General features: G+C 55.0%; 4 protein-coding genes and 1 pseudogene across 5 annotated transcripts; 3 read left to right on the top strand and 2 right to left on the bottom strand.

Moving 5' to 3' along the window:
- Positions 1-25,366: 25,366 nt before the first annotated feature.
- Positions 25,367-91,589, top strand: LOC306658652 (paladin-like). The gene is made up of 22 exons (XM_079135836.1): positions 25,367-26,868; positions 33,483-33,696; positions 36,331-36,433; positions 37,121-37,300; positions 38,314-38,478; positions 39,373-39,533; positions 39,675-39,750; positions 40,487-40,638; positions 40,980-41,079; positions 41,253-41,369; positions 43,036-43,131; positions 43,485-43,613; positions 44,005-44,121; positions 44,206-44,361; positions 44,638-44,820; positions 45,787-45,927; positions 46,142-46,213; positions 49,460-49,600; positions 88,158-88,313; positions 89,787-89,941; positions 90,002-90,702; positions 90,734-91,589. The coding sequence occupies exons 2-20, from the start codon at positions 33,512-33,514 to the stop codon at positions 89,937-89,939; spliced, it is 2,583 nt and encodes an 860-aa protein (XP_078991962.1). The 5' UTR covers positions 25,367-26,868; positions 33,483-33,511; the 3' UTR covers positions 89,940-89,941; positions 90,002-90,702; positions 90,734-91,589.
- LOC306658650 (paladin-like) lies at positions 65,098-68,863 on the top strand. The gene is made up of 6 exons (XM_079135834.1): positions 65,098-65,607; positions 66,452-66,545; positions 66,893-67,020; positions 67,411-67,526; positions 67,611-67,766; positions 68,041-68,863. The coding sequence occupies exons 4-6, from the start codon at positions 67,458-67,460 to the stop codon at positions 68,224-68,226; spliced, it is 411 nt and encodes a 136-aa protein (XP_078991960.1). The 5' UTR covers positions 65,098-65,607; positions 66,452-66,545; positions 66,893-67,020; positions 67,411-67,457; the 3' UTR covers positions 68,227-68,863.
- Positions 68,923-74,446, top strand: LOC306660216 (paladin-like; the record flags this gene model as incomplete). Its single annotated transcript, XM_079138387.1, has 5 exons — positions 68,923-69,328; positions 69,543-69,614; positions 72,842-72,968; positions 74,297-74,339; positions 74,437-74,446. Exons 1-5 carry the CDS (start codon positions 69,293-69,295, stop codon positions 74,444-74,446), a joined length of 288 nt encoding a protein of 95 aa, XP_078994513.1. The 5' UTR covers positions 68,923-69,292.
- Positions 91,590-108,226: 16,637 nt separating the features above from the next.
- On the bottom strand, positions 108,227-113,252 carry PRF1 (perforin 1). The gene is made up of 3 exons (XM_079135799.1): positions 112,973-113,252; positions 110,871-111,446; positions 108,227-109,950 (listed from the first exon to the last, which is right to left on the bottom strand). The coding sequence occupies exons 2-3, from the start codon at positions 111,407-111,409 to the stop codon at positions 108,822-108,824; spliced, it is 1,668 nt and encodes a 555-aa protein (XP_078991925.1). The 5' UTR covers positions 111,410-111,446; positions 112,973-113,252; the 3' UTR covers positions 108,227-108,821.
- A 3,272-nt stretch (positions 113,253-116,524) lies between these two features.
- On the bottom strand, positions 116,525-127,841 carry LOC306658921 (NGFI-A-binding protein 1-like; annotated as a pseudogene). The gene is made up of 3 exons: positions 127,815-127,841; positions 126,791-126,935; positions 116,525-117,565 (listed from the first exon to the last, which is right to left on the bottom strand). The product of its transcript is annotated as an NGFI-A-binding protein 1-like (transcript).
- Positions 127,842-138,272: the final 10,431 nt, after the last annotated feature.

Below are 138,272 nucleotides of genomic sequence, written 5' to 3'. Positions count from 1 at the left end.
TGGGCTTCTGGGAGCCTCCTGAGGTGAGGCTGCCTGGCAAGTATATGGCGTTTCAACTGTTCTTTGCTTTCCTCCTGAAAACCCTTATAACCCTTATAAGGACTGGGATTTTCCTCCTGAAACCAAGCCTGCAGGTCTCAGGCAGGGAGAGGTGTAGATGTGTCAGTGATGAGAGCCACTGTCTGCTCCCTGCCCCTTATTGGCTCCTTCCTGAACCCTGGGCAAAGCGAGGGCGAGGGTTCCTTCCCTCTGGCTGGAGTCATGTCTCCTCTGTCCAACCTGGCAGCTGGGAGCTGGCTCTGCTTCTTGATGCGGTTTGACACTAACTCCGTGTGTGGCCTTCGGCAAGCTACTTAAGGTCTCAGTTGCCTCATCTTTACAGAGGGGCCAGAAACCCCACCCCCCTGGGGGTGTTAGAGGGTTAAATGGGAGAAAATGAGTGGGAGGCATGTGATACCCAGCCAAGATGGGGCTGGAGGTGTTGAATGGGAGCCTCCCCAGCAGCCGGGGCTCCCGTGGGCTCCCTCAGTGGCCAGATCCACGGCCTGGGGAGCTGGCCCAGGCCTGAGGCAGGCTGTGTCCTTCTCATTTGAAAGCTGGTGTGCCTTGCCCTCACCCCGGCCCACCGGCTCCTCCTTAGCCCAGGGGGACCTCCACGTAGGGTCAGGAAATGGCAGGCTGGGCGTGTGGAAGCTGGGGCTTGCCGCCGCCCGGGCCTCTGGGAGGGGAGCCAGTGGTGTGGGGCTAAGAATAGCCCCCAATCACGCCTAGCTCCCGGGGGCAGCTGTGCCTCTCCCGTCCCGGGCCAAGGGGCCTCGGACTGGCTTTGTATGCTTCCTAAAGCGGGCACTAAAGCGGGCACAGGGCACAGGGGTGGGCTGGGAGCTGCAGGCAGCCTGGGATCGGGCTGTTTCCCTTGCTAGGCCTTCGGCTGTGGATATATAATCTCCAAGGGGCCACTCGGAACTTGTCCCGACAACTGCACCCTTACCATCTTCTACCCACGTGGGACCTGAAGTGATTTAAGAACATTGGCTGAGGGGCTGGGGTTGCAGCTCAGTGACAGGATGCTTGCCCAGCACGTGTGAGGCACTGGGTTCGACCCTCAGCACCACATATAAATAATTTGTGCTCATTTGCAACTAAAAAGTAATATATATATATAAAAAAAAAAGCACCGGCTTACCAGCAGGGTCTGAAGTCCTGCATCTTCCCTCACTAGCTGTGTGGCCTTGGGCGGCAAACAACCTCTCTGTGCCTGATCGGAATTCCCTCAGAGGAATGTCGAAAGAAGGAAAGGAGACGGTGTGCGGAGAGGCGCTGCTTACCATGGCTCAGGCGTGCTCATTAGACGTTAGTGCCGCAGTGGTCGCTGTTATCATCAGTGGTGTTTTGGCGGTACTGGGAATTGAACTCAGGGCCTCACACATGCTCCACTACTGAGCCACGTCCCCAGCCCTAGGTGCTGCAGCGACTGGCATGAGTAATATTTTCTCAGCAGACCTGTGACACTGAGGGACGAGGAATACCAGTGTGCGCCACGTGGGAAAGGGACTGGATGGCATTTGATTGGGGTTCTTGGCCCTGGGTTCAGGATGCGGTGCCGGGGGCCCGGGGTGAGTCAGACTCAGCCTGTGCCAGGAGGTGAGCTAACCCTGCTGCTGCTGCCCATGGCCTTGGCCTCCCTGCTGCCCATGTGCCTGCGCTGGCCTGGAGGGAGGAGCTGCTTGCCGGGGTGACGTCTCCTGGAGGCTTCGAGGAAGGCCAGCGGTTTGCCTGTGGAGTGGCTGTAACCTGTAGTCACAGGGGCTTGCCATGCAGTGCCCCTGATGCCTCGTGACGCTCCTCAGAGTGCTCCTGCTCAGGCTGGGCACCCTCGGGGCCGAGCTGCAGCCCGTCCATACCCAGTTACTGGAGATGCAGGAAACGCCTGGACTGGTCTTACTGCCGTCCCTGCTGGACTGTGTGCGAGGAGAGTCCTCCCTCACCTTTGCAGACTCCTGGGACTTTGGGAGAACAGGGTGTGTTCCTGCAGACCCTGTGGACTTCCAGGAACTGAGCTTCCAGGAGCTGAGGAGGCAGCTGCGGTGCTAGGAGGGCCGTGGGCCCCCTGGGAAATGGCCTTGCTGCCAAGAGACCGGGTGGGGTGGGGGCCAGGCGGGGGGAGAGCGGAGGTGTCCTCAGGCAACCTGGGACCTTGCCAGGCTCTGTGTCTTGCTGAGCCCCAGGCCCTGTCCACCTGAAGGCTGTGCTGACCGATTGCCTCGTCCTGGAGTGGAGGACACTGGAGTGTTCTGGAAGATTCTGTTTGGGAAGCATGGAGGGAAACTTATCTTCCCCTTTTCTTTCCCTGGAACTGGAGAACCAGAGAAGGAATTAAACCCTGTCCTGCTGTCACAGAAAGCTTGAAGGAATGTCCCTTCTGACTGCCACCCTGTGGTGACGGCACCCCTTATCCTAGGACCTCTGAGGTTGGCATTGACCCCACCCCGGAACTGTCCTCCATCAGAGCCCAGGACTCTGAGTGGCAGGGCCGGGAAGGCCCTGAGAGTGGTGGTGTCCCTGTCTTCATGGGTTCACTTCCTGCCCCTCAAGGCAGAGTCCATTGCAGGAGCTCATGGGCCTTTGGAGGCTCCTGCAGTGTGGCCCTACTGGGACCAAGGCTTGCTGGAAGCTCTGGACTGTAGCAGCCCCAGAGGGAAGGGCCCTCCCTAGAGCTTGTGCCCCAGAGTTGCAGAGCCCTTGGGAGCAGATCTCTCTCTGAGACTCAGAGCAAACTGCCCTCTCTGAACCCAATTTTCTCATCTGCAAAATAGGCATAATAATTTTTCCCTGCCTGCCTTAATTTTTTTTTTTTTTTACTTAACATAAAATTAACTTTTTTTTTTTTTTTTTTTTTTTGGTGGTACTGGGGTTTGAGCCCAGGGGTGCTCTACCACAGAACAACACCTCAGCCTCACAACTCCCCTTTTAAAAAATTTTAAATTTGAGACGGGGTCCAAGTTGCTGAGGCTGGCCTTGAACTGGGGGATCCTCCTGCCTCAGCCTCCTGGATAGCAGGGATTACAGACGTGCACCACCACACCTGGCAGAATGAACCGTTGTAAAGCACACAGTTTGGTGGCGTTTAGTGTATCCACATGGTTGCCTGGTTGTTTCTCTGTTCATTTTTTAGTTGCCAAGTAGTATTCGGTGTGTGGTATTATGACGTTAGAACTGTGAAATAACTGTCTTTATAGAAGAGTCAAGTTGCAGCTTCAGGAAGACACAGTAGCGCGCCACGCTGCCCTTCCCGTCCTCACTGCCCTCCTCTCCCAGAGGTCACGCCGTCAGCCGTGTGACCAGTTGCCCTTGGTATTTTTTCCTGTACCTCTCCCTGAATTTGTGTCCTTTCTGATTTTAGCATATAAACGAGGTCGCCCTTGGCAGTGGCTGTGGAACTCTCTTTATTTGGCCCTTGTCTTGGGGAGTGGCCCTGCCTGCCATTGGAGGTTTGCACACACATGCCGGGGCTGTTTCTCTGTGCTCAGCGTGCAGATGGGAGCCTGGGGCTTGTGGTCGGGTGTCCAGCTCCCTCTGGCCCCAAGCTGGGGCTCTGGAAGGCTTTGTGGGAGAAGGAAGGAAGGCTTCCTGGAGGCGGTTAGCCAGGAGAGCAGGTTTCTCGGGGAGGGAGACATTGGAACAGAAGGCATCCACCTGTCCAAAATAGCCTTTCTGGCGACCTGTCCTGGGGGCTGGTGAATTGGTGGCTAGGGGTCTGGGAGAACATGCCCTCCTGTTTGTTTATCCGCTGCCCCCCAGCCAGCAGCCAGCAGCAGGGGCTTCCTCTTCCTGTCTCTGAAGTGTCCCTGGAAAAAATAGGCCCCAGGAGAAGGCGATTTGTTGCGTCTACAGAAGAGTCAGACTGATCTTTCAAGGACAGAAGACTGGCATGCAGCATGCTTTCTGGAACCCGGGGAAATACTTGCCTCGCCGCCCCTTACCTAGGCCTGGTGCTTTGGCCTCATGGCAGGAAGCCTGCCTGTCGGAGGGTGGGCCTGTCTGTGGCTTCTGGAGGAAGGGACCTGACTGTGCTTAGATTTTTTTTTTTTTTTAAATACATTTTTTCCTGCGTTTTTGGTACTGGGGATTAAATCCAGGGGCGCTTAACCACTGACTGTGCTTAGATATTTTTTTTTTAATACATTTCATCCCCCCATTTTTGGTACCAGAGATTAAACCCAGGGGTTGCTTAACCACTGAGCCACTTCCCCAGCCCTTTTTGTATTTTATTTAGAGACAGGATTTCACTGGGTTGCTCAGGGCCTCACTAAATTGCTGAAGCTGGCTTTGAACTCATGATCGTCCTGCCTCAGGCTCTGGGGCTGCTGGGGTTACAGGCATGTGCCACTGTGCCCAGCTGCTATGCTTAGATTTTTATGCCCCCGATTCTGCCCTGACCCCAGCCAATCAGGGCGCAGCGGCTCTGAATGGACACTGTCATGCATATTCTCTGGCCTGTCATGGCGTACAAGTGAAATCCATTCCCTGCCTACTCCTAACATTGCTTATTTTCTCATTGTTTTTAAGTTGTTCCTAATTTAATCATTCAAAGCAGTGTCCAGCACCCAAAAAAAAAAAAGTGTCTTGGTGGTATTGTCGTGTGAGTTGAGGTGAGGAGATGGAAATCCTGTGCTGTGATGTTCCAGGGCAGTCCTCCAGGGTAGGGTTACAAGGCGATATTGGGCTCAAGGACCTTATAGGAAGAAGTAGAAGAGGGAGAAAGCTTCCCACCCCTAGCCCACCAATCTGCTTTCTGTCTTTATCGGTTTGCATATGTTGGATATTTTATATGAATGCAGCGTGTGTATGTGTATTTTTGTGGGCTCTCTTTTAAAGGGAGGGACCCTAACTTGTTGCTTTACATTATTTGTATTGGAATATAACTAAATGACGTAGAAGACTATTATAAATGCCTTAGACTTACAGTTTTTATTTAACTGTAAAACAAGCCTGAGGGAACTGGGTGTGAGCTCAGGGTTAGAGCGCTTGCCTAGCGTTCCTGAGGCCCCAGGGCCCACCCCCAACATTGCAAATATATTGAAAACAAAACATAATGAAATACTAGAAAGTCAACCCACTTCCAGTGAACAGAGCTGATGTAATTGGAAGGACGGTTTCTGAGCTGAGATGGTCCCTGAGCTGACTTGCCATGTTGGGTTGGTAGCAGAGGACCCAGCCTTTGGGCCTGTCCTGCCCTTGCTGCCTGCTTCTTCTGTACAGACTAGTGTGAACTACGTTGGGCTGATTGGATGGCCTGGGATAATTAGATCTCATAGTTGAGCCCAGACTGCCCATGAGGAGTCTCCAAATGTCTGTTTTGCAGGGCTTGGCTTGTCTGCACGTAAGGGCAGAATAGTGGCACTATTGAAATCTCATCCTCTTTTTTTTTTTTTTTTTTTTGTGGTGCTGGGGATTGAACCCAGGGCCTTGTGCTTGCAGGGCAAGCACTCTACCAGCTGAGCTATATCCTCAGCCCCTTTGAAATCTTAGAGGTTCTTAAACCTACTTCTTGTGGGAGTCAGGGATTTGGCCCAGAGGTGGGCCTTGCCTGGATCACACAGATGTTCTCAGCATGAACAGGAAGGATCCTGGCTGCTGAGAGGCTGGCCCTTTGAATTGGCCCCTCCAGGCTCCTGTGGGGTATGAGGTGGCCGGTTCTCCCTCCCACCCCAGGTTTTCTGATTTGGGCCATAATCCTCCTTTGTGCTGTGTGCATTGATGACATGTGGCCTTCATGGAGAAGGAACTGGATGGTGAACACCAGAGCAGACTCAGCCCCAAATCGCACCGCAGTGCAGGCTCATGAGGTGGCCATCGTGGTGGCCAGGGAATGTCCAATTACCTTTTGTTTTGGAAACTCACACAAGGTGAAGTTAAGCATTTTTGTTTTATTTTAATTAACTAATTAATTATGGTACCAGGGGCGCTTAACCACTGAGCCACATCCCCAGCCCTTTTAAATATTTTATTTAGAGACAGAGTTCCGCTGAGTTGCTTAGGGCCTTGCTAAGTTGCTGAGGCTGGTTTTGAACTCTTGATTCTCCCGTCTCAGCCTCCTGAACTGCTGGGATTACAGGCGTGCGCCACTGCACCTGGCAAGCATTTTAATTTTATTGTTTTACATTTCATTTTTTGTAGTATTAAGGGTTCCCAGGGTGCTCTACCACTGAGCTACATACACCCTTAGCCCTTTTTTAGTTTTTATTTTGTGATAAGATCTTTTCAAGTAGCCCAGGCTGGCCTTGAATTTGCAGTCTTGTCTCAGCCTCCAAGTCTGTGGGGTTCAGTCGTGTGCCACCATACCCGACTTTATTTTTATTTTTAAAAGAGTTTTTGGGTGTTGGGGATTGAACCCAGGATTTGCCCACAATAACCATGAGCTCTACCACTCAGTTACAGACCAGCTCCAAATTAAGCGTTTTAAAGTGTACACTCCAGTGGCCTTTAATACACTCTTAATGCTGGGCAACTGTGACCTCTCTCTAGTTCTGAAATACCAAAACAAAACCCAGTGCTGAGCAGTTACTCCAATGCCCAGCCCCTCGCAATCCCTGTTTTGCACTGTCTCTGTGGATTCACCTGTGAAATCATGTCACATGTGGCTTTTTGGTTTTTGAACTGGGAATTGAACCTGGGATGCTTAACCACGGAGCCACATCCCCAGCCCTTTTTATTTTTTATTTTGAGACAGGATCTTGCTAAGTTGCTCGGTCTTGCTAAATTGTTGAGGCTGGCTTTAAACTCAAACTGGGATCCTCCTGCCTCAGCCTCCGGAGCTGCTGGGATTATCGACCTGCACCACTGTGCCTGGCTCATATGTGGCTTTCTTCACTTGGCTTGATGTTTTCAAGGTTCAGCCACATGGTAGCAGCATGTATCAGGATGTCACTCCTTTCTCGGACCTTGACTGCCCACTGTGCGGCTAGATCCCATTTCGTTCATTCTTTGATCAGTCTCTGGACATCGGTGTTCTTTCCACCCTTTGGCTGTTCTGAGTAGGTGAAATTCACATGTTAGTATTTGGGTGCTTATATTTGGTGCTTTTGGGTGTGAGTTTTCTGGGTCATATGTTCTGAGTTTTATTTTTTGAATTTGATGTTCTGAAATTAGATAGTCCTGATGGGTGCAAACTTTGGAAATACTAAAAACCCTTGAGTTGTATACTTTTAAGGGTGAATTTTATGATAAGTGAATTATATCTCACTTTAAAAAGAGCAGATGGTTCCCTAAGCTGACATCTGTGGAGTGTGGATTGAGTTATGCCCTCAGCTCTAGAAACTCAGAGTTCTGTGTCACCTTTTGGATGTCCTGGCGACTCCCAGGCTGGGTGGGGACACTGAGCCCCTGGGCCATGTTTGGGAGCGACAGGAGGGAGCTGTAGACACTGGTGGGCTCATGGGCCGCCTGTCTCTGCCTGGGCTCCTTCGTCCTTCCAGACTCTAAGCAAGAGGTGCTCACCATAGAACTCAGTTTCCACATCTGTGAAGTGGACCCGCGAGCATGGCAGCCGTGGCCTGGGCTCTGTAGGTGGCGAAGCCTGTGGTGGGTCCGACTTCCTCTCTGGACCCGCTTTTCCCCCCGTATTTTGCGCTGATTTCCAGTGACCCACACGAACCTCCAGACGAGTTCCTCTTTCTTTGCAGAGACCACAGGGCCTGCCGCTTCCTTCCCAGGTTGCAGTGGGGTCAGGACCGCAGCCCTGCTGTCTGTCTGTCCAGGCCTGCTGCAGACTTCCTTCTCCCTCCGCTCGTCCTGCCAGCGCTGATGGCAGCCCCCTCCCTCTCGTCATCTAGACCAAACCCTGCCCCTCTGTCCCTGGCTCCTCTCCTGACTGCAGCATGGCGGGTCAGGAGTCCCATCGGCCTCACCTTCAGAACGAACCTAGCGGGAGCCCGTTCCCTTCCCTGCCCTGGGTGCTGACCCCAGCACCCAGCGTCACCCACATTATCGCAGTTGCGCTGATCGGGTCTGCTGGCTGCTGCCCTTGTCCCCCCACCTCTTCTAACCGGCAGTTAGGGTGATCTTGTTAGGACGGAAGGGTCAGATCGGGGCACTTCTTGGTCCAAATCTCTCCCAGTGGCTCCCTGTTTATTTGCTGTGTAAGCCGGGTCTTTCCGGTGGCTTCCAGAACACCCCACCCAAAACCCAAAGTTGTGTTCACATCGGCTGCCTCCCAACTCAGGGCCTGCGCCTGGACTGTCCCTTTCACCTGGGATGCCCCATGCCTTGCCATATTGCTTTCTTTAGATCTTTGCTCAAATGTGAGGCCTTGGCTCTCTTGACTACCCTAAGATTTTCCCCATTACTTTTTTTTTTTTTTTTTTGCGGTGCTGAGGATCAAACCCAGGGCCTTGTGCTTGCAAGGCGAGCACTCTACCAGCTGAGCTACCTCCCCAGCCCAGTACCGTTGATGAACCCAGGGGCACTTAACCACTGAGCCACATCCTCAGCCCTTTCTTGGATTTTATTTAGACAGGGTCTCACTGAGTTGCTGAGGCTGGCTTTGAACTCGGATCCTCCTGCCTCAGCCTCCCGAGCTCTGGGGTCACAGGTGTGCTCCACTGTGCCTGGCCCTTTTGTTCTTTTATTTTAAAAAGGCTGGAGAAGGAAGCCTAAGAAGTGGCTTGGAGGGACAGTGGGAAGGGCGTGAACCTTTTCTTTGACTTGTGGCAGTAAGTACAGATGACTTTTGTGATTTAAAAAATCCGTTGACAGCAATAACAACAAAACCAAAAAGGGAAAAAAAACCCCATATCTAGGCAGAAGGAGCCTCTGGTTTGAGCCCTGGTCATTGCGTCCAAGCCTTGTTCCCAGCCACCCCGTGGCCTGCCCCAGACCTCGCCACACGTAACCTCCCAGAATCACCTCACTGCTGGCCTCAGAAGGCCAAGCAGGGGTTTTAGCAGTTTCTATTTTATTGTGTTAATTGAGATGTCATTTACAGGTTGTAAATCAGGGCACAGCTTGATGAATTGTTGCAGGTGTGTCGTCTGCAAAACCCTCATGCAGATCACGTTGTAGAGCATTTCCAATAGCCCGGAAGGTTCCCTGGGGCCCCTTCCACAGTCTGTTCCCCACCTGTTCACCCCACAGTGGCCACTCTCTGACTTCCTGAGGAAGAGACCTGCTTGTCCTTGGACTTTGTGTAAATGGGCAAATGCAAATGGGTTGTTTTAATCTGGCTTCGTTAACTCCATGTCAACTCCACGCCACCCATGTGGCTGCAGGTGTCAGCAGTCTGTGTTCCTTTTCATTGCTGTATAGTACTCCCTTGCCACATACACAGCTCCAGGATCCTTCATCTCACTTGCTTGGGACTAGGTGTTTTTATTTTGCCCCTGGTTTCAGTCCCCAGTACCAAATAAGTAGACAGTTTTAGATTTGAAGCATTTGAAGCATTTCAGATTTTAGATTAAAAAAATTTTGCATACATCTTGGGGATGGGAATCAAATCTAAACATGAAATTCGCTTATGTTTCACATACACGTCACACATAACCAGAAGTATTTTTACCCATCTGTATTTTGACTGCAGCCTGTCACATGAGATCAGTTGTGGAATTTTCCACTTGTGAATCCTGTTGATGCTCAGGAAGTTTTAGATTTGAGCTGGGTGTGGTGGTGCACGCCTGTAATCACAGTGAGTTGGGAGGCTGAGACAAGAAGATCTCAAGCTACAGACCAGCCTCAGCAGCTGAGTGAGGCCCTAAGCAATTCAGCAAGAGCCTGTCTCAAAACAAAAAATAAAAAGGGCTGGGGATGTGGCTCAGTGGTTAAGCACCTCTGGGCTCAATCCCCAGCACCAAAAAAATAAAGTTTGAGATTTGAAGCATTTGGGATTTGGGGTGTTTAGATCGGGGAAGCTCAAGCTACCCTGCAGATTGTCTATTCTTCGGCCTGTGAGTGGACCTGGGCCTCGTTTCTCGTTTAGGGTAATTTGTGTCTTCTGATGAACGTGGATCCTTCCCTAGGATACAGGCCCCACAGGCCCGAGCACATTGTGGGATGGGGGCATGGACTCCTCATCCTACCAAGAAGATAAAAAGGGAAGGATTCCGGCCGGCTGTCTGAGAGGAAGTGACTCTCCCGAGGTCACATGGTGGCTCAGAGTGCGGGCAGCCTGTCTGACCTCGCCCACCAGGTTGCAGCCTCCGCCTGGGGTCCAGCTGGGGGCGGGACGGGGGCTCGCAGGGCCGGCAGCGTTTCTGGGTCTGCGGGCCCCCATGTGCCCCTGAGCAGCAGTTTCCTTCTTCCTCTTCCCCACCTGCGTCTGTCCCTTCTGTCCCAGAGATGGTGTCCACCCTGCAGTCCACCTTCCCTGGTGGGTGCTGGGAGGACGAGGAGGCACTGTGTCTGGCGGGTGTGGTGCTGGGGGCTGGCCAGGCACCGAGCAGGACAGGCTGGCCTGGTGTCTGTGGCCTGGGGCAGTGTGTGGCATTGTGAGGTCTGAGTGGGGCCTGCCAGCTGGGCACGGGTGCAGGTGGCCGCCTCGGGCCTGGGCACGGCCCTGGCTGCTACCCACTTGGTCCAGGGCTGCCTCCTCACGAAGCCCCAGCAGCTCTGGGTCTCCTCCTGGCTCCCACAGGGTTCTCCTGCCACGCCATCCGTGGCCCTGTGGTGCCCTTGGCCCTCTCCACCTCTGTCCCACCTCAGCCCTGGACTCTCCAGGGGCGGAGACCAGCGTGAGCAGGCGCATCACAAAGAGAGTCTTGAGTGAGACCTTGATTTGTCATTATCCGTGAAGCACAGGACGTTCTCGTTTAATCGGGGCATTAGGTATGTTTACATCATCGTGTGAGCCCCCCCTCGGAGCCCTCTCCAGAGCTTCTCCATCTTTCCAAGCCGAAATTCCCACCCCTGCCTCTCCCTCCCCTCCCCCAGCCCCGGCCGCCACCGTGCTCACTAGGCTGTGGGAATCTGCCGCTCCGGGGACCTCAGCTCAGCGTTCAGGCTGACGTATCTCACACAGCATTTGTTCTTCCGAGTCTGGTTTATTTAAACACTCAGCAGAGTGTCCTCTAGGGTCTTCCATGGTATAGCACATGCAGCGTTTCCTTCCGTTTTAGGGCTGCGATTGTTCTTTGAAAGGCATCTCACGTGTCAGGATGGAGTGAGGGGGTCGGCTTGATGGTGGGAGGGGAATAAATAAGATCTGCGATGTTTACTAGGTACTGGCCCTTTCCCTACATTGTCTCCTGTAATCTTTGCCATGTCCCTGTGTTGTGGTTTGGATGTGAGGTGTCCCCCGAAAGCTCACGAGTGAGACAATGCAAGAAGGTTCAGAGAGGAAATGGTGGGGTTGTGAGAGTCTTGATTCAAACAATGATTTAACCCCAGATGGGATCAACCAAGTGGTAGCTGAGGTGATGGGGTGTGGCTGGAGGAGGTGGCACTGGGGTGTAGCTGTGGGTATGTATTTGTATCTGGCAAGTGAAGTCTCTCTTGCCCTCCTGATCACCATGTGAGCAGCTTCTCTCTGCCACACTGTTCTGCCATGATGTCACCTCAAGCCCTGAGGAATAGAGCTAGCCTTCTATGGACTAAGACCTCCCAATCCATGAGCCCTCAAACTTTTCCTCCTCTACAATTGTTCTGGTCAGATCTTTCAGTCACAGTAGTGAAAAAGCTGACTAAAACAGAAATTGGTACCAGGAAGTGGGGTCTTTGCTGTGCCTAACCTGACTTGACTATATGGTTCAGAAGCTTTTTGAGCTTTTTGGAATTGGTGGGAGGAATTTTGAGATGCTTAGTAGTACAAGCTGGAAATGCTTTAGATTACTGTTAAGTGGAGATTAATGGTCGATTCTGGTGGGAGATCAGAAGACCAGAATGGCAATAGGGTCATGGTCAGGGAAGAGAGGGCTCAAGAGGGTTCAGAAAAGGAGTATTCTACGAGAATTTGGAGTAGAGGCCATTCGTGTTACATTCTGGCTGAGACATTGTCTGCATTTTGCCCATGTCCTGAGACTTTCTGTGTGGCTGATTTTAGAAGCAATGGACTTCTTAATCTGGCGGAAGAAATGTTTAGGCAGCATAGCATTCAGGAAGTGGCATGGATATTGCTGGCAGCTTTTAGCCAAATTTATTGTGATAATCAGGAGCAGAAGGCAGAGCAGAAAGATTCGGAAAAAATCAATCTGAAAGGCCCGAATAAAACTAGGGCTAAGGAGGTTGCAGTTGTTAAAGAAACAACTGTGACTTCAGAAATGCTGGAGACTTCGCCCAGAGACGGTAAGAAAGATGGCTTGGGGCTGGGGTTGGGGCTCAGCGGTAGAGCGCTTGCCTAGTGTGTGTGAGGCGCTTTGGGTTCGATCCTCGGCACCACATAAAAATAAATATATAAAAATAAAGGTGTCCACCTACAACTAAGAGAATATTAAAAAAGAAAGAAAGAAAGAAAAAAAGAAAGAAGGAAAGAAAAGAAAAGAAAGAAAGATGGCTTGAGGGCATCTGGGGAGCTGGCAAGACCACACCCGCCTCAAGCTCAAGGGAGTAAAGGTGAAAATTCTCTTGAGAAGAGACCACTGGGGCACCCTTCCTGCTCCAGGGAGCCTAGGAAGGTTTTTCAACACGCTCGGCCACCCAGTCGGAGGCTGCGGCAGCAAGGGCCCCTGGAGGCCTGGCTACTGCTCGAGATGGCAGCAGATCTTGGCGTGAACCACATGGTGCTGGTTCTGCAGGAATGCGGGATGCTGGAGTTTGGGGGTCATGGAGGCTTCCGCCAAGATTGCAAAGGAGGCCTGGGGGGCCAGCAAAGTGCAGCAGGCTGGAGTCCCTATGGGCACCCCAAGAAGTCAAAGTGTGGAGATGCAAAGAGGAAGCCGAAGCTGCAGTGGAGACCCCCAAGGTTAAGAAATGCCAGTAACATGGGACACTGTCCTAGGACAGCTAGAAGAACTGAGCCAAGAGGAAGGCCCTTGGGCTGAACCGAATAAGGCCACAGGGGCAGAGCTACACATGCCATGTGGAGAGAACATCAAGATGCCTTGTACCCCAGGTGCCGGACGTGCAGCTACAGGACCTATTTGTCCAGCTGGATTTCGGTCTTGCTCTGGTCCTGTCCCTTCTTCCTATGCCCCTATTTTTATAAGTGGAAGTGGTTACTTAGGACCTTTGTATGTTGGATATTTGTAATTGCTTTTAATGTTACAGGAGCTCACAACACGAGATTGCCTGAGCCTCAGAGAAGTCTCTGGACTTGAACTTTGAGCAGTCGGAACCGTTGAGACTATGAGGACTCTTGGAAATGGACTGATATGTTTTGCATTGTGAGATGGTTGTGAGCTTTGGGGGGGCCAGGGGTGGGGTGTTACGGCTTGGATGTGAGGTATCCCCCAAAAGCTCAGTGTGAGACAATGCAAGAAGGTTCAGAGGAGAAATGATTGGGTTGTGAGCGTCTTGATCCAGTCAGGGATTTAATCCCAACAGGGACTGACTGCGTGGTCACTGAAGCGGTGGGGCGTGGCTGGAGGAGGTGGCACTGGGGCGTGGCTGTGGGTATATATTTGTGTCTGCTGAGTGGAGTCTCTGCCTCCTGATGATGTGAGCAGCTTCCCTCTGTCACTCTTCTGCATGATGTTCAGCCTCACCTCGAGCCTGAGGAATGGAGCCTTAGTCCTTCTATGGACTAGGACCTCCCAAACTGTGAGCCCTCAATTAACTCCTCTACAGTTTCCTCCTCTACAGTTGTTCTGGTCAGATCTTTTAGTTACAGCCGTGCAAAGCTGACTAAACACCCTGCGAGGTAGGTGTTCACATTATCCTCATTTTACAGATAAGGGGATCGGGCTCAGAGAAGTTCATAACTTAGCCAAGGTCACACAGCAGGTCATCGGTGAGCCGGACTTGGATGCCAGGTCTGCCCGACTCTGCATGGTCATGCCCAGGTCTGCATGGCCTTGGCTCGGTGTTCCTCACCCAGCAGAGGATCGACTCTTCCCTGCGTCACAGACTTGGAGTTGTCCTCTGGGATCCTTCTTATCACTTCTTATCCTGAGTGTGGAGCCGAGAGGTGCTGAAGCAGTAGTGGTGTACCCATCCTCCGGGTCCCGGTGCCCTGCCTGGCCCACCTTCTGTGGAAAGCCCCTCAGGTGTCAGCGTCCTGGGCTGGGCTGGGGTTTGCAGGGAGGTGGGCCTCGGTGCCCCCAGCTCCAGGCTGGCAGGGCAGCCTGGCCCAGGGTGGCCACAGGCAGGATGTCGGTCTTGGCAGGACTTTCCCTGAACAAACCGCCACAGGAGCTTCAGGATCGAGGGGATGGATAAACAGGAAGAGGGAGAAACTCGGAAACATGCTCTTCCCTCCTGCAGCCCTGGCGTTCCTCCCTCTTCTCTGCCTGGGATCCTGTGCCAGAGTCCGCCTGGGCCTCGCTGGCCAGCCTGGCAGGTCGAGGTCTTAGGGCCGCAGCTAGTTTTGCCTGGCGGGTGGGAGAGACCTGGCCCTGGGGCTCACCTGAATTTTCCTGGTGCCACAATTTCTTTGCCGCGGGCCCTCAGCCGTCTCCCAGCCTCCCTGAGGGTCAGGTGGGCCACGCCACACGCAGCAGGGGGAAGTGAACCCTGGCTGTGCACTCTGATGGGGCCGTGCCCCTTCGCCTGTTGTCCTCACAGCCTGCGTGATGATCGTCTTCGTTTCACAGACGTTGAAGCACAGAAAGGCTGAGTGTTTCAGTCAGGGTCACAGAGCTGTTGGCGCTGAGTGGAGGCTTGCGCCAGGTTGTCTGCTTGCTCAGCGCCTGGCTAGTGATGGACAGCTCCCGGCGCAGGCCTGGCACGTGGTATTGTTGCTGCTGTGAAGTTCCTTCTCTTCTTTTTTATGGAGAAAGCAGGTTTCACTGGGTTATGGGGTGGTGGTGTGAGGCCTGCTGAGCCTTGGGCCCTAGTGGTCCCAGAGGAATTTGCAGGTGGCTTCCCACCTGCTGCCTCCTCTACGCCAGGCTGGGTTGATACCAGTTGTAGCCATGACTGTCTTATTGCCATGGCCAGGGCAGCACGTCACACCTTGCAGGGCAGCTCCTAACGTCCTGCACGGTCTCCAAGGCACTCAGGGTTCGGCCCAACCCTACCCCATCCTCTCGTCTGACTTAACAAATCCCTTATGACTTCCTCAGAGGCTCTGCGCCATCTGAAGCTTTTCTGTCTCCATGCTGTTCCCTCCCGGCAGCATGCTGTTCCTCTCTCTTCCTGTCTGCCAAACGTTGCTCATCCTTCCTGGCTCAGCGTGTTGCCTCTGATTCCAGGGAGCCTTCCCTGCATTCCTGATGGCAAGTTGACCTCTCTGTCCATCGCGAAGCTCAGTGTAGCGGGAAAGGGGCCGGTTCCCACCCTGACGCCAGCCTCTGTGAGACTCAGTCTCCTCATCTGTGAACTGGGGAGAACAGGAGTGGGGAGAGCAGACAGCCTGGGTTCTCTTCCCTGGCGGTGTGCAGCTGGCTGGAGCCTGGAGAAACGTGGCCCTCGCAGGGTTAAGTCCCTCCCGTGCCAGGGGCGGAAGTGAAGAGGACAGAGTGTGAAATGAAGTCACTTCCCTGCCTGGGGGTCAGCCATGTGCCTGGCCTTCCACAGTAGATCCTGTTTCCTCCTTGGCTCCCCGGTGCCCACACAGTCCTGGCTCCCGTGACCCCGCAGGTCACCAGCAGGTGGGGGCTCCCCGTGGAATGTTGTCTGTCATTCATCCGGCAAGGCCACTTCCTGTCTGCACAAGCCAACCATCTTTCCCGCCTCCAGGGTCTGCTGGGGAGTTGAGGGGGGTGATGGGTGTGGTGTTGGGGGAGGCTACCTGAGGTCAAGTCTAGTGGCCAGCCTGCCCCTTTCAGACCCTGGGGGGCGGCGAGGCCCGGGAAGGGGATGACACTCCCCAATGTCAGACCAGGAGCCAGATCTCTGGGTCACGCTGCAGTTGTGTGCGGGACTCTGGGCCAGGGTTTATCCTGGGGTCACCTCTGGGGAGGAATCGGGCCTCACAGTCCAGCACTGAAGGTGCTGCCTGTCCCCCCATGTGACAGAGAACTGACCTGGCCAGGCTGGTCTCCATCCTGCAGGAAACCAGGCTCGAAAAGGCCAAGGCCCTGGCCTGGCCTCTGGTGCAGGACAGCACTGGCCACCTACCCTGCTCTCTCTGATTCTGATATCCTGGTTTTCCCATGGGGAGGTGTTTCGCACTGCGTCCCCACCCCATGGGCTCAGTGTCTCTGGCTGTGAGGTTGATACTGAGCCGCGGTTGCTGGTTTCGGTGGCCATACTGTGTGTGTGGTCAGTAGACATCTAGGCTCATTCGAGGCAAGTTGGAGAAAAGGGCCAGGACGAAGCTCAGTGCCGAGCGCTTCCCTCGCGTGGGCGGGGCCCTGGGTTCTGTCCCCAGCGCTGCCACAAAACAGAGCAAAGCAAAACAGAAGATCAGAGAAAATAAAGATATTCAGGGAAATGAGAACAATCCTCTGGGACCTTACTGTGCAGAGATAACCACCATTCACCACATGTGCGTGGAGGTTTGTCCTTCCAGGTGTTTTCCATGTGTCTGTGCTCATTTGTACCCAAGACACCTCCTCCCCCCACCCTTTTAATGGGACAAACTCTAAAATGCTTTTTTTTTTTTTTTTTTAATTAATTTAAGCTAAATATAAATACACTAAACATGTGCCGGTAAATAAACCATGGCCTTATTCTTTTGGAACTTTGCAATTGAAGCTCCACGTCTGCAGAAAGGTACACCAGCACAGGTGTGCAGCTAGGCGACTGTGCAGTATACATGGCTGGGGTGGGGGGCTCACCCCCTCAGAATAGAGTCCCACCAGCACCCCAGGTCCTGTCCCCTCTTTTCTGCTGCAGACCTGACGGCTTCCCTGACTTCCAGCATCACTGACGAGCTTTGCCTGCCTGTGTCTGAATTCTAGATAGATGGAACCCTGGCCTTTGCTCCTGTTGGCTTCTTCTGTTCCAGGTGCTGTCCCAGTGACCTGCCCCTGGTGCTTCATCAGATGGCTACGTAATAACACCCCCAGGATGTTCATAAAAGGTGTTTCCAGTGTTTGACTAATACTAACCAAACTGTGTGGGACATATTTGTGGCCATACCTTTGATTATTTCTTATGAGGAAATTGATTGAGGGCTGGGTGTATTGGTGCACACCTGTAATCCCAGCTACTCAGGAGGCTGAGGCAGGAGGATCACAAGTGTTTTTTTTTTCTTTTCATCAGAAAACTGGAGGTGAAATCCAGAGGCACTCTACCACTGAGCAACCTCCCCAGCCCTTTTTATTTTGAGTCAGGATCTTGCTAAATTGCTGAGGATGGCCTCCAACTTGTGATCCTCCTAACTCAGCCTCCAGGGTCACTGGGATTACAGGCATGCACACCAAGCCCAATTAGAGGATTACAAATTTGAGGCCAGCTTGAGCAATTTCGAGAGATCCTGTTTCAAATTGAAATAAAAAGGGCTGGGAAGTAAGTCAGTGCTAGAACACCCCTGCGTTTAATACCCAGTACCACCCCACAAAACAAATTGAAAAATTGCTAGGTCGGAGTGTCGTACAATATTAACGTATTTTACAATCATCACCAGATTGGCCTCCAGAGAGCGGTGTGGGTTGTATCTCCCTAGCGTTTAGGAGGACCCCACTCCAGCGCCCAGAGCAGTAACTGGGTGTTTCTGTCCTCGTTTACCTCTGATATGATAGGAGACACGTGGCATCTCACTGCAGTTGACAAACTGCAAATGACATATTAGGCTAAACATTGTTTTCACATTTATTGGTCTTATTTCTTCTGTCTGTCTCTCTTTTTTTTTTTTGTTTAGTTTTTTCAATTTTTACTTTATTTTGTGGTTCTGGGGATTGAACCCAGGGCCTCCGGCATGCTAACTAAGCACACATATACTCCTGAACCCCATATACACACATATACTCCCCACCCCTGTTTTTTAATTTTTCCTGGCCCATTTTACTCTTAAGATGTACAGTCAGCCTCCGTGTCCAAGGGTCCCATGTTCATGGATTCAAATGACCATGGCTAAAAAATACTAGAAAAAAATTGCATCTCTACTGAACAGGTACAGATCTGTTCTTGTTGCCATGGTTCCCTATATGGTACAGTATAACTATTTTCATTGTCTTATGTATCATAACTATCTAGAGATGATGTAAAGTCTGGGAATATGGGCATGGCTTTTATGCAAGTAGTACCACGATTTTTTTTTTTTTCTTTGTACCAGGGATTTTGAACTCAGGGGCGCTTGACCACTGAGCCACATCCCCAACCCTAATTTGTGTTTTATTTAGAGACAGGGTCTCACTGAGTTGCTCAGGGCCTCGCTTTTGCTGAGGCTGGCTTTGAACTCACGATCCTCCTGCCTCAGCCTCCTGAGCTGCTGGGTTTACAGGCGTGCACCACCGTGCCGGACGACTACCACATTTTTAATAAGTTTTTTTTTTTTTTTCCCCCACTGCTGGGGATTGAACCCATGGCCTCGTCATACTAGGCAAGTGCTCTACCACTTTATGAGGGTCTTACCCATCAGTGGATTTGGGTATCCAAGGAGGGTGGTGTCCTGGAACTAATTCCCTGTAGAGTCTGAAGGAGGCTGAACTCATTCTCATTCACTTGAAAAAACTATATATTGAACTTGATAAATAATACAAATATGTTAAGATATTTTTGTGTAGTTTATTATTTGTCATTTAACTTTGTGGGCTTTCTGTATTGGTCAAATCTCAGCCCTTTTTTTTTTAATGGTGCCTAGGGTTGAACCCAGGACCTCCCACATGGTGGGTGAGTACTTTATCACTGAGCTAAACCACCAGCCCAGTGACCCTCTTTTTTAATGTAGTCTATCTTTTGATATTTAAGTTCCAGCATATTCAGTAGAAAGTTTTTTCCTGGCTTGAGATTATTCAAATATTTACTTACATTCTCTTCCTTCCGTTCTGTGGTTTCCATTATAACATATCGTCTTTCATTTCTCTGTATTTTCTTTCTGCCAGACAAGGGCAGCTGGGATTAAGAGCATGCATTCAGGGCTGGGGTGTGTGTAGCTCAGTGGTGGAGCATGTTTTGTGCCTAGGTTCTGGGATAGAGCCCCAGCACAGGGGAGAATCAAAACTGAATCCGTGTATGAACACATACTGATAAAGTCACTTCAAAAATAATAATTCCAGAGGGCTGGTGGTGGAGTACAGCGATTGGGCACTTGCCCTGCACGGGAAAGGCCCTGGCTTCTGTCCCCGGCATGGCAAAGCAAACTCAAGCCGAACTTATTTATTTATTTATTTTTTAAATATCTTTTTTTGTCAATGGGCCTTTATTTTATTTATTTATTTATTTTATACATGGTGCTGAGGTTCAAACACAGGGCCTCACATGCCAGGCAAGTGCTCTACCACTGAGCCACAACCCCAGTCCCAAGCTCATATGTTGACATAACTAAAACATTTTTTGGTGAAAAATAATGACTTTCCTGGACAGTACAATGAGGGGGAAGAGTGGCCTTATTTTACATTTTGCAAGTCCTCTGCCGTCTGGCCCAAGGCCAGCTGGATTCTCACGTCGGTGCTGCCTTCCGTGGCTCGGTGTGTTGTGATGTGCTATTTCGATTCAAGTAAATGAAGAAAATCCAGCTTCACCTGGACGTGCGGCTGGAAAAGGGAGGCGTTTCATTAGCCTGTGGCTATGGATATCTTCCTCCAGACTCTATATGACAAGTGGTAGATTATTAGAAGTTAGTTGAGATACGAAATATGTTAATGGTATTTTTGTACTTTGTTACATTAATATCCATTGGACTACGTTAAACTTTTTTAGAAAATTGTTCTAATTAGTGATACGTGACAGTAGAATACACTTGGATACCTCATACATAAATGGAGTATAACTCTCATTCTTCTGGTTACGCAGGATGTGGAGTCACACAGGTCGCGTGATCATATGTGTGTTCAGGGTGATCACGTCCCATTCATTCTACTGTCCTTCCTGTTCCCATACCCCTCCCCCCCCCATTCCCTTCTGCCTGATTCAGAATACCTCGATTCTTCCCAACCCCCACCCCCTTATTGTGAATTAACATCCGCCTATCAGAGAAAACATTCTGCCTTTGGATTTTGGGGGTTGGCTTATTTCCCTTAGCGTGACAGTCTCCAGCTCCATCCGTTTACCAGCAGAAGCCATCATCTCATTCTCCTTTAAGGCCGAGTGATAGCCCGCTGTGTATATATCTCACATTTTCTTGATCCACTCATCTGTCGAGGGGCTTCTAGTTTGGTTTCATCATCTGGCTGTTGTGAACTGAGCTGCTGTGAACACCGATGTGGCTGCGTCACTGTAGTGTGCTGATTTTAAGTCCTTAGGGTGTAGACCGAGGAGTGGGCTCGCTGGGTCAAATGGTGGCTCTCTTTCGGGTGATGCGTGACACCAGGCGTCTGTCGTTGGGAGTACGCTGGCTTCACTGAGCTATGCAGATTCTCCAGACGTGGACCCGTCATGTCGCCGTTTCCAGCCCTTCACCACTAACGACTGTTAGTGTCATCGTGCTTCTCATCTGACGAGTCCTTGCCACTCTGAAACCCACGGTGGCTGGTACGGGTTTCCCGGAATTCTGACTCTCCCGGACAGCCCCGGCTCCGTCCCGGCACAGGTGCCCTCGCTCTGGCCTTGGAGGCCGGGCTCGCCGCGCTCCTTTTGAGAAGGCATCTGCCACCGTCCGTCCGTCTGTCCGGTGCTCTAAAGGGAGAGAAGGGCCGTCCGCCCCGACTCTGACGCGCTCAAGTGCGGATTTCTCCCAGAGCTGTCGCACTCGGCTGGCACCAGGACGCTTTCTGCGCGCTTCCCGATCCGTCACAATACCCAGCAGCTGTGGGCCCGGGCCGAGGCTCCGTGAAATGAGTCGCTTTTACTGCCTCACCAAGGACACCCTCGCTCGGCAATTTTGACGGCGAGCGCCTTCTTTGCAGAACACGGTGTCACCAGCCCTGCTGTTTCCAGCAGGGTCGCCCGCCGAGGCCCTCGCACCGTCCGGTGTGATCCCAGAAAGGAAGGTGGCGTCCTGTCATGAGAATTGTTTTGACTCGTGCAGCCCTGGAAGGAAGGCGCTGGGGCCCTGGGGTGCACGGAGCCAGCTTTCTGCACTGTGAATTAGATGACGGATGCTTGGCCCTGGCCTGGTGCCTGTCCTCTCCTGGGTCCAGGGCATGACACCTGCTGACACTAATATCCCTTCCCACTAACAGACCCCAGAGGGCACCGTGTGCAGCGGAGACACAATCTACGGAAGGTCAAGGATTCATCATTGGAGCCGGGCCCGGTGACGCTCGCCTGTCATCTCAGTGGCTCGGGAGGCTGAGGCAGGAGGATAGAGTTCAAAGCCAGCCTCAGCAACGGTGAGGCCCTAAGAAACTCAGTGAGACCCTGTCTCTAAATAAAATACAAACTAGGGCTGGGGATGGGGCTCAGGGGTCGAGTGCCCCTGAATTCAGTCCCCGATACCTGAAACAAAACAAAACAGAGCCATCATCATCTGTGATTTGAAATCCTGTTCAAAGTGCTAACATGTTTGCCCTCAGTAGTGAGCCAGGGGCCGGGGGGCTTTGTAGGTGCCCTGTTCTCCTTGCCACTGAAGAGACAGGGAGGGCGGGACTCAATGGAAGAGGCCCAGGGGTCTGCGCCAGGCAGCTGTCCCCCATGGTGGAGTCTGTGCTTAAGGGACCCCACAGAGTCACTCTCTAGTCACGGCCCCTGGCCTCTGTTCCTTCCTCACTCACCTTCCCAGCAGGGCGGGCCTTGGGTCAGTTCCCCATCCAGCATCTTCTAGAAGGTAGTCGCAGCCCAGTGCCATGTATGAAGAGGTGCTGCCATCTAGGTCCTGGGCTACGGGGGTTCCACCCACCTGGTCTCGTTTATTTTTGCAACACATCCATCCATAAGTTGATCCTTTTTTCGTTTATTTGTTCTTTAAAAAAATCTTCTAGTTTGAGTTGGGTATGGTGGTGCATGCCTGTGATCCTAGCTACTTGGGAGGCCGAGGCAGGAGGATTGCAAGTTGGAGGCCAGCCTTAGATACTGAGTGAGACCCTATCTTACACCAAAAAATAAAAAGGGCTGGGGATGTTGCTCAGTGGTAGGGTGCCTTTGGCTTCAATCCCAGTGCCAAAAAAGGGAACAACAACAAAAAGCTTCCAGGTTTTCTTCATTTAAGTGGGCTACTTTGTGACAAGCACTGGCCTGGCTGTGGGATGCCATCTAGAGAGCCTTGGGGGACCCCATGGCTGGGAGCCAGGAGGGGAGGCTAGGAGAGCTTCCTGGGGCAGAGGTGGGGTGGGCTCGGTGGAGTGGAGGGGGCAGGAAGATTTGGAATGAGTGAGTCTGAGGTTGTTGTTAGCCTCCAAATTCTTCTCCCACCCGCAGCAGCAGGAACAGCGGCATCTGTTCCGTTCTGGAAGAAAACTGGCCAGGTTGGAACAGTGGAGAGATTGCCCAGCCTTGTTTATGGGCTCTTCCAAAGATCTTCAAAGGCAAAGTTCCTGCCTTATACGGACACTTCCACCCGCTGGCCCAGTACGACGATACTCTTTATTATTTGAAAAAAATTTTATTTTTATTTATTCTGCTATTGGGGCTTGAGCCCAGGAATATTCTACTAGTGAGCTACATCCCCAGCCTTTTTTATTTTTTATTTTGAGACAGGGTTTCACTGAATTGCTGAGGCTTGCCTCGAATTTGGGATCCTCCTGCCTCAGCCTCCTGAGTTGCTGGGATTACGTGCGTGCACCCCTGAGCCCAGCATCATTTTTATTTTTTTAATTATTTGCAAAGGTCCGTTGATGTTGCCAGGGACTGTAAGAAGTTCTGTCTGGCTCAAGTTTTGCACAGGGTGGGAGTAGGGGAACTGTAGGCTCAGAAGGGGGCCGGCTCTGTGCAGAGGAAGCCGTGGATTGCCAGGTGGTTCCTCCTACAGCTACCTGAAGCCCTTTGTCTGAATCTGTCTCTTCTTCTTGGTGTGCTTCGCCCTTTGCAGCAGGGAACCCTCCCCTGGTCAGGGTCTTCCCGGACCCTCGATGGCCACACCTACTGGAGCAGATGGGCAGAAGCGCAGGGGACCCAGGTAGGGGACGCCTGGGCCTGACCCCACCAGCCACTGTTTCTGTGACTGTGGGCTGCTCTCTGGTGACTTTTGGACCTCAGTTTCCCCCTCCATAAAATGAAAAACTAGAGTCTCAAAAGTGTCTCTGGCTCCAATTCTAAGATGCAGACTGGTGCCCAAGGGGACAAGGTCAGGGCAGGTGAGGGTCCGTCGGAGCCCCTGCCCTGGTTTAGACCTGACGGTTTTAAGTGCCCCCGCCCCAGTCCCAGGCTCTCTGTAGGGAACCCTGCAGCAGGGTGACTTCCTCTGTGTTTATTCTGGAGTGAGGCAGATGTTTCCTGCAGCTGGCCACTTAGCCCTTCCCCCACTGTCCCCAAGATGGACAGGCCTATTTTTAGCTCCATTGTTACCCACCCTGGGCATCTGGATGTCAGGGGTGTGTGGGAGGCTGTGGCCTGGGGAGGGGCACTGCCCCGGGCCCAGTGTGTTCTCCTTCTGCAAGTCCCTTTTCTAGCTACCCAGCCCCGTGTTTGTCAGGTAAGCTGGAGAAGCTTCTAGGGAGCCTTTTAGGGAGCGGTGGGGACTGACGGGGCTGAAGCAGTAGGGAGAGCCCCGTGTGTCGCTGTGTTAGGTAGTGATCTCTGAGCCTCAGTTTTCTCACCTGCAAAATGGGTTAATACCTGGTCTTCTGCCTTCTCATAGGGTTGTTCTGAAAATGGTGACTGAGAGAAACTCAGTAAAGGACACCTGGAGCTCACAGGAATTGTGGGTTCAGCCCTGTGGGCCTGAGGAGCACTGACCCCGAGTGGGGAGATGAGGTGGGATCCAGGGGTCTCAGGCGGGCGGAGCCCAGGCTGAGTGTGCCCAGGTGGGGGCTGGGGGTGTGTCTGCCAGCTGCTGGTGGGTGGGGGAAGGGCCATCACGCAGGGAAGGGCGGACGGTCCTGCCAGGCCCTTGAGGGCTGGAGCAGATTGGATGGCAGCTTGGAGCCTCTTGGGGAGGGGGTCCTGGGTGGGTCTGGGGACAGGAGCCTGCAGCCAGCACAGCCCCTGCTCCTGGCTGTCTCCCTTCTGGACCTGGGGAAGTGCTGGTCTTGCTCAAAGGCTTCAGCTGCTAATAGCTTTGAAAGCCGCTCCCCTCGCAGCCAGCCCCCCACTCTCCACATGGAAGCGGAGTGTGGCCCCGAGCTGGGCTCGGCCCGCCGGAGGCCTCTGGGACGGTGAGGCTGGAGGAGGCTTCGCCAGGCCTTTTCCAGTTCAGGGCCACAGGGCGCTGCTGTCTGGTTGGCTTGGAATTCTGGGGACTTGGGGGCCAGTGGAAGTGGTGCAGGTAGAAGGGGGTCTTGAGTGCTGAGCACAGGGGTTCAGAGTGGAGGCCACGGTGTGGGAGGGATGGTGAGAGTCCCCGGCTCCTTGAACCTTTGCCTCAGGTCCTGCCTGGCCAGGTTGCTGCAGGTCCTCGGCGGGTTCGGGTAAGTTCCCATCGCCCGCTTGGACCCAGGCCCTGGTAGCTGTGTGGAGAGAGCTGGCAGGACGCTCTCCCAGCCCCTGTCCCCAAGTATTTGTCCCCAGTAGCCAGCCGCTGGAGGCAGGAGGCGCTGAAGCCAGGAGGTGGCAGAAGCTCAGGAAAGAGCTCCTTCCCCAGAGGGGCTGCCTCCCGGGGGGCCCCACCTCCTGCTCCTTCCTGGGAGACACACACCCAGGTGACACCCTCGAGCTTTCCAGGGCCTCCCTCGGCTCAGAGGGGTCCCAAGAGGGAAAGGAGAGGCTGTCTCCAGCACGGATCAAATGCTCTGCCGCATGGCACTTTCTGGATCTCCAGGGCATCTGGGGAAAGCCGCTGTGCCCCATTACAAGTGGATGGTGCCCTGGCGGCCTCCCCTCCGGGCCTTCTCAGCTCCCCCAGGGTCCTGGTGCCCAGGGATTATTTCTTCTCTGTTCTGTGACTTTCTCACCCCGGGTCCTGGGCTCACTGGATCTTGGGGACGTTCCACCTGAGCACGGACCCGCCAGCCCACAGCAGAGCCTGTCCCCTGGCAGGGAAGTTGCCATTCTCCTGAGGAACGGAGAGAGAAGTTCTGTCCTGCTGCCATGCGGTGGTGGTCATTGAGGGTCAGCCCCAAAAATAACCCAGTGCATTAGTCAGGGTTAGATTTGGCTGCAAGTAATAGGAAAAGCCACCAATAGCAGTTTACACAAGGTGGAAGTTTATTTCTCTGTCCTGTCGGAGTCCAGAGCTTTGCAGACTAGGCCTGGTGCGATGGCTCTGCTCCATGGTTTCCTTGGGGAACTTGGCTCTCCACCATTCTTGGGGTGTGGAATCCTGGACTCATGGTTCAAAATGGCTGCAAAACTTCCGTTATCACATCTGGGTTCCAGGCAACAGGATGGACGGACAGAGGAAAAGATCTCATGAGGAAGGATTCTGGAGTTTGGCATGTGACACTGCTCTGTGTATCCCGTTAGCTAGAAGTTAGTCATGTGGCCCCAAGCATCTGCAGGGAGGTGGGGAAGTAGGGTTAGCTCTGGGAGCCACGTTCTCAGCGCTGAGCTGTCTCACCCTCTTCTCGGGGACGAGGGCACTGTGGACCCTCGGATGGAACTCCAGGATGGTCCCAGGCAGAGAAGCTGACCGGACTTCAGGGCCTGCAGAGCGTCTCACAGGGGTCTTTCCCAGGGGGAGTCAGTCCTGGCTTGGGGCCAGGGAGCCAGATGCCCCAGGTCAGAAGAGCAGAGCTGGCCAGAGCCCAGGGACCGAGGTGAGGAGCCAGCTCAGCAGCAGAGGTTGGAATAGGGAGGCCAGCGACCTCTTCTCTTTGGTCATAGCATGCCAAGCAGGTGTGGCCTGTGTCTGGGGAAGGACAGGCTGGCTCACAGGAGAGTGGCCAGGAGGAGGCTGAGGGCTCAAAGGCCTGAGAAAAAGAGGCTCCGGCAGGAGGTCTGCCCCAGGCCAGATGAGCCCAGGAGCCTGCTGCCCTCCGGACCCGGGGCCAGGGAGAGCCCCATGCTGCAGGGTCCCTGGAGCGCCCAGCCCTGTTGCTGCCCATCCTGGGCTCCTTCAAGAGAAGCCAGGGAGCTGGGTATTTGTTGAAAGCCTTGATTTTTAAGTCCTGGTGGCCAATTATAATCTGCATGGAAAACAAAACTGAAGGTCAAGCTAATGTGGGGCCCCTTCTGGGGTCCACAGGCTTCCTGCCTCCAGTTTGAATGCATTTCTCAGGCCTCCAGGGATCCATGGAAGCCAGGTTTTTAAAGGACAGCCTAATGCCAGACACGGTGGCATACGCTTATAATCCTAGCAGCTTGGGAGGCTGAGGCAGGAGGATGGAGAGTTCAAGTCAGCCTCAGCAAAAACGAGGCCCTAAGCAACTCAACGAGACCATCTCTAAATAAAATACAAAAATAGGGCTGGGGATGTGGCTCAGTGGCCAGTGCCTGAGTTCAATCCCCAGTAACGCCTGCCTCCCCCCAAAAAGGAGGTGCTTTATCTCAACACTTCCGCTTTGCCTACCCCTGCTAACCAGGACCCCTGTATCCACTGTCCAGGGTGTCGACGTGCTTATCCAGCGCACGCTGCATGTTCAGACGTTCCGGTTGTCCTCAGGATGCCCGTGTGACCCTTTCTCCCCTCCCTGGCCTGAGATCCCATCAGCTTTCCACCAGGCAGGGCCCACCCACTCAGACGCTGGCTACTGGCCATGCTGGAAAGGGCCAGTATCTGGTGCTGTCATCCTGAGAGCCCCTTCTCTGCCTCCTTCCTGGCAGGTGAGCTGGGAGAGTGTCCTGTCCCCTCCCTGAGTGCAGGGTGTGCCCCTCCTCCCATACCATTTCCCAGCCAGGGGGCAGCCTGCATTTGGAACCTGCCATCCCCCTGCCGCCTGCCCTGCTGCCCGCCCGGTGCTGTCCCCACCTGGCTCAGCTGGCCATCCGGTCACCCCTCACCTTCCTGCCAGGACCCAGACCCTTCAGTGTCTCCCCTTGTTTGCACACTGAAGGGTTAGGAAACCCAGGGCCAGCGTACAAGGCCACCCCACAAGGCCACCCGCAGCCACAGCCCCTGCTGACCACAGGGCGGTTACTGCAAACGCTCTCCATCTTTCATTTTTAAAGTCTTCCTTCCAGTTTGGAAGGAATAGAAACATTTCAGAAACATAATTTAACAGGTAAAGGGTCTCCTCGGATCCTAGCCTCTGGATGGTTTTAATTTAGTTGTTTTTTGTTTTTGTTATAGAGATTGAACCCAGGAGCACTTACTCACTGAGCCACATCCCCAGCCCTTTTTTATATTTTATTTAGAGACGGGGTCTTGCTAAGCTGAGTAGACTGGCCTTGAACTTGCCATCCTCCTGCTTCAGCCTCCCGAGTCGCTGTGATTATAGGCATGTACCTCCAAGCCTGTATGTGTTCTGAGACAGGATTTTCCTAAATTGCTGAGGCTGGCCCTGAGCTTGCGGTCATGCCAAGCCTAATTTCATTTATTTTTCTTGCTGTGCTGGAGATTGAATCCATTACCTGGCACGTGTCAGGCAAGTGCTCCGCCACAGAGCTGGGGCCCAGCCCCCAATTTGGTTTTTAAGTTGATCTTCCCTTTTTTTTTTCCAATATATTTTTTTTAGTTGTCAATGAACCTTTACTTTATTTGTAAATATGCAGTGCTGAGGATTGAGCCCAGTGCCTCACTCAGCCAGGCAGGCGCTCTGCCACTGAGCCACACCCCCAGCCCTGGTCTTCCTGGTTTTAAAGAAGAGACTGGAGGCAGCGAAGGGTCAGGTGAGGGAAGTGGGGAGGCAGCTCCCTCTGCTAAGCCCTGTCACCTGGGGGGAGCCTGGTCTTTGCCCCCTGAGCTGTGCCTCTTCTATGAGGTGGGTCTCCAGCCCCTCCCCGGCTCCCTGGAGGATTGTTGTCGGTAGCAAAGACTCGAAGAACCCCCAGGCCGAATGAATGGGACTGTCCCTGGGGAACATGGGCTGTGACAGCCAGGGGCCCCGGTGGAGGGCCCAGGGCCAAGGCTTGGGACCGGGGGAGCATGGGACCTGCGGGGCAGCCAGTGGGGCCCTCTGGGGGAGGAGCTGACTTCTGCTCGACTTTGAAACTTGTACAGATAGTTGTCGTTTTAAAAATTCCCACGTCGTCATGTTCATTGTAGGACATTTAGGAGCTGCAAGCAAGCCAAAAAAAGAAAGAAAAAAAATGACTCCGTCCCACTCAGGGACGAGAATCCTGAGTGCTGCAGTAGATGTCCCCAGTCTTTTGTGCCTGCTTGTTGCTGGGTGGCGCCCAGCCGCAGGGGCCCGGCAGGGCGAGGAGGAGGGGTAAGGGCGAGCCCTGCTCTGTCCCCAGAGCTGATTCCTTCCAGTGGCAGGTGTGTCTGTCTGTCCCCCTTTCCACCGCTCCCAGGGACACAGGTGCGACCCCGACAGGAGCAGTGTGCAGCACAAAGACGAAGGGCTCCCCCTTACGCTTCCCAGCGCCGCGGGAGTTGCGAGGCAGCGCGGGTGGTCAGGGAGGGCTTCCTGGAGGAGCTGCGCTCTTGCCTCCTTGTCGGGTGGAGCCAGGGAGGCTGGGAGGACTCTGTCAGGGAGGGAGAAGCGTAGGGTGGGAACAGCTGCCACCACCCTCTGGCGGAGGCTGCGACCTGCTGCTTGGTGGCCCTGCTCCCGGCTCACTGATCCTGAGAGCGGCCGGTGTCTTCACCCTGCAGATACTGAGCACGGGGTGCTGCTGGGACCACGGCGGGGACACATCATCCTGCAGAAATGCAGGCTGCCTGTCAGGGAGGGGGCCTGGGGTCCCCAAGCAGGCAGCCTTGCCAGGCAGGCCCTGAGGAGGGGCAGCTGGGCAGCGCTGAGCTTCCCGAGGAGGGGTCCTGGCGGATCCGAAGAACAAGACTGTGACCAGTGGCTGGGGTCCGGTGGGGGTTGGGTGCTGTGATGGGTGTCAACCGGGTGAGGGGTGGCAGGTTGTTTCATGGTGCTGGGAGGAGCTGACAGGACCTGTGTAGGTTGTGGAAAGGTCTTTCCAGCTGCTGACGGGGAATGGACAGTGGGGACAGGAGGAAAAGGGCAGATGGGTTGGGGGCAGGCGCCGCTGGTTGGTCAGCACTGGTGGCCTGGACTGGGTGGTGGCAGAGACGAATGGGCTGGCACAGGCTGATGGGGAGGGTGGAGCAGGCTGCGACTCCTGGTTCTGGAGGGGCCCCTGGGGGCCGATTGACGGCACTGAGGAGGGGCCTGGAGCCCTACCAAGCAGGCTGGGGCTCCCTGTGCTCGCCCCGGAGGGGCTCAGGACCTTCTTCCAGGCCACCTGCGGGTGGTGCTGGGACAGGCCCAGGCCCTGCCTGGAGGCTCAGGTCTGCCGCTGGAGGGGGCATGACAAGGCCGGAGCCGGCAGGGGCAGCCTGGGCGTGGCGGGCTGAGGGGCACAGGGACCAGACAGGGTTTCGTGCCACAGATGAGCCTGAGCGGTCGCTGTGGAGCCCCCTGGGGTCACTTTTACACACGTTCATGGGTTTCATCCTCCTGAGTCCAGTAAGGGAGGTACGGTGTGGCCCCCAGTCAACAGTTGGGGAAACTGAGGCTCCGAAGTGGAGCCTCACACCCAGGGTCACACAGCGCATAGGTGGTGCCAACGGGATTCCGCCAGCGCTCGGCCCAGAGCCCACGCCTCACAGAGGGCTGGAGCCCTGTGTCCCAGCGTGCTGCAGGGACTTGGGTAGTCAGCTCTGCGCGTCCCTGCGGTTCTTTCTGTTAGATGGACGACAACACAACCTCTAGGGTGCCTTCACCCTCGAACAGGTACGGATTAGGGTCACCTGCAGCAGGCGCTGCCGGACCTGCCGCCCACCCAGCGCCGCCCTCCGGGCCTCGGGAGACTCGAGGCGCAGAGCAGCACCATCCACCAGAAAGGGTGTGGGCCACACGTGCCATTTAGATAGACCGAAGAAAGACCCAAGGGAACGTGTGGGCCTGATTTTAAGAACACATTATTTAACCCTTTAAACCCAGGTGCCCTACCACTGAGCCACATTCCAGCCCTTTATATATATACATTTTTTTTTTTTTTTTTTTTTTTTTAGTGGTTGACGGATCTTTATTTATTATATGCAGTACTGAGAATTAAACTCAGTGACTTACACTTGGTAGGGAAGCGCTGTACCCCTGAGCACATCCCCAGCCCCCTTTTTATACTTGACTTAGAGACAGGGTCTCACTAAGTTGCTTAGGGTCTTGCTAAGTTTCTGAGGCTGGGTTTGAACTTGTGATCCTCCTGCCTCAGCCTCCTGCATCGCTGGGATTACAGGTGTGCACCATTGTGCCTGGCTCTGACTGTCTTTTTATGGGCTTATTTGGCATCCATAGTCTTTCCAAGTCTTTTGTTCATCTTTAGATTGTATTTTGTGTGAACTTGGTGTTGAGTTGTAAGAGTTGGCGTCTTGTGGGGCACAGTCAGGATTGTGTGGGATAATCTATAACAAATGCCCAACAGTCAAGGGATCTACCTGTTGGCACTCTTTCTCCGAGGGTCCTGCCATGATGTACTGCCTCACCAAGAGCAGTGAGACCAACCAACCATGGACTGAAACCTTCAAATCTGGGAACCTAAATTAACCTTTCCTCTTTTTAAATTGATAGTTTCAGGTATTTTATTATAATAATGCAAGATGACTAACAGACAGTGTTGTCTAACCCCCCAGGCTTGTGGGACCTCCTCTTATAGTCTCTTCTCATTCTCCCCAGAGGACTGGGCACTAGAGTGCCCACCTGCATCCCTGTGCTTCCTGACCCCTGTCCCTGGCCATGGACAGCAGTGGTGTGGCCCCTGGGATCCCCAGTCTTAGGAACCAAGTGCACCCAATGCTGGAAGAGGCCTTCAGACCATTCCATCCCTCACTGTCCATTTGTGGCCGGACACTGAGGCCTAGGAGGAAGGACAAGGCTCCCCAAGGCCCCACAGCCTGTGCCCAACAGGACCAGGACTCAAGGTGGCGAGGCTCACTCTGGCTGGCTAGAGGTTCCGTAAGGACCCTGGGGTTGCACCCTCCTCCCATCTTGGAGGTGGGTCAGTTTTCAAGGGACGCTGGCCTTCCCTGGCCCCGCTGCTGTTCTGCAGTGCAGCTGTGCACATCTGTATTGCCTCCTGCCCGCCCTTTCAGGGGCCTGTCCCTGCCTGTGAGCCGGGAGGGGAGGGAGGTGGAGTGTCAGTCAGCCCCCTGTGGGATGGGCCTGGCCTGGCCTGGGCCCTGCAGCTGTGGCCAGCTGTTGCCCCTGCAGCCCTTCCTGCACCCCATGGCCCCTTCTCTGTGGCTGTTCCCACACATGTCCCCTTGGCCGGGGATGCTGGGATGGGTCTGGGACAGTTCTGTGAGCTCTGGGGGCCCTCCAGCCCAGGAGCTGGCGATGAGAACGAGTCCCTGTTTCACAGACAGTCAGCTGGGGTCCACTGTGAGCCCCTTCTCCTCTCCGAGCCACATGGTTTTCAGTTTGGGGACGTAGGGACTGGTTCTTACCATCTTTGAGGGAAAATAAAAGGGGGAGAGAGAAATCGGGAAGGTGTGGGGTGCCGGGAGCTGCAGCGTGCTCGGGAAGCGCTGGGCGCCCTCCAGGGCACCTGGCCGGCCTGAGGAGGTGTGGGAGGGCCAGGGAGTCTGGTGGTCAGTGCTTCCCTCTGAGAGGCCCCAGGGCAGGAGGTGGCTCTGGGGACAGAGCTCAGCCTGCCGGCCGGCCGTGCCTAACCTTGTGCTGGGCCTGTGACCACTATGTGCTGCCGGGGCCGCAGGGAGTGTGGGCGTGCACGGTGGGCGCAGAGTCCCTACAGGTGACGAGGCCGCGGGCCTGACGAAGGCGGCCAGGGGAGTCCTCGTGCTCTAAGGCCGCAGAGGGGTGCTGTCCCCAGGGCGTGGTGCCTGGGCTGTCCGCTCATCCTGGACGTCGGCGCTGGCCGGCCTGGGCTGCCGAGCTCCCGGAGACTGGCTGCTGCCCTGTGATTGCCAGCGCCTGCCTTCCCCGTGGTCTGGCTCGCGGCCCACTGAGCGTCCGCCCGGCTCTAGAAGGTCTCCCTGCCCTCTTCCTCGGCTGTTGCTTGACTTGCCTTCCATATTCTGTGCCACCCTAGGATCAGAGAGGAGGCAGCAGATGAGCCCGAAGGAGGAAATAAACGTCGTGTGTGATCGCGTCCTCGGGGGAGGACCCGGCCTTGTCCCGGGTGACTTTATGCTACCCCCAGGAATGAGGGTACAGTGGCAGCCAGCTTGTGCTCCCCAGCCCGCTCCACCAACCCTGCTTGGTGTCTCTGCCTGGGTTGCCGGGGTGCTGAGCAGCTGCTGACTCCCCACCCGAGAGGGCCTGTCGCGTATTCAGGTCCCCCGCCCTGGGCTGCAGGCCGCTTCCAGCATTCTGTCCTCGTCCATAGCACCCCAGGCCAAAAGGCCATCGCGGTCCGTTGAGGGTACTCGTGCTGAAGTCCCTCTGGAAAGGGCGTTCCCGGGGGCCTGCCTGCTCCAGAAGCCCGCTGGCCTTCCCTCCTGCGTGGACCGTGCTGGTCTGGACGTTGCTGTGCACTCGGGGCCGGCGTTCTCTTTCAGTGCGTGACCTGCTGAGCACTCTTCTGGTCTGGCTGCCGCTGGCCTCGTTTTATGACACTCATGATTTTAGAGAGCTGGGGCAGTGGCGCATGCCTGCAGTCGCATTCAGGAGGCCAAGGCAGGAGGATCGCAAGTTCGAGGTCAGCCTCAGCAGCTTGCCAAGACCCTGTCTCAAAAATAAAAAAAATAATGGGGTGGGGATGTGGGTCAGGACTGGAGCACTTGCCTGGCATGTGCCAGGCCCTGGGCTTAATCCCTCCTACTACAAAAATAAAATAATACAAGGAAATAAATCATGCTTGTCTAGAAGTCCTCCGCGTGCTTGCTCAGGGAGCGTTTGTACTGCGATCAGGGCGACGCAAAGCAGATGAGCGTGGCCCCCGTCTGTGCCAGGACAGTGAGTCTGTGCGCAGCCCGGCTGCCCCTGGGAGCCTGTTCTGCCTCCTATTCCCAGCCAGGTCCTTCACGTCCAGCTGTCATCTCCCTGGTCGCAGCTCTGCCCTGGTTCTTCCGACTTGGGGTGCTGGTGACCCCAGATAACCCCCCCAGCTGTCTTGCTTCTGCAGAGGAGCGTGAACACCAAGGGCACGTCCTCACGCCCTGGCCATAAGGATCCCAAGGCAGCAGCAGAGGCCCGGCATGGGCAGCGGTCAGCGAGCCTGGGACTCCTGGCCTCCCTGCGGGGGCCGCAGCCTGTTTGCCTGCAGCTGTGCTTCCTGGAGGTGGCTGCGGCGGGCCAGGTCCCTCCCTGCTGCTGCTTTCCCAGCCCCTCCTACCCTGCTCGCCCTCTTGCCTGCAGGTCTTGGGTCCTGAGGCTGCCGACAGACTATGGGTACCACGGCCAGCACCGCCCAGCAGACAGTCTCGGCAGGCGCTCCCTTTGAAGGCCTCCAGGGCGGCGGCACGATGGACGGCCGGCATTCCTTCAGCGTCCACTCCTTCCAGACCATGAGTTTGCACAACAGCAAGGCCAAGTCCATCATCCCCAACAAGGTGGCCCCTGTCGTGATCACGTGAGTAGCAGGCAGGGTGTGACCACGTTCCTGGAAGACGTGCCCCTGGGAACCTGCGTGGAGGTAAAGTGGCGTACACGCTTCAGGCTAATAAATTACTTTCAGTTTCATGCCCGAAGACATGGAGGCCCAGAGAGGGTGAGCAGTTTTTCTGGAGTCACCCAGCAAGCAGGCAGCAGAGCTGGGTTTCTGTGGTGACCCTGAGCCCATGTCACCCCATCTTCACGGTCAGGGAGTGTGGAGAAAGGGGAGGGGAGGGAGGGGACATCCGTTTGAAAATAACCTTTGACTAAATATTTCAGAGGAAGTGCATATATTTAGATGCATGGAACAGAGATGTTTTTCTTCCAGAGTCAGTAATTATGGCTGCAGACTGCGGTGGACCGCAGGTTGATTGGGGCCTTGGGTTGCTGGGTGTGGTGGTGCTTGCCTGTATTCCCAGCAACTCTGGAGGCTGCTTCAGGTTCAGGGCCAGCTTAGCAACTCGGTGAGGCCCAGTCTCCAGATGAGAACCGGGGAGGACGGCTGTGGCTCAGTGGCAAGTGCCCTGGGTCAGAGACACGCGCATCTGCAGGGCCCCGGCCTGGCGCACTGGCGGCCCCAGCGGGCGCCCTTCCTGGTCCCTGGGACCGTCCCCCAGGCGCCGGGTTCATTCTGGCAGGTGTTTTGAGAGCCTGGCCCTGAGCTTGTCCAGAGGAGGAGGGTCACGCGTGTCCCTGGCTCCCTGCCGTCCTGGGGGAACAGGAGCCGGGAGCCAGTGGGCGGGGCCCCATGAGCGGAGAGTCAGCTGTGCTTCCCATGGAACCTCGGCAGGATCGGAAGCGGCTTCCTCGTGAGGCCTCCTGAGGGCTGCAGTGACAGGTCTGCCTGGGCCTGGGCCTGGCAGGGAGGCGGGATCATAGTGTAGGACTGTGCCCAGGAGGAGCGCACGGAGAGAGCGGCACAAGGAGCTTGATGTGGCGTCTCTGTTCTGACAGACGATAAAAGGATGTTTAGAGCCAGGTGCGGTGGCACACGCCTGTGACCCCAGCAGCTGGGGAGGCTGAGGCAGGAGGATTACGAGTTCAAGGCCAGCCTCAGCCACTTAGTGAGACCCTCAGCAACTAAGCAAGATCCTGACTGTAAATAGAAAATAAAAAAAGCTGGGGATATGCTTGCTGGTAAAGCACTCCGGGTTCAGTCCCCAGAACCACACACACACACACACAAATGTAGGTGTTGACCTTGAAGATGGTATCAAAAGAAAGGGTCTGGGGACTCGCTCTCCCACTCCTGTGTTCTGTGGCCTTGGGCAAGTCTCTTGCCCTCTCTGGGCCTCAATTTTCGTATCAATATAATCAGAGATGATGTTGAAAACATTTTACCCAGTGGCGGGCCGGAATGGTGCTGGCTAACTGTACAGACCCCGCTCAGGCGCCGGGAGTGGGGCTGGAGCCCTCTGAGCTCGGCTCTCCCTGGGTGGTGGAGTGTTGGAGGCAGGAGGAACTTGGGGTCATCCCTTGGGGGACCCAGCACCCTGCATCCTGCAGGCTGGCTTTGCCCGTCCTGTTGGTGGAAATGGAGTTTTACTGGACATGGGCACCCCCTCTGCTCAGTGCGGTCTGCGGACGTTTAGCGCTTCAGTGGCAGATGGAGTGTTGTCCCCATGCCGCGTACCCCAGAGCCTGCCAGGCTCACTGCCCTTCCTCTGCAGAGAAGGTTTGCAGAACCCCCCTGACGCGCTCAAGATGGGAAGCGAAACCCACCTAGGCCTGGACGTGGGCTTTCGAGGGGGCCGAGGGCCGGTGCGAAGGCAGAGCGGGAAGGGGAGCCGGTCCTGCCGACTTCGTGTCCGCCGCCTGTCCTGCCCCTTTCCTAAGGTAGAGGCCTCGGCACCAGGTCCCAGCCTCCGGAAGCCTGTCCTGGGTGGTGTCATCGTCAGCGCGCACAGAGGCTTTTGTGTCCCAAGTGCACAGTCACCTTGCTCCTGGGCTTGGCCCTCGACTGGCTCAGCGTCTGCACGGGGCGCGTGTGGAGGAGGAGCCGCTGGCCCGTGTGATGCTGACCAGTGGGCGCTTCCTGTCCTCTGTGCGCTGGGCCTCCCCGCAGCCCCAGGAGGAGGGAGTGTCTGGAAGCGGAGCCCCTGCCCACAGCCACAGACCCCACAGGCAGGGCTGCGATCACTCCGGCGCCGCGTTTGGGCTGTGGGCCTGCAGCGTGGGGCATTGCCATCGAGGTGGCGGGTTAGGCCGCTGTGAGGAGCCACCCCGCAGGGGGCTGCCTGAGTCAGAAGGCGCCTCTCCTGCGGGAACTCGCCCCCAGGCTCCCTCTGCACCAGTGTCACCTGCTGTGCCTTCTGTCCTGTGGCCCAGGACGCTGGTTCTGCCCTGCCCTCGCCTCTGGGTCAGAGGCCTTCCTTTGGGGGTGACCTGGATGTGCCCCGGTCCTGTCCCTGCAGCGCGTTGGCCAGGGCTTCATCCCGTGCCCAGAGCTGGCTGTCGCAGTCTGGGCTCTGTCGTAGGAAGGGGACAGTGGCCACTGGGGGATGACGGGCAGTCTCTGCCACAGATGGGCAGCTGCAGGCATGGGGTGGTGGCCTTCGGCGGCTCCGGGGGGAGGAGGGGACGTCTGACGGGGACCCCTCTGTCCTGGCAGGTACAACTGCAAGGAGGAGTTCCAGGTGCATGACGAGCTGCTCAAGGCCCACTACACGCGGGGCCGGCTCTGTGATGTCTCCCCCGAGCACTACCTGGTGCAGGTGAGGCCCTGCCTCCTCCCGCCTGCCGCGGGGTTCCCTCCTTGAGGTCTCCTGGGAAGCCCTGGGCCCCGCGCAGCGTTTGGAAGCAGTGCAGGAGCTGCGTGGACGCTCCGTGCAGGGGTGGCTGAGGGCGCGGCCGCGGGGCTGGACTGCGCCCTGGTGCCAGGCACCGGGAGTTTTGGCTCGCCTGTCGCTCATGCGCCATGGGCGGGGCCAGGGGAGGTGCGAGGAGGTCCAGGGCCCCCTTTGCCCAGGACTGACCTCGCCTTCTGCTTCTTGCTTCTCCCTTGGTGGCTGGACGTGTTTTCCTCTTCCCTCTGGGGTCATTCCGTCTGCTCACCCGTCAGTCCTCAGAACTGGCCAGAGCCTGGGCAGGGTGGACTCTGGGTCACCCACAGTGCAGCAGGAGTCGCTCCTGTGTGCGTGCCCCTGGGAGGGACCTCGCCTGCTAGGGAAGCACCTTCTCTGCTCTTCCTCCACGCCCGGCCCGGCCACCTCTTGATGGGCCCTCGGGAGGGTGGGCTTCCTTTGTCCTCACTTTGTGCTGCCCTCCCTGTCACAGATGAGGGCAGAGGCCTGTCCCCTCCCCCATCTCCCTGCTCCTTGTCCCTGGAGCCCAGGACAGAGCCCCGCTTGTAGGAGATGCCCTGGGTCTCTGAGTGACGCTGCTGTGGTTGTCCTCGCCAGGGCCGCTACTTCCTGGTGCGGGACGTTACTGAGAAGATGGACCAGCTGGGCACCTCGGAGAGCTGCGGGGCCCCCAACTTCCGGCAGGGGTGCGGTGGGCTGGCCGTGTTTGGCATGGGGCAGCCCAGCCTCTCAGGATTCAGGCGGGTCCTCCAGAAACTTGAGAAGGACGGACACACGGTAAAGCAGGCCGCTCCCCAGTCCAGCGCCCGCTCCCCAGTCCAGCGCCCGCACCCGGGGAGGGGCCCTGGGAGGGGCCTTCAGAGGGCAGTGGTGGCCTGGATCAGGATGGTCCTTGTGGTGGGCACGGTTGGGACATTTCATCAGGTGTCCACTGCGCTATCCCGGGTGGACTCAGGCGCTCCTCAGGACATTCCGAGAGCCCAAGAGGAAGCCAGCGGGTGACAGGGTGACATGAGCCCGGTCGTAAATCAAATCATCACAGCAAACGTGAATTGTGGTGTCAACCCTAAGGGAGGAGCTGCTAAGCTCATTTTGCAGAGGAGGAAACAGGCCCAGAGAGGATAGTGACTTGTTCAGAGTCACACAGCTTTGCCCTATGACCCAAACCCAGGAGTTAGACTCCAAGGGCTTGTTTTCTTTCTTTCTTTCTTTAATTGGAAAATATACCTTTAAAAATTTGTTCTAATTGGTTAAACATGATCTTTCTTTCATTCATTCATTTAGAGACAGGGTCTCGCTGAGTTGCTTAGGGCCTCATTAAGTTGCTGAGGCTGGCTTTGGACTCAGATCCTCCTCCCTCAGCCTCCCCAGCCACTGGGATTACAGGCCTGGTGCTCTGTGACAGGCTCAAGTGCTGCACCCTTGCCTACCTGAGGGAGGTGGGATTTGCTTTTCCAGGACAGAGGCTGAAGAGCGGCTGTGACTTGCAGAGGGACAGGGAGCATCTGAGCTCGATGTCATCAAACACCTAGTTTATCTGGGGCCCTTTGCCAGGAACTGAGTGCTCTCAAAATAGTGCGGAACCACAGCCACAGCGGGGCCAGCACCAGGAGACCCCATACAGGGCTCCTGCTGGCGGGGATGGAGCAGGCGATAGTGGGACTGAGCTGTTTCTCGGGCAGCATTCAGTTGCAGGGACCAGGTCGCGTGCTGGGCCCTAGAGGAGAGGGAGCAGCCGAGGTGGGGCAGGGCGAGGTCTCTGGGGCAGCGAGGTGTCTGTCCTCTGCCAGGAAGGCGTCATCTTCTGCGTGCGGGAGGAGCCCGTGCTGTTCTTGCGTGCTGGCGAGGACTTTGTGTCCTACACACCTCGAGACAAGCGGAACCTCCACGAGAATCTCCAGGGCCTGGGTCCTGGGAGCCCGGTGGAGCGGTTGGAGCTGGCCATCCGGAAAGAGGTGAGGCTGGGTCACGGCTTGCCTGGTGCACCTGGGGCACTGGCTTCCTTCCTCAGCACCACGGAAATCAGTACAATAAAGGTACCGCGTCCACCCACAAGGACACATGGGAAAAGGAGGAGGGGGCTGTGGAGCGGTCGGGCCTCTGGGATGGGCCTCTGGCCTGGGCCTCCACACACTGCCCCTAGGGCAGCCTGGCTCCCACAGCCCCTTGCCCACCTAGGCGAGTGATGCCTACGAGGCTGGGTCCGGGTGGCCAGGGGCAGGACCTCCATCCTGGCCTCGCTATCGCTGTCCCTTTGCAGCCCGTTTCTCTGCCCTGTGTGTGTCGGCCTTGTTTAGAAAGGGCTCGGTCGGGCGCAGAGCCCTATCCTGGGAGCCAAGCATGGGCCCTGGGCAGGGCCGACCCTCTGGGCCTCTGTGGGTCCATCTGACTCCTCGGGCTGCCTCCTGCCCTTCGCCAGCACAGATGGAAGGTGGGGGTCATGTGCTCCCCAGACCCCAGAGGGCAGGAGGCGGGCCTGCCTGGGGACCTTGCCTCCCCCTCCCCCTGGCCTCCGGGGCTCCCGCTGCCTCAGCCCACATGCCCAGCTGACCAGACCTCACCCTGTCCCGGAGGCCAGGCAGCTTGGGGCGTTCCTGCTGCCCATGGGGCAGGGCGGGCATCCCCACAGGGTGAGCCCCTGCATACCTGGCTGCCCTCGGACGGTGGCCGCCCCGAGCCCTTCAGGGCCCCAGGCAGGGTGCAGAGGGCACCTCTGGCCATGCGGTTCCTTCCTGGATGAAAAGAAACCGTGTGGCCTGGTCACTCTAGAGGCCAGCTGGGATGGTCGGGAGGGCCCGGGAGGGCCCTGAAGGTCAGGCCGCGGCCCTGACCCTCACGCCGCCCTCCAGATCCACGACTTTGCCCAGCTGAGTGAGAATGTGTACCACGTGTACCACAGCACGGAGGAGCTGCGGGGGCAGCCCCTGGCCGTGGCCGTCCGGGGCGAGGACGACGTGCACGTCACCGAGGAGGTGTACAGGCGGCCCCTCTTCCTGCAGCCCGCCTACAGGTATCACGGGGCCAGCCCTCCAGCGGCGGCCACGTCCCCCACACCCTTCTCTCCCTGGTGAGGATGCCGCCCAGTGTTCTTGTGACCGGGGGTTGGGGGGCCCAGGGCGGTGACCTGCCTGACGTGTACCTCGCCTGGCAGGTACCAGCGCCTGCCCCTGCCTGAACAAGGGGCCCCCTCGGAAGCCCAGCTGGACGCCTTCGTCAGAGTCGTCAGGGTAAACGGGGGACACGGTGTGGGAACAGGTGCCTTGGGAGCTGTCTCTGCTCGGGAGGGGCTCTGCCCTGCGCTGTGTGTGGGATCCAGGGTCGGGCCGCATGTGGTGGCATCTGTGTGTGTCTGTCCCATTGTGGCGTGTGTGTACACGTCTCTGTGTGTCTGTGTGGGGATGCGTGTGTCTCTGTGTGTGCACCTGTGTGTGGCTGTGCGCCCTCCGTTGACAGAGCCTGGCACGACCCCTGGAGGACTGGCTTCCGGGGTGGCTCGGCTGTGAACAGGCTGCGTGGCCTCAGAGAACTCACCTCGCCTCTCCAGCCCTTGGGTCCCTCAGGTCCCTCACGTCCTTAGTGGAGCCAGTGATTCCTGCCCCCTCCCCCCGTCCTTCACTGGTGTCTCACCAAGAGCTGGTGGCCTTCCTGTCTGCCCCTTCGGGATGCCGCCTTAGTCTGTTTGCAGGGCACAGTGGGTATTCCGCACAGGCCCGAAGCCCTCTGAGCAGCTCCCGATTCAGACCCTGCACCTGCCACCCTTGAGCCCCTGCTCACTGAGTCCCTCTGGGGGCTTGAGCTCTGGGGACTGGTGGGCAGGTCAGGTGTGGGTTGCCCAGGAGGCCGCTCCTCCGCTGGCCGCAGCCCGTGGGCAGGGCTGGGTGGTGTCCGGAGCCCTTCCTTTTTGGGCCTCAGCCTCCGGCCTCCAGGTCCTGCTGCTGCCTGATGTCTGTGTTCTCCTCGCAGGAGACCCCCAGCCTGTTGCGGCTCCAAGATGCCCATGGGCGTCCCCCTGCCCTGCTCTTCAGCTGCCAGTCAGGCGTGGGCAGGACCAACCTGGGCATGGTCCTGGGCACCCTTGTGCTGTTTCAACACAGTGGGATGATCTCTCAGCCGGAGTGAGTGGCCTGAGTGAGACAGAGTGAGAGTCCCAAGGGGCTGTGGGAACGAGGAGAGGAGGGGCAGGGCTGCCCTAGGATGGCGGGGACACATCCAGGAACCTGGAGTCAGAGCTGGAAATGGGGCACCTGGGGTTCATTTCCTTATTTGTCACAGATTTGCTCTGTGACCTGGGGAAAGGAACTTGATCTATCTGGGCTCAGTTCCCTAGTTGGAGAAAGGCGCTTAACCTCCTCCCTCCAGTTGGATCCAGAAAGAGCCTAGAGTCCCCTATTTCCCAGTGGCCATCCCAGAAGGCTTAGGGAGCCCTGAGTATGCAGCTAACCTCCTGCCTTGTCAGCTCTGTCCCCCTGCAGACCAAGCCACTGCCTATGGAGCAGTTCCAGGTGATCCAGCGCTTCCTGTGCACCGTGCCCCAGGGAAGGAAGGTGGTAGAGGAGGTGAGTGAGAGGTGGCTGGAGGGCTGCGGCAGGGCGGCGGGGATGGTCCTGCCCTCCCTGGCGAGGGGCTTTTCCCTCCTCAGCGCCTTTTCCCTTCTCCTGCCCCCCGTTGGTTACTGACCCTGAGTCCTCCTCTCGCCTGTCCTCCCCGCTGCCTGGGTCCCCTGCTCCAGGTGGACAGGGCCATCGCCGCCTGTGCAGAACTGCATGACCTGAAGGAGGTGGTCCTGGAAAGCCAGAGGCAGCTGGAAGGCGTCCAGAGCAGGGTGAGGCCCGGGGAGGCGGCTCGGGAGCCTGTGCCCATGGGAGCCCAGCCAGGCTTGCTCCGGGCTGCCACCTTCTTCTTGGAGATGACTTCTCTGGCTGTTTCTCCCCCAAGAAAAGGAGTTTCTAGAGGAAGGGGAGGTGGGGTGCTGGCCTGCAGGAAGAACGGGGAAGAGGGGAAGTTTACTTTCCCTGAGCAGGTCCCTTAGCTGCAGGGATAAACAGGATGGAGGGAGAGGCTGCTGGCGGGCCTGCTGGGCCTCTGAGTTCAGATACTTCCCAGATCACTCACAGTTCCTGTGTTGGCTTTGCATTCTATAATGAAATACCTGAGATAATCAAGTTATAAGGAGAAAATTTATTTTGGCTAACCGTTTGGGAACTTTTAGTCCATGATTGATGGGCTCTGTTGCTTTTGGGCCTGTGGCAAGTCAGCGCATCATGGCAGGAATGTGTGGCAGAGCAGAACTGCTTATGTCATGACCAGGGAGCAAAAAATGAGGAGAGGGCAAGGGTCCCATGGTGCCATCCCTAGTGACCTGAAGTCCTCCCATTCACAACCCTCCCTACCCTCCCACCGCCCATCCTGTGCTGGGGCTGGGACCCAGGCTGCTCTACCACCGAGCTACAGCCCCAGCCCTTTTTATTTTTGACTTTGAGACAGGGTCTCACTGTGTTGCTGAGGCTGGCCTCAACCTGGCCCTCCTCCTGCCTCAGCCCCCTGAGTCCCTGGGATTACAGACGGGCCTCACCATATCTGGCCTGGTCCTGTCTGTTGCTTCTGGAAGAGGGCTGGGCTCTGGGCTCTCCAACAGACCCTGTCCCCAGCTCTGGGGAGAGGAGGTGGGTGTGGCAGTGTTTGCACATGGCGCATGGAAAGAATCCAAGTCTGCAGAGCCTTTTCAAAAAAAAAAAAAAAAAAAAAATTATTTTAAAAGCATCATTCCATGACAGAAAATTGAGAAATTACTGAAGACAGAGGTCACCCACAATCCAGCACAGCTTTAGGAGGCTGTGTCCAGATTCTCCAGCCTAGGTTTACCCAGCACACAGTTTACTTTCTGCTTGTTTTAACTTTATAGCATCAGTTGGTCCCTGTCTTGGTCTACCTGGTCTTGGTCTTGAAATTTATTTTATTTATGGTTTGGTACCTGGGATTGAACCCAGGGGTGCTTAATCACCAAGCCACACCCCAGCCCTTTTTGGTATTTTATTTAGAGACAGAGTCTCACTGTTGCTGAGGCTGGCTTTGAACTTGAGATCCTCCTGCCTCAGCCTCCTGAGCCACTGGGATTACAGGCCTGGGCCACCACTCCCGGTTGGGGTCCCGGGTTCTTAAAGTAGGGCCTTTCCAAAGAAAGGGACCTTGCTCCTGCAACCCAGAGGACAAGGAACAGGTTGAGGGTGACCTCAGAGCAAAGCTAGGTAGCCCCACTGCCCCTCCAGGTAGGACGGCACCAGAGCTGCGGGCGTGGCATGGTTGCCCAGCCACTCTCCTGTCCCCACAGATCAACTGTAGCAAATGAGATAAGTTAGACACACAGAAGAACTTCCAACCTATGGTATGAAGTGGGGAGACTGTCTTCTGGGATTTCCCCGGCTTAACTCCTCCTGTCCTTCCAGGCGTGGAGAGGGGCCGCCTGAGAAACCCCACCTTGAGCGCCCTGCCCTCCCTTCCTGGCCCTTTTATAGGGAAGCGGCGGCCAGCATGAGGCCCGGCAGAGGGCGCTGCGGAGCCTGGAGCGATACTTCTACCTGCTCCTGTTCAACTACTATCTCCACGAGCAGGTGCGGCTGGGGAGGGCGCTGACCCGCCCCCTCGCGGGGTCCCCCAGGCCTCCCCCCACCGTGGCTGGAGACGGGGACCCCGTGGAGCCGGGGAGTGGAGCTGGTCCCTGAGAGGGCAGCTGCGGTGGCCTGGGAGTGGCCTGGGAGTGGCCTGGGAGTGGCCTGGGAGTGGCCCGGCGGGACCGGATGGCGGAGGGTCCGGCTTGCCCTCCCTCCCAGCCTCTGGCCTCCCGCACAGCACAGCCTGTGCGTCTCCCAGGCTGCGGTTCCCCGTGCTGGCTGGCTCGGGGTGGGCAGGAGGCTCGGGTCGGCCCTGCGCCCCTGAGTGCCTCTCTCTCCGCCTCGGGCCGCAGTACCCCCTGGCCTTTGCCCTCAGTTTCAGCCGCTGGCTGTGTGTCCACCCTGAGCTGTACCGCCTGCCCGTGACCCTGAGCCCCGCGGGGCCTCCGGCTCCCAGGGACCTCCTCGCCACCGGCTCCCTGGTGAGTGTGAGGGACGGGGCGTGGGAGTGGCTGGGACCCGGGCTTGGGGGCAGCGTGGCCCGTGGTGTGGCAGATTCTCCTGTGAGCGTGCCCCTCAGGCCCCAGGGAGCTCGGGCCACTGTTCTGGTCCCTGCTCCTCAGTCTCGAAGCTGAGCGCTTTGCAGGGAGTCGGGAGCGCTGGGCTTGGTACCTTGGCCCCAGCCTCTCACCTCTGAGCTCGGCTCCTCCTGGGGGGAGCGGCGCCCATCACTCCTGTCCCCGCCGGGGCGCTGGGGAAGAGGTGTGCAGCAGCGCCCTGTGAACTGGAGCGGGTGCCTCCCTGATGACCCCTCAGGCAGGCACTGAGCCCTCCTGGCTCTGGTGGGCCCCAGACTCGTTGCCCTCCCCACAGGAGGTAGATGACCTCGTCTCTCCGGACGCACTCAGCACCATCAGGGAGATGGATGTGGCCAACTTCCGGCGAGTGCCCCGCATGCCCATCTATGGCACGGCCCAGCCCAGCGCCAAGGTGATGCCTGGGGGCCTGGGCCCCACGTGGCCGAGGCGGGAGGGTCGTGTTGGGCCCTTTCACCGACAGCCCCTCCACCTCCAGGCCCTGGGCAGCATCCTGACCTACCTGACTGATGCCAAGAGGAAGCTGCGGCAGGTGGTCTGGGTCAACCTGCGGGAGGAGGCTGTGCTGCAGTGTGATGGTCACACACGCAGTCTCTGGTGGCCTGGGCCGCCCCTGGTCCCTGACCAGCTGGAGGTGAGGCTTCCTGCTCCTGCTCAGACGCCCCTGCCGTGGAGGCCTTTAGGAACGAGGCTCGGGAGGGTCTTCAGAAGGCCCCCTGCTCCTGCTGTGCAGAGGGAGAAACCCAGGCCCCAGGGGATCTCGGGAGCAGCTGACCCAGGACTCCTACTCCAGGGCCCTGGCTGCCTTCCTGGCCCCGGGGCTCCTGCGGGGCAGGGAAACACCTGGCAGCCAGATTCGTGGTGGCCACAGGCTGCCTCAGCACCTCTCCCTCTTGTCTGTCTGTGCCAGGCCCTGGAGAACCAGCTGAAGGCCCACCTGAGCACACCGACCCCCGACACGAAGGGCCCACTGAGCCCCAGGTTCCAGACGTGCCTCACCATGCGGGAGGTCTTCAGCCAGCACCGAGGGGCCTGCCCCGGCCTCGCCTACCACCGCATCCCAGTGCCCGACTTCTGCGCCCCGCGGGAGGAGGTGAGGGGCTGGGAGCACAGGAGGCCTCGCCTGCCTCCACGCCAGCGGGAGGGGAAACCAGCCCCGCTCAGCTCTGGGCCTCGGGCTGTCTTGTGAGGTTTCAGATGTTGGATTTCACTCACGGTTTTCTAGCTGTGTGTGTACGTGTACATGTGTGTTGATCGTGTATTGCGCTGAGTAGTGAGCTGTGTGCTGGTGTTGCAGGTGACCATGTGCACTGTGGACAGGTGTGTTGTGTGTCTGTTAGGGGCGTGGTATGGGTGTGGGCGCCCTTGTAGCAGGTACGTAAGTGTGCTTTGCGGGTTCTTGTGGAATCTGTGATGTCTGTCTGTTGTAGGGGGCTCGGGGGGGGGGGGCGTGTGTTTGAGTTGGGTTTAGGGGAGCTGTGTGCTGTGTGGGGTTCATGCAGAAGCAGTTTTGTGTGGTGGCTATAGCTTTGTGATGGACGCACCTTTCTTGCTGTCTGTGTAGCCTGTGGGTCTTTGAGGTACGTGGCTGCATTTGTGGTGTGTGCCTGGTGTATGTTGGGTGGGGGTCACTGTGGCCTCTGGATGTGCCTTGGTGCTTCCTGGGCTTATGTTCCCTGCCTGGCTCCTGCCTGTGGTGTGTGGCCCCCTGGTGGCTGGGCAGCTGCAGTCTGAGCTCGGGCTCCTGCCCTGGCTTGGGAACCTGGCTTGGTCCAGCTCAGGTAGGCAGGGACACAGCCCAAGGGGTTGGCGTGTGCATGGGTGATTTGAGTCCCAGTTGTACCGTGTCTGCTCACACGTCCAGTCCCAGATGGGTATAGTCCGACTCTGCACCAGGGTGCAGCTGTTCATACGCACGCGATCTTTTGTGTGCACAGTGAGTCGTGTGCATGCGTGTGCAAGGTGGTGGGCCAGGCAGTTCCTGGGATTGCCGTTTGATGGGGTATTATGGGGAGTCTGAGCAGCCGGGGGCCACCCTCAGCTGTGGCCTCCTACCCAGGACTTTGACCGGCTGCTGGAGGCCTTGCGGGCTGCTCTCGCTAAGGACCCAGGCTCTGGCTTCGTGTTCAGCTGCCTCAGTGGCCAGGGCCGGACCACGACAGCGATGGTGGTGGCCGTGCTGGCCTTCTGGAGCATCCAAGTACGTGTGGCCTCTTGTGTGAGGTCAGGGGTCTGCCTGGCAGTGGTGGGCACTGAGTCCCAGGGATGCTGGTCATGGCAGAAGGTGACGGGAGCAGAGATGGCTCTGGGGTAGTTCCCAGTCTTTCCCCTGGGCCCCGCCAGACCCCTGCAGGGCCCCTGGTGTCGGGGAGGGAGGCCAGGAATGCTCCCATGCCAGTAGCTGTGCCTCTCAGGGCTGCCCCGAGGTGGGTGAGGAGGAGCTGGTGAGCGTGCCAGATGCCAAATTCACCAAGGGCGAGTTTCAGGTGAGTGTGCCCCGCGGGGTCCCTGGGGTCCCTGGAGGGGGAGAGGAGTCCGAGGGTTGGTCTGGGGACGTTCCTCAGAGCTGTCCCCAATGCCACCACCTCTTCTACCTCATGTTAGTGCTTCCCTGTTCCCATTTTACTTGGGATCCTCCTACCTCAGCCTCCTGAGCCTCTGGGTTATAGGCGCAGACCCGGCTCTGATTCTTATGTTATAAACAAAACAGAAAGTTTACACCAGGTGCGGAGGGGCATACCTGTGATCCCAGCAGTTCCGGCGGCTGAGGCAGGAAGATGGTGAGCTCAAAACCAACCTCAGCCACTTAGCGAGGCCCTTAGCAACTTGGGGAGACCCCATCTCTAAATAAAAAATAAAAAGGGCTGGGGATGTGGCTCAGTGGTTGAGTGCCCCTGGGCTCAATCCCTGTAACAAAAAAAAAAAAAAAGAAAAGAAAAGAAAATGTATCATTCTAGCTATTTTTAAGTGTACGGTCCAGTGTCATCACACTTGTGCCCATTGTTGTGTAGCCATCGCCACCATCCGTCTAACTCATGTTGCAAAACACTCTGTCCCCATTAAACAGTAACTCGCGTCACCTCCCCTCCTAGCCCTTGTGACCACTATTTTGTTCCCTCTCTCCCTCCCTCCCTTCCTTCTTTCCTTCCTTTGGTTTTGGGACTGGGGATTGAACCCAGGGGCGCTTAATCACTGAGCCACATCCCCAGCTTCTTCTATTTTTTATTTTGAGCCAGGGCCTCACCGAATTGCTGAGGCTGGCCTTGAGCTTGCGATCCTCCTGCCTCAGCCTCCTCTGTGGTTGTGATTTGCACTTTCCTAATGATAGGTGTTGGGCACCTTTTCATGGCTTCTTGGCCACTTGTACATCTTCTTGGGAGAGGTGTCTATTCAAGTTCTTTGCCCTTGTTTGAATTGGGTTGTTTTGTTGTTGCTGTTTTTGGAATTCTTTATGTATTCTGTATATTGATCCTATATCAGATATATGCTTCAGTCTCTTGGTAGTGTCCCTTGATGCATAAGTTTTTAAGTTCACCGAAGTCCAGTTTGTCTGTTTTTGCTTTGGTTGCTGGGCTTTTGGTCTTATATCCAAGGAATCTAACGTCATGAAGCTCTTGTGTGTTTTATAAGACTTTTATGGTTTTAACTCACATTTATGTGCTTGATCCATTTTAAGTTAATTTTTGTGTGTGGTGAGAGGTAGGGGCCCAGCCTTATTCTTTTGCACGTGGAAACTAGACACCCAGTCTTGTTGAAGGAACTGGCCTTTGTGCGTTGGTGCTGTTGTTGAAACCTTTGGCCCCGTGGATGAGGGTTTATGTGCCAGTTGAACTCCCAGTTGCCATGCCAGTCCTGCAGACGGGATGGCTCACTTGCACCTGCAGCCTGCCCAGTCCTGGGCCAGCTTCCCGAGCTGTGCAGGGCAGGGGAGCCCTGCCTGGGATGGGGCTGTGCACATCCCTCCTCGCTCGGCCGTGGTGGGCACCTTGCAGGTGCTCAGGCGCCCCAGCTTTGTGGGGCGATGATGTGAAGTGACACCAGAGTGAGCCTCGGGAAGGGCAGGGCGGGTGTCGGGAGCTCACTGGGGTGGGGCTTGAGGGTGGGCAACATGGGGGCCTTTGCGTGCTGAGTGCACGGGAGCTTGAGTGGATAGAGGCCCTGGGACTAAAGGGGTGCTTACTTCACATGAACCCCTGCTGGATTCCCCAGAGCCAGGTGTCCCCACGATGTCTGGGGCAGGAGGAGGGCCAGGAGGGCCCCAACACGGCTGTCGCACACGCCTCCTCGTCTCCCACTGTCCTTTTTATAGATTGGAGTTGTGGGTGCCATCCCAGCAGCTCGGGAGGCTGAGGCAGGAGGATCGTGAGTTCAAAGCCAGCCTCAGGGAATTAGCGAGGCCCTAAGCAACTCAGCAAGACCCTGTGTCTAAATAGGAAATAAAAAGGGCTGGGGACATGGCTCAGTGGTTAAGTGCTCCTGGGTTCAATCCCCAGCACCAGAACCAAAAATGAGTTCTGGATGAGGTTCTAATTGAATTAAGGTTTCTGCTGCTTAAAAAAATTAAGCCTGTTGGGTCAGCTCCATGCCACAGGTGTGGCAGGTTATATCCCATAATACAACGCGCACCGAATGGCAGTTTGGAGTGATAGTCTTGCATAATAGGTCTTGAACATTGCAATCACTCCTTCCCTGGCTGCTTGGAACTGGGTCCTTGGCTACCCTTAGTTCTCCCTGTCAGGCCGGGTGCACTGTGACCACACCTGTGGTCGTGGGAGCCCAGCTTTCTCGAGAGCTTTGCTAATGTGCTGGGAAAGCACAGGCACTTGGGTGTTGCATACACAGTGCTGAATTGTGAACTTAATGAGATTGATGCAACAGCTTATCCACCCTTGGAGGTCCTAGCACTTGCTGGTTTCTTTTCTTCTTTTTTTTTATTCTAATTAGTTGTACATGACGGTGGAGTGCATTCCCACTCCTCAGTTTATACCCTAAGAACTTAAAATCAGCACGCTACAGTGACGCAGCCACATCCATGTTTATAGCAGCTCAGTTTACAATAGCTAAGCTATGGAACCAACCTAGATGCCCTTCAACAGATGAATGGATAAAGAAACTGTGGTGTGTATGTATGTATATATTTATATACACACACTCACACACACACACAATGGAATATTACTCAGTTTTAAAGAAGAATAAAATTCTGGCATTTACTGGTAAATGCATGGAGTTAGAGAATATCATGCTAAGTGAAATAAGCCAAACCCCCCAAAAACCAAAAGCCAAATGTGTTCTGTGATATGCTGGTTTCTTGAGGGAAGTGTGCCTCCAGACTCTAAGCTGGAAAGTCACTGGAATAGCCAAAAAAGAATCATAGTACATGGTCTTTTAGATTCTTGGTATGTGTGTGAAGAATTGTGCATCAATTGAAATGTACACTGATCCTCAGCACGACCCGTAAAATCTTCGAGAGTTAGAGCACCCTCGCAGTGTGGCCCAGGGTAGGGCGCTTGCCTGGCAGGCACGGGGCCTGAGGTTCAGTCCCTAAACAAAAGCCAAAGGTCAAAATCCAATACCTGGGAGTCCCTGCCTGAGGGGGAGGGCCCGCAGGGCTCTGTGGCCAGGCCTTGGGCCTCAGGCCCGGTGGCCCTTCCCAGGGGCGAGCCAGCTGCCTGGACTGCAGGCCCCGCCCCACTGTCTCCCGTGTGCTCCTCCCCCTCCTCGGGCCCCAGGTGGTGATGGAAGTGGTGCAGCTGCTGCCCGACGGGCACCGCATGAAGAAGGAAGTGGACGCGGCACTGGACACGGTCAGCGAGACCATGACACCCATGCACTACCATCTGCGGGAAATCATCATCTGCACCTACCGCCAGGTGAGCCCAGCCCGCCCAGGTGTGCTTCCAGGTGCGCCCAGCCGGGGTGGCGGCTGATGGTTCGAGGTGGACAGTGGTCTTGTGGGCTCCTCCTCTGCTCCTGGCCACTTTTCCGTGTTCCAGAAGTAGAGGCCCTCCCTGAAACGGACGCCCCCTCAACCCCAAGCCGATTCTGCCGGGGGGGTGTGCAGGGTGATACCACAAGGACTTGACTGCCTCCGCTGGGACCAATCAGATGAGGCCAGGCGGCACTCACCCACGCTAACTCTAGTTGTGGATCGCAGGGCCCCTGGTGTCCCTGGATTAGTCGGGTAGGTGCCTGGAGTCCTCAGGGTCTGGGGGTGGCCTGGCGGGTCAGCATTTAGCAGCCAGTGCTGCCGTGCCCCCAGGATGTGGTCTGTGCTGCCCTGGAACTGGGCCTGGCCCCCATTTGGACTTTCTTTGGTCTGCTCAGTTAAAAATTAACGTTTTTTTAGAGCATTAGAGTTATCCGTAGTAGTTGGGCTCCTTTGGACAAAGTTGTACGTGCAAGGAATTTGATTAACTCCTTCAGCACGTCCCTCCCCCCAAATTAATTTTGAATGACTCACAATTTTTTTTAAATAATATTCTATAATAGTTTGGATTTCATGTAAGAATCTGGATTTTCATCCTGAGTGTGCCCGGAGTCTTTCCTGGACACATGCTCCCAGCTCGGTTCCACTTGGCTCCCCTACCTGCCCTTAACAGGCCCGGGGTCATGTGGGCACCATAGCCTCAGGCCTAGGCGTGGCATGCATGGACCTGGCACTTCTGTGCTTCTCCAGCCCCATGAGTTGGGTTGGCCGTGGGACAGTGGGTGCTGGAGTGGGAGGGACCACCAGGATTGGGTGAGTGCTCCAACGTGCCAGCCTTGGGTTCTTTGCTGCTGGTCGGTGAGTCTCTTCTACCTGTGGCCTCAAGCCAGCCCAGGTCTCAGCCTGCAGGTGAGCACAGATGAGCAGATTGGTGGATCCAGAACAGCCTTGCTCAGGGTCATGAGTCAGACCCCAGTTGGGGCAGAGGGTGGGGTGCCTGGCTAGGGGCAGGCAAGGCATCTGGGTTCACACTGTCCAAGATCAGAGGTCAACTGGGAGAGGATTTTGCAGACTTAAAAGGCTGCCAGTGTGGGAGGGGAAGGTGGTTAAGGGGCTTCTGAAATAGACTTGGTGCACCGTAGGAAGACACATGTTTTCTACGGAGCCTGTAGTTAAATTGTACCCTAGGGCTCCTTTTGGGTTACTTTTGGGTCATTTTTGGGTCTCACTCGCACTTTTCTCATGCTGCCACCAGGTGGCAGCATCGAGCCAGAGGCTGAGCTCCTTCGCTTCAGAAGGTACTGGCAGAGGGCAGAGAACTGAGGCTTCCAGTTGTTTCTGCAACTGGAGGACCAAGGAATCCAAAAGGGGTGACTGAAACTGGGCCCAATGGCAGATGCCTGTGATGCAAGTTTGAGATCCTGTCTCAAAATAAAATAAACATTTAGCTCAGGGGTGCAGTGCTTGCCTAGCATGTGCTAGGCCCTGGGTTCAATCCCTAGTATGGGGGAAAGGGGGTGAGAGTGGGGAAATGTCCAGTGCTGCTTCAAAATACCACAGGCCCTGCCCCATGCTGGCCAGGCTCTGCCAGAGTCCCCTTCTCTGTATCCCTGACTCCTAAACTGAGGTCTCCGAGCCCAGCAACCCTGGATGTCCACTGTGAGACACAGGTTGGAGCAGGGAGTGTCGTCGGGCCACCTGCCCCATTCCCAGTGCCAAGCTGGTGCTGACCTCTGCAGTGGGCAGATTGGGATGCCAGGCTCATCCCAGGGCTCCTGGATGGGTCAGAGGCCAATAGTAGAGTCATTCCCTGGTGTGGCCACCAGGTGGCCTCAGGGAGCTGAATATAGGTTAATTCTTGGAGGTGCTAAAGAGAAGAGGGTCCTGACATGTCCCAGTGCAGGGGCTCCCTCGGGTCTGCCCTGGAGGTTAACCTGGGAGCTTTAGAACATACCCAGGCCTGAGCTCCATCCCAGGTAAGTTCAATTTAGTTGGTCTGCTGTGAGTTCAGCGTGGGTCTTGCTTTTCAAGTTACGCAGGTGTAGCCGAGGTGGAGAATCACGTGCTACATGCAGGGGTCCCCACCCTCAGTGAACTTCAGAGACCCCTGGGCACCTTGCTAAGACGGGCCCACTCCAGGGTTTCCAATTCCAGGCTTGGGTGTCTGACAACCCCCAGAGGCTGGGTGGGGACCACACTGAGGACCTGCTGTCCTAGTCCCTTGCTCTTTCTCTGTTTTATCAGTTCTATTGAGGTACAGTTCACTTACCGTACAGTGCACTTACTCACAGTATACCATTGTATGGTTTTAGCACATTCACAGAATTGTGCAGCCATCACTATTAAGCTTAGAACCTTTCAAAACCCCAGAAAGAAACCTCCTGGTAGTCACTTCTCTTCCCCCAGCCCAACAGTCTCTCGTCTACTTTGTGCCTATGTGGATTTGCCTATTCTAGTTAGGTTTTCTCCTTCCTTCCTTCTTTCCTTCCTTCCTTCCTTCCTCCTATTACCACCAGGGGTATGTAACTACTAAGCAATGCCCCCAGCCCTTTTTAAATTTTGAGACAGGGTTTTGCAAGTTGCTGAGTTTGGCCTCCAACTTACCATCCTTCTGCCTCAGCCTCCTGAGTTGCTGGGATCACAGGCGTGTGCCCCTGCACGTGGCTACTTGGTTTCTTTTTGTGCAGGATAGTATTCCGTAGGGTGGACGGGTCATGCTGTTTATCCACTCATTAGCTGGCTAGCATTTGGGTTGTTTCCACCTTTTGGCTGTTTTGAGTTGTGGGCCGTGAACATTTGTGTACAAGTATTTGTGTGGGCGTGTTTTCATTTATCTTGGAGAGATGCCTGTGCATGGGGGAAAAAAAAAAAGCTGTTTCCTCCTCTGCTCTCACACCACGTCAGTCAATGCAGAAGGAGTGACACCAGCTTGCCGAATGAACTGAATGAACTAAATCTTCTCATTCAGTTCATTTCTGACACCATCTACCTGGAGATACCAGATCCCACAGGCTGAGGGCCAGCTCCAAGACTGTCCCCTCTTCTTCAGGTGCCAGTCATGAGCCCCAGATGGTGCTTCTTGTGCTTTTGATGGACAGGCGATAAATTCCCACAACCTCCTCCTTGGGTGTAATTAATTGGCTTGAGCAGCTCATAGAACCCAGGGAAACACATTTGCTGGTTTATTTGATTCATTTATTTTTTAAATTTCATTTGTTCTAATTAGTTACACATGACAGCAGAATGCATTTCGATTCATTGTACACAACGGAGCACAGCTGTTCATTTATCTGGCTGCACATGACGTAGAGTCACACCGTTCCTCCTGCCTCAGCCTCCCGAGTTGCCGGGATCACAGATGCGCCCCACCATGCCCACTGGGTCTCTTCTGAAAATCTCCATGGCCTGGGTTCTTTGGCTATGAGATGGGACCACCGAGGCACCTGATGGAGGGGGGTGTGGTGAGGATGGATGGGGAGTGTGAGTGCCTCACTGCTGGCTGTCGTGACCGCTGTTGTGATCGTACTCCTTCCATCAGAGCTGGGGGCAGTGGTGAAGAGGTGTGGGAGTCCAGCTCCTGCTGGCTCTCTGCCCTGGCCTGGGAACGGTCCCGTGCGCCCATGTTCTGACATGCCCAGTGTCCTCCATACTCCCCCAGGATGCCATCAGCTGGAGGGTCAGCAAGAAGGACACGACTAACTTTCTAGCCAGACTAGGAGCTCTTGGTTCTAAGAGTCACACTTGTTTTATCTCAGAACCTTGGAAAGGCCATCGCGGGCAGTAGGCCCTAAGGTCGAGCCAGGGTTTTGTTCCTGTAGCTCCAGGTTTGTCTCAGCCAAGCCTGTGTCAGGAGTCCCCCTGGGGCTTGAGCAAGGCCCTCTGGGGTGCAGTCCCAGTTTCCTCCCCTGCCAGGCCCCTGCCGATGTCCCTGTCCTGTGGAGGACTCAGTCCCCCAGCCTTGTCCTTCCGCGCTGGGACCCACTGGCACAGGTGCACAGGAGGGTTTCCTCTTCACCAGCGCCTTCTAGGCCTGGGCTTGGGCAGGGCAGATAGAAGCCCCTTTTTTAAGGCTGTCACTTAATTCATTGCCAACACTTGAAAAGGGACAGGAATTCCATATGGTTCTGATCCAACAAGGTTTAGCAGTGTGGGTCTTTGTGGTCACCCAGTCGTGGACTCTGAAAGTGCTGCTAGAGAGCAAGGCAGGAGCTGAAAGGGACCTTAGCCCAGTGGTTGGGATTTCACAGACCAGTTTACTATTTTTATTCTTCTGGTAATGGCATCAGATCCAGGTCTCATGCATGCTAGATGCTAGGCAAGTGCTAGGCAAGTGCTCCCACTGAGCCGCACCCGATTATCACAGATCAGTTAATTTTTTAAAAGGATGGACCTCTTTAGGGTTGCCTGTGTATAATTTTATTCTATATGTCTCTTTTAAAGAACAGAAGGAAACAAACTTTTTTTTTTTTTTTTTTTCTTTTGGCACTCCCAGGGGTACTCTACCACTGAGCTATACCCCAGCTCTTTTTATTTTGAGACAGAGCCTCGATAAGATGCCAAGGCTGGCCTTGAACTTGTGATCCTCCTGCCTCAGCCTCCTGAGTCACTGTGATTACAGGTGTGCGCCACCACACCTGATGGAAACAACCATTTAAAAACCCAACTACATTTAAGCCCCAATTACAATCGAATACAGTGGGCATTTCATAAAAGAAGGGCATTTCAGTAATAGAAAAGTTAGAAGGTATGTCAAGTCAGAATAGAGACCTTGAAAACATTTGTATTTCTAATTTCGTGGCCCCAAGAAAACCAACTCAGAGCCTAGGCTTGGGCATTGTTGTTTCTGGCCACCAGGCTGCTTATCCAGAAAGGCAGAACAACCCTGGGGCTGGGGTTGTGTCTCAGTGGTAGAACACTGTGTGAGGCCCTGGGTTTCGTCCTCAGCACCACATACAAATAAAATAAAGGTATTGTGTCACCTATAACTAAATACACACACACACACACACACACACACACATATAAATAAAAGAAGAAGAAGCAAAAAAAGAAAGGCCGCGCGCCTCCTCCAAGGTGACCCGTGTGTCCCAGGCCAGCTTGGACTGTGTCCTGCTGGAGGTCAGAGTGATGATCTGAATGGTCACAGCTGCCTCCAGGCAGAAGGGTCCTCAGGCCACCTCTGCATGTGCGGGAAGGGAACACAGCTTCTGACCACCTGTGTTCCCACCTGCCGGCTGCAACCCCGCCCCAGAAGTCCTTGGGGACCATAGGATGCTGGGCTTGGCTGGTGCCTAGTAAGTGCTAAGCATGGAGGGCTCGTGGGTGCCCAGGCCAGTGCCCCATGGTGCCCTCCTGATTTTCCAACGTCCCTACTGACCCTCAGCTTTGGAGAGCGTCTGGCGTCTCTTTAAGGCCTGGGGTTGGAGGGAAGGGTGGCCAAGGTCCCGTGTGAGTTGGTGGCACAGCAGGGATGAGAGGCACAAGTCCTCACTCCCAGTCCCCTCTCCTGTCCACTCTGCTCTTGACCCTGGGTCTCGTGTGTTGCCCTTGTGGGCGGCTGCTGCCCGCTGCCATCCAGGGGGCCGGCTCCTCTGGAAATGGCAGCCCTGTCTCCCCCAGGTCTCTGGCTATTTATTTACACCTCTGCCTTCTGGTTTCAAACTAGAGGTCCCTAGGTGGTCTCCAGGGGGGTCTGCAGCTCTCTGGACAGAGTGGTCCTGGGAGCAGGGTGTGTAGGGGATGCTGGTCAGCCCTGTTGGACTTCCCAGAGCCTCTGGATGGACACGGACCTGAGCCCAGGCGCGGCCCGGGATTTGTCCCCTCTGTCAGCTCCACTGCCTGGGAACGGCCCAGCGGGGCCCACCTCCGGTCCACCTGAAGTCCTCCTCCCAGGAGAGCAGGATTCTGGAACCTGGGACAGCGGGCAGCTCCTGAGCTCCCTGCCCTCACCCCACGGCGCCCCTAAGTGTGGTCTTCCCTCGCGGCGGAAACGCCCTTTAATGACAAGCAGGGAGAGCCACTCCTGGCATCACGCTCCCCCTTCCCGCCGCGAAGCCCATCCCGGGCCCTCAGCGGGCAGAGCGGGGGACTTCGGAGGTCACCGCCCTATTGTGGATGGGGCAGGGAGCTCTCCAAATGGGCCTCGGTCCTTCCCGTGCGCGTGGTGGCAGGCCGGAGGTCCGCCCTGGCTGGGCTGTCGTGAAGCAGGTGTCTCATGAGGAGCGAGAGCCTGGCGGGCGGGAGGCGAGGCCCCGGGGTCCCGCTGCGGGGAGGACCTCATTCCTGCCCTTCTGTCTGGTCTTTGCACCTGCACGCGCCTTCTCTGGTGGGCGGGACCTTGATGGCCCACGGACGCCCACCTGGGCGGTGTTCACACTTGAACACGAGCTCAGAGCACGTGCCCACCCGGGGGCTGTCCTGTCCTGCGCGGGCCGAGCCTGGATTCAGTGGGCCAGGGAGTCTGCAAATGGACAAATGTCCTGATCCTCAAATGGAGCCTCCCTGGGCTGCACATGGTTCGAGGAAGGGCCTTTGTGTTATCCTATCAATGTTCACGTGACCTGCAGCCCAGGAGTGGCCCGGCACCCCCGCAGGTCCTTTGTGTGTGGCCTATCCAGGTGTGTCCTGGGACGGGTGATGCTGGGACGTCCAAGTACACGTTGCTCCTTCATCCACAGGGATGCTTTCTTTAAGAAAATGTTGTTTGCACTTGTAGAATCGACAGATGCTTTTACTTTATTTGTTATTTTTATGTGGTGCTGAGGATTAAACCCAGTGTGCTCACACGTGCTAGGCCTGAGTACAGCCCGCCCCCACAGGGGCTGCTTCTGAAGGCTGAAGTAGCATTATTGACTGACTTGAAAGGTAGGAACTTACTTTATTTTTTAAAAATTATTTTGGAAAATTTCAAACAGAAAACTTCAAAGTGGAGAGCCCCAGGAGCCCCCGTGTGCGGCCTCCTGGCTACGGGAGGTCCCCAGCACAGCCAGTCTCTTCTGTAGCCCTTCAGCCTCTGCACTGGGTTGCTTACAGCAAGTGCCTGCCTTCATTTCGTTTCCTCTGTAAATGTTTCAACAAGAAGGTGATCTTGCCAGGTGCCCTGGCACATACCTATAATCCCAGAGGCTCGGGAGGCTGAGCAGGAGGATCGGGAGTTCAAAGCCAGCCTCAGCAACTCAACGAGACACTGTCTCTAAATAAAACGTTAAGAAAGGCCTGGGGATGTGGCTCAGTGGTTAAGTGCCCTTGGGTTCAATCCCCGGTACCAAAAATTAAAAAAAAAAAAAGGGGGGGGGATCTTTTGAAAAGGGATGATCAGGACACCAGTATCTCACTAAAACAGTGAGCAGTTCTTACCATCAAATGTTGGGTGACTGAGGGTGATCTGTGGGGCCAGGCGGAGTGAGAAGGGAAGAGGCAGGGGAGCCGCGGCGGCTGCAGGCCGGTGCTGGAGCCCGGGGTTCGTCATCTCCTGACGGCCCAGCACCTGTCCCAGGGTGCTCAAGCCTGCTCGGTCCTCACTCTGCGCCGCTGTTGGACCAGAGGTGGACTTCGACCTTAGCTCTGGTTTTGCATTTAAGGGGGAGAGAGGTCTCTGTTCTTCAGCCAAGTGTGCCTGAGAGCGCAGCTGGGGGTAGCAGGAAGAAGGCGAGACCAGACCCAACTCCTCACGCCACCCTGCCCCTGCCCCAGGAGGCCGCACCCCATGTCACCCCCATCTCACGTCAGGGAGTGTGGAGAAAGGGAGGGGAGGGATGGGACATCCGTTTGAAATAACCTTTGACTAAATATTTCAGAGGAATGCATATATTTAGATGCATGGAACAGAGATGTTTTTCTTCCAGAGTCAGTAATTATGGCTGCAGACTGCGGTGGACCGCAGGTTGATTGGGGCCTTGGTTGCTGGGTGCTGGTGTGTGGTGCTTGCCTGTATTCCCAGCAACTCTGGAGGCTGCTTCAGGTTCAGGGCCAGCTTAGCAACTCGGTGAGGCCCAGTCTCCAGATGAGAACCGGGAGGACGGCTGTGGCTCAGTGGCAAGTGCCCTGGGTCAGAGACACGCGCATCTGCAGGGCCCCGGCCTGGCGCACTGGCGGCCCCAGCGGCGCCCTTCCTGGTCCCTGGGACCGTCCCCCAGGCGCCGGGTTCATTCTGGCAGGTGTTTTGAGAGCCTGGCCCTGAGCTTGTCCAGAGGAGGAGGGTCACGCGTGTCCCTGGCTCCCTGCCGTCCTGGGGGAACAGGAGCCGGGAGCCAGTGGGCGGGGCCCCATGAGCGGAGAGTCAGCTGTGCTTCCCATGGAACCTCGGCAGGATCGGAAGCGGCTTCCTCGTGAGGCCTCCTGAGGGCTGCAGTGACAGGTCTGCCTGGGCCTGGGCCTGGCAGGGAGGCGGGATCATAGTGTAGGACTGTGCCCAGGAGGAGCGCACGGAGAGAGCGGCACAAGGAGCTTGATGTGGCGTCTCTGTTCTGACAGACGATAAAAGGATGTTTAGAGCCAGGTGCGGTGGCACACGCCTGTGACCCCAGCAGCTGGGGAGGCTGAGGCAGGAGGATTACGAGTTCAAGGCCAGCCTCAGCCACTTAGTGAGACCCTCAGCAACTAAGCAAGATCCTGACTGTAAATAGAAAATAAAAAAGCTGGGGATATGCTTGCTGGTAAAGCACTCCGGGTTCAGTCCCCAGAACCACACACACACACACAAATGTAGGTGTTGACCTTGAAGATGGTATCAAAAGAAAGGGTCTGGGGACTCGCTCTCCCACTCCTGTGTTCTGTGGCCTTGGGCAAGTCTCTTGCCCTCTCTGGGCCTCAATTTTCGTATCAATATAATCAGAGATGATGTTGAAAACATTTTACCCAGTGGCGGGCCGGAATGGTGCTGGCTAACTGTACAGACCCCGCTCAGGCGCCGGGAGTGGGCTGGAGCCCTCTGAGCTCGGCTCTCCCTGGGTGGTGGAGTGTTGGAGGCAGGAGGAACTTGGGGTCATCCCTTGGGGGACCCAGCACCCTGCATCCTGCAGGCTGGCTTTGCCCGTCCTGTTGGTGGAAATGGAGTTTTACTGGACATGGGCACCCCCTCTGCTCAGTGCGGTCTGCGGACGTTTAGCGCTTCAGTGGCAGATGGAGTGTTGTCCCCATGCCGCGTACCCCAGAGCCTGCCAGGCTCACTGCCCTTCCTCTGCAGAGAAGGTTTGCAGAACCCCCCTGACGCGCTCAAGATGGGAAGCGAAACCCACCTAGGCCTGGACGTGGGCTTTCGAGGGGGCCGAGGGCCGGTGCGAAGGCAGAGCGGGAAGGGGAGCCGGTCCTGCCGACTTCGTGTCCGCCGCCTGTCCTGCCCCTTTCCTAAGGTAGAGGCCTCGGCACCAGGTCCCAGCCTCCGGAAGCCTGTCCTGGGTGGTGTCATCGTCAGCGCGCACAGAGGCTTTTGTGTCCCAAGTGCACAGTCACCTTGCTCCTGGGCTTGGCCCTCGACTGGCTCAGCGTCTGCACGGGGCGCGTGTGGAGGAGGAGCCGCTGGCCCGTGTGATGCTGACCAGTGGGCGCTTCCTGTCCTCTGTGCGCTGGGCCTCCCCGCAGCCCCAGGAGGAGGGAGTGTCTGGAAGCGGAGCCCCTGCCCACAGCCCAGACCCACAGGCAGGGCTGCGATCACTCCGGCGCCGCGTTTGGGCTGTGGCCTGCAGCGTGGGGCATTGCCATCGAGGTGGCGGGTTAGGCCGCTGTGAGGAGCCACCCCGCAGGGGGCTGCCTGAGTCAGAAGGCGCCTCTCCTGCGGGAACTCGCCCCCAGGCTCCCTCTGCACCAGTGTCACCTGCTGTGCCTTCTGTCCTGTGGCCCAGGACGCTGGTTCTGCCCTGCCCTCGCCTCTGGGTCAGAGGCCTTCCTTTGGGGGTGACCTGGATGTGCCCCCTGTCCCTGCAGCGCGTTGGCCAGGGCTTCATCCCGTGCCCAGAGCTGGCTGTCGCAGTCTGGGCTCTGTCGTAGGAAGGGGACAGTGGCCACTGGGGGATGACGGGCAGTCTCTGCCACAGATGGGCAGCTGCAGGCATGGGGTGGTGGCCTTCGGCGGCTCCGGGGGGGGGGGGACGTCTGACGGGGACCCCTCTGTCCTGGCAGGTACAACTGCAAGGAGGAGTTCCAGGTGCATGACGAGCTGCTCAAGGCCCACTACACGCGGGGCCGGCTCTGTGATGTCTCCCCCGAGCACTACCTGGTGCAGGTGAGGCCCTGCCTCCTCCCGCCTGCCGCGGGGTTCCCTCCTTGAGGTCTCCTGGGAAGCCCTGGGCCCCGCCAGCGTTTGGAAGTGCAGGAGCTGCGTGGACGCTCCGTGCAGGGGTGGCTGAGGGCGCGGCCGCGGGGCTGGACTGCGCCCTGGTGCCAGGCACCGGGAGTTTTGGCTCGCCTGTCGCTCATGCGCCATGGGCGGGGCCAGGGGAGGTGCGAGGAGGTCCAGGGCCCCCTTTGCCCAGGACTGACCTCGCCTTCTGCTTCTTGCTTCTCCCTTGGTGGCTGGACGTGTTTTCCTCTTCCCTCTGGGGTCATTCCGTCTGCTCACCCGTCAGTCCTCAGAACTGGCCAGAGCCTGGGCAGGGTGGACTCTGGGTCACCCACAGTGCAGCAGGAGTCGCTCCTGTGTGCGTGCCCCTGGGAGGGACCTCGCCTGCTAGGGAAGCACCTTCTCTGCTCTTCCTCCACGCCCGGCCCGGCCACCTCTTGATGGGCCCTCGGGAGGGTGGGCTTCCTTTGTCCTCACTTTGTGCTGCCCTCCCTGTCACAGATGAGGGCAGAGGCCTGTCCCCTCCCCCATCTCCCTGCTCCTTGTCCCTGGAGCCCAGGACAGAGCCCCGCTTGTAGGAGATGCCCTGGGTCTCTGAGTGACGCTGCTGTGGTTGTCCTCGCCAGGGCCGCTACTTCCTGGTGCGGGACGTTACTGAGAAGATGGACCAGCTGGGCACCTCGGAGAGCTGCGGGGCCCCCAACTTCCGGCAGGGGTGCGGTGGGCTGGCCGTGTTTGGCATGGGGCAGCCCAGCCTCTCAGGATTCAGGCGGGTCCTCCAGAAACTTGAGAAGGACGGACACACGGTAAAGCAGGCCGCTCCCCACCAGCGCCCGCTCCCCAGTCCAGCGCCCGCACCCGGGGAGGGGCCCTGGGAGGGGCCTTCAGAGGGCAGTGGTGGCCTGGATCAGGATGGTCCTTGTGGTGGGCACGGTTGGGACATTTCATCAGGTGTCCACTGCGCTATCCCGGGTGGACTCAGGCGCTCCTCAGGACATTCCGAGAGCCCAAGAGGAAGCCAGCGGGTGACAGGGTGACATGAGCCCGGTCGTAAATCAAATCATCACAGCAAACGTGAATTGTGGTGTCAACCCTAAGGGAGGAGCTGCTAAGCTCATTTTGCAGAGGAGGAAACAGGCCCAGAGAGGATAGTGACTTGTTCAGAGTCACACAGCTTTGCCCTATGACCCAAACCCAGGAGTTAGACTCCAAGGGCTTGTTTTCTTTCTTTCTTTCTTTAATTGGAAATATACCTTTAAAATTTGTTCTAATTGGTTAAACATGATCTTTCTTTCATTCATTCATTTAGACAGGGTCTCGCTGAGTTGCTTAGGGCCTCATTAAGTTGCTGAGGCTGGCTTTGGACTCAGATCCTCCTCCCTCAGCCTCCCCAGCCACTGGGATTACAGGCCTGGTGCTCTGTGACAGGCTCAAGTGCTGCACCCTTGCCTACCTGAGGGAGGTGGGATTTGCTTTTCCAGGACAGAGGCTGAAGAGCGGCTGTGACTTGCAGAGGGACAGGGAGCATCTGAGCTCGATGTCATCAAACACCTAGTTTATCTGGGGCCCTTTGCCAGGAACTGAGTGCTCTCAAAATAGTGCGGAACCACAGCCACAGCGGGGCCAGCACCAGGAGACCCCATACAGGGCTCCTGCTGGCGGGGATGGAGCAGGCGATAGTGGGACTGAGCTGTTTCTCGGCAGCATTCAGTTGCAGGGACCAGGTCGCGTGCTGGGCCCTAGAGGAGAGGGAGCAGCCGAGGTGGGGCAGGGCGAGGTCTCTGGGGCAGCGAGGTGTCTGTCCTCTGCCAGGAAGGCGTCATCTTCTGCGTGCGGGAGGAGCCCGTGCTGTTCTTGCGTGCTGGCGAGGACTTTGTGTCCTACACACCTCGAGACAAGCGGAACCTCCACGAGAATCTCCAGGGCCTGGGTCCTGGGAGCCCGGTGGAGCGGTTGGAGCTGGCCATCCGGAAAGAGGTGAGGCTGGGTCACGGCTTGCCTGGTGCACCTGGGGCACTGGCTTCCTTCCTCAGCACCACGGAAATCAGTACAATAAAGGTACCGCGTCCCACCCACAAGGACACATGGGAAAAGGAGGAGGGGGCTGTGGAGCGGTCGGGCCTCTGGGATGGGCCTCTGGCCTGGGCCTCCACACACTGCCCCTAGGGCAGCCTGGCTCCCACAGCCCCTTGCCCACCTAGGCGAGTGATGCCTACGAGGCTGGGTCCGGGTGGCCAGGGGCAGGACCTCCATCCTGGCCTCGCTATCGCTGTCCCTTTGCAGCCCGTTTCTCTGCCCTGTGTGTGTCGGCCTTGTTTAGAAAGGGCTCGGTCGGGCGCAGAGCCCTATCCTGGGAGCCAAGCATGGGCCCTGGGCAGGGCCGACCCTCTGGGCCTCTGTGGGTCCATCTGACTCCTCGGGCTGCCTCCTGCCCTTCGCCAGCACAGATGGAAGGTGGGGGTCATGTGCTCCCCAGACCCCAGAGGGCAGGAGGCGGGCCTGCCTGGGGACCTTGCCTCCCCCTCCCCCTGGCCTCCGGGGCTCCCGCTGCCTCAGCCCACATGCCCAGCTGACCAGACCTCACCCTGTCCCGGAGGCCAGGCAGCTTGGGGCGTTCCTGCTGCCCATGGGGCAGGGCGGGCATCCCCACAGGGTGAGCCCCTGCATACCTGGCTGCCCTCGGACGGTGGCCGCCCCGAGCCCTTCAGGGCCCCAGGCAGGGTGCAGAGGGCACCTCTGGCCATGCGGTTCCTTCCTGGATGAAAGAAACCGTGTGGCCTGGTCACTCTAGAGGCCAGCTGGGATGGTCGGGAGGGCCCGGGAGGGCCCTGAAGGTCAGGCCGCGGCCCTGACCCTCACGCCGCCCTCCAGATCCACGACTTTGCCCAGCTGAGTGAGAATGTGTACCACGTGTACCACAGCACGGAGGAGCTGCGGGGGCAGCCCCTGGCCGTGGCCGTCCGGGGCGAGGACGACGTGCACGTCACCGAGGAGGTGTACAGGCGGCCCCTCTTCCTGCAGCCCGCCTACAGGTATCACGGGGCCAGCCCTCCAGCGGCGGCCACGTCCCCCACCCCTTCTCTCCCTGGTGAGGATGCCGCCCAGTGTTCTTGTGACCGGGGGTTGGGGGGCCCAGGGCGGTGACCTGCCTGACGTGTACCTCGCCTGGCAGGTACCAGCGCCTGCCCCTGCCTGAACAAGGGGCCCCCTCGGAAGCCCAGCTGGACGCCTTCGTCAGAGTCGTCAGGGTAAACGGGGACACGGTGTGGGAACAGGTGCCTTGGGAGCTGTCTCTGCTCGGGAGGGGCTCTGCCCTGCGCTGTGTGGGATCCAGGGTCGGGCCGCATGTGGTGGCATCTGTGTGTGTCTGTCCCCCATTGTGGCGTGTGTGTACACGTCTCTGTGTGTCTGTGTGGGGATGCGTGTGTCTCGTGTGTGCACCTGTGTGTGGCTGTGCGCCCTCCGTTGACAGAGCCTGGCACGACCCCTGGAGGACTGGCTTCCGGGTGGCTCGGCTGTGAACAGGCTGCGTGGCCTCAGAGAACTCACCTCGCCTCTCCAGCCCTTGGGTCCCTCAGGTCCCTCACGTCCTTAGTGGAGCCAGTGATTCCTGCCCCCCCCCCCGTCCTTCACTGGTGTCTCACCAAGAGCTGGTGGCCTTCCTGTCTGCCCCTTCGGGATGCCGCCTTAGTCTGTTTGCAGGGCACAGTGGGTATTCCGCACAGGCCCGAAGCCCTCTGAGCAGCTCCCGATTCAGACCCTGCACCTGCCACCCTTGAGCCCCTGCTCACTGAGTCCCTCTGGGGGCTTGAGCTCTGGGGACTGGTGGGCAGGTCAGGTGTGGGTTGCCCAGGAGGCCGCTCCTCCGCTGGCCGCAGCCCGTGGGCAGGGCTGGGTGGTGTCCGGAGCCCTTCCTTTTTGGGCCTCAGCCTCCGGCCTCCAGGTCCTGCTGCTGCCTGATGTCTGTGTTCTCCTCGCAGGAGACCCCCAGCCTGTTGCGGCTCCAAGATGCCCATGGGCGTCCCCCTGCCCTGCTCTTCAGCTGCCAGTCAGGCGTGGGCAGGACCAACCTGGGCATGGTCCTGGGCACCCTTGTGCTGTTTCAACACAGTGGGATGATCTCTCAGCCGGAGTGAGTGGCCTGAGTGACAGAGTGAGAGTCCCAAGGGGCTGTGGGAACGAGGAGAGGAGGGGCAGGGCTGCCCTAGGATGGCGGGACACATCCAGGAACCTGGAGTCAGAGCTGGAAATGGGGCACCTGGGGTTCATTTCCTTATTTGTCACAGATTTGCTCTGTGACCTGGGGAAAGGAACTTGATCTATCTGGGCTCAGTTCCCTAGTTGGAGAAAGGCGCTTAACCTCCTCCCTCCAGTTGGATCCAGAAAGAGCCTAGAGTCCCCTATTTCCCAGTGGCCATCCCAGAAGGCTTAGGGAGCCCTGAGTATGCAGCTAACCTCCTGCCTTGTCAGCTCTGTCCCCCTGCAGACCAAGCCACTGCCTATGGAGCAGTTCCAGGTGATCCAGCGCTTCCTGTGCACCGTGCCCCAGGGAAGGAAGGTGGTAGAGGAGGTGAGTGAGAGGTGGCTGGAGGGCTGCGGCAGGGCGGCGGGGATGGTCCTGCCCTCCCTGGCGAGGGCTTTTCCCTCCTCAGCGCCTTTTCCCTTCTCCTGCCCCCCGTTGGTTACTGACCCTGAGTCCTCCTCTCGCCTGTCCTCCCCGCTGCCTGGGTCCCCTGCTCCAGGTGGACAGGGCCATCGCCGCCTGTGCAGAACTGCATGACCTGAAGGAGGTGGTCCTGGAAAGCCAGAGGCAGCTGGAAGGCGTCCAGAGCAGGGTGAGGCCCGGGGAGGCGGCTCGGGAGCCTGTGCCCATGGGAGCCCAGCCAGGCTTGCTCCGGGCTGCCACCTTCTTCTTGGAGATGACTTCTCTGGCTGTTTCTCCCCCAAGAAAAGGAGTTTCTAGAGGAAGGGGAGGTGGGGTGCTGGCCTGCAGGAAGAACGGGGAAGAGGGAAGTTTACTTTCCCTGAGCAGGTCCCTTAGCTGCAGGGATAAACAGGATGGAGGGAGAGGCTGCTGGCGGGCCTGCTGGGCCTCTGAGTTCAGATACTTCCCAGATCACTCACAGTTCCTGTGTTGGCTTTGCATTCTATAATGAAATACCTGAGATAATCAAGTTATAAGGAGAAAATTTATTTTGGCTAACCGTTTGGGAACTTTTAGTCCATGATTGATGGGCTCTGTTGCTTTTGGGCCTGTGGCAAGTCAGCGCATCATGGCAGGAATGTGTGGCAGAGCAGAACTGCTTATGTCATGACCAGGGAGCAAAAAATGAGGAGAGGGCAAGGGTCCCATGGTGCCATCCCTAGTGACCTGAAGTCCTCCCATTCACAACCCTCCCTACCCTCCCACCGCCCATCCTGTGCTGGGGCTGGGACCCAGGCTGCTCTACCACCGAGCTACAGCCCCAGCCCTTTTTATTTTTGACTTTGAGACAGGGTCTCACTGTGTTGCTGAGGCTGGCCTCAACCTGGCCCTCCTCCTGCCTCAGCCCCCTGAGTCCCTGGGATTACAGACGGGCCTCACCATATCTGGCCTGGTCCTGTCTGTTGCTTCTGGAAGAGGGCTGGGCTCTGGGCTCTCCAACAGACCCTGTCCCCAGCTCTGGGGAGAGGAGGTGGGTGTGGCAGTGTTTGCACATGGCGCATGGAAAGAATCCAAGTCTGCAGAGCCTTTTCAAAAAAAAAAAAAAAAAAAAATTATTTTAAAAGCATCATTCCATGACAGAAAATTGAGAAATTACTGAAGACAGAGGTCACCCACTCCAGCACAGCTTTAGGAGGCTGTGTCCAGATTCTCCAGCCTAGGTTTACCCAGCACACAGTTTACTTTCTGCTTGTTTTAACTTTATAGCATCAGTTGGTCCCTGTCTTGGTCTACCTGGTCTTGGTCTTGAAATTTATTTTATTTATGGTTTGGTACCTGGGATTGAACCCAGGGGTGCTTAATCACCAAGCCACACCCCAGCCCTTTTTGGTATTTTATTTAGAGACAGAGTCTCACTGTTGCTGAGGCTGGCTTTGAACTTGAGATCCTCCTGCCTCAGCCTCCTGAGCCACTGGGATTACAGGCCTGGGCCACCACTCCCGGTTGGGTCCCGGGTTCTTAAAGTAGGGCCTTTCCAAAGAAAGGGACCTTGCTCCTGCAACCCAGAGGACAAGGAACAGGTTGAGGGTGACCTCAGAGCAAAGCTAGGTAGCCCCACTGCCCCTCCAGGTAGGACGGCACCAGAGCTGCGGGCGTGGCATGGTTGCCCAGCCACTCTCCTGTCCCCACAGATCAACTGTAGCAAATGAGATAAGTTAGACACACAGAAGAACTTCCAACCTATGGTATGAAGTGGGGAGACTGTCTTCTGGGATTTCCCCGGCTTAACTCCTCCTGTCCTTCCAGGCGTGGAGAGGGGCCGCCTGAGAAACCCACCTTGAGCGCCCTGCCCTCCCTTCCTGGCCCTTTTATAGGGAAGCGGCGGCCAGCATGAGGCCCGGCAGAGGGCGCTGCGGAGCCTGGCGATACTTCTACCTGCTCCTGTTCAACTACTATCTCCACGAGCAGGTGCGGCTGGGGAGGGCGCTGACCCGCCCCCCGCGGGGTCCCCCAGGCCTCCCCCACACGTGGCTGGAGACGGGGACCCCGTGGAGCCGGGAGTGGAGCTGGTCCCTGAGAGGGCAGCTGCGGTGGCCTGGGAGTGGCCTGGGAGTGGCCTGGGAGTGGCCTGGGAGTGGCCCGGCGGGACCGGATGGCGGAGGGTCCGGCTTGCCCTCCCTCCCCCTCTGGCCTCCCGCACAGCACAGCCTGTGCGTCCCAGGCTGCGGTTCCCCGTGCTGGCTGGCTCGGGGTGGGCAGGAGGCTCGGGTCGGCCCTGCGCCCCTGAGTGCCTCTCTCTCCGCCTCGGGCCGCAGTACCCCCTGGCCTTTGCCCTCAGTTTCAGCCGCTGGCTGTGTGTCCACCCTGAGCTGTACCGCCTGCCCGTGACCCTGAGCCCCGCGGGCCTCCGGCTCCCAGGGACCTCCTCGCCACCGGCTCCCTGGTGAGTGTGAGGGACGGGCGTGGGAGTGGCTGGGACCCGGGCTTGGGGGCAGCGTGGCCCGTGGTGTGGCAGATTCTCCTGTGAGCGTGCCCCTCAGGCCCCAGGGAGCTCGGGCCACTGTTCTGGTCCCTGCTCCTCAGTCTCGAAGCTGAGCGCTTTGCAGGGAGTCGGGAGCGCTGGGCTTGGTACCTTGGCCCCAGCCTCTCACCTCTGAGCTCGGCTCCTCCTGGGGGGAGCGGCGCCCATCACTCCTGTCCCCGCCGGGGCGCTGGGGAAGAGGTGTGCAGCAGCGCCCTGTGAACTGGAGCGGGTGCCTCCCTGATGACCCCTCAGGCAGGCACTGAGCCCTCCTGGCTCTGGTGGGCCCCAGACTCGTTGCCCTCCCCACAGGAGGTAGATGACCTCGTCTCTCCGGACGCACTCACACCATCAGGGAGATGGATGTGGCCAACTTCCGGCGAGTGCCCCGCATGCCCATCTATGGCACGGCCCAGCCCAGCGCCAAGGTGATGCCTGGGGGCCTGGGCCCCACGTGGCCGAGGCGGGAGGGTCGTGTTGGGCCCTTTCACCGACAGCCCCTCCACCTCCAGGCCCTGGGCAGCATCCTGACCTACCTGACTGATGCCAAGAGGAAGCTGCGGCAGGTGGTCTGGGTCAACCTGCGGGAGGAGGCTGTGCTGCAGTGTGATGGTCACACACGCAGTCTCTGGTGGCCTGGGCCGCCCCTGGTCCCTGACCAGCTGGAGGTGAGGCTTCCTGCTCCTGCTCAGACGCCCCTGCCGTGGAGGCCTTTAGGAACGAGGCTCGGGAGGGTCTTCAGAAGGCCCCCTGCTCCTGCTGTGCAGAGGGAGAACCCAGGCCCCAGGGGATCTCGGGAGCAGCTGACCCAGGACTCCTACTCCAGGGCCCTGGCTGCCTTCCTGGCCCCGGGGCTCCTGCGGGGCAGGGAACACCTGGCAGCCAGATTCGTGGTGGCCACAGGCTGCCTCAGCACCTCTCCCTCTTGTCTGTCTGTGCCAGGCCCTGGAGAACCAGCTGAAGGCCCACCTGAGCACACCGACCCCCGACACGAAGGGCCCACTGAGCCCCAGGTTCCAGACGTGCCTCACCATGCGGGAGGTCTTCAGCCAGCACCGAGGGGCCTGCCCCGGCCTCGCCTACCACCGCATCCCAGTGCCCGACTTCTGCGCCCCCGGGAGGAGGTGAGGGGCTGGGAGCACAGGAGGCCTCGCCTGCCTCCACGCCAGCGGGAGGGGAAACCAGCCCCGCTCAGCTCTGGGCCTCGGGCTGTCTTGTGAGGTTTCAGATGTTGGATTTCACTCACGGTTTTCTAGCTGTGTGTGTACGTGTACATGTGTGTTGATCGTGTATTGCGCTGAGTAGTGAGCTGTGTGCTGGTGTTGCAGGTGACCATGTGCACTGTGGACAGGTGTGTTGTGTGTCTGTTAGGGGCGTGGTATGGGTGTGGGCGCCCTTGTAGCAGGTACGTAAGTGTGCTTTGCGGGTTCTTGTGGAATCTGTGATGTCTGTCTGTTGTAGGGGGCTCGGGGGGGGGGGCGTGTGTTTGAGTTGGGTTTAGGGGAGCTGTGTGCTGTGTGGGGTTCATGCAGAAGCAGTTTTGTGTGGTGGCTATAGCTTTGTGATGGACGCACCTTTCTTGCTGTCTGTGTAGCCTGTGGGTCTTTGAGGTACGTGGCTGCATTTGTGGTGTGTGCCTGGTGTATGTTGGGTGGGGGTCACTGTGGCCTCTGGATGTGCCTTGGTGCTTCCTGGGCTTATGTTCCCTGCCTGGCTCCTGCCTGTGGTGTGTGGCCCCCTGGTGGCTGGGCAGCTGCAGTCTGAGCTCGGGCTCCTGCCCTGGCTTGGGAACCTGGCTTGGTCCAGCTCAGGTAGGCAGGGACACAGCCCAAGGGGTTGGCGTGTGCATGGGTGATTTGAGTCCCAGTTGTACCGTGTCTGCTCACACGTCCAGTCCCAGATGGGTATAGTCCGACTCTGCACCAGGGTGCAGCTGTTCATACGCACGCGATCTTTTGTGTGCACAGTGAGTCGTGTGCATGCGTGTGCAAGGTGGTGGGCCAGGCAGTTCCTGGGATTGCCGTTTGATGGGGTATTATGGGGAGTCTGAGCAGCCGGGGGCCACCCTCAGCTGTGGCCTCCTACCCAGGACTTTGACCGGCTGCTGGAGGCCTTGCGGGCTGCTCTCGCTAAGGACCCAGGCTCTGGCTTCGTGTTCAGCTGCCTCAGTGGCCAGGGCCGGACCACGACAGCGATGGTGGTGGCCGTGCTGGCCTTCTGGAGCATCCAAGTACGTGTGGCCTCTTGTGTGAGGTCAGGGGTCTGCCTGGCAGTGGTGGGCACTGAGTCCCAGGGATGCTGGTCATGGCAGAAGGTGACGGGAGCAGAGATGGCTCTGGGGTAGTTCCCAGTCTTTCCCCTGGGCCCCGCCAGACCCCTGCAGGGCCCCTGGTGTCGGGGAGGGAGGCCAGGAATGCTCCCATGCCAGTAGCTGTGCCTCTCAGGGCTGCCCCGAGGTGGGTGAGGAGGAGCTGGTGAGCGTGCCAGATGCCAAATTCACCAAGGGCGAGTTTCAGGTGAGTGTGCCCCGCGGGGTCCCTGGGGTCCCTGGAGGGGGAGAGGAGTCCGAGGGTTGGTCTGGGGACGTTCCTCAGAGCTGTCCCCAATGCCACCACCTCTTCTACCTCATGTTAGTGCTTCCCTGTTCCCATTTTACTTGGGATCCTCCTACCTCAGCCTCCTGAGCCTCTGGGTTATAGGCGCAGACCCGGCTCTGATTCTTATGTTATAAACAAAACAGAAAGTTTACACCAGGTGCGGAGGGGCATACCTGTGATCCCAGCAGTTCCCGGCTGAGGCAGGAATGGTGAGCTCAAAACCAACCTCAGCCACTTAGCGAGGCCCTTAGCAACTTGGGGAGACCCCATCTCTAAATAAAAAATAAAAAGGGCTGGGGATGTGGCTCAGTGGTTGAGTGCCCCTGGGCTCAATCCCTGTAACAAAAAAAAAAAAAGAAAAGAAAGAAAATGTATCATTCTAGCTATTTTTAAGTGTACGGTCCAGTGTCATCACACTTGTGCCCATTGTTGTGTAGCCATCGCCACCATCCGTCTAACTCATGTTGCAAAACACTCTGTCCCCATTAAACAGTAACTCGCGTCACCTCCCCTCCTAGCCCTTGTGACCACTATTTTGTTCCCTCTCTCCCTCCCTCCCTTCCTTCTTTCCTTCCTTTGGTTTTGGGACTGGGGATTGAACCCAGGGGCGCTTAATCACTGAGCCACATCCCCAGCTTCTTCTATTTTTTATTTTGAGCCAGGGCCTCACCGAATTGCTGAGGCTGGCCTTGAGCTTGCGATCCTCCTGCCTCAGCCTCCTCTGTGGTTGTGATTTGCACTTTCCTAATGATAGGTGTTGGGCACCTTTTCATGGCTTCTTGGCCACTTGTACATCTTCTTGGGAGAGGTGTCTATTCAAGTTCTTTGCCCTTGTTTGAATTGGGTTGTTTTGTTGTTGCTGTTTTTGGAATTCTTTATGTATTCTGTATATTGATCCTATATCAGATATAGCTTCAGTCTCTTGGTAGTGTCCCTTGATGCATAAGTTTTTAAGTTCACCGAAGTCCAGTTTGTCTGTTTTTGCTTTGGTTGCTGGGCTTTTGGTCTTATATCCAAGGAATCTAACGTCATGAAGCTCTTGTGTGTTTTATAAGACTTTTATGGTTTTAACTCACATTTATGTGCTTGATCCATTTTAAGTTAATTTTGTGTGTGGTGAGAGGTAGGGGCCCAGCCTTATTCTTTTGCACGTGGAAACTAGACACCCAGTCTTGTTGAAGGAACTGGCCTTTGTGCGTTGGTGCTGTTGTTGAAACCTTTGGCCCCGTGGATGAGGGTTTATGTGCCAGTTGAACTCCCAGTTGCCATGCCAGTCCTGCAGACGGGATGGCTCACTTGCACCTGCAGCCTGCCCAGTCCTGGGCCAGCTTCCCGAGCTGTGCAGGGCAGGGAGCCCTGCCTGGGATGGGGCTGTGCACATCCCTCCTCGCTCGGCCGTGGTGGGCACCTTGCAGGTGCTCAGGCGCCCCAGCTTTGTGGGGCGATGATGTGAAGTGACACCAGAGTGAGCCTCGGGAAGGGCAGGGCGGGTGTCGGGAGCTCACTGGGGTGGGGCTTGAGGGTGGGCAACATGGGGGCCTTTGCGTGCTGAGTGCACGGGAGCTTGAGTGGATAGAGGCCCTGGGACTAAAGGGGTGCTTACTTCACATGAACCCCTGCTGGATTCCCCAGAGCCAGGTGTCCCCACGATGTCTGGGGCAGGAGGAGGGCCAGGAGGGCCCCAACACGGCTGTCGCACACGCCTCCTCGTCTCCCACTGTCCTTTTTATAGATTGGAGTTGTGGGTGCCATCCCAGCAGCTCGGGAGGCTGAGGCAGGAGGATCGTGAGTTCAAAGCCAGCCTCAGGGAATTAGCGAGGCCCTAAGCAACTCAGCAAGACCCTGTGTCTAAATAGGAAATAAAAAGGGCTGGGGACATGGCTCAGTGGTTAAGTGCTCCTGGGTTCAATCCCCAGCACCAGAACCAAAAATGAGTTCTGGATGAGGTTCTAATTGAATTAAGGTTTCTGCTGCTTAAAAAAATTAAGCCTGTTGGGTCAGCTCCATGCCACAGGTGTGGCAGGTTATATCCCATAATACAACGCGCACCGAATGGCAGTTTGGAGTGATAGTCTTGCATAATAGGTCTTGAACATTGCAATCACTCCTTCCCTGGCTGCTTGGAACTGGGTCCTTGGCTACCCTTAGTTCTCCCTGTCAGGCCGGGTGCACTGTGACCACACCTGTGGTCGTGGGAGCCCAGCTTTCTCGAGAGCTTTGCTAATGTGCTGGGAAAGCACAGGCACTTGGGTTTGCATACACAGTGCTGAATTGTGAACTTAATGAGATTGATGCAACAGCTTATCCACCCTTGGAGGTCCTAGCACTTGCTGGTTTCTTTTCTTCTTTTTTTTTTCTAATTAGTTGTACATGACGGTGGAGTGCATTCCCACTCCTCAGTTTATACCCTAAGAACTTAAAATCAGCACGCTACAGTGACGCAGCCACATCCATGTTTATAGCAGCTCAGTTTACAATAGCTAAGCTATGGAACCAACCTAGATGCCCTTCAACAGATGAATGGATAAAGAAACTGTGGTGTGTATGTATGTATATATTTATATACACACCTCACACACACACAATGGAATATTACTCAGTTTTAAAGAAGAATAAAATTCTGGCATTTACTGGTAAATGCATGGAGTTAGAGAATATCATGCTAAGTGAAATAAGCCAAACCCCCCAAAACCAAAAGCCAAATGTGTTCTGTGATATGCTGGTTTCTTGAGGGAAGTGTGCCTCCAGACTCTAAGCTGGAAAGTCACTGGAATAGCCAAAAAAGAATCATAGTACATGGTCTTTTAGATTCTTGGTATGTGTGTGAAGAATTGTGCATCAATTGAAATGTACACTGATCCTCAGCACGACCCGTAAATCTTCGAGAGTTAGAGCACCCTCGCAGTGTGGCCCAGGGTAGGGCGCTTGCCTGGCAGGCACGGGGCCTGAGGTTCAGTCCCTAAACAAAAGCCAAAGGTCAAAATCCAATACCTGGGAGTCCCTGCCTGAGGGGGAGGGCCCGCAGGGCTCTGTGGCCAGGCCTTGGGCCTCAGGCCCGGTGGCCCTTCCCAGGGGCGAGCCAGCTGCCTGGACTGCAGGCCCCCCCCACTGTCTCCCGTGTGCTCCTCCCCCTCCTCGGGCCCCAGGTGGTGATGGAAGTGGTGCAGCTGCTGCCCGACGGGCACCGCATGAAGAAGGAAGTGGACGCGGCACTGGACACGGTCAGCGAGACCATGACACCATGCGGGAAATCATCATCTGCACCTACCGCAGGTGAGCCCAGCCGCCCAGGTGTGCTTCCAGGTGCGCCCAGCCGGGGTGGCGGCTGATGGTTCGAGGTGGCAGTGGTCTTGTGGGCTCCTCCTCTGCTCCTGGCCACTTTTCCGTTCGTTCCAGAAGTAGAGGCCCTCCCTGAAACGGACGCCCCCTCAACCCCAAGCCGATTTCGCCCGGGGGGGTGTGCAGGGTGATACCACAAGGACTTGACTGCCTCCGCGGGGAACAATCAGATGAGGCCAGGCGGCACTCACCCACGCTAACTCTAGTTGTGGATCGCAGGGCCCCTGGTGTCCCCTGGATTAGTCGGGGTAGGTGCCTGGAGTTCCTCAGGGTCTGGGGGTGGCCTGGCGGGTCAGCATTTAGCATCCAGTGCTGCCGTGCCCCCAGGATGTGGTCTGTGCTGCCTGGAACTGGGCCTGGCCCCCATTTGGACTTTCTTTGGTCTGCTCAGTTAAAATATTAACGTTTTTTTAGAGCATTAGAGTTATCCGTAGTAGTTGGGCTCCTTTGGACAAAGTTGTACGTGCAAGGAATTTGATTAACTCCTTCAGCACGTCCCTCCCCCAAATTAATTTTGAATGACTCACAATTTTTTTTTAAATAATATTCTATAATAGTTTGGATTTCATGTAAGAATCTGGATTTTTCATCCTGAGTGTGCCCGGAGGTCTTTCCTGGACACATGCTCCCAGCTCGGTTTCCACTTGGCATCCCCTACTCCTGCCCTTAACAGGCACGGGGTCATGTGGGCACCATCAGCCTCAGGCCTAGGCGTGGCATGCATGGAACCTGGGCACTTCTGTGCTTTTCTCCAGCCCCATGAGTTGGGTTGGCCGTGGGACAGTGGGTGCTGGAGTGGGAGGGACCACCAGGATTGGGTGAGTGCTCCAACGTGCCAGCCTTGGGTTCTTTGCTGCTGGTCGGTGAGTCTCTTCTACCTGTGGCCTCAAGCCAGCCCCAGGTCTCAGCCTGCAGGTGAGCACAGATGAGCAGATTGGTGGATCCAGAACAGCCCTTGCTCAGGGTCATGAGTCAGACCCCAGTTGGGGCAGAGGGTGGGTGCCTGGCTAGGGGCAGGCAAGGCATCTGGGTTCACACTGTCCAAGAATCAGAGGTCAACTGGGAGAGGGATTTTGCAGACTTAAAAGGCTGCCAGTGTGGGAGGGGAAGGTGGTTAAGGGGCTTCTGAAATAGACTTGGTGCACCGTAGGAAGACACATGTTTTCTACGGAGCCTGTAGTTAAATTGTACCCTAGGGCTCCTTTGGGTTACTTTTGGGTCATTTTTGGGTCTCACTCGCACTTTTCTCATGCTGCCACCAGGTGGCAGCATCGAGCCAGAGGCTGAGCTCCTTCGCTTCAGAAGGTACTGCAGAGGGCAGAGAACTGAGGCTTCCAGTTGTTTCTGCAACTGGAGGACCAAGGAATCCAAAAGGGGTGACTGAAACTGGGCCCAATGGCAGATGCCTGTGATGCAAGTTTGAGATCCTGTCTCAAAATAAAATAAACATTTAGCTCAGGGGTGCAGTGCTTGCCTAGCATGTGCTAGGCCCTGGGTTCAATCCCTAGTATGGGGGAAAGGGGGTGAGAGTGGGGAAATGTCCAGTGCTTGCTTCAAAATACCCACAGGCCCTGCCCATGCTGGCCAGGCTCTGCCAGAGTCCCCTTCTCTGTATCCCGGACTCCTAAACTGAGGTCTCCGAGCCAAGCAACCCTGGATGTCCACTGTGAGACACAGGTTGGAGCAGGGAGTGTCGTCGGGCCACCTGCCCCATTCCCAGTGCCAAGCTGGTGCTGACCTCTGCAGTGGGCAGATTGGGATGCCAGGCTCATCCCAGGGCTCCTGGATGGGTCAGAGGCCAATAGTAGAGTCATTCCCTGGTGTGGCCACCATGGGGCCTCAGGGAGCTGAATATAGGTTAATTCTTGGAGGTGCTAAAGAGAAGAGGGTCCTGACATGTCCCAGTGTCAGGGGCTCCCTCGGGTCTGCCCTGGAGGTTAACCTGGGAGCTTTAGAACATACCCAGGCCTGAGCTCCATCCCAGGTAAGTTCAATTTAGTTGGTCTGCTGTGAGTTCAGCGTGGGTCTTGCTTTTCAAGTTACGCAGGTGTAGCCGAGGTGGAGAATCACGTGCTACATTGCAGGGGTCCCCACCCTCAGTGAACTTCAGAGACCCCTGGGCACCTTGCTAAGACGGGCCCACTCCAGGGTTTCCAATTCCAGGCTTGGGTGTCTGACAACCCCCAGAGGCTGGGTGGGGACCACCACTGAGGACCTGCTGTCCTAGTCCCTTGCTCTTTCTCTGTTTATCAGTTCTATCTGATGGTACAGTTCACTTACCGTACAGTGCACTTACTCACAGTATACCATTGTATGGTTTTAGCACATTCACAGAATTGTGCAGCCATCACTATTAAGCTTAGAACCTTTCAAAACCCAGAAAGAAACCTCCTGGTAGTCACTTCTCTTACCCCCAGCCCAACAGTCTCTTTCGTCTACTTTGTGCCTATGTGGATTGCCTATTCTAGTTAGGTTTTCTCCTTCCTTCCTTCTTCCTTCCTTCCTTCCTCCTCCTATTACCACCAGGGGTATATGTAATATACTAAGCAATGCCCCCCAGCCCTTTTTAAATTTTGAGACAGGGGTTTTGCAAGTTGCTGAGTTTGGCCTCCAACTTACCATCCTTCTGCCTCAGCCTCCTGAGTTGCTGGGATCACAGGCGTGTGCCCCTGCACGTGGCTACTTGGTTCTTTTGTGCAGGATGTATTCCGTAGGGTGGACGGGTCATGCTGTTTATCCACTCATTAGCTGGCTAGCATTTGGGTTGTTTCCACCTTTTGGCTGTTTTGAGTTGTGGGCCGTGACATTTGTGTACAAGGATTTGTGTGGGCGTGTTTTCATTTATCTTGGAGAGATGCCTGTGCATGGGGGGAAAAAAAAAAGCTGTTTCCTCCTCTGCTCTCACACCACGTCAGTCAATGCAGAAGGAGTGACACCAGCTTGCCGAATGAACTGAATGAACTAAATCTTCTCATTCAGTTCATTTCTGACACCATCTACCTGGAGATACCAGATCCCACAGGCTGAGGGCCAGCTCCAAGACTGTCCCTCTTCTTCAGGTGCAGTCATGAGCCCCAGATGGTGCTTCTTGTGCTTTTGATGGACAGGCGATAAATTCCCACAACCTCCTCCTTGGGTGTAATTAATTGGCTTGAGCAGCGCATAGAACCCAGGAACACATTTGCTGGTTTATTTGATTCATTTATTTTTTTAAATTTCATTTGTTTCTAATTAGTTACACATGACAGCAGAATGCATTTCGATTCAAGGTACACAACGGAGCACAGCTGTTCATTTATCTGGCTGCACATGACGTAGAGTCACACCGTTCCTCCTGCCTCAGCCTCCCGAGTTGCCGGGATCACAGATGCGCCCCACCATGCCCACTGGGGTCTCTTCTGAAAATCTCCATGGCCTGGGTTCTTTGGCTATGAGATGGGACCACCGAGGCACCTGATGGAGGGGGGTGTGGTGAGGATGGATGGGGAGTGTGAGTGCCTCACTGCTGGCTGTCGTGACCGCTGTTGTGATCGTACTCCTTCCATCAGAGCTGGGGGCAGTGGTGAAGAGGTGTGGGAGTCCAGCTCCTGCTGGCTCTCTGCCCTGGCCTGGGAACGGTCCCGTGCGCCCATGTTCTGACATGCCCCGTGTCCTCCATACTCCCCCAGGATGCCATCAGCTGGAGGGTCAGCAAGAAGGACACGACTAACTTTCTAGCCAGACTAGGAGCTCTTGGTTCTAAGAGTCACACTTGTTTTATCTCAGAACCTTGGAAAGGCCATCGCGGGGCAGTAGGCCCTAAGGTTCGAGCCAGGGTTTTGTTCCTGTAGCTCCAGGTTTGTCTCAGCCAAGCCTGTGTCAGGAGTCCCCCTGGGGCTTGAGCAAGGCCCTCTGGGGTGCAGTCCCAGTTTCCTCCCCTGCCAGGCCCCTGCCGATGTCCCTGTCCTGTGGAGGACTCAGTCCCCCAGCCTTGTCCTTCCGCGCTGGGACCCACTGGCACAGGTGCACAGGAGGGTTTCCTCTTCACCAGCGCACTTCTAGGCCTGGGCTTGGGCAGGCAGATAGAAGCCCCTTTTTTAAGGCTGTCACTTAATTCATTGCCAACACTTGAAAAGGGACAGGAATTCCATATGGTTCTGATCCAACAAGGTTTAGCAGTGTGGGTCTTTGTGGTCACCCAGTCGTGGACTCTGAAAGTGCTGCTAGAGAGCAAGGCAGGAGCTGAAAGGGACCTTAGCCCAGTGGTTGGGATTTCACAGACCAGTTTACTATTTTTATTCTTCTGGTAATGGCATCAGATCCAGGTCTCATGCATGCTAGATGCTAGGCAAGTGCTAGGCAAGTGCTCCCACTGAGCCGCACCCGATTATCACAGATCAGTTAATTTTTAAAAGGATGGACCTCTTTAGGGTTGCCTGTGTATAATTTTATTCTATATGTCTCTTTTAAAGAAACAGAAGGAAACAAACTTTTTTTTTTTTTTTTTTTCTTTTGGCACTCCCAGGGGTACTCTACCACTGAGCTATACCCCAGCTCTTTTATTTTGAGACAGAGCCTCGATAAGATGCCAAGGCTGGCCTTGAACTTGTGATCCTCCTGCCTCAGCCTCCTGAGTCACTGTGATTACAGGTGTGCGCCACCACACCTGATGGAAACAACCATTTAAAAACCCAACTACATTTAAGCCCCAATTACAATCGAATACAGTGGGCATTTCATAAAGAAGGGCATTTCAGTAATAGAAAAGTTAGAAGGTATGTCAAGTCAGAATAGAGACCTTGAAAACATTTGTATTTCTAATTTCGTGGCCCCAAGAAAACCAACTCAGAGCCTAGGCTTGGGCATTGTTGTTTCTGGCCACCAGGCTGCTTATCCAGAAAGGCAGAACAACCCTGGGGCTGGGGTTGTGTCTCAGTGGTAGACACTGTGTTGAGGCCCTGGGTTTCGTCCTCAGCACCACATACAAATAAAATAAAGGTATTGTGTCACCTATAACTAAATACACACACACACACACACACACACACACATATAAATAAAAGAAGAAGAAGCAAAAAAAGAAAGGGCCGCGCGCCTCCTCCAAGGTGACCCGTGTGTCCCAGGCCAGCTTGGACTGTGTCCTGCTGGAGGTCAGAGTGATGATCCTGAATGGTCACAGCTGCCTCCAGGCAGAAGGGTCCTCAGGCCACCTCTGCATGTGCGGGAAGGGAACACAGCTTCTGACCACCTGTGTTCCCACCTGCCGGCTGCAACCCCGCCCCAGAAGTCCTTGGGGACCATAGGATGCTGGGCTTGGCTGGTGCCTAGTAAGTGCTAAGCATGGAGGGCTCGTGGGTGCCCAGGCCAGTGCCCCATGGTGCCCTCCTGATTTTCCAACGTCCCTACTGACCCTCAGCTTTGGAGAGCGTCTGGCGTCTCTTTAAGGCCTGGGGTTGGAGGGAAGGGTGGCCAAGGTCCCGTGTGAGTTGGTGGCACAGCAGGGATGAGAGGCACAAGTCCTCACTCCCAGTCCCCTCTCCTGTCCACTCTGCTCTTGACCCTGGGTCTCGTGTGTTGCCCTTGTGGGCGGGCTGCTGCCCGCTGCCATCCAGGGGGCCGGCTCCTCTGGAATGGCAGCCCTGTCTCCCCCAGGTCTCTGGCTATTTATTTACACCTCTGCCTTCTGGTTTCAAACTAGAGGTCCCTAGGTGGTCTCCAGGGGGGTCTGCAGCTCTCTGGACAGAGTGGTCCTGGGAGCAGGGTGTGTAGGGGATGCTGGTCAGCCCTGTTGGACTTCCCAGAGCCTCTGGATGGACACGGACCTGAGCCCAGCGCGGCCCGGGATTTGTCCCCTCTGTCAGCTCCACTGCCTGGGAACGGCCCAGCGGGGCCCACCTCCGGTCCACCTGAAGTCCTCCTCCCAGGAGAGCAGGATTCTGGAACCTGGGACAGCGGGCAGCTCCTGAGCTCCCTGCCCTCACCCCACGGCGCCCCTAAGTGTGGTCTTCCCTCGCGGCGGAACGCCCTTTAATGACAAGCAGGGAGAGCCACTCCTGGCATCACGCTCCCCCTTCCCGCCGCGAAGCCCATCCCGGGCCCTCAGCGGGCAGAGCGGGGGACTTCGGAGGTCACCGCCCTATTGTGGATGGGGCAGGAGCTCTCCAAATGGGCCTCGGTCCTTCCCCGTGCGCGTGGTGGCAGGCCGGAGGTCCGCCCTGGCTGGGCTGTCGTGAAGCAGGTGTCTCATGAGGAGCGAGAGCCTGGCGGGCGGGAGGCGAGGCCCCGGGGTCCCGCTGCGGGGAGGACCTCATTCCTGCCCTTCTGTCTGGTCTTTGCACCTGCACGCGCCTTCTCTGGTGGGCGGGACCTTGATGGCCCACGGACGCCCACCTGGGCGGTGTTCACACTTGAACACGGGCTCAGAGCACGTGCCCACCCGGGGGCTGTCCTGTCCTGCGCGGGCCGAGCCTGGATTCAGTGGGCCAGGGAGTCTGCAAATGGACAAATGTCCTGATCCTCAAATGGAGCCTCCCTGGGCTGCACATGGTTCGAGGAAGGGCCTTTGTGTTATCCTATCAATGTTCACGTGACCTGCAGCCCAGGAGTGGCCCGGCACCCCCGCAGGTCCTTTGTGTGTGGCCTATCCAGGTGTGTCCTGGGACGGGTGATGCTGGGACGTCCAAGTACACGTTGCTCCTTCATCCACAGGGATGCTTTCTTTAAGAAAATGTTGTTTTGCACTTGTAGATCGACAGCATGCTTTTACTTTATTTGTTTATTTTTATGTGGTGCTGAGGATTAAACCCAGTGTCTCACACGTGCTAGGCCTGAGTACAGCCCGCCCCCACAGGGGCTGCTTCTGAAGGCTGAAGTAGCATTATTGACTGACTTGAAAGGTAGGAACTTACTTTATTTTTTAAAAATTATTTTGGAAAATTTCAAACAGAAAACTTCAAAGTGGAGAGCCCCAGGAGCCCCCGTGTGCGGCCTCCTGGCTACGGGAGGTCCCCAGCACAGCCAGTCTTCTTCTGTAGCCCCTTCAGCCTCTGCACTGGGTTGCTTTACAGCAAGTGCCTGCCTTCATTTCGTTTCCTCTGTAAATGTTTCAACAAGAAGGTGATCTTGCCAGGTGCCGTGGCACATACCTATAATCCCAGAGGCTCGGGAGGCTGAGGCAGGAGGATCGGGAGTTCAAAGCCAGCCTCAGCAACTCAACGAGACACTGTCTCTAAATAAAACGTTAAGAAAGGCCTGGGGATGTGGCTCAGTGGTTAAGTGCCCTTGGGTTCAATCCCCGGTACCAAAAATTAAAAAAAAAAAAAGGGGGGGGATCTTTTGAAAAGGGATGATCAGGACACCAGTATCTCACTAAAACAGTGAGCAGTTCTTACCATCAAATGTTGGGTGACTGAGGGTGATCTGTGGGGCCAGGCGGAGTGAGAAGGGAAGAGGCAGGGGAGCCGCGGCGGCTGCAGGCCGGTGCTGGAGCCCGGGGTTCGTCATCTCCTGACGGCCCAGCACCTGTCCCAGGGTGCTCAAGCCTGCTCGGTCCTCACTCTGCGCCGCTGTTGGACCAGAGGTGGACTTCGACCTTAGCTCTGGTTTTGCATTTAAGGGGGAGAGAGGTCTCTGTTCTTCAGCCAAGTGTGCCTGAGAGCGCAGCTGGGGGGTAGCAGGAAGAAGGCGAGACCAGACCCAACTCCTCACGCCACCCTGCCCCTGCCCCAGGAGGCCGCACTTGACCGCTCGATGCCCTCCTCTAGCCCGTCCTGGGGAAAGGAGAGCCGGAAGCCACGGTCCCGGCAGCCGGGTCCTGGCTCCCGAGGCATCTCAGGCTGCACGGCGAGGCCGCAGGACCGGGCTTGGCAGGGAGGTGGTGGGACTGAGCCTGCAGACGCTCTCCTCTGGGACGGACCCTCCCCGGTAGGCAGGCTCAGTCCCTCCCGTGGCCTGACTCAGGCTTGCCTGCCTTGGCAGTGCCCCCTCCATTGTCCAGGGCATGGGCCAAGCCTGGTCACCCCATGTGTGTGAGGGGCCAGAATGTTCAGGGAATGTGTGTGTATGGTGGCACTGGCATGGACCCCAGGGCCGCTCTACCACTGAGCGCTTTTTATTTCTTAATTTCGAGACAGAGTCTCCCTAAGTTTTCCAGGCTGGCCTCAAACCTGTGGTCCTCCTGCGTCAGCCTCCCAAGTGGCTGGACTTAGAAGCATGTGCCATTGTGCTGGGCTCAGGGAATTTTAAGAACTGCCTCAAATGGAAAAAAGAGAAAGAATACCCTCTGAACTAAGCCACCGTGAGGTGGGGACAGATGTGGAGGCCTGGCCAGCTGAGGAGGCTCCAGGACGGCCACAGGCCCACAGGGTGGCGCAGTCTGGTGGGTCGGTTGTTTCCTGTTGGGCCCAGAGAGGGAAGACTGTTAGCTACAGGAACCGAGGTCGGGCTTCTTGGAGGACGCCCTGCCGGGGGCATCGGTGCCAGCAGCACTTTTCTTGGCTTGGGCCAGCGACCTTGATTCTCGGTGTAACAGTTCACTGAGGATCGTGTGTTTCCTGCAGAAAGAGTCTGAAGGCAGCCACACCAAGAGAGGCCAGCCAAGGGCACTGGCACGTTCCCTGCCCCAGAAGAGGTGTTGTCGTGCCCCACGTGCGGGGGAACCAGGCCTGAGCCTGCCAGGCGAGCCCTCTGCCTCTGGACCCCAGCCCCTCAGACTGACATTCATGCCCTAAAGACTATACTGCCTTTACTGGAGGGAGCACTTCTCAAGACTTCTCTTTTTTTGGTACTGGGCATTGAACTCAGGGGCACTCAACCCCTGAGCCACCTCCCCAGCCCTATTTTATATTTATTTAGAGACAGGGTCTCACTGAGTAGCTTAGGGCCTCACTAAGTTGCTGAGGCTGGCTTTGAACTCATGATCCTCCTGCCTCAGCCTCCCGAGCTGCTGGGATTACAGGCGTGCTCCATCACACCTGGCTTCATTTTCTGATCCCCCCTTTTATTCCTTCTGGTCCTCAGGCTGCTGGTGAGGAGATCAGGGTGGGTTTTATTAGGCCACTTTCACTGAGGAAGAAATCAAGGCCTGCGGGAGTTTTGTGACTGGCTGGCAGTACCATGGGACCAGCGCCAGTACCGTGGCCTGCAGCCCTTCCTCTCTGGCGGCCAGTGGGAAGGAGGCCCCAGCTGCTCCTGCGGCACCGCTGGGCTGGTGTGGGCCCTGCACGGAGGAGCTGCTGGGAGTCGCTCAGTGGGCCCAGTACCACGGGGACTAAGGTCAAGAGAGAGCAAACAGGACAGACTGCAGGGGGTTCTGGTCAGCCTCTCCAAGACCCTGGAGTGGCCAGAGTCGCTCCCTGGAGACCCCGTTCCGAAAGGTAACCTGTCTCCAGGGCCCGTTCTGAGCAGTTAGAAGAGGCCTGGAACGCAGTGAGGTGTCCCACCAGCGGTGGCGGAAGGAAGGGCTGCTCCCCAGCCTTGCCCGCTCCGCCCAGGTCAGAGCCAGACGGTCTGTGCGCTGCTGCGTGTGTGAGCCTCAGGAGCGAGCGTCCTCATGGTGTGCTCACCGGGCGTGTGGGAGCTGGTGCACGTGTGTTCTTTGCACGGCTCTGTGTGCAGCCGCAGGTCGAGGCATCATCCTCTTGCTTCCCTGCCTTCCTGTCGCCGGCAGAGCTGGAGCGGTCGCCTCCAGCCCGGGGTCGACAGCAAACCTCCAGGGAGCACCCTGCGGTGCCAGGCATGGCGTCTAAGTGTGCCCTGGGAATGACAGGGCGGGCCCCGCCCAGGGAGACCCGCCTCTGCGCTTGCCGCTTTGCTGTCCTGGTTCTGCTGCAAAGGCTGGCCTCCGACAGCCTGGCTGCAGGACCTGCCTGGCACAAGCAGGGCTCTGGAGGTGTCTGCAGCGGGTAGGTGGCCGGGTGGGAGGTTGGACAGGTCACGGCGCACGTGGGAAGACCTGAGCTGCTCGTTGTGCCTTCTCGGTCCTCATCGCTGGTCTTCCAAGACAGGGTCTCCTCCAGGGACAAGAAGTGTCCTGGCGTGTGGGTGGAGCCCTGGGTTCCAGGCCCAGCCCTGCCAGTGACTCCCTGTGCACCCCTGGGCACATGCGGCCCTTTGGCCTCTGGTCCTGTTTGCCCATCTGTCACCCAGGTCGTCACCCCTTGAAGAGTGGTGGCGAGGACCATTCCTGACACTGTGTGGGCAGGTGCTGGACGCCAGGTACACGTGGTGACCGTGCATAGGGATGGCGTCACGTGTTGGGAGAGTCCTGTGCCTGGTCTGGGGTGCCGTGGGCAGGGCTTGTTGGGGACAGCAGGCAGAGGCCTGGCACCAGGTCCAGTCTCCTCACTCTCGTGTGAAGCAAATACATCCTTGGAAAACCTCTCGCCCATGTGAGCTGAGGCCGCCTGCTCCCTTCAGGCCCCAGTGCCAGGCAGGCCAAGGACGGGTTTGCAGGCACCCAGAGAAGTCCTCCCAAGATAGCCAGGGCTGGTGTCTCGGTGGGCTCGTCTGCCCAGGAGAGGCCAGCGTCATACTGGGGGAGAAGGGTGGGGACATTCCCTGCAGTCCCTGGCCATCTCTGAGGACCGCCAGCTGCCTGCCCAGCCTGCAGCTGCAGCAGAGGCCACCAGCTCATGTGTCCTCCCCTGCAGTAGGTGAGGTGGGGGACACGGGGTGCTCTGGGAGGGGAAGAGAGAGTCTGGCTTGGGTTGACACAGACCGGGGCCCGGCCCTCACTGTCTGGCCTCTCTGCTTTCCCTGGGGCCTGAGCTTGTCCCGGCTCCACACACACAGCCTCCTCGCCGGGCAGTTCCTAGCAAGCTTGGCAGGAGGCTGTGGCTCCTGCTTGGGCTCTGCTGCCTGCTCCCAGGTGTCCAGGATAGGTCTGCTCCCATCTGACCTCAGCCTCCCATCCCGGGAAGCACAGGGGTTTTTGGAGGCCACGCTGAGCATCCTTCAAGGCTGGGATTAATGAAAATGCAAGACCCAAGCCCTAGTCGGTCATCGATGGGATGTTTATTGTACACCTCCAAAGTGTCGGGCACTGCTGCGTGCTGTAAGCCACGGGCAGCAGACAGAGTCCCTCCCTATGGAGTCTGTGCTTCAGGGAGGGAGACTTGTGGTGTGTTGGACAGTGATATGTCTGTGGGGGGAGCCGAGGCAGTGAGGAGATGGGGAGGTGGGGTGAAGAGGTGGCATTTGAACACAGACCAGGAGGAGGTGGGATTGGAGCCACGTCACCATCTGAGGGAAGAGCATTCCAGGGAGAGAATACAGTATGTGCAAAGAGCCTGAGGCAGGAGCAGCCTGTTTTAAGGGGCAGAGTGAGGGAGCAGGTAGGGCAGGGGAGGAGGTCAGGAGTGTGGGGCCAGGAGGCGGACCTCGCAGGGCCTCCTTGGGTGGGCTTTCTCAGACTTTAGCTTCTACTCCCAATGTGGGGGGAGCCAGAGGGGAGCCAGCATGGGGTTTGGAGCAGAGATGCTCGCTCGTGTGCTCTGGAGCTGTGCTGAGAATGGACGATGGGTGGAGTTGGTACAGGACGGCCACGCAGGGGAGTCACAGGCCAGGGTGGCAAGAGGCAGCTGCCTTGGAAACACCTTCGCGGGGAGTCAGTGGGCTGGAAGGGGAGGAGTGAAGATGTCTGGACTTGCCCCAGGAGCGAGGGGATTGCGTTGCCAGGGGTGGGCGGCCTGCGGGTATGCAGATCTGGGGGGTGGGCGGCCTGCGGGTGGGCAGATCTGGGGGGTGGGCGGCCTGCGGGTGTGCAGATCTGGGCTCAGGAGGTGTCTCAGGACCTGTGTGATTGGGGCTGCCTGACGATATCCACAGGAGCGCTTCGCAGGTGGCTGCGTGCAGGTGTGCATGGGGCGTCCCGGTGTCTGCCTGGAATCCCGATTCTAGATGCCACTGGGAGCCGTGGGCAGGAGGTGACCTAGGGGTGTCACCGACCAGCCGAGTGCCTGCTGGGGATCAGGTTGCAACGCAGACACGTGGCCCCCGCCCAAGCAGGGGGCGTGAGCCAGCGCCTGTCCGCTGGTTTGTCATTGTCTGGGCAGGCAGGTCCCGCCTTGGGGACACAGCTCTGCCATGCTTTCAGTGGGTTGCACTGCGGCCTCTCCTGGGAAGGTTCAGGCTGGCCGGGGTGAGCTGGTGCCTCAGGAGAGCCAGGGCCTTGGTCCAGGCCTGGAGGACAAGCCAAGCCTGCAGGGCCAGGGAGGAGGACCAGAGTGGGTGGAGGCCCCGAGGCAGGGAGGCAGGAAGGCTGGGCTTGGCTGTGGCAAAAGAGGCCAAGGTCAGAGGAGGAACTGGGTGCGGGAGTTCACGTGCCGGCAGCTCAGCGCTGGGGAAGTCGGGCAGTTTCTTAACCTTGCTGAGCCCCAGCTGCAAAACGGGACATGCCACCTCCTCCCTGGGGTTGCTTGGTGAGGACGTTGGGACCTGATCGTTAGATCCGGGTGTGACACACTTGGCCTGGCATGTGGCACACGCCCCATTGCACAGTTGGCCAGGGCCGGCGGCCTCTTCCTGGTGGCCCAGCAGAGAGCAGCAGAGAGCAAGTCCCCTTGCCGTGGGACTCAGGAGGACTCGCTCTCCTGTCCCCCGATCCTCCTCGGCCTGGACAGGCAGGCCTTGTCCCTGAAGGAGTAGGCCACAGAGCTTGTCCGCCGCCAAGCAAGAGCAGAGAGCTTTTTGTGCCCACAGGACATTTCTTCTGTGCCCTTTAATCGAAAGTCGTTGACAGTGGCCCTTGCCCAGTGGAACTCGGGGTGATTTCCTCTCCTTTCTAAGGAAGGGTTTTAAGGAGGCTCCAGGCCTTGGGATGGATTCTGGGAAAGGGCAGGGCAGCCCAGGAGGCGGGGTGGGCCCTGCCCTCTTGCACTCTGTCGTAAGGTAGCCAGGCCTGGGGACAGGCGGCTGGTTTTGTATTGGCTGTGGTTTGCATTCAGGGAAAACTGCCTTTTGTGGGTCTCTTGACTAATTCCTAAGCCAAGTTGGCTCTTGAGCACATGCTCCATTTGCCCTTGAAACAGCAGCGCGCTGCCCCCAGTCTGCCGAAGCCGTTCTTCAAGGAGCCTTGGGTTATTCCAAACCTCATGGCCAACTCTGGCCCCCTTTTTTTGTTGTTTGTTTTTGGTACCTGGGATCGAACCCAGGGGCGCTTAACCACTAACCATATCCTCAGTCCTTTTTTTATATTTTATTTAAAGACAGGGTCTCGGAGTTGCTTAGGGCCTCACTGCTGAGGCTGGCTTTGAACCCGCAATCCTCCTTCCTCAGCCTCCCAAGCCTCTGGGATTAGAGCATGGGAGGCTCTTGACTCAACTCTGACTCTCTGTGTGTCAGGTCCGTCTTGGCTTGGCTTCTGTGCACCTGTCTGGGCCATGCCCTCCCCATTTCACTTCTCCCCTGCCACTAGAGGCTCCTTCTCCTTTGTCCTCCTGTATTTACACGCTCTTGGTTCCCTTCCTGCCTCCCGTGTGCCTACTGTCCTTCCTAACCCACCTGGGTGCCACTTCCCCTTCGATGCTCTCCCTCCATCCCGTGGTTCTGGGCTCTGGCTGCTTTGTGGTCACCTTCTGCTGCCTCTTCCAGGCCAGGAGCCTCTTGGGGGAGGGCAGGGGGAGGGCAGAGCCTGCCGCGTGTCTCTGCGTGCCCAGGGCCCTCGGGAGTGAACGAGCGGGTCGTTGTGGCTCCTGTGGATCGCAGGTGCTTTCTCACCCCTCCCCTTGCTGAGAAACCCTCCCCTGGGATCTTAGGGGCTGAGGGCTTAAAGGACAGAACTGGGGCCAGAACCCAGCTTGTGGGTCTTGGAGTTGCCACTGGCCCCTCCTGGCACACCCTGCTCTCTGCCCTCCCCAGGGCCCAGAGCTCCATGGTGGAGTGGGGAGCGGCTCTGCCGTTCCCTCTCACTCATGTGACCCCTGGGAGCTTTGCTGCAAAGGCAGAAGTCGCTGTCCCGTGGCCCTGCGCAGGCGCACGCCAGCTCTGATCTTAGGGCTCTGGGTTGTCGTGCCTGGGAGCCCAGTGAATATGCATGCGTCCAGCTGTGGCCCAGCTGCTGGGGAGGCCAGCTCCACCTCTTCCGGCTCCTGAGGCTTATGTGGAGGGACAGCCTCTGTGCCACATCTTTTCCTGGATCAGAGAGCCGTGGTGGGTGGGTGAGAGGCCGGGGCAGGGCGAGGCCGGGCTGCACCCTCCCGCTGCCTCCTGCGGGGTATGGCTGGGGCTGCGTGGGCCGCACATCTGTTGGCCACAGCGGCAGAGTACCCTCCAGGGGAGAGCCTGGCTGTGGGTGTCCCAGGCCTCGTCTCCCGGTCTGATCTGAGGAGAACCTCAGAAGGACCTGTAAAGTCTCCTTCCTCCAGAGCATTAATGTCCCATGAGCCTTCTGTGAACAGATCACTCACACCCACAGCTTCTGTGGCTCCCAGTGCTGCAGCCATGGTGCTCATCCCTGGCCCCAGAGCCTCTAATGGTCCCGACACCCTGGCCTCGCTCCCCGGAAATTCTGGTGATTGGTCTGGGATGGGCCCTGGGTGCCTGCGTCTTAAGGCTCCGGATGGCTTTGTGGACAGCTAGTTCATGAACCCCAACCTGGAGAATCAACTTCCTAGGAGACACAGGTGGCTTCTGTGGTCGGGTCCCAGTTTCCCTTTCTGTCCCTCAGCGCTCTCTCCAGCCAGGCCAGCTGCTCGCTGCCCCTGCACGTGGGGCAGCGTCTTCACTGACTCCTTTTAGGCCGTGATCAGAGCCCTTTTTGTCTGGCTTGAGGAGCCAGTCTTGGCTCTCGTCCTGGGAGGACCAGAGGCCCAGGGAGCAGCCACCAGGCGCACCAGGCGCTGGCACTGAGTCCCCCTCATGGTTAGAGACCTCCTCACATCTCGGGCACCAGAAGCTTTCCTGTTGCTGGTTACCTCAGCAGGAACTGGTCACAGGAAGTGGAGAGTGAGGGAGGCCAGTGATCGGCCTCCACTCAGTAGGAAGCCAGTTTCTGGCCCTAGAAACTGGTGTCCCCCTGGGTCATTGGCTGGGTGGGGGGCACCTGGACTCTGCTGCCTGAGTGGCTGCCCGGGGCTCAGGGCCTAGAGGTGCGAGTTTGTGTGAGGGCCGGGGTCCGGGCTGACCCCGGCTCTCGCTCTGCTCCAGGCGAAGGCTGCCAAGGAGGAGCAGGAGGCGCAGAGGCTGCAGTTGCGCAGCGTGCAGTACCTGGAGCGCTACGTCTACCTGATCCTCTTCAATGCCTACCTCCACCTGGAGAAGGCCGGCTCCTGGCAGAGGCCCTTCAGCACCTGGATGCGGGAGGTGAGAGGCCTGTGGGCCGGGTCACCCCTCCTGGACCCCCTGCGGGGACACGGGCCCCAGGTCCCCTGGGGAGGGAGTTCCATTTCCTGTTCGACCGCAGGTCTTCCACGCGCGTCTGCACCTGGGTGCTGGCTCAGGGTCCTCGGTCGCTTCGTTCCTGCCCATCATCGTGCTCAGCCCTTGCCTGTGCCCTGCAGGGTGAAGGGCAGGGCCGCCGCGTCCCTGTCCTTCCAGTTGTGACCTTAGACAAATTGCGGTCCTCAGCACTGGCGTGGGAATGACATCAGGTGTCGGTGGGGTCCGTGGATGCCATCTGAGCTGACCACGCTGCCTCAGACAGGAAGAGACCCGGCACAGAGGGGTTCTGTCGAAGGTCATTGTTAGAACAGGCCCACCTTGTCCTGGCCTCAGATGCCGCCCTTGCTGTTGGTCAGCCCCAGTCCCCCTGCCCGGCCTCCCGCCTGGCAGCCCTGGTCAGGAGGGTACTCCTTCCTCAGCAGAGTGGCCTGCGGTCACCCGTGCCAGGAGGCCAGCTCCTCCTGACCTCGCGGTGAAGCCTGGTGACTCTACTCTGGACTCAGGACTGGAGTTGCCAGCAACCCAGCCGGAGTGGGTGGGGAAGGGTGCGGGGGTTCAGCAGGGGTGCTGTAGGCTCAGGGCCGCGAGGGAGCAGAGGCAGGGACACCACCGCAGCACCAGGTGGCAGTCGTGGGGGCCCCTAAGGACCAGCCTCTGGGTGGTCCTCGGGCCATGGCAGAGGGGACGCCCTGCCAGTGAGCCCTCCTGCCTTCTGATGGGTGTTGAGTCACCCAGAGCCGAGGGGCTGGCTGGGGCCCAGGCGGGGCCACCCTCTTGAGCATGTCTGGGCTCCCTTCCTCTCCCAGCTCCCGGGGTGGGGTGTAGTGTAGGGTGGGGGGACGAGGACACTTCTGTTTCGGACTCATCTTGGGAACAGGAAATCAGGGGGCTCAGGAGCTGGGAGGAATCTGGGTCTGGGGAGGGGACGGATGCCAAGGACGGAGAGCAGCTGGTTCAGGAAGGACCGTGGCTCCAGCCCCAGGACCCTCAGCCCCTCTCCCCTGGGGAGGAGCAGAGGGAGCCGGGAGGGCAAGGGGCCCCAGGGACAGGAAAGACATGCAGAAAGAAGCGGCCTTCTCCCTGTCCCCAGGATGGTGGGGGAGGGGGAGGGAAGGGGAAGGCCGTCGGGCGGTTAGCCAGGGTCCCCATCCGGGCGCTTGGTGGCCGGGTAGCACGCCGAGTGTCCAGGGAGGTGCCAGCTGTGCGATGGGGGCTGAGGCCCAGAGCCCGAACTCCCAGCCCAGGGTTCCACCTGCCTTCTCCCACCTCCCCTGGGCCCAGCTGGTGCCAGAGCCACCGGCCTGTGCCCCCCTTGGAGCCCCAGTCCCCAGGAGAGGGAGGAGGCTGATGAGGGGCAGGACCGCCCCACGCACCACCCTGTCTGTCCTCCCCCAGGTGGCCTCCAGGGCCGGTGTCTACGAGATCCTAGACCAGCTGGGCTTCCCTGAGCTGGAGGGCCTGGAGCGCCAGCCCTTCTCACGGCTGCGACACCGGTGGCAGGAGCAGAGCCTCGGCCCCGAGCCCTCTGCTGCCGGGGACTTCCTGTAGGGAGACTTCCTGCAGGGGGACTTCCTGTAGGGGGACTTCCTGCAGGGGGACTTCCTGCAGGGGCTCCCTGTCCCTCCTGCAGGGCGGGTGGGGCCCTGAGTTCCTGCGGCTGGACTGGCCCTGGGGTGCCGCTGTGAGGACCCGAGTCCCAGCTGCCTGGAGAGACCGGGGCTCAGGAGCCTTTCCGGATGGAGCTTCGCGTAGGACACGTGGCGGCACAGTCATTCCTGGCGACCCAGAGGCATGAGCCTCTGGGGGACCAGGGTGGGCACCTTGCAGACCTGCTGGCATTCGGCTTCCTAGGAGCACACTCCCTTGTCAAAAGCCAAATGCCAGTGGCCACCTCTGTCCTTCTGTCCCCCTCAGAGGTTCGAGCCTGGCCTGGGGCTCCCCTGTCTGCCTGGTCCCTTGCCTGCTTCCTCTCTTCTGCTCTCCCTCTCGCCCTCCCCTCTGCTGCCTGAGCACAGACCGTGAGGTCCCTGGCTGCCCGAGGTGAGTGAGGGGACAATGCCCTGGTGGACTGGTTACTTTAAAGGAAGCTTCGCTCAGTTTCCTTGTGTCTCCCACTCGTCTCCAATCCGGAGGCCTGGGAGGACGGCCGCGTGGCACTGCCTGCTGAGGCCTTTTGCTCCCCTGCCTTTCCTGCTTCCTGGGGCTGGCAGGATGGCGGAGGTTCCCCAGGAGCTGGACATCCCTCCTGCAGGAGGATGTTTCCAGCAGGTGGAGGAGGCCTGCTCCGTTTGCCCGGCAGCCTGGGCTGCAGGTGCGGAGGAAGTCAGAGCCTGGAGCTGCAGGCCCCTCTGCATCTCCCTCCCATCCCACCAGGACAAGATGGCCCCAAGCCCCCACCTGCTGCTGCAGGAGCCCCAAGGACTTGGGGATCAAGAATGGGTGCTGGGCGGCCCTTACCAATCGTGGAATGTGGGACCCGGCCAAGGAGGGCAGGAGGGGTCACCTGGATTCCAGAACGTCCTCGCAGAGGATCTTGAGCTGCCTCCCTGGGCCGCAGAAAGGGCCAGACCCTACTGAGCTGGGGTCCTGGGAAGGCAGCCTGGAGAGGTGACAGGGCCGTGTGGGTTGAGACTGCCTCTGGCTGGGGTCTGGCGTTTGCTGAGACCCAGTGAGGAGCCTGACCTCCCACCGGGTGGGCCTGGGAAGCCCCTCTCTGGGGAGCTCCTGCTCACCTGCACGGAACAGGAGGGTGCGTTGCTCAGGGGTCGCGAGACCTGGAAGGAAGAGCAGAGGCCAGAGGTGTCACACCTGCCAAGTGTGGGCCATGGTGACCTTCTTAGCTGAGTTACCTTTGCAGAACTACTGTACGTCTGTTCACTACCTTTTTAGGTTTGTTTTTATTTTTGCATGTACTCAAGATTTTTAATTTCTTTGCAGACAAGGTCTAGCTGAGGAGTCAGAGACTGGGGCTGAACTGGGAGGGATCCCTGTGTTCTCATGGTTGACCCTGACTTTCAGCTGTGTTGGGACCACTGGCCGATCACGGCACCTCTCTGCCTCAGTTTCCCCATCTGTAAAATGGGAGAATAATACTTGCCTACCTACCTCACAGGGGTGTTGTGAGGAATCATTTGTGATTTTTTTTTTTTTTTTGTACAGAGCTTTTGAGCATTAAAAAGAGCTTAAATGTGAAGTGTGCTCAGCTGCTGGTTTATCGTTCATGTGAGACAGATGTAGAACGGTCCTTCCTTCACATCCCCCATCATTCCTTCCCTTCGCACACTGGACACCCAAGGCTGTCATGCTCGCATAAACTGACACAAGCAGCTAATTCTCACTGAAGTGTGAAGAACTACCATATCTAGGGAAAGGTGGAGTTTAGGGCTTTTAAAGGAGGATGGACTTTAGCCTCCACTTCCTCTTTATCCTCTGTTCCCTACTCCCTGCCCTCTGGTTTTATTTACTTTTTATTTTATTTTTTTGGTACTAGGGATTGAATCTAGGGGCACTTCACCACTGAGCCACATCCCCACCCTTTTATTTTTTGAGACAGGATCTTGCTAAATCACTGAGGCTGGCCTTGAACTTGTAGTCATCCTGCCTCAGCCTCCTGAGCCACTGGGATTTTAGGCACATGCCTGATTGCCTTTGAAACATTTTAATGGTTACATACATTTTATTATGTGGATGCTTAATAACTGTAAAAAGTCGATCCCTTTATTCTTGGATATTTAGGCTTTTTTCTTTTGAGGTAAAATGTAGCTACCAAAAATGCACAAATCTTAAGTGTCCCTTTGATGAATTTTTGCAAATGTATACACCTGTGGTCTCAAGCCTGCATCAAGGTACTTAGCCTCGGGCTGGGGCTGGGGCTCAGTGGGAGAGGGCTTGCCTAGCATGTGTGAGGCTCTGGGTTCGAGTCTCAGCACTGCATATAAATAAATGAATAAGATACAGGTCCATCAACAAATAAAAATCTATGTAAAATTTTTTAAAAAATGACATACAGCCTTCCATGGGGTTGTTGATGGTGGTGGTGGTGGTACCACTGGAGATTGAACCCAGGGGCACTTAATCACTGAGAGCTACTCCCACAGCCCTGTTTTGTATTTTATTCAGAGACGGGGTCTCCCTGAGTTGCTTAGCGCCTTGCCAGTTGCTGAGGCTGGCTTTGAACTCTGGTCCTCCTGCCTCGGCCTCCTGATCTGCTGGGGTTACAGGTGTGCACCTCCATGCTGGGCACACGGGGTTATTTTTGAATTTTCAGACTTGTAAACCACGCTTCACGGAACATCAGCTCCCCTCTCCGTGGGGTAGTGGGTGGCCCCCTGGGTGGCGATACAGAGGAGGGCTCCAGCTAGCTCAGGCACAGGGGAGCTGTGGAAGGCCTGGCTGGCGGAGCGACCTGCAGCAGTGCAGCGGAGCCTGGGCACCGTGGGGACCGTGGGGACCGTGGCTAGAAGGTGGTCGAGGAGCCCTGCAGCTGCTCTGTCCTCAGTTGGGTGCTGCCCAAGTCTCGGGAGACCTGCTGCTGGGAGCCGCTGGCCAGCCTGCAGGGCTGCCCCTCCAAAGCAGCACCTCGCTGGCGCCCAGGGCCTGCTCCCCTCCACCGTGCGCCCGTGGGCTCTGCAGCCTGGCGAGAGCCTTCGCCTTCCAGAGGCGTCAGGGCCACCTCCATCGGAGGTCTTTCCTGCCACCTCCGTCCTGTCTTCCACACGCAGTCCCCTCTCGGCGTGTGTGTCTCTGAGGACTGAGCGACCCCCTCGGTCGGGTCAGCCTCCCTGGCATCTGCTCTGTTCTTCTTGGTGGCGGTCACCCTTTGCTGGCACTGCTTGGAGAAAAGCACCCCCCCAGGTTTCTGGCTGCACCTAGTAGGGTCGCAGCTGGACCAGCGGGTCTCCTGCCTGCCCTGCTGCCGTGGGTCTCAAGTGGGAGTCAGACCTGCCCACTGTGTCGAGAGGGGCCGGCGATGGCTGCTGCCCACCAGATGGGGAGGAGGGAGAGGGGCCGAGCAGACTTTGGTCCCCAGGTCGGTGGGCGGCAGTGGAGCCCCTGGTCATCTCCTACGCGGCGGGAGCTCGTTGGGAGGTTCTGTGTGCCCCGATTTCTTCTTGGGAAACTGCCTTGCTCCCCAGCCTCCAGCGGCGGCCACGGGGCCTGCTGTTTCCCACCTCTGCCAGCATGACCCCTTAGGTTTTTAAAAAGGTCTTGCCAGTTTTATGATTCGAAATGAAATCTCACGCTTGCTTGATTCTTTCTTCCTGTGCTTCTTCACTTTCTTCGCTGAGTTGCTTAGCGCCTTGCCAGTTGCTGGTCCTCCTGCCTCAGCCTCCTGAGCTGCCAGAGTGACAGGCGTGCACCTCCACGTGGGGCACATGGGGTTATTTTTGAATTTTCAGGCTTGTAAACCATGCTTCATAGAGCATCAGCTCCCATCTCCGAGGGGGAAGTGGGTGGGCCCTTTCTTTCTTTTCTGTCTCCTTTGTCTTCCTTTCTTTCCTAGGGATGCTTTACCACTGAGTCACATTCCCATTCTCCCTTTTATTTAGAGATAGGATTTCTCCGAGTTGCTTAGGGTCTCGCAGAGTGGCTGAGGTGGCCTTGAACTCACGATCCTCCTGCCTCAGCCTCCTGCGCTGCTGGGATCACAGGTGTGTGTCACTGTTCCCAGCTTAGTTTTTTATTTCTTCGTATTGGATGCTTAGTGAGGTTGAGCTTGTTTTCGTGCTTATTAGTCATTTGTATTTTCTCTTTCTTGAATCATCTATGTCCTATGGTGTTTTTTTTTTTTTCTTACTGATTTGTTAGGGTGGTGACACTTTATTCTGTACACTGTTTTTCTTTTTAGCTTTAAAATGTCGTCGGATACACGCTCCCTTCCACCTCCCGCGATCCTGCAGCCTCGGTCTACACTGGAGCTGACCCATTCCTGGATCCATAACCTTGGCTTAGTTCATGAAGCTCTTTATCCGGCACCTACCTGTCCAGCACTGTTCGGCTTCTTCTACAGGCATGCCCAGCCCTCCACAAGACCCGGCAGCTCTTGTCCCATCGTAGAGCTGGAGATACGGAGGCCCAGAGAGCCTGTGGGCCCCAGGCCTTGCTCACGTCAGAGGCGGCTGCCGGAGCCAGCGCGGGCTCTGGGATCCTCTCTGCCATTTTCAGCAATGGGGGAGAGACATGTCAAACCCTCTAGGAAACAGCGGGAGCTGGGGTCATTTGGGGAGGGGCCCAAGAGGAAACACCATGATTTTGTGAATAGTCTCGCAGGTTCTGGTGGTTCTCAGACTCATTGCTGTTCAGACCCTCACGGGCTTTCCAGAAGTTCCCCTCCACCCACACGACACGCCTGTCTCCTGTGAGTCACACCGATCGGGCATCGGTGATGTGGCCGTGGCACCTCCCCTCGTTGGTTCTTTCTCCCACACCCCCCAGGTCGCCATCGAGGGGTCTGTGTGGCAGTGCGTGTGCTGTCTGGAAGCCATGGGCTTGCTTCCTGTGAACTCAGCATGGTGTCTTCCGGGCTGAGCTGAAGACCAGCAGTTTATGAAGTCCCCTACCAACCTTGTCCTGGCTCACTGGAGGTCACTGGTTGTTATGGTTTGGATGTGAGGTGTCCCCCAAAGTCTCACGTGTGAGACAGTGCAAGAAGGTTCAGAGGAGAAATGATGGGGTGCTAGAGTCTCGATCCAGTCAGTGAATTAATCCCTGATAGGGATTGTCTGAGTGGCACCTGGAGGCAGGTGGGGTGTGGCTGGAGGAGGTGGGAATTGGGGGCGTGGCTTTGGGGTATATATTTGTATCTGATGAGTGGAGTCTCTCTCTCTCTCTCTCTCTCTCCCTCTCTCCCTCTCTCCCTCTCTCCCTCTCTCCCTCTCTCCCTCTCTCCCTCTCTCCCTCTCCTGAGATGCTGGGATTACAGGCATGGACCACTGGACCTGGCCTTCTTTTTTTGTACTGGGAATTGAACCTGGTATCGAACCCAGGGGTGCTTTACCACTGAGCCACATCCCAGCCTTCTTTTTAAATTTTTCTTTTGAAACAGTCTCGCCAAGTTGTGAGACCCTAAATTGCTGAGTCTGGCCTTGAACTTCAGTTCTCCTGCCTCACCTCGTGAGTCCCTGGGATTATAGGCATGCACCAGTGTGTCCTGCTAGGCATTAATTTTTAATGAGATCTGTTTCGTAGACAGATCTTTAGATAGGTAGGGTAGGTGAGCAGGCAGGTAGGTAGGGAGCCCGTTTTGTCCTCCAGTTCATCCTTGTCTTGCAACTTTTAAAGTCTGTTGTTGTAGGTTGTAGTTGTGACACAAATGTATGCATTTTGTAGTTTATGTTGTTGTGAGTAGGTCTTGCCTACCCAAGTGCCTTATCTCGTACTGTGTTTTCTTTGAATACTTTTACAGTATGTGCTAAATTTCTTTTTTTTTCTTTTCTTTTCTTTTCTTTTTTTTTTTTTTTGCAGTGCTGGGGATTGAACCCAGGTCCTTGTGCTTACGAGGCAAGTACTCTACCCGCTGTGCTATATCCCCAGCCCCTAAATTTCGTAATTCATCTAGAATAAATTCCTGTGAATGACATGAGATAGAAAATATATACATTTTTCCAAGTGGATCTGCAGTCAGCCCACGTTATTGAGTAACCACCATCCTGTGCCACCTGACCTGCAGCCTTGTCCTGTGTCGGGTCTCTAGTCCGTGGTTCTTAGTGTTGACGCGTGGTGGTCACGACCCCCTGCATTCACCGTCCTTGCAGTCACCGCCTCTGACCTTCCCCGTCCTCCCGAGGAGCAGGACCCAAGCTGAGCTGACTACCCATTCCATCCTTCCATGTGCCGCCAGTGGCTCAGGACTGCCACCCAGGCGTTTCAGTGAGTGACCAGGAGAGCAATGGCTGCAGTTGTCACACAGCCCTGGGGCGAGGACAGACCTGAGGCTGAACTAACCAGCTGAGGGACACTGATGTATGCCGGCATCCACCCCAGCTGGGCTGGTTTCCCCTGGGCCTCAGGAACTGTTAACTGGGGAGCCAGCCCTGTGCTCTGAGAGCTGGCGTGGCCTCCATGCGTGCCAGGACCCTAGTCCCCGTCTCTTCTCATTCACCGCCTGTGTTTCAGGTTAACGTTCCTCCTCCCCCTCCTCAGCTCCTTCCATCCTTCCTTTCACTCTTTTTTTTCCTTCTGTATTTCTCCACTATTCTCAGATACTTTCATTTCCAAATGGATTTTAGAATCAACAACCAACATTTATTTTAAAATTCCATTGGTATCTTGATTGGTGTTATCATTTATTGGCTCAGCTGTTTAATTTCTTTCTGCTGTTTATATTTAGTATTTATTTTTCTTATCTTATTAGATAGGCTAGTTCTTCTTGCACAATATGAAATAATGATCATTCTTACTTCCAAATCTAGTGAGAATATTTTTAATACTTCATCACTAACTCTAAATCTTGACCTAGGCTTAATGTACATGCCCTTATGATAACAAAAGTTCCTTTCATTCCTGGTTTGTTAATATTTTAAAACCTTGGATTGGGTCTGTTGCCTAGTATATGCAAGGCCCTGGGTTTAATCACCAGCACTGCAAAAACCAAACCAAAACAAAATAAACCAATGTTTCCTTATCACCCACATGACTGCTATATGCTCTTTGTTTTAATATGTTGATGTTAATATTGATATGTACATTAACACATTTTCCAAGATTAATAATTATCAATAATTAATAATCCTTGTATTCCTAGATAAATTTACTTGGTTAATATTTTATTCTTTAAATATTGCTGAATCTGAACTTTTTATTTAGAATTTTTGCATCTGTGTTTCTAAATGTTGTCCCCTTTTGTTATCCTTCTGCGTTTTGTCGTTAGTGTAATGGCCTTATAAACATGTGAGGTAACTTTCTACGATGTTGATGTTTTGGAACAGCTCTTACATCTCTGGGCTTATCTGTGGCTGGATGGTTTTCAGGAACTGTTCTAGGGATGCATCTTTTATTAATGCTTCAGTTTCTTCTGTATTTATTAGTCCATTCAGGTTTTTTACTTTTTCTTGGTTTAGTGTTGGTAAAATATCAAAATTGTTCCAGAACAAAAGACAAGAAATCTTCTATCAATATTTTCAAATTTATTCGTGTAAATCATATGCAGTGGTGTCTTCCATCCTTAAAGCCTCCTCACATCTGTGACCATGTCCCCTTCAGTTTGAATGTCTATGAATTTTCTTTTTTTTTTTTTTTTTTTTTGCGGTACTGGGGATCGAACTCAGGGCCTTGTGCTTGCAAGGCAAGCACTCTACCAGCTGAGCTATCTCCCCAGCCCTTGAATTTTCTGCCTACTCTTCTGTGGTCACCTTTGCCTGGTGTCCTGTTTATTTCTTCGTTTTGGGACACAGTGGCTGTGGGGAGCCTGCTCTGGGAAGCTGTGGCTAGCCTCCCTTAAAGGCGCCTGCTGGAGTGGGTGTGGGTTCAGTGGGTCCTGGGTGGCGTCTCTCCAGGGCCGCTGCCTGTGGCTGTTTCCTGGGTTTGTGAGATGGGAATGGGGCGTTTGTGTTTCACATGGGAGGTGACATCGTTGATCTTTGGGCTCAATTTCTTCGCAAGCATTTTGGGAAGACTCTGAAGACAGTGGGCTGTGGGTGGCCTGCTGCTTCCAGCCCCTCAGAAGGGAAGCCTGGGGTGTCGGGCCCTGGGCGAGGGGAGTCATGACGCCCTGGATAGGGGGCTGTAGCCGTGGGAGATGACCCTGCCTTCTGTGCTGGGAACAGGTCCTTGTCCCTGGGCCTCGGGTCCCCCTCAGTGCCAGCCCAGTTAGGCCCACATCCCCTTGCCTGAGGACCTGCAGGATTGCAGCACCATGAAGAGATTTTCCAGGGAAGATTTGCTGAGCAGGGAAGTCAGCCCCACTTGAGCAGGTCTTTTGGTGGGGTGGCGGGTATAGCAGAGTACAAACGGGTGTGTGTCTTTGTGTCCCCACACACCACACGTGGTAGGGTCCCAAGTGTTTCCGGGTGACCAGAGTCTTACTGAACATCTAATGCATGCCTGACACTTTGCTCCGCACCTCCCAGTCCCGCTCCTTCAGCTCCAAAATGGAGTAGAAGATCCTTTCACCCAGTGCTTCCTCTGAGCAGGGCGAAATTTCTCCGCTCTTGGTGACAGGTGTCACCCTCTAGGCAGAGGCCATTTCCAGGTAGCTTTTCCAGGCCTCCTTCCTAGGAGTGCACCTGTGATCCTAACCTGTTTTGCTGTTCACGTGCCCAAGCTGAGCATGAGGAACCAGAGACTCAAAGAGGAGGCCCTTTCCTCAGGTCACTCAGCAGGTGCAGCCCCGCACACACATCTGGGTCTGGGAAGGCGCTGGGAAGGCCGTTCTGGATGGATCCTTTGGCCCCATGTTGTTGATACAACAAAGACAACGAGTCAGCAGATGCTTTTAGAGTTAATTGGGAAGCATGATTAGGGGAGAAACGCAGGGGAAGTCTGTCAGTCAGTCTGTCCGAGCAGCTGGGTGTGGTGGCGCATGCCTGTAGTCCCAGCCACTTGGGAGGCTGAGGCAGGAGGATCGAGAGTTCAAAGCCAGCCTCGGCAACTCAGCAAAACCCTGTCTCTAAATAAAATACAAAAAAGGGCTGGGGATGTGGCTCAGTGGTTAAGTGCCCCTGGTTTCAATCCCCCAGTGCCAAGAAAAAAAAAATTAAGTGTGTCCAAGCAAAGTCCTCTTGTTATTTTCAGACACTTGACACATGATGATGGGAATAAGCTGCTTCTCACCGTCAGCTCCCTGCAGCACCTGCCTAGAGCTCAGATAAGGAGCCCAGGCGTCACTCCTGGCCCAAGAACCCATTTGCATGGTTTGTTTAATAAGCAGCTGTGCGTGGTCGAAATGGTTTGCAGAGGCCTGGGAAGCCTCTTGGGTTCTTGAGAAAGCTGTGCAGGTCCCAGCCATCTTGTTTGCACTGATGTTGGTTCTGCAAACCTCGGTTTTGTTTTGTTTACCAAATCATAAGCAGATGTGTGTGTGTAGACTGCTGGGCCCTGTTCACGCACAGGCCTGTTTCTCCTCGGCCCAGCTTGTTATTAGTGGTGGGCAGGGCCCCCCAGTCTGCTGGACACCTTCCCCAGGGCCACTTCCCCAGGGCTGCCTCTAACTGCTGGCTCCTCTTAGCAGCCAACTTGGGGCAGGGGAGGCCATGGGACAGGAAGAAAGGGGCACCTCTGGGCCAGTCCATGTGGCCTTGAGCCAGATACCCTCCTGACTGGGATCCTAATTAGAAGTTAGACTCCATGTATATATAATACGTCAGAGGGCACGCTACGGTCATGTGTATCTAAAAAGATACTCTTGTGCTCTGTCACGGAGCAGTCAGAGTGACAGAGAAGAAGGGTCATTCTGCCAAGAATGGTGGCTGACACAGAGAGGCTCAGTAAAGGCTCCCTACCTTTCCTTCAAGCTCTCTGGAAATCCACCCGGGCCACCCTCTTGGGGTCCAGAAGAGGGCATGGCAGCTGGCAGCTCTGGCCCCTGGGGAGCCGTGTGCTGCCGGGGCGGGGAGAGGTCACTTCCAAATGCCTAGGAAGCAGAGGGGCCAGGAGGGCTACGAACCTCACAGCGCTAGATCGACCCAGGTGGTGGGGGAGGGCTAAGGGAAGGGAGAAGGAGCCCCCTGCCCTGGCTGCGGGGGGAAGAGTAATTTAGGGCCCTGGGCACTGCCTCAGTCCTGCGGCTGCTGAGGGGCCAGTGCCAAGACGGAAGGGTGCTGTGGACTCGGGCAGGCAGCAGACCTGCTCAGTGCCACTGGCCACGCGACACCACTATGTCACATCCCACTTCTCAGCAGTTAAATAACTGAGGGACTTTGGGCCGGTGAGCAGACCGGAGCCTCAGTTGGCTCACTGGTAAAGTGGGGCTCTGGGGAAACCCAAATGAGGTCATGCGTAGTGACCAGGTCCTGCCCTCTGGCAGGCCTGTGGGCAAGCGTAGGTAAAGGTAAGAACAGAAAACGGCACCTGACCGGAGCCCCTTCCCCACCTCGACGTGCAGGCTGAGTCTTGGGGGCCGGGACCTCGGAGCAAGTCCTGCTCCCCAAAATACCAGCTCCCTAAGCTGTGGGACTTGTTTCCAGGCCTAAGGGGGAGGAGCTGGCCTCTGGGTGGCAAAGGATGACTGCTCCTCTCTGCAGGGGAGGCCCCTCCCCTAAGGTGAGGAGGCCGCAGCCCAGAGCCTGGGCCTGGGCCCAGCGCAGCTCTTCTTGGCTCCCTTTCCCAGGAGCGGGGCTCTGGTGCTCCTCTCGCTCCCTCGGTCCTCCTCCCCTACCCCTGCTGTCCCTTCCCCTCTCATTTTCCGCAGCACCTGCACCTCCCCCAATGCTGGCCGCTCTGTTCTCCAGTCAGTCTTCTTCCTTCACTTGGGCCCAGCCAGCCTTTCCTTCTTGGTGGATCTCTTTTTCACACCGGGCTTCGGGGGAACGCCGTGGTGAACAGGCCATGGCCCCTACTGTCCATGAGCTCATAGTCCTGTGCAGGGAGAGGGTGGAAATACACGTCAGCCTTCACTCATTTGTTCAGCGACGTTTATTGAGAACCTACTATGTGAATCCCGAGGCCTCATGCCTGTCCATTCAGCTTTCCGTCCTCCCTCCTGCAGGGGAGAGGGTAAGGGAAGGGCAGGGGGTGGCTGGGAAAGCTGGACGCACCATAGCCCTGGCAGGAGTCCTGGAGAACCGTGCCTGTGTTCAAATCCTGATCTGACTGGTGGATGGCGGGTGCAGACAGACGTGCAGAGGCTGGCTCAAAAGCTCCTGGCAGGAGACAGTTTGGTGCCATTCAGCAATTCCACCCCTAGGTGTTTGTGTAAAACAAGATACTGGTCCAACACGGTTCGTAACAGCTTTATTTACCATAGTCCAGGGTGGAAACAAGCCAGGTGTCCACCAGGGCTGACTGGATAAGCAAAATGTGGGGTAGACTCAGTGGAATATTATTCAGCCACAAAACAAATGCAGTTTTGATGATGTAATAACACAGATGGATCTTGAAAACATTATGCTAAGTGAAATAAGCCAGGCGCAGAAGAAAAACACTTCATGATTCCACTTGTATGAAGTACCCAGAGTTGGCAAATTCATAGAGATGGAAAATAGAATAGAGACCACCAGGGACTGGAGGGAAATTATTGTTTAAGGGTACAAATTTTTGGTTTGAAGATGATGGAAAATTTGGGGTCTAGATGGGGTGATGGTTGCACAACATTGTGAATGCATTTAGTGCACTGAACTGCGCACTTGGGAGAAATGTTATGTGTATTTTGTCACATTTTTTGGGGGTACGGAGGATCGAGCCCAGGGGTTTTTAACCACTGAACCCTTTTTTTTGTATTTTGAGACAGGATCTCGCTGAGTTGCTAAGTGCCTTGCTAAGTGGCTGAGGCTGGCTTTGAACTTGAGATCCTCAGCCTCCCGAGCCACTGGGATTACAGGCATGCCCCACTGCACCGGGCTATTTTACCACATTTTAAGAGAAGCAGGTGGCCCGGTGGCATGGGGAGATTGCTCCCCCTGAGAGCATTGCCCAGTGTGGGTCCTCTGTAGTCACGTCCAGCATTGTTTTGAAAAAGGTCATGGAACCTACAAAGGAGAGCCCTAGGAGAGGCAGTACAAAATATGGTAGGGAAACTTCTGGATCCCTCCAGCAGCTGGTGGAGAAGGTTCACGACCAAAGTGCACGGGAAGCCTCAGATTCCTGGGCAATTTCCTTTTTAGGAAGGAGAGATGTGTACCTGCCTCAGCGTTGCTGGGAAGATAGGAGGAGGGGAAACCTGTATGGTGCTCGGCACCCGGAACCCTTCGGCAAGCTAACAACAGAAGCCGCGGGGCAGGGGAGCGAGTCAGGGCGCCCACAGTTCCTCCAACCTGGAAGAGGGCTTTGCAAAATGAAAACACACAAAGCCCCAGAACTCTCCTGGTGGAGGGTAGACACGGGCACCAGGATGTCCTCACTGAATTACTGTCCCTGCTGGTGGCAGGACCTCCAGCAAAGGTCCCAGTGCCTGATGGTGCCAAGTCCTGTGAGGAGCAAGGAGAGGGAGACAGGATGCCTTCCCCGGGGCCGACCTCGGTCCATGACTGTAGAGTCTCACAAGTAGGTTGGGTTTCCCAGGGCAAAATTCAGTGTCCTGCCAGGGAGCTGACGTCACTGTCCTTTTAAGAACCAGCTGCTGTGGGGATTAACTATGAGTCCAGATGTGCTGTTGAGGTCCCACAGTAAACAAGAAGTTCTGATTCTAACTTGCACAACCACGGTGGTGGTTCTGGTCCTGGCTGGCTGGGGTCAAGTGTGTGACCTTTGGGAAGAGAAAGGCCAAAGGACCCAGGGTCTTCCCAGCACAGGAATGGCAGGATGGTGCGGCGCCCACCATGCCAGTGTGGAGATGTTGTAGATGGTGTCGCTGGCCCTGCTCCTGAGTGTCAGGATGAGACAGCCTGTAGAACGGGGGCTGAGGCCCTCCCGGCTGGAAAGCCACGTGGAAATCATTGCTCCAACCCCCTGAATTTAGAGCTGGGGCCCTGGGGTCTGGAGGAGCAGCTTTGCACGGTTGCCAGGTGTTCAGGAGAGTTGCCGGAGGTCAGGAGTCAGAATTGGACCAAAGACAGAGTCCACATGATTGGTCTCTGTGGTTGGATCAGGGGTGAAGTGCTGTTAGGGTCTTTTCATTTGTAATCTGAGTTGGATGTCAGTCTTGGCTACTCTCCAGGGTCCTTTCTAGACTGAAGCTTATCTTTCTGTGCAGCTAACCCTAACCCTAACCAGCCATCAGAATCCTGCCTGTGACCTTGGTCTCAACGGCACCAGACCCCATCTCTCATTGCCGACAGTGCTCAGTCTGCCCCTGACCCAGATGGGCATGGCAGGACCTCATCAGGCAGTGCAGGAGAGAGGGGAGGAGCCCATTAGCAGGCCAGTAGTGAATCTTGCCCCTCTGGGGTCAGAACCTGCTAGGCCAGGTGGACATCAACTCTGTCCAGAGAAAGAGGCTGGATCTGACACCAGTCGGTGACAGGTTCCGTTGAGAAAAATTCAGGAGCCATAAAAGGAAGCCACCTCCTTCCATGAGAAGTTCTCATTTCTACTGTGACAGGGAAGAGGGGTGGGCGGCCCCACCAGCCATGTGGTGTGCCCCCCTCCTGGGATTCCACAGGAGGAAAGTGAACAGAGACCACCGCATGGACCCAACTCCGCCTGGCGCTCCTTCTGCCAGCCATGCTGGAGGCAGGTGCAGACAGAGAACCCAGAGCACACCCAGGGCTGGAGGTCATAAGGAGGCAGGTGTCTCGGGGTCAGAACCTTCCAAATGCAACCCTGCTCCCTTAGGAGGTAATGAGCTCTCTAGGAGCGTTCAAGCGGAGGCTGGAAGATTCCGTGGTGGGGTTCATCCACTCATTCACCCACTCATTCATTATCCATCCAGTAGTTTTCATTTGTCACACTTATGCCCATCGGTTGTGCTGGGCTAATTGATTTGACCACACAGAATGCAGAAATTTTGCTGTGAGGGAAATGCTGGGGCCTGAGGGGGCCGGGGGCTGGCAGTCAGGGAAGGCTTCCTGGAGGAAGGCACCATCAAAGCTGAAGCCCGAAGGCTGAGGAGGACCTAGGGTGGAGGAGGAAAGCTCTAGAAAGAGGAGGTGGCCTGTGTAAGGGGTCAGAATGTGAAGGATGTGACCAATGGAGATCAGTGAGGCTGGGCTCAGCAAGGTGGGGGCCCAGCTGAGATCAGGGGCAGTGTGGAGCTTTTGGCTCACCTAACGGGTTTTTCCCAAGTGTCACAAGGAACCAACCAAGGGTTTTAAGCAAGGCAATGACGGGGTCAGTGTGGGCCAGGCCCTGAGCCAGGAATTCCAGGGCAAGTGGTTTCTGCAGGAGGCCATTCCAGAAAATGCCAGTAGCGGAGTGGGAAAGCGGGACAGGGATGGGCATGTGGTCCAGCAAGTCACCGAGTGGGCAACTGGAGGGTGTTGGGAGCCAGGGGGGATCTGACCTGGAGTTGGCTCCTGGATGGGGTAGGGAGCCAGTGTTGCTGTGCCAACTCTCATCAGTGGTCAGTTGATGGTCTGGGGGGCCGAATGGGGTAGGCATGCTATCCCAGAACGCCTAGCCTGGGCAGGCAGAACAGGCCCCGCGGGGGTCTCCAGGCAGCGATGGAGTTGGAGTGGGCCCAAGGGGATGTGGGCAGGTGTGGGCATCCCTGTGTAGGGTGGAGGCAGCCACCCTGAGATTCATGAGCAGGCACCAGGCAGATGAGTCCGAGCAAGAGATGTTGGTGACCCAGGCTGGAAAAGCCACGGTTAAGAGGACAGGGGACATATTAGGATGTAGAATAGCTTGGTGACAGATGTGGGGGATGAAGACCACTATAGACAGGGTTAGAGGAACAGGAAAGCAAGAGAAGCCCCCACCTCTCAGAGCTGCCGGAGCCCCTCCCCTCCCCAGGTCCCCCCAACCCCAGACTGCCTGGGTCCACACACCAGGGGCAGGGGCTCACTGTCCCGGCTTGTCAGCTGCCTGTCAGACACTGACACAGCCCTCCGAGGTCACAGAGGCATGTGTGAGGGAGATGAAAGAACTGTGCAGCAACACTTAAAAAAACAAATGCTGGGCAGTTGTCAACACCAGCCCCAAACCTAAAGACGTCCTTGGCCTGTGTGCGCGTGCGCGTGTGAGAAGACCACTGTGACTCCTGTGCGCATACGCGTGAGACAAAAGAATGAAAGCAGCTCAGCCCGAGCTTCCTCCCAGGATGTCATCCTGACTTCCGGTATCTTCCTGCAGGTCCTCATCCATTTTAGACATGAGGTTCAAGGGCACATGCCCTGCATGGTGTGCTGGTCACTGGGGGCCCAGTACCTGGCTCATAGGAGGCTCTTGGTGACCATCTGTTGAAAGGTGGGACCTGAAAATGGTCCCCTCCAGCTGTGCTCATGCCCTGGGGAGGGAGGGAAGGAAAGTGCTTGGGGACAGTTAAGTGGTGGTTTGAGGACATGGTGGCAGGAGGACGGGTGTAAAGGGGATGGGGTGTGGAAGCAGCAGGGGATTTAGCTGCAGGCAATAGAAGTCAAGTTTAAATGCAGTAAGTACTGAGTACTCAGACACCAGGATGCCCGCACCGCCTGAGCCTCCGGAACAGTGTCCCCAAACGCTGCCTCAGGGCTGCTCTGGTGGGGACTCGACTGTGGAGCCCTGGGTGCCTCTCCTGGACGTTCTCACCAGCGGCCCTGTAGTCCCTGCCCTGGGACGCCCTCCATGCCAGGTGCAGCAGCCCTGTCAGCCCCGCCTGCACAGCCTTTAGCAATATCATCTCAGCACGTCTCCCTGGACTTAGCCGAGGCCTCTTCCTGGGGGCTTTCTCTGGCTGCTGGACACTGCCTGGACTGGGAGTTTGTGGAAATGAATGCCCACTTCCAGAATCCCTGCACCATTGACTGACGGGAAGTGGCGCGTCAATACCCCAGCTCCCCCAACCCTCGTGGGACACTCAGAGAGGTGTGCCTTCTCCATCAGCCCCTGGATCCCCCGTGGGACCCGCTCCAGTTGCCCACCGTGATACCGCACCTTAATTGGCCACCCTCCCTTCCCTGGCTCCAGCCAGATTCCTTGTACTTGAACCTTGGTCTTGGCACCTCCTTCTGAGGACAGCCCACACCTGCAGCAGATGCCTCAGGCTGGTGGCCCAGCCCTGTGTCATCTCCCACTTGCCACAGAGCTTGGAGTGCAGGGAGGCCAGCGCTGGGCCTTCTCAGCTGCTGTGGAGGCGGGCTCTGCTTTCTACCAGGCCTCATAAGGTGGAGTGTCCCTCCCTCCCGGGCCCCACGGTAGATTCCAGCTACAGTGATTTGCAGAGGGTTTGGTTTTAAAGATGGCGGGAGTGGGGGTGGTGGGAGCAGAAGGGGTAAATGGTGCAGCCGCTCAGAATTTGCAGCAGCAGAGCCTCCCTCACCCCTAGTGTGGAAGGGTGAGCAGAGGGGAAGTTCCTGGAACCCGGAAAAAGACACAGCGGCCTCCCAGATGGTAGCAGGAGGCCCAAAGCTGCCAGCAGAGGACACAGGGAAATAGAGACCCTAGTCTCTCCCCTCACCCGTCTCCTGCCCAAGGATGGAGCTCAGACAAGCCGGCCCTCTGGGTCGCAGCAGGGTGGGGACCCGCATCCGAGTTCTCCTTGGCTTGTACCATGTTTTCCACATAAGTTTATGTTCACAAAGTCCAGTTAACCGGAGGCCGAACGGAAGGCTTCTGGGTTTTCAAACAAACCAGGGCCTCAGGTGGGACGAAGCAGCCCCACCTCCTCGTGGGAGGGAGTTGGGGCTGAGGACCCCAGCATCTCCTTGGTTCTCCCTGGTCTCTGGTCTCTTTCGCTAACCGCCCTCCTTCCCCAGCCCTATGGTCCCTTTTGAAGCTGTGCTTGGAGTGAAGCACTCGGGATTCAGACTCCTGGTTCTTTCTGTGACTAGCTTCTGCTTTGACCACTGGTCAGTCCCTTCTTGCTTCGGGGCTGTGGTTTCCCTGCGTGAGACTGGAAGGGCTAGCCAGCTCCCCTACTCGGGACCCCTTCCATGGCTCCTGCCCCCTGCAAGGCAGTCCTGAGAGGGGGTGAAAGGAAGACTGTCCCGTGGAGACGTGGAGATGCCGAGGCCCAGGGAGCAGGGACTGGCTGAGCCGGCCCCACCCCATCTGTGGCTCTGCCCTCCCCAAGGGGTGGGGTCCGCACCTCTGCTTCTTTCAGTCACAGCCTGAGTGACACATCGAGGTCCCTCCTGTGCTCTTGTTTGTGTGTGGCTGTGAACTGTGAACGGAAATGTGTAAGAACAGTGGTTTCTACCAGGCTTCCAGGCCTTGCTCCTCCCTCCTGCCCCACGGGGGATTTAGGCTCACTGCCTGGCTTCTGAGCCTACGGGTCCCCCACACACCTCTGCGGGGAATTTGTAGGGAGACTGAAATAGAGCGGGGAGCCATGGCAGCTCCTGAGTCCCTCTGACCCTATTCAGCCAGGTCCCAGCACAGCTACAGAGCTGCCCTGAATCTTGTCCCCAACTTCATATGCCTGTGTGCCGAGGCCTGTGTCCCAAGCACCTGAAACAAAGGCCACGTCATTTGAGACTTGGGTTGACTGTACATCAAGGCTGGGAAGCCCTCAGAGACCACCGTGTTGGAACTACTGCATTTCCCCCCTGAGTTGTGAGATTTTCAGTCTGTGCAAATGGGCTCTGTTGGAAGCAGTTTTCCACACAGATGTCCCTGGCTCAGTGACAGCCTGCAGATATGGTCTCTTTGACTTATACCATAGTTACCCACAGACATTTATTTTCACAAATTGCCACAGTTAGGAATCAAATTGGAGTTTATGGTTACTTTAAAAAATGAGAAGAACTGGAAGTTGTGGGCTCACACTTCTACCTGGGAAGGTTTGCTGGAGTGGGGCTGCAGTGCATCCTGCCCCCACCCCTGCCAATAAATAATGCACCCGCTCCCCAGTTCACCGCAGTCCTCACCAGCCCCTATTGTCTTCCAGCTAGGAGCTGAATGTCCATGGCTATTTATCACCAAGTTTATGCTGCTTTTGCTCAAGTCAGAGGGTTACAAGGAAAATATTTTAGGTCTCCACATTTCCAGCGAAAGCAGAAAAGCAGTGTATATTACCTGCCTGCCCGTTTTGTATGGGTTGCTGATGTAGATGTTTATCTCCAGAGGTGGTCTGGTCCCCATTGTCTCTTCTGCCACAACACCACTGTCATAGCCACCATCATATCACGTTTATTGGCCTCTATCAAGTTGTGTGTACAGTGAGATAGGTGTGACAATCCTTTATTTGTCTTAGAGACAAAGCAAGGAGGACAAGAGCAAAGAGAGCAACTGGACAGAAGGTGGTAGAACCACTACAAATATTTTTCCACAACAGAAAAGGCTGCAAGAAACCAGGTGTGGTGGTGCGTGCTTGTAACCCCAGCGACTTGGGAGGCTGAGGCAGGAGGATCACAGGTTTGAGACTGGCCTCGACAACTTAGCAAGACCCTGAGCAAGTTTACAGACCCCATCTCAAAATAAAAAAGGACTGGGGATGCAGCTCAGTGGTAAAGCACCCCTGAGCTCAATCACCGGTACCAAAAAATACAAAAAGAATTGGCTGCAAGGGGGTCTCGAAAGAGGGGCTCTAAGCAGCCTGGCGGGACAGTCTCCTGGCCTCTTGCCCGGCCCCTGGCTGGAGCTGTCGTCTGTGCGGCAGTGATGGCCAGGCTTGGGATGTTGGGGGGCTGCGGCAGTTAGGACAGGGCCTCAGGGTTGACCTCAGCCACCTCCGTGATGGAGCCTGAACCTCAGTTTCCCACCAGTCCAAGGGGGACGGGGCCTTCCGTCCCAGCCTCCCGGTCTCCAAGCTCACTGTTCTCACCACACGGCCCCGCTGCGGTTCCCTGGCGGCTCCCCCAGAAGCCCCTGAGGGGCATAATCCAGGCAGGTTCCCCCCGCCAGGTGGGGCAAACACCTGGCCTGGTAGAGGAATTGCAGGTGACCGTGGTTCATGTGGCATTTCTCCTCATGGGAGCCAGACTTCGGAGACACGTCACAAGAGCCGAGGAGGTCGTCATCCCAGCCGTTGTCTGCATCCCAAACCTGCACCCTCAGGGGGCCCCCCGTGGGCAGAAGCACATCCCCGAAGTCCAGCCGGGTCATCCACCTGGGGTGGTTACTGTTCCACACGGTGCCGGTCCTCAGCTCCTGGCCACCAAAGAAGACCTTCACGTAGGCATCCGTGGCACTTGTCCAGTCTCCCCACAGATCCCACGCTTGGATGATGGTCACCTCCAGCCGGGCCAGGCCCCTCTGGCGTGGACAGCAGTCCTGGTTGGTAACTGCCGAGCCGTGGCACACGCACTGGCACGGGTCATGGGGGCTTTTCTGCTGCCCAGGCGGGCATGGTCGGCTGCAGTCCCTCCAGCGTGCCCTGCCCATCAGGTACCTGCTCACGGCCTGCCTCAGCGCCTCCCGCCGAGGGTCCTGGCTCTCCACCAGGAAGTGCAGGGGCTCCAGGCTGTAGTCCACCAGGCCGGGGCTGTTGGGCAGCGAAGCCACCCAGGCTGAGTACTGCTCGGGCCCAGCCTGGTTCCCGAACAGCAGGTCGCGCACCGAGGTGTGGCGGCCGCCCACCACCTCGGAGTGACGCTCACGGTAGGCCTGGTGGAAGGAGGTGACCATCTTGTGCTGCTGCTTCTTGTCCTCACAGGCCTTGAATTTGGATGAGGAGTCGGCATGGCCGCCGATGCTCACCTGGGCCTCCACAGCCAGGCAGTCCCCCACCTCATCGGCCGTGAGCCCGTCCAGGGCCAGCTCACAGGTGCGCAGGGCTGTGAGGGCTGAGACGCGGCCACCCAGCTCCACAGCCCGGATGAAGTGGGTGCCGTAGTTGGAGATGAACCTGAGGAACTCGGGCTCGGTGGAGGTGTTGAAGTTGGGGGGTAGGCCCCCAAGTGCCCGCTTGAAATCGGGGTGCAGCGGGGGGTTGTGCACTACATGGAAACTGTGGAGAGAGGGAGACATCAGGTGAGCCCCACCAGGGTCGTGCTTTCCCCACTCGGCCACTCCTCCAGGGATGCCCAGTTCACGTGAGAGTGGGCACCACCAGGACTTGAACCCAGTGCACTTGGCTCCACCGCCACAGCTCTACGATGTTGGGCTGTCCGCAGAGCCTGGGCCATGGCTCCCGGTGATGTGTGACTTGACACGGCTCTTTCCTTGTACAATGAAGCATTTCATTTTCTGGTTATGAAAGCAGGGCTACCACACAGAGGGCATCCAACTAGCTTTGGAACCTTCCCTCATCTGTTCCTCCAGATTGGGCTCATGTGCCTGGGCTCCGAATGGCTCTGGCCACTCTGGCAGGAGGTGCCCTGCTTCACTGTGGAGGACACATGGCCTCCCAACCTGGGAAATCAGAGCAGTGACTTGGTTTGGCCACTGAGTCCCAGGCTCCCTGCTCCTGGGGGCTGGAGTACTGATGGCCGTTGCTTAGCAGGGTCACCCTGATGCCCGAGGCAGGCATGAATATTGGTTAAGTGAATGAATGAGACCCAGAGAGAAGTGAGATGCTCAAGATCACACAACAATGAGGAGGAAAAACCTAGCCAGTTCACCTATCTCTGTCTACCCAGGTAGGACCCCATGGGAGGCTGGAGGTCTCAGGAAAGGGGAGGGTGGGCTCTTACCCCACCTCCCTGGTGCCATGTTGGGGCTCTCAGGCACCGTCTTGCTCACTTCCCTCTGCCTGGGCTCTCACTGGGCCCTCCTGGATGGGAAGAGGCCAGGGGCTGTCACCTGAAGTCTGAGAACCAGGACTCTGGTGGAAGCAGCCCCCAACTCCCCACCCTATGATTCCAGAGCTCCTAGACGACTCAGAGTCTTCCACGCCTCTTCCACATCACTCCACCGTCCCCACCTCACCTGTACAGGCGACACTCTACCGTGTCCATGCTGAAGCTGTACTGGTCCTGGTGGGTCTTTTGGGCTGCGAAGTCTGCTGCCTTGGAGTGCGAGCCGGCCACGGACACGTGCACGTTGCTGCCGGGCTTGGGAGTCACGTCCAGCCCTACCTGCCAGTCATTGCTGATGCTGGCGGCTGCCTTCCGGGCCACCTCCTCAGTGGAGCTGATTTTGGTCCTGGCTACATGGCGCCTGCAGCCGGAGCCCTGCCCACGCCAGTGGGTGAGCGCCAGGGGCAGGCGCTGCAGGGCACCCTTCTGCAGGGCGTTTTTACAGAGAGTGCAGGTGCCATCGGGCCGCAGGAACCTGTGTGTGTCCACCGGGAAGGAGCCGGAGCGGCGGAGGCTGGTCACGTCCACACCTTCCCCAGCCAGCCATGCGCCAGGCACGGAATCCTGGCTTTGCTTGCATTCTGATTGCGCAGCTGTGTAGCAGGGGGCTGGGGCCGGTCGGGGCAGCAACAGGAAGAGGATGCCTCGGAGGAGCAGCCGGGCGCCCATGGAGCCGCGGACACAGGCAGTGTTGGGGCTCTGGACACTGGGCAGAGGAAGGGAGGGCGCTGAGTTCTCTGGAACTATTGGAAGGGCAGGGACTGGAATTCTCTTAAATGACCGAATGCCGGAGCTGTGTCCAGTCTGCAGCTTGGTGCGGAGAGGCCCAGGAGAGGGCGTCTGCCCGGTCCTGCTTCCAGCCGGAGCCCCTCGCTGGGATTTTACTAAGGCCTCCCTAATGGGAATCTGGATTGATGGCTTTGTTCCCAGAACACAACTAATGCTGGTGAGGTCGGTCCTCTGGTCTCAGAAGGGGGAACAGGAGCTGAGGACCTGCCCTGTCTGGACTCCGGAGAAGATTCATTCTGGGCTCTGGAAGGGCCAGCCCTTTCCCCACCTGGTTCTTATTCTGTGTCTGCCTCCAGCTCTCATCCCTGACTGTCCCACCAAGCCCTCAACAGACCTGGGGAAGAACTGAGGTCTCGTGCTGCCCTCGCTGTGCCCATCTTCCCACAGGGCCCCCTCCGGGCCTCCTTAGAGAGGCGTGATATGCCATGCCGTAGAGGGGTAGACGTGCCCGGGAATGGTTTCTGGAATGAATGGAAGCTGCCGAGTGCCCACGGCCTTGGCTCTGGTGTGGGAGGGCCTTTAGGTCTGCTGTTCACACCCCTCCTGGTGCTTGGCATCTCCCTGCTGGCATTCCCTACCAAGCTCCTGGACTTCTGGGAGCAACAGGAACCTACCTGTGGTCTACATTGGCTAGAAGTTTCTCCCTCGTTCTGAAGTGGTGTGGGGGCTGCCTATGATCTGGAATCTCTCTCTCTCTCTCTTTTTTTTTTTTGGTACCAGGGATTGAACCCAGGGGTGCTTAACCACTGAGCTACATTCCCAGCCCGTATTTATATTTTATTTAGAGACAGGGTCTCGCTGAGTTGTTCAGGGCCTTGATAAGTTGCTGAGGCTGGCTTTGAACTCACGATCCTCCTGCCTCAGCCTCCCGAGCTGCTGGGATCACAAGCGGGCGCCATCGTGCCCGTCTGGAATCTCCTCTCTATCCCCATGCAAACTGAGCTCCTTAGAGGCCTTTCCTCTCTGGCCTGCAGGGACGGCAGATTCTGAGAACAGGGGTCGTGGAGAACAGGAATGTCCCTTGCCTAGAACCTTCCATGCCCAACCCAAAGGATGACTTGAAGGTGGAATTCCAGGCCCTGTGCAGGGCTCAGGGTGGAGAGGGCAGGGGAACCTTCCCAAGGCCTCCTGTCGCCCCTCAGGAGGCCAACAGGGTCCCGTCGTGACCTAACGGGGACTCGGGCGCCCTGGCACTCGTCCTGTTGTCCGGTTTTTCAGAGGCTTTAGTTGTCCGTGCTGGGGGCTTGGAGGCTGTGTGCACTACTTCATATTGTGGAAACTGAGGCCAGAGTGGGCCCAAGGATGCCAGGGGAGGCAGCAAGGGGAGGCCCAGAGCTCCGATCTCACCGGTGGGGGCACTTCCTGCTCCATCAACTCTTCCCTGGCAGGCAGCCCACTCCCTCCCGCCCAGGGTCCCGGCCCCCTCCCCCGCCTCCGCCCTACCTGGAATCCTGCAAGGAGCCACTGCACCACCACCTTGCTCCCCGCTGGAGGCTCCTGAAATAGTGGCGTCAGCCCCTAGGCAGGCCTACCCCAGCCACGTCACGTCACTCAGCTTCCTGTCCCACCTCCAAACTGTGACCACAGGTCCCCCAGCACCCACCCTGTCATCACCTCTTCATCCGGCCCTGCTGACAGCCCGCAGGAAGCAAGCTGGGAGGCCAGGGGCGCATCTGCCCCAGGACACTGGTGCCTCAGTGACCTCACCAAAAGTGGGGACAGTCAGCGCAGACCCCAGAGTGTTTGTGAGGAAGGGGCGAGTCAGTCCACATGAAGTGCTTAGAACCGTGCTTGGCCCTCAGTAAGTGTCGATCCACATGACGGTCCCCTCGTCCTGGGGCAGTGGGGACAAGAGACCTTCCAAGCTGCTGTCCACTTCCCGCCCACACCGACACCCTGGGCCCTCTCAGGCGCTGCTGGAGAGCTGAGTGGGGACTGGTGGCCGGCTCTCCTTCACTCTTTGCCCTGCCTGAGGTCAGGGTGGGGGACGTTTCCATGGGGCAAGTGACTCACAGGTCACCTTCTGGGGGGCATGATCACACTGGTTCTGAGGTGGGGACAAATGGGTAAGTGGCGGGGGGGTTCAGTTCTCACTCCCTCCAATTGTGTACGTGATGGGAAAAAATAGCCACAAGCCTCAGACCACGTGTGACAACGTGTCGTGGGCCACGTCTTAGGACTCATCACTTGTGTCTCTGTCCCCCTCGCATCCCTGTGCTTACGGGAACAGGGGCTCACGCTGCCTTCTCAGAACCTGGCCCCATCTTCCCCGTCCTTACCTCAGAAATGGCCTCTTCCTGACTCCTCCTAGCTCCTGCGGTGGCCTGACCTGGACCCAGGGCTGTGAGGAGTTTCCTCCCTGACCAACTGAGGAACGTGAAAACCCTGCCGAAATCGGTGGGAAAAAGAGGCAGGTTCTAAGGAGGCTCCAGTCCCAGCGTCCCCTGACACTTGCTGTGCCACCTTGCGAGAGATCTGAAGCCCTTCCTGAGCCTGTTTCCTCCCCTATCGAATCAAAGGGAGGGCTTTGGGACCTCTAGGAACCCCTCCAACTCGTGTCGGGGTGTGACGCAGCCGGTTTCCAGGGCTGGTGTCTGGAGGACGGTGAGATGCTGCCGTACAGAGCCACACTGACAGCGTGGTTTACAAGCGTCTTTGGCTTCTGTTGACGGCTGTCTTGTCCAGTGGGACCTCGTGCTTGAAAAGTGAAGTTTCAACACGGGCACCCTTTGTCCATCGCCAGACACCATCCATGTGGCCCTTTAAAACCTCTATCGAGATCTAATTCACAAACATACCCATTTGAAGCGCCCCACTCTGTGGCTTTCCGCCTGCTCGGGGCGTTGTCCACCCGTCGCCCTCACCAATTTCAGCACACTTCATCACTCCTGAAAGGACCCCTGTTCCCCTTGGCAGTCGGTTCTCATCCCCCCATCATCTATGGGTTTTCCTAGTTTGGACATTTCATATAAATGGAATCCTACAACGTGTGACCTTTCGGGTCTGGTTATTTCATTTCACAGAAACTTCACGCTTCGTCCGTGCAGTAGCAGATGTAGTAGTTTCTTCCCTGTCACAGCTGGGTGATTGACAGTTCCAATAGACCACATTTTGTTCATTTACACATCAGTTGATGGGCTTTGGGTTTTTTTTTTTCCACTTTTTGACTAGTATGAATAATGATTCATGCTGATATGAACCCTTGTGTTCAGGTTTTTGTGTGAACATACGTTCTCTTTATTTTTCTTTTCTTCTTCTATTTTTTTTTTTTTTTTTTTTGTACTGGGAATTGAACTCAGGGGCACTTACCCACTGAGACATCCCCAGCCCTTTTTATATTTTATTTAGAGACAGGGTCTCACTGAGTTGCTCAGGTCCTTGCTAAGTTGCTGAGGCTGGCTTTGAACTCATGATCCTCCTGCCTCAGCCTCCTGAGCTGCTGGGATGACAGGCATGTGCCACCGAGCTCAGCTGAACACACATTCTTCATTGCTCTTGAGTTTATACCTAGAGATGGAATTGTGTGGAAACCCTGGGTTTTTACTTTTTTAGAAACTATTTTCCATGCATTCCTCACAGCAGTGTGTGAGGATTCCAGCTTCTCCTCATCCTTTCCCACCGTTATTGCTGCCTCTCGTTTTTATTACAGCTATGGGAGTAGGTATGAAGTGGTCTCTGCGTGTTTTTTTTTTTTTTTAATTGTATAAAAGTTGTTTACTGGTGTTTTCTACCATAAAGCTCTTCTTCAAATCAAAATGAAAAAGCAATTATATATGTGACAGTGATCAGAGACTACAGTGCAGACATTTCATCTAACATTTGGCTGACAAATATTAGTATAACAGATTATGACAATATTTATTTATTCCACAGTTAAGGCAGAACTAAAACCAGAAAGACACATACTCCATGTCCATATACTCTTCTCAGCAATATCTGGGTTTAGATGAATCTGTAGGAAGTAGGTAAACTGTCAAATATCTTCTCTTCAATCAGCAGAAAAAAATGGATACTGGCAGATGCTGGATTTTCCTTTTTTTTTTTTTTATACCCACTATGGATTCCAATGTGAAATTCTTACAAGTATGCCAATACATTATTAACATTCAATAGTGTGTATGAGCACACACACAGTCTACTAATTAAATAGGGGAAATTAAAAATATACTTTCAAGTTAAAATAAACCTTACAAAAAACTGCATTCAAAAATCTGAAAGGTGTACAAAAATGAAATTGTAAAATAAATAATAAAGCTGTCAACTGAACTTCCATAGAAATACGCCTGCAAATATGGATCAGTGACTCCACACTTGTGATGATTGGGTGGGAAGAATTTCTCCAGGGAGAGCCACCTAATGTGACTCCTATACATGAAGAAGAATTTCTGAATATAAAATCTAACAATCTTTGTTAAGTCTTAGACTGTTAAATCTAACAGTCTTTGTTAAGTCACCATCTTTATCACATTTAGGGTTAATGTACTACATCTTAATCTATTTAACATATTCTATATACCAATGTTTAAATCAAGGATTTTATACTTTAGTCCACTTGTTTCAAGTTCTGTCCAAGGAATAGCTTCCTATTATTTGTTACATCTTAAATAGCTAGTATATAATTCAATCTGGGTCAACTAGGTAAGAGATAGTTTCTACTCTATTGTGCGTCTTTTTAACTTTTCTCTAATTAATTGTGTAAATGTGCACTCATTGAAACAGCAGAATATTACTGGATAAATGCTATACATTTCCTGGTAAACAAAGTCAGTTTTATTAAATATTAAATACACAATATTTTCCTTGGCTTAAATTGAGAATTTGCTTTTCATATTTCTATAGTCATTGCTGCCTTGCCAATAACTGTATTACTTAAGCTTTCTTTTTTATGACTGCAAAGATTCTAAACTCTGATAATAATATTTATGCTAAATACACTTAAAGTAGACAACAAAATTTCAAGTAAAATAAACTGTATCCACATCTATTAGACCAAACGGGTCTCAACATCTAGATTTTACTTCTATAAATTACACAAATACATTGTACATTCTGAAATAATGAATGCTTACAATATTAACTTGTAAGCCTTTCCACATAAAATGACTTACACAGGAATGTGCATGGGTCAATATTTCTGATACAAGTTGCAACTCTCTCTTGATTTTCTCTTTTGTGGCTGTTGTTTTGTCTGCGTGGTTTCCACAGACCACTGCGGGAGTCCTTTTGCTTTGGCTATGAAATCTGTTTGAGCTGAATGAGGCAACATTGGTTATTAAGGCTTATTTTCTATGATGGAGCATTATCCTTACATCTGATGCCATTTCTAGAGAACAGGAGGAGAATCACAGCTATCTTGAATCTTCAGGTTCTGTTTTGATGCCTTTCTTTTCCAAAGTAAAAGCTGAGTGAGGGTAGTCTTTTAAAATCCCAAGGCTCTCTGATGAGTGGGACTTTGCCTCACTCGAGTAAAGTCTACTCAGCTCCCCACCCACCACAAAATGATGGGGCTGTCTGTTCTGTAAATTAGGCATGCGGAGATTTAAAGGTCTCTCTCCTTGTCCATCAGAGGTATCAGAAGGGAAGCCATTAGGGCTGTGCTCTTCTGAGCTCTGCCTGTAAAGCCCTGTAGACAGTCTTCTCTCCGGATGCTGCAGTCTCTCATAGCCACTTGGGCACAGAGGAGTTCCATCTGCTTTGCCATCACCTTTTCAGGCTGCTGAGAACTAAGAGCTGTGAGTTCTTCATTCTTGGTTCTAGCCTGCTGAAAGAGTGTTTGCACAGAATCCTGGAAATCTGGAAACCCATCCTCTACTTTAATTCTCTTTGGGGATAATTCATCTCTTTCACCACATTTTGACTTGGTGGTTCTGTAAGTATATCTATAAGTGACTTTTCGAGAAATCTGTCTAGCCAGGGCAAAAAGCTCATCTCTTCTTGTAAGCAGGGCATTATCTTTCACACAGAGTTGGGCAGCTGCTTCCTTAACAGCGAGTTGGCCGGCAGCTGCAGCAGTCTTGGCGCGCTCTCCCCGGTGGACTGCTCAGCCCAACTCCGAAGAGGCGGTCCGGCTCTCGCTCAGGCGGCAGCGGCGGCCGGGACGCCCCCGCTCCCATCGAGGGGGGGAGGAAAGGTGGTGAGCGCGCTCTCCCTGCTCCCCCCACAACTCCCGCCCGCCGCTGCTGCCCGACCCCCCCCCCCCCCCCCCCCGCACTTCTGCGTGGTTTTGATTTGGATTTTCCTACTGGTTAATGGCACGTGGTTTTCCATGTGCTTAGGAGTCATTTGTTTATCTTCTTTGGAGAAATGTCTCCTCAAGTCCTTGGTGCATTTTGAATTGAGTTGTCTTTTTATTATTGAGCTCTCATAGTTCTTTTTTATGTTTTGATTCTAGAACCTTATCACATATGTGATTTGCAAATATTTTCTTCTATTCTGAGTTGTATTGTCATTTTCTGGAGGGCATCCCTTTGAAGCACAAAAATATTTAATTTTGATTTAGTCCAATGTATCTATTTTCTTTTTTTGCTTGCAGTTCTAACCTCATGTCTGAGAAGGCTCTGTCTAACCCAAGGTCATGAATCTCGGTGTTTTCTTCTAACAGTTTTATAGTTTTAGATCTATGGTCCATTTGGAGTTTATGTTTATGTATGGAAAAGCCTCTGATTTTCCTTCTGATAATTGAAGAAAAAATTTTTTAGTTGTTTGTTGATGGACCTTTATTTATATGCAATGCTGTGAATGGAACCCAGGGCCTCGCACATGCTAACCACTGAGCCCCAGCCCAGCCCCACATTTCCATTCTTGATAGGACAGCTCCACAGATATTGGCTTTGGCTTGAAACCTTCCAAAGTTCATATTAAAACTTAATCTTTAATGCAATAATAATAACAGGTAGGGCCTTTAGGAGATGAATCTGAGATAAAAGGGACTTGAGGGTCCCTTTTCATCTTCTGCCTTCTGGCCAGAAGGTGACATCTGTGGAGCAGAGAGTGAACCCTCCCTGGGTGATAAACCTGCCGGCACCTTGGTCCTGGTCTTTCCAGCCTCCAAACTGTGAGAAATAAACTTCTGTTCTTTATAAATTACCTGCTAACTTTGCTTTAACTGTGTGTTCTCCCACATTCATGTGTTGGGGAACAAACATTTAAACCATAGCAATTCATTTAATCCTCAAAGTCCTAAGTCACTGGTACTTGGAGGTGGGGCCTTTGAAAGGTAATTAGAATTAGATAAGGTCCTCATAGTGGGCCCCATGATGACACTAGTGACTTTATAAGAAGAGGAGGAGAGACCCAATTAATGCTCTTGCTCTGTCTTGCCATGTGACGCTCTCTGCCATGTTACGCTGCAGCAAAGAAGGCTCTCAGCAGATGCTGAGTAGATGCCAGCACCATGCGCTTGGACTTCCCAACCTCCACAGCAGTGAGCCAAACAAACCTGTGTTCTATCTAAATTACTTGGTCTCAGGTATTTTGTTATAGCAACAGAAAATGGTCTAAAACACCAGTCTGAGGTACTTTGTTACACTAGCAAAACCAGAATGAGACCATGAGTAGAATGTTTGAGGGGGATACTGATTCTGGTTGCATCTCTTTATGTGGACTATGCTTACTGCATAAACTGCATCTGTGACTGTTGTCACCAAGGGGATCCTTAGCAAACAAACTGTTTAGATGGTAACTAATGTACACATCCTAAAGATCCAAAATATGATTGCAGATGCTGTTCTCTTCACCCTGTGGTAACGCTTTGGTCCTTTTCTTTACAGGTTTGTGAAACTTGGATGCTCTTCTTCTTCCCCACTCCTAGGTGTTACCCACAATTCTGCTCATTTCCCCCTTAGACTCATGAAATGAGTTGAAGCATCGATCCTCGTTTTCCACTCCACGGAAGATTTTATAGATGGTGGCATTCTGCTTGGTAGTTGGGTAGATTTTGAGTCCATGTCTTCAGTAGTTATAATTAAGGTTCTCTTTTTTCTGTTATTAGTTTTGGCAAGTTACGTTTTCTAGAAAATTTTCTGGTCTGTTTGAAGTTTCACACTTACGGGCTTACCGTTTTTTGTGATGTTTTCTCTCTGTCTTAAAAAACCTCTGAATCAGTAGTGATGCTCCTTCCTTTTTTTAGTGCCAGAGATTGAACTCCGGGGTGCTTAACCACTGAGCCATATCCCAGCCCTTTTTTAATTTTTCTTTTTTAATTTTGAGAAAGGGTCTTGCTAAGTTGCTGAGCCTTGAATAAGTGATCCTCCTGCCTCAGCCTCCCAAGCTGCTGGGATTACAGGTGTGCACCCCCATGCCTGGCATGATGCTCCCTTTTTGATCAGAGATTTTTAAAAAATGATGTTTCTTTTTGTTTCTAGAATAATCTTGCCAAAGATTTTTATATATCATATTGGTTTTATCAAAGAGCCCATTCTTGCCTTCACTGATCCTTTCTATTGTAACAATTTTCCATTTGATTAATTTCTTTCTTTTTATTTTTCTCATTTTTCTGGTATTCTTTGGAACTTCTATTATCCTGGGGATTGAACCCAGGGACTGGCACATACCAGGTAAGCACTCTACTTCAGAGCTACATTCCCATTTCTTTTTATTTTTTGAGACAGGGACTCACAAGTTTGCCTAGGCTGGCCTCTAACCTGTGATCCTCCTGCCTCAGCCTCCCTAATGGCTGGGATTACAGGTGTGCGCCACCACACCCTGTCAAACACATGGAATTTTAAGCGCTACCTCGTGAATTTCTAATACAGTTACACTAGTCAGAGTAGGTGGTCTCTCTGACCCTCCTTCTTTGATGTTTGTAGAAATTTTCTCTACAATCTACTGAATGTTCAGTTTTTGTACATGCTCCTGCCTACTTGAAAGGAATATGTATTTGCTGATTTTTAGATGGAGGGCTTTCTGTTCAAATCTAAATTCTCTTCATGTGTTAATTACCCTGAGAGTCATGTTCAGTCCTCCACGATGAAGGGAGATCATTTGGTTTCTCAAGCAACTGAAGTTCTGTCAATTTTTGCTTTATGCGTTATGAGACTGCTTTACCAAGCAAGTTTAATATTGCTTTGTCTTCCTGGTGAGTTGAACTTTTTATCATTATGAGTGGCCCTTTTTATCTCAAATAAATTCTTTTTGCTAAAATTTCTGTTTTCTCTGATGTTAATAACACAACCCCAATTTTTTTTTTTTACTATTATTTTTCATTGTGATAAAGTATAGCTGGGTATGGTGCAGAGGCCTGTAATTCCAGCAACCCTGGAGGCTGAGGCAGGAGGATCACAAGTTGAACTCCAGCCTCAGGAACTTTGTGGGACCCTATCTCAAAATAAAAAATAAAAAAGTCTGGTAAAACGTTCCTGGGTTCAACCCGTAGTGCCTTAAATGCACATAATATCCATAACCTAAAATTTGCAACCCTGACCATTTTTAAGTGCACCAACCTTCTGATTAGTCCTCACCATTGAAGACGCTTCTCTCACTGTCAGACTCCCTGTGTCCTTCAGTTTAGGTGGGTCTCTGCTAGACTGAGTAGGACTTGTCTCGTCATCTAGCTGGAGTAGCCCTCTGTTCGACTGTGCATTAGGTCCATCTGTCTTTACCGTGTTTACCGTTCTCTCAGAATTTGTTTCTACCATCATATGTCATGTTTTTTCATTTGCTTTCTTTTTCTGTGTGTCCTCCTTCCTTTCCTGTCTTCTATTCAATTGAACTTTTGTATTTTTTATTTTTTTGGGTACCAGGGATTGAACCAATGGGTGCTTAACCACTGAGCCACCTCCCCAGCCCCTTTATTTAAAAGACATTTTATTTAGAGACAGGGTCTCGCTAAGTTGCACAGGGCCTCGCTAAATTGCTGAGGCTGACTTTGAATTCATGATCCTCCTGCCTCGGCCTCTTGAGCTGCTGGGATTACAAGTGTGTACCACTGTGACCAGCTCAACTGAACATTTTAAAAATTAAAAATTACAGTCCTTTTTCTCTACTAGTTTAGATCTCATACCTCTATTTCAGATTCTTTGGTGGTTACCCATAAAAATGCTGACATATATTCTGAACAAAATCTAAAGTGTGTACCACTCTTCTGCCTAGCGATATGAAGACCCCAGAACATTGTTAACCAAATTTGCCATTTCTGAGGATTATTTTTGTTCTATCTTATTTTTCTTCCACTAAATCAATTTTCATACTCTTACTAGACATGGTTAAAGCTTGTTTATGTTTGCCCATGTGGCCAATGTCTTTGCTCAAATTGTTTTCCTTTCTCTTAAAGCACGTCCTTTAGATGTGTTTTCATTAAGTATTTATGGAAGCTCCTGTTCTCAGTTCCTGTTTGTCTAAAATACCTGCATTTTGCCTTTTTTCTTTCTTTATTTTGGGGGTGAGAGGTAGTGGGAATTGAACCCAAAGGCACTTTACCTCTGAGCCACATCCCCAGTCCTTTTTCCAATTTGTTTTTTATTTTGAGATGGGGTCTCAGTAAGATGCTGAAATTGGCCCTGATCTTGGGATCCTCCTGCCTCAGCCTCCCCAGCGGCTGGGATGACAGGCGTCAGGAGCACACCCAGCTTTGCTCTTGTCCTTGAATCATGCTCTTGGCTGGCTGTGCGCTTCGCAGTTGTTTCTGGCCCACGCGTCTCAGCATCTTGATGCTGTCTGCCTCCGTGGCTGTGGTTTATCAGTCCTTCACGGAGAATTTGTCTTCTTGGAGGAGTTGGTGGGGGTAGTGCTGCTTTTAAGCTATCTTCATTTTTTTTTTTTTTGTCTTCTGAAATTTAACTACAAAGTTCATATCTAGGGATGCATTTCTCTAGATTTATCCTATCTGGGAGTTGTTGTGCTTCCTGAATTGGAGGACTCACATCATTCCACCTTCTGGAAGGATACCTGGGCTTCCTGTGTTCTGCCTGCCCCGCGCTCTGCATTCCTGCCTTTGTGACGCCCCGGGACACACACTCCGGAGACCCTCTCCGGTCTGAGGTCCTCTCTTCTATCTTCTACTCTTCCTCTCTCACGCCTGTCATTATTTTCTCCAGTTCTCTGTTCCAAGTCACTCATTCTTCCTTTCAAATGTATCGAATTGGCTGCTAATGTATCTGTTGAAATCCGAAATCAGGAAATCCATTCATGAAGATGCGGACCTCAGAACAATGTGAAGCCCCGGGTGGACGCGTCCCTCCGTCCCTTCCTGCCCTGCTTCCCCAGCTGACCTCTGGGGGGGCGCTGCTGTTTTCCTCGCTCTCTTTTCAGTTTCTTTGGTGTCCTCACAGAGAATTTTCATCCAGCAAATAGTAACTAGTATAAATAACTCTTACTCCTTTCTCATGTAGAAGGAAGCATATTATATATTTTTGCTCTGTGCTTTGGTTTTGTTATTAAATAATCAAGTCTGGAGAGCTTTCCTTATCAACACAGACTTTGCTCTTTCTCTCTCTTTTTTTTAAACGGTTGCATTGTATTTCACTGTGTGGATGAATCAGAATTGACTCTCCCAGCCTCCCGTTGAGGGTCATGGGAGTTGTTCAGTCTTTTGCGCTTGCAGACAATGTTGCAGGGTGTGACCTTGGAGGTGCCCTATTGTGGATACATGCAGGCATATCTGTAGAAAAAGTTCAGTTGAACTGCTGGGTGAGAATACTGTGCATTTTCAGTTTTGTATGTGGGTTCGCTGTACGTGGTCTTCACAGGACTGGCACTAGTGTTCTCTCCTACCAGTAATGTATGAGTGTTTTCCTTCAGCCTTACCTTCAGAGTTGGGTCAATGTTCCAGATTTTTGTTTAGTTCATTTTTACTTTCAATAGATATTGTGTGTGTGTGTGTGTGTGTGTGTGTGTGTGTGTGTGTGTATGTGTATGGAGAGAGAGAGACACTAGGGAATTAAATTCAAAACTTTTACCACTTTGCTATGTCCCTAACTCTTCTACTTTTTATTTGAGACAGGATCTCGCCTGTCCAGTTGCCCAGGCTGGCCTCAAATTTGCTATCCTCCTACCTCAGCCTCCCAAGTCACTGGGATTACCTGTGTTTGCCATCATACCTGGCACAATGAATAGTTTTATTTGCAAACTGTATCCTTTTTTTTCCTTCAAATTTCATGATTACATTATCATATGTATTTCTTTAAAATTTAACATAAGCATACTTATTTTATATTTTACAACTAGTCAGGCCAGCATATGGATTCTGTGGTGCAGCAGCCAATTCTTTCTTCCTTTTTTTTTTTTTTTTTTTTGGTACTAAGGATTGGACCCAGGGGTGCTACCCACTAAGCCAGGTCCCCAGCCCTTTTAAAAAATATTTTATTTAGAGACAGGGTCTTGCTAAGTTGCTGAGGGCATTGGACTAGTGATCTTCCTGCCTCAGCCTCCTGAAGCCACTGGGCCGATTCTTTATCTTATTATTTTGGCCGACTCTCCCCAGTGCATGGCTTGGTTCCTTGAATGTTTTGCTCATAATTTTAGATTGCGAGCTCATTCTTGGCTGCCATTCATCAGTGGGAATCCTGCGAAAGCTAGGTTGAGAAGGTTCCTCTGAAGCGGGTTTGCACTTGGTGTTATGAGGCGCTTCCTGGCTTTGTCAACACAGACCTATTTATGCTCGAGTTTTGACGGGGCACGTCGTGACCCAGCAGGTGGTGTGCCTTCAAACCTCAGATGAGTGGCAAGGCAGGCCTGTGGGTGTGATGTGTAAGGAGAGACTGCTTCGAGACTGAAACAAACAAGTTTCTTTCTTGACTCCCTTTTCCAGTGAATAGGTCCTTTTTAAAGTCTATTCTTTGGTTGACAAAATTAGCCCTTTGAGTATCTGTTTGGGTTTTATGTGAGTGGTCTCAGCTTCTGTTGCCTACTCTCCTGCTCACAAGGCCTTATTGCCGGGAACTCATGGTTACAGCAGCCAAAAGGGACTAGGAGACTTGTGTTTATTTTAGGTTTTTGTTTGTTTATTTGTTTGTTTTGGTACCAGGCATTGAACCACTGAGCCACATCCCCAGCCCTTTTTTGTATTTTATTTAGAGACGGCGTCTTGCTAAGTTTCTTGGGCCTCGCTACGTGGCTGAGGCTGGCTTTGAACTCCTGCTCCCTCTGCCTCAGCCTCCCGAGCCGCTGGGATTACAGGCCTGCACTATGGCACCTGGCAACTTTAGTTTGTTTTTAGTGAGTGAAAATAACAAGGGTGACTCTAAGGATGTTGGGCCGTGGGAATCTCCTCACAGTCAGTGGAGAGACAGCAGGCTGCCCCTCTCGCCTGCCCTTTGGGATGTCAGAGTGTCTGTCTCTTCTTTCTACACTTCACTCTTCATCCAGTCTCAGCAGATGGCCTTCTGGGCCTACTCATTTGCTTCCTGGTTCCTTCACAGCTGCTTAAAAATGGCAGCCTAGGGCTGGGGCTAGAGTTCAGTGATACTGAGCTTGCCTACTTTGCATGAGACCCTGAGTTCAATCCCCAGCACCACAATGAATAAAAAAATAAATAAATAAATACTTTTATAAAATGGCAGCCAAGTCAGGTGCAGTGGTGCACACCTGCAATCTCAGCGACTTGGGAGGCTGAGGCAGGAAGATCACAATTTGAGGCCGGCCTTAACAACTTAGCCAGACTCTCAGCAAATTAGACCCTGCTCAGAATAAAAAATAGGAGGGATCGGGGATGTGGCTTGGTTTAGCACCCTTGGGTTCAGTCTCAGGTACCCCCCTGCCACACACACACACACACACACACACACACACACACAGGCAGCCTCGGCCTTCCCAGTTGGCTCCCATGCTTACTCTCTTGATTTTGGAGAGCACAGACCTTAGGGTTTACAAAGAGCTTTACGTCCATGATTTCACCTATGCGTAACAATGTGCATAATGTCAATGGGCAGAATGTCATCATCTCTAATTCATTTTGTTTTGTGGTCCTAGGGATGGAACCCAGGAGCCTCACACATGCTAGGCAAGTGCTCTATCGCTGAGCTACAGCCCCAGCCATTTTTATTTTTTATTTTGAGACAGGGTCTCTCTAAGTTGCTGAGTCTGGCCTTGAGCTTGAGATCGTCCTGCCTCAGCCTCCACAGTCACTGGGATTACAGGTATGTACCATTGTGCCCGGCTTCTAATTTTTTTTTGTGGTGCTGGGGATCGAACCCAGGGCCTTGTGCATATAAGGCAAGCTCTCTACAAACTGAGCTATCTCCCCAGTCCCTAATTTATTTTTAAATGAAATAACTGAGTCCCAGCAACACGGTCAACAAGTGGCAGAGCAGGAACCAAATTCAGATTTGTGACTTGAGCCCAGGGCTCCCTTTGAAGGCCAGCACTCAGAACCATCTTGTAAATCCACCTTCCAGGGAAATTTCAATGCCTGGAAAAACTGGATTTCCAACTCATCACTCAGCTCCCAAGCTTTGGATATTTTTGTTAGAGAACAGGAGGTCTGTGATTTCTCTGTGAGTGGGTACCTCAGATTACAGAGTTTAAAAATTTTGTGAATGTTCCGAGGCCTGCTGTCACTTGGTCTGGCCGTCTGCCGTATTTGGTCATGTCTGGGGGTTTTCCTGGTAGATTATTAGTGGCCAAGCGCTTGTGAAAACATAAATGTCTCCTTGAGCTTGAACCTGAATGGAAAGGAAAAAAGAAGTTCTGAGTAAGAGTCTGACTAGTGACTCCCTGGAAGAAACGGCGCAGTGCGCGAGGCTTTCCCATGGGCTTCCCAGCTGGAGACGCTCTCCATGGGCTTCCCAGCTAGAGACGCTCCCCGTGGGCTTCCCAGCTGGAGACGCCCCCCGAAGCCTCACGGCTCTATGTGTTTGACCCGCGTCGTGTAAGGTGCACGCTCACTTATCGTGTTGCTCGCGGAGGAAGCTTCATGAGCACCTACTACGCCCCACTACTGATGAGGGCGGGGAGGGCCCCAAAGCACACGGGACAGGGTTCCCTCCTTCCAGGGTGCAGCACCGCGAGCGAGCCAGGCTGCCTGAGCAAAATCCCTGCCCGACCACTTCCGACCAACAGTCGGCCTGGGGTGAGCATCTGACCCCTTTGCTCCTCCGCGTTCTCATCTGTAAAGTGAGACCAAGCAGCGTACCCACCCAGCGGTGCCTGGAATGCAGGGCGTGGTGTGGGGACGGGAGGCCACGTGTGGAAAGGGCGTGGCACAGAAGGAAGCATCTGGACACAAGTGCCTGGCATAAAGGCATACAGGTGTGGGATGCCTGGCTTACAGGGAAGGAGCTGCTGTGGTCCAGAGAGGGGCGGTTGTCTTGAGCTGGGTTAACCCACCGATGTCACCAGAATAGGATGCTCCTGAAGAATGGGCGGGCGGTGGAGAGTGTGCAGAGGTTTTCAGGGCGAGGAGGAGAAGTGCAGAGGCGAAGAGGCCGGAAAGAGTGCCGTACATCACAGATGTGATGTGCTCCTTGGGAGGCTGAGGCAGGAGGATGGCTTGAGCCCATGAATTCAAGACCACTCTGGGCAAGACTGGGCTTCAAAAACCAAAACCAAAACCCAGCCAATCCACCAAGAAAAGACCGAGAATACACCATGTGTCCATGGACAAGAGTAGCATGGGCATGCAAATGAGTGGAAATTGACACTCAATCCACGTATTCTGAACATGAAAATTAATTTTCAAAATCTAAATTAACCCCTCCAACAATCCATGACATCTCCTCATAAAATCTTTTTTACTGGGGACTGAACCCAGGGATGCTTAACCACTGAGTTACATCATTAGCCCTTTTTTGTATTTTATTTAGAGACAGAGTCTCGCTAAGTTGCTGAGGCTGGCCTTGAACTTATGATCCTCCTGCCTCAGCCTCCCACATTGCTGGGATTACAGGGGTGCACTGTAGTGTCCAGTTCCTTATAAAATCTTGAAACACCAGTGGAATATCCCTTGTAGGGCAAAGCTCCACCCCGAGGTGACATGGCTGGGTGTGAACCTCAGCTGCACAGGACAGCAGGCAGCTAGGTAAAAGGAAGGGGCCAAAATAAAAGTGGAGAGGGTAGCAGAGTGGTTCCCAGACTCCCCTGAAACCATTTATTTTTATTTTTATTTTTTTAGTTGTGGATGGACACAATGCCTTTATATTATTTCTTTATTTCTTTTTATGTGGTACTAAGGATGGAACCCAGTGCCTCACACATGCTAGGCAAGCGCTCTCTCACTGAGCCACAACCCCAGCCCCTGAAGCCACTTTTTGAAAGACTCTTTTCAGTCCCACGGAAGAGGGAGCTCTAGAGTCACGAATCGTGGTCAAGAAATCCTTGTCCATTCTCCCCATGAGGAGTCAGAAAAACTTACCCCACGGAAGCACAAGCCGCAGGTCATGGGGCAGTGAAGTTCTCTAGGAAGACACACCTCGCCTACGCATGAAATTTTAATGTAATATTTCAAAGTGAACTCAAAGAACGTTTTTTCAGAATCTGTAAAACTGAATAAGTTGAGATCATCAACATGAAGAGGTGAAGTAACTGGACAAAAGGAAGATTTGGAAAATGATCACAACGAACTTGGTAATTAAAAAAAAAAAAAAAGATTTTTCTTTCCTAAAAAGAAAACTCATTTCATAAATGAAAGCAAACTCGAGTTGTTACCAAGTCTGAGCCTCGCTCCCCCATCCCAAAGGGTCCTCTTCCCCTTTTGGAATTGCGGCCCAGCACACGAGACAGAGTTCTGATGGCAGAGAAGGAAGGCTTATTTTTGACCAGAGACGGGCTCTTGGGTGTGCTTCTTAGCGGGTGCAGGCGGGCCAGCCCTGGTGTGGGATGGAAGCACCAAGAGCAGGGTTCGGCCAATAAGGGGGAGGAATGTTCACGTCTTTTCTGGATTTTTCTGGGACTGGGCAGAGATTTTCCTTGAACTGGGTGCTACTTCTTTTGTTTCTTTTATTTTTCTTTCTGGCCATTTTCTTTCTGCCATCTCTCAGGATGGGGTGGGGCATGCCATTATCATGCACGTGGAATTGTCCAGAAGTTGGAGGCTGTCTGGCCCTCGCTGGTGGCTACCTCAGATCCCACCAGTTTTCTCTGGCACACCTGTAAAGGGATTTCTAACCCTTGAGGGACTTCTGTCCTCAGAGATACACAGGAACAGGGTGACAAGTCCCCCACTCCCTGTTCTTATATTCACTCCTCATTCTTGGGGGTGCTGAGGGTGAAGGTCCATCTTCTGCAGCTCTTTCCAGCCGACTTTGGGTGTCGTTAAGGGATACCCTTAGCTAGTCTTCAATAAGTCTGGTTACATCTGGCTGCAGGCTGAGCTGTTCATAACCCTGAGGAGCTATTATCAGGGATTTGATGGCCTCCAGACTTTTATCCACAAATGAGACCAGACAGTCGAGGACTAATGAGCCCAAGAGCGGGAAGAGCAGCTTAGCTTCCAGGACACCCAGGGCAGAAACCAGGTGACATCGGGTGAGACCCCTTCCACCATCCTGGACGCCATCTCGGGGCCCATCACCCTCTTTGTGAAGCTGACAGTTTCCTTCTGCGATCCCGCTGGCTTCCACATAAAAGCAACCACTATGCCGGGTGTCCATCATTGTTTCTTGGCGACATTACCTAAAAAGAGCCAGATGTTTAATTCTAGAATAAGAAGCATCCTCACAAAATATAGGGCAGAGCACAGAAAGAAACCCAGCCCGACAGGAAGCAAACGAAGAATCTGGAAAGGAGAAGGGAGGTGGACCCCAAGGACCAGGGGAGAGAACCCCTTTTGTGACTTTGCCCACTTTGATATACTTCTACCTTCTGCCTGTTGAGATGAGTTCATGTCTATGTGCCTTGGCGGGCAGGGTACTGCGCATATTCCTCCGATGCCAACGAGCACTGGGGGGTAACCTGGTCACTATGAAGCACACACGCAAGGGAACATTTTTAAGGCAAAAAATGAGAAGGATTACATTAAACATTCTGAACAATATTCTTTTTTTAATTTTTATTTTTTAAATTTAGATTCATTGTATGCAAATGGGGTACAACTTTCGTTTCTCTGATTATACACGAAGTAGAGTCACACCATTTGCGTAATCATACATGTACATAGGGTAATGATGTCATGTCTGTCTCATTCTATTATATTTCCATCCCCCCTGCCCCCTCCCCATCTCTTCTCTTCTTTTTCCTCTATACAATCCATCCTTCCTCCATTCTTGCCTCCCCCCAACCCCTGTTATGTATCATCATCCACTTATCAGAGAAATCATTCAGCCTTTGGTTTTTTGGAATTGGCTTATTTCACTCAGCATGATATTCTCCAACTCCATCCATTTACCTGCAAATGCCATAATTTTATTCTTCTTTAAATAAAGAATAATATTCCATTGTGTACATATACACCAAAGTTTCTTTATCCATTCATCTATTGAAGGCATTTAGGTTGGCTGAACAATACTCTTTTAAAAAATATTTTAATTTTATTTGATCTTTTCAGTTATACATGACAGTAGAGTGTGTTTTGACATATCATACATACATGGAGTATAACTTGCCCTTCTGTGGTTGGACATGACCAGTTTCACTGGTTGTGTGTTCCTATATGAACCCAGGAAGGTTCTGTCCCATTCATTCCACTGTCTTTCCCATTCCAGCCCTCCCTTCCCTCCATTCCCGTTGGTCTAACCCAGTGAACTTCTATTCTTCCTTTACCCTGCCCCCTTATTGTGGGTTAGCATCCACATTTCAAAGAGAACCCTGGGTTTGGGGGGATTGGCATGATAGTCTCCAGCTGAACAATACTCTGGTCACAATGATTAAGAACAAAAGTGGCTTCCGTCAGAGGTTGGGTGGACATTTGCCAAGCAGAGGCCCTTTTAAAAATACTTTGTACATAGGGTTATGGTGGCCTCTGGGCAAATGTCATGGTCTGTTACAGGCAGGCTCTGCCGGAGGGAGAGTCGTTCTAGGTGCCCAGAGATGAGACTAGCCCCTGGGTAGAAGAGGCTGTCTTGGGCTTGGAGTAAGAAACAGCTGTTTAAGTGAGAACTGGCAGATGCATGGGTGAAATTTCATAAAAATACAGATGTCTAAAGAACAATAACAACAACAACAAAAACAAATAAAAATTTAAAACAAACAAACAAAAAAACACAGGTGTGTAACCTGTACTCTAGGCCTGCCAAATCTCTTTACTTGATAATGTCAGGATATCCTTAGCATATGCTTTGCCTGTTGATGGGATGTCATGTGTCCTATGTCTCAGGATTATGTTACATATTAAAATGATTTCCTCTGCATAAAGCATGTTCACCCCACTTTATAAATAAGATGTAACCCGTCTCTGACTTCCTTGAATAAAAAAGGCTGAATCACAGCCTCTAAAGGAATTTTACTATCCATTATTTGACTGGCTTTATCATCTTGATTTTCATGCCACAGATTAAGCCAAAGCTGCTCGTCGGGTGCATTGCTCTTGTTGTTCTTCTGGCCTGCAAAGCTGGCTACCTGGAAGCGTGGGCTGGTCACAGTCACCTTCGCCTGGGCACAGGGACTGTGTCCGGCTCCCCCCGCCAATCATTGCAGAACGTACTGGCCATACTGGGGACAGCTGCCTCAGGAGAGCTGGGTTTAGCTCTGGCTGGAGTCGTGCGGGAGCCCTGGGTGTGTCGGGGTGAGCGCCAGGGGCAGGCTGCACAGTGCCTTTCATAGGCTACAGTGGTTTGGGGGCTTCAGGAACCTACGTGTGTCCACCGAGAAGGAGCTCCAGTGGGGGAAGCCGGTCACATCTGCACCTTCCCCAGCCTGCCATGCACTGGGCCTGGGCCTACAAACACACTGGCCCTGGGAGCTGTGGGCAGGTGGCTGGGAGGAGGAGTGGCAGCAGCAGGAGGATACCCAGGAGGAGCAGGCGGGTGGCCAGGAGCTGTGGATGGGGGGGGGCGCCAGGTGTGTAAGAGGTCTTTACAGCTTCCAGACATCTGTCCTCTTAACATCCAGGACTTAGTCACACCCGCCCCCTCTCTAGCACCTCCACCTCCTGTGGGGGGCAGGTGTCCCTGACTACTGTGAAGGTCGTGTGGGATGCCCAGTGGCCTACAGTGGCTCATTCAGGACACTCAGGGCCCTTCTGGAAGGAACAGGCTCAACTCTGGAGCTAGTGGGTCTCAGTCATGCTGAAAACCAAGAACACCCAGGAGAGGGACTTTCAATGCTGAGCTGGGAAATGTCCTGGCAAACCAGGAACGAGCCGGTTACCCCAGGCAGGCACTCAGCTGACTCATTCTGATCGTGACCTCTAGGACAGAAGCTGTCTCAATCCTGTGGCCCTCCCTGGCGCTGGCCCCACTCTGTCCCCTCCATTTCTGAGGCCCCGGGTGCTCTGTGGCATGGGCTTCAGTTCCTCTCTTTCTCTTCCTGCCCTGTGACCGTGGGCTGAGGCCTTGGTTTCCACATCTGGAAATAGGGGTGTCAATATCCATCTGCCCAGCAAATCACAGGGGATCGTGTGGAAGGGCCAAGGGGGACTTGGCGGGCCTCACTCTGGTGGGAAACGCCTGGAACGTGGAGGTCAGTCTGTGGTCACCAGGTTCCTCAGTTGTGGTGCTGGCCAGTGGCTATGCTGTCATGCTTTTGGTGGAAGCACATTTGTTTGCTGTGAAATCCTGGTTGGCATCTCCTCTCTCACCTGCAGAGCTTTGCACAGTTTACGAAGGACTTCCATCCCCATCCAAGATGACCTCATTTGCAAAATCTCAGTTTCTCATTTGCTGAGCACAGAATCTACAGAAGCTCCCAGACGTGGACGTCTGAGTATTTTGTAATCCTCGGCACAGCAATAATACCAAATGCCGTGGAATAACAACGGATGTTTGCTGTGTCTTCGCCATGTCCAAGGCCCTCGGCTAAGCCCTTGGCATACGTTTAACCCTCGCCAATGTCTTATAAACCAGGTCTGTAGTGTGTTTACTTGCCCTTGGGGAACTGAGGTCTGGGGGGCTTGAGAAACATTTCCTGAGTCACAGAGCTACTACATGCTAGGAGTCAAACCCACCTCAGATCTTCATCAGCATCGCTTACTTTTCTAAAGCCCTTCTAGATCCCTCATGGGACAGGGATAAACCTGGGGCCATGTGTGCCATCTCCCTGACAAGGTATCTGATGCCCGTGGGAGGCTGCAAGTCTGCTGAGGTTGGGGAGAAGTTGGAAAAAAGAAAGTGGATCTGGTCCTTAGGGCACCCCTGGAGGGTGTGGGTACCCTGGACAGGATGCTGAGTGTTAGGGTTTGAATAGGAGGTGTCCCACAAAAAGCTCATGCCATAGACAATGCAGAAGGTTGAGAGGTGAAATGACTAGATTATGAGAGCTCTAATTCAATTGCTAGATTAAGTCATTAGATGGATTAATAATTGGAATGGATTACTGGGTGGTAACTGTAGGCAGGTGGGGGGTGGCCGGGGGAGTCGGACACTGGAGTGTGCCCTTGGGTATTATATTTGTGTAGGGCTCCTCTCTTTCTCTCTCTCTGCTTCCTGGCTGCCTTGAGCTATGCCGCTTTCCTCTGCCCCACCCTGCAGCCGTGATGTCCTGCCTCATCTCAGGCCCTGAGCAATGGAGTTGGCCGACCATGGACTGAACCTCTGAGACTGTGAGCCAAAATAAACTTTTCCTTCTCTAAGTTGGATATTTCCGTCACAGTGGCAAAAAGCTGACTAACACACTGGGGAACTTGGAGCGTCAGAGCTGGCTTCCTCCTGCAGGGTGGCCTTGGCCAGGTCACCACTACATTCTGCCTTTGGTTTTCCCACCAGAAAAAATGATTAGGAAACTAGCAGAAGCTGCCAAGGAGTCCCCAGAGCTGATGGGTCCAAACTGAGTCCAGGTGTCTACGGGACAGCTGACACCCAAAGCAGGGGGCACCGTCTCTCCTACAGGATCCTGACTCTCCGATACCGACGATTCTCCATATGACTGATGTGTCTAGTTTGGGTCTCGCATTTGGCTTTCTGGGTCCGGGGCTTGGTGCTGCTCACTGGGGGCCGCCTCTCTGATCCACCTCCCTGCCTGCCCGGGTGCTCATGCCTTGACACATTAGGTCACTGAGCGTGGGGCCTTCAGAGAGGGACGAGCTCCTCTCAGCTGCTCCCTGGGCGGGGGGCTGGGTACTGTGTGGACCTATTTTGGACATTCAGGGGAGGTCAATGGCTTCCAAGCAGGAGGACACTTCCTCTTGGCCCGCTGGGGTGGACTGTGGGAAGCACGGAGCTCAGAGGCCCTGGTTTTGCCGCTGGTAACATGCAATCTGGAGGCCATTTTTAGCTCGATCCGGATCTGGGTCTCACACTGTGCTTTAATTCTCTGTACACTCTGCTCTCCCCATGACCTTGTCCTCCTGCGGCTCTCGGGAGTGCTCCACCCATGGCCTCTGTGCGACTCCACTGGCCCTAACTAGCCATCTGGTGACTGAGTCAGGGGCCCTGGGAGGAATTTCTGACCCGGTTCCCACCCCACCACCTCCCTGCCTCCAGTGCTGACTTGGCTAATTGATCTGGAGGCCTTGCCAAAAACACATCCCGGGGCCTGCGGAGCTGGGAACGGGGCAGCCGGAGGGCCTGGCTGTGCTCAGCTGCTCGCAGTTATAAAAAGAGCAGCAGCACTTAACAGTGGGCGCCTGGTGAGCCACTGCGGGAGGCGTCACGCCCGTCAGCTGCGGGGCGAGGCGACGTGTCTCAGCTCCCGTCGGTTCCCAAGCCCATCTCTGGGGGTGGCAGGAGCCTTCCTCACCTTCCAGCCAGGCTGCGTGGGCCGCTCTGCCCTGGGCACAGGACTTAGTCAGCAGACCCGTCTCTCCTGAGAGCTGGCTGAGGCCCAGCCCAGGCACCACACAGACTTCGCACCCGGAGGATCTGTCCTGAGGCTCACGCTCTGGTGAGAAAGGAGGGACCGAGTGCACGCGACCTGCAGGGGCGTGGGGGGTGTGGATTTTGGAGGCTGAAGAGCTGACTCCAGGTCCCCGCTCTGCCACTTGCTAGCTGTGTGATCCTGTGATGGTTGACGTCTTTGGACCTCAGTTTGTCTTGTCTGTAAAATGGGGACAATACCAATCCCACGAAGCTAACGTGAAAAAGATGGTAAATCACTTTTAACCTGACACTGGGTCCCAAAGGAAGGAGAGGTTATCCTTGGCTGGGTCACACTCGGCATATCCAGATCTGCTGGGTGTGACTGAGCAGAATGAGCCCAGCCTGTTGACATCTGCCTGTGCTGCCTGCACTGGGCTACAGAAATGTCATTCTTACTGTGATTATGCTGGCAGCAGAGCCTCTCTCCCTGGAGACCCTTTTCCTTAAGCTTGGGTCCTCTAACCAGGATGCTGCTGGTCTTCTGGGCCACACTAGTGCTGCCAGGACCCTGGCCTGCAGGTTCCCACACTAGTGCAAATATAAATACTTTTTGTCCTGGTCTAATCCCTATGCACACACTCCTAGAGGAATGGTTCAGCCCCATGGAGAGCTTACCTGTCCCACTGGGAAGGGTTGGAGTGGGGTCACACCTCAGTACCGACTAAAGCAGCATATGTTAATTGAGCATCTACTCTGTGCAAGGCCCTGGTGAGACAAAAGGTGAGCAAGGAATGCTTCCAGCCCTCAAGAAAAATGTAAGAGAGGCAGCTGGGGGTGTAGCTCAGTGACAGAGCATTTGCCTAGCAGGTGCAAGGCGCCAGGTTTGATCCCCAGTGCTGCAAAATATAAAATAACAATTTATAAAAATGGCTAGGTGTGGTGGTGCATGCCTGTAATTTTGGCAGCTGAGGCAAGAGGATCTTGAGTTCAAAATCAGCCTTGGCAGCTTAGGGAGGCCCTAGGCAACTCAGTGTGTCCCCATCTCTAGATAAAATATGAAAAAGAACTGGGGATGTGGCTCGATGTTAAGTGCCTCTGGGTTCAATCCCAATACTAAAAAAAAAATAAATAAATAAAATAAATTTACAAAAATGTAAAAAGAGAAATGTATAAGAGAGGCAGGTATAGTGATATGTGTCTATAGACCTAGCTACTCAGGAAATGGAGGCAAGAGGGTCACTTGAGTGCAGGAAATGACCAGCCTGGGCAACAGAGTGAGGCCTTGTCTCAAAGAAAGTTTTTTTTTTGTTTGTTTGTTTTTTTAAATAAGAAATGCTTCAACAAGAGGTGTATATCTTTCCAGATCCTAATAGGAATTTCCTAGCACTGTAGTAGGCTTAACAAACCATGAAGAATTAACTTATGAGGCTGGGGTTGTGGCTTAGTGGTAGAGCACTTGCCTAGCATGTGTGAGGCACTAGGTTTGCTCCTCAGCATCAAATATAAATAAATAAATAAAATAAAGGTCCATCAACAACTAAAAATATATATTAAAAATTAATTTATGCATTCATTCATTGATTTATCAAATATTTATAAAGCCTCGGCCGTGATCCAGGCTCTGTTAGACAGTAAGTAAAAGTGAACAGAGATCTTTAGTTTGCAGCTATTAAACCAATAGATAATTCCAGAACAGGGAGCCCCACTCTGGATTTATGCCTGAGGCACAGAAGTAGGCAGAAGAGAGCACAATTTGCTGGTGGGAGACAGGGCTGGTTCCACACGTGGGAGGGTTTCACAGAGGAAGTGGATTTGAGTGAAGAGTTACCAGAAGGCGTGTGGAGGAGCCAGCCTGTGCAGAGGCCTAGGCGTGGGGGCGGCCATGGCTGTCAGCTGAGAGGCACTCGGAGGTGATCTCATCCACCCTTGGGGGCGGAAGGGACAGCGAGCTCCCCAGCTGGTTAGCAGCAGAGTTGGGACTGGACCTTCCTCCTGACTCCCAGCAGGACTTTTCTCTCACTAGTCAAATGCTAGGCATCACACACAACCTTACCACTTATGGCTCCCAAGTAGGCCTGTGTTCAAGTCATCAGGATTTAGTTCAAGGTGTGAAAACGGGGAGCAGAGTGGAAGGACTGACATTTATTGGGGTCTGGGCTGTGCTTTCCACAGCGCTTGGCATATAGTAGCTGTTCAATAAGTATCTGTGGCCTCCTCCATGGTTGAATGGTGGATAAAGTGTCTCCTTCCTCTAGAGGACTCACAGATGGCAACCTTGCACCAAACATGGGGTAAGGCCAGGCTTCCAAAAGCTCTGAGCAAAGGGAAGGCAAGAATTTTCCAGGCACTTATGTCACTCAGCTTGAAAGGAACGGGTCATCTTGGAACTGATCAAGTGGTACCTTCAACTGGTCTGCCCTGTGAGTGGGGACAGCAGAGAGGGCTGCTTAGTCAGTCAAGGCTTTCAGTTTTACTGGACTAAGAAGGAAGCAGAAAAGCCGGTGGTATGTGCCCCGCCAGCTCTGGCTCCTACGGGACTTCTGGACTCATGGCTGGTGGCGCTGCGTCCTTGCTTGGCAGGGGATGGCTGTTTCAATTCTCATTCTTCAGATTCAGAGATCTGAGGCTCAGAGACGGATCCTGGCCCAGGCTCACCTATTGGAGCAAAGTCGACTTGGGCAAAGAGGAAAGGCCACCTGTGTGGCTTCAGGGCCTCAATATCACCAATGGACTGCTTCCCATTACGTTAAAGATATAGAAGGTTGGAGAATATCATCTAAGCGAAATAAGCCAAACCCCAAAAACCAAAGGCTGCGTGCGTGTTTGCTCTGATATGCGGAAGCTAATTCACAACAAGGGAGGGGCACTAGGGAAGACTAGGGGTACTTCATGTTAGGTAGAGGGAGTGAAGGGAGGGGAAGGGTGTGGGGGAGGAAGGACAGTAGAGGGAAACAGACATCATTACCTCATGTACCTGTATGACTGCGAGACCGACGGGATCCTACAACATGTACACTCAGAAAAATGAGAAGTCACACTCCATTTTTGTATGATTTATCAAAATGCATAAATGCATTGTACTGTCATGTATAACTACTTAGAACAAGTAAAAAGATTAAAATATATATATATATATATATAGTATGGAAGTAACAGGGAAATCACGGTGAAGTCTTTTTCCAGACAGAGCCTGGAGGCCATCGGGGAGCAGAACTGTGTGATTCCAGCTGCTGCCTGGATGGGAACTTTGGTGACTTCTACCCCTTTGACCACAGGCCTCCGGAACAACTGGCCCTGACGCTGTGCCCAGAGGCTCGAGGTGCACCTCAAGGGCTGGGCGCGCAGCTCGTCAGTGGTGCGCTTGCCTGGCAGGCAGGAGGCCCTGGGTTCCATCTCCAGCACCACAATCAGCCAACCAATCAATCAATAAAAAGAGGTTCCCGGACTCTCACTGGCACCGTGGCACGGGCCTGTGTCCCAGCTACTCCGGAAGCCGAGGGGCTGAGGCAGGAGGATCACTGAGCCAGGAGTTCAAGACCTCTCTGGGCAACACAGGGACACCCCATCTCGGGGGAAAAAAAAAAGTTACCCGACACTTTTTGTGGACATTTCTGTTCTGTTTATACATTCTTTCCTTTGTCTGCTTTTGGTCACTAGCCCCTGTTCTTCCTCAACCTTTCAGCAGACGTTTCCTACAAAGGACTTTTTACTGTAACTGCCTCTATAAACAGAAGCGCCCACTCTCCCTGCTTTCTTTGGAGCACAGATTCATGGCTTCCTGAAACCGTGTCTTCTTTTTTTTGATATGAGAGATTGAACCCAGAGGCACTTAACTACAGAGCCAAAACCCCAGCCCATCCCTTTAAAAATTTTTGTTGTTAAATTTTGAACAGGGTCTTGCTAAATTGCTTAGGACCTCACTAAGTTGCTGAGGCTGGCTTTGAACTCACAATCCTCCTGCCTCAGCCTCCCGAGCCACTAGG

This window comes from Sciurus vulgaris, assembly GCF_902686455.1.
Source record: "Sciurus vulgaris genome assembly, chromosome: 4".
NCBI classification, from domain to species: Eukaryota; Metazoa; Chordata; class Mammalia; order Rodentia; family Sciuridae; genus Sciurus; species Sciurus vulgaris.
This window is presented reverse-complemented; position numbering and strand designations above follow the sequence as displayed.

Coding starts and splice junctions, on each gene's coding strand:
- LOC306658652 (XM_079135836.1), top strand. CDS start 33,512: ATGGGTACCACGGCCAGCACCGCCCAGCAGACAGTCTCGGCAGGCGCT. Junction 33,697..36,330: donor GTGGCCCCTGTCGTGATCAC/GTGAGTAGCAGG, acceptor CTGTCCTGGCAG/GTACAACTGCAAGGAGGAGT. Junction 40,639..40,979: donor GGGATGATCTCTCAGCCGGA/GTGAGTGGCCTG, acceptor CTGCCTTGTCAG/CTCTGTCCCCCTGCAGACCA.
- LOC306658650 (XM_079135834.1), top strand. CDS start 67,458: ATGGATGTGGCCAACTTCCGGCGAGTGCCCCGCATGCCCATCTATGGC. Junction 67,527..67,610: donor CGGCCCAGCCCAGCGCCAAG/GTGATGCCTGGG, acceptor CTCCACCTCCAG/GCCCTGGGCAGCATCCTGAC. Junction 67,767..68,040: donor TGGTCCCTGACCAGCTGGAG/GTGAGGCTTCCT, acceptor TGTCTGTGCCAG/GCCCTGGAGAACCAGCTGAA.
- PRF1 (XM_079135799.1), bottom strand. CDS start 111,409: ATGGGCGCCCGGCTGCTCCTCCGAGGCATCCTCTTCCTGTTGCTGCCC. Junction 109,951..110,870: donor GTAGAGTGTCGCCTGTACAG/GTGAGGTGGGGA, acceptor CTCTCTCCACAG/TTTCCATGTAGTGCACAACC.